Source organism: Anoplopoma fimbria, chromosome 8 (genome assembly GCF_027596085.1).
Source record: "Anoplopoma fimbria isolate UVic2021 breed Golden Eagle Sablefish chromosome 8, Afim_UVic_2022, whole genome shotgun sequence".
NCBI lineage: Eukaryota > Metazoa > Chordata > Actinopteri > Perciformes > Anoplopomatidae > Anoplopoma > Anoplopoma fimbria.
Genome location: NC_072456.1, coordinates 22953041 through 23062752, shown reverse-complemented (window position 1 = coordinate 23062752; position 109712 = coordinate 22953041). Strand labels below are relative to the sequence as shown.

The 109712-nt window shown below is 39.8% G+C and overlaps 2 protein-coding genes across 2 annotated transcripts; one reads left to right on the top strand and one right to left on the bottom strand.

Moving 5' to 3' along the window:
- Window positions 1-13650: 13650 nt before the first annotated feature.
- polrmt (polymerase (RNA) mitochondrial (DNA directed)) lies at window positions 13651-62867 on the bottom strand. Its single transcript, XM_054602309.1, has 21 exons — window positions 62725-62867; window positions 61669-61767; window positions 60545-61395; window positions 59920-60053; window positions 54853-55039; window positions 51282-51431; window positions 49132-49299; window positions 48506-48676; window positions 46611-46850; window positions 44054-44839; window positions 43642-43764; window positions 41395-41517; window positions 39807-39986; window positions 38601-38687; window positions 35766-35879; window positions 26917-26969; window positions 22273-22371; window positions 21767-21839; window positions 19451-19542; window positions 17539-17612; window positions 13651-15019 (listed from the first exon to the last, which is right to left on the bottom strand). The coding sequence occupies exons 1-21, from the start codon at window positions 62864-62866 to the stop codon at window positions 14970-14972; spliced, it is 3996 nt and encodes a 1331-aa protein (XP_054458284.1). The 5' UTR covers window position 62867; the 3' UTR covers window positions 13651-14969.
- An 11100-nt stretch (window positions 62868-73967) lies between these two features.
- On the top strand, window positions 73968-102099 carry fgf22 (fibroblast growth factor 22). Its single transcript, XM_054603414.1, has 3 exons — window positions 73968-74373; window positions 100262-100365; window positions 101905-102099. Exons 1-3 carry the CDS (start codon window positions 73968-73970, stop codon window positions 102097-102099), a joined length of 705 nt encoding a protein of 234 aa, XP_054459389.1.
- Window positions 102100-109712: the final 7613 nt, after the last annotated feature.

Sequence of the window (109712 nt, the reverse complement as noted above, 5' to 3'; positions counted from 1 at the left end):
GCAGATATTAATAACTGAAGTGCAATGATCCTAAACAACCCCACAATTTCAATAAAAGCTGAAGAATGAACAGAGTGAAACCAAAGTTAATTTTTTTTTTACGCAAGTGTTTCAAAATGTTAAGAATGACTTGTCACAGACTGAATCATCCTCACTAACTCAACGTACCAATCAGATTATAATACACTAAACATATTCTTTCTACAGCAATAGTTGTTTGAAAAAGAGTAACATGAAGTCCTGCTGTATCTTTGAAGTGTTGATGGAGATGCAATATTTCACCTTTGGATTCATTTTGTTTAATAGTTTTAAGTCTGTTTTTGGAAGCACTTAAACGGATATTCAATTTAAAATCTGCGCTCTTTGCTGATAATAACTTGATTGACATGGTTGTTATTTCTATGTGTAAACGTCATGTAAACCAGACTATTTATTTATTTAGCCTATTTTACTGTAACTGTAGACATACTGAAAAAAGAAAAATGTTTTGAAAATGGAATATCTTTTTAATCTTTGACAAAATGCATATATTCATCTGGTATGAACAGATATTACTTGAACATATAATTAAAGCAGAACAAAACAGTTTGCATTACAAAAGATGTATCACTTCTTTTTCTACAGTCGCTCACAGTACCACCCACAGTTTGTATAATCCTGTGCCAGTTGCTGTGAGGTCTGTATGGTTTCTTCTAACATATTGTGTATGTTTTATTTGTTTATTTATTAATCTAATCTCACACTCCAGTCCATTTGCAAGTCCTGGTCCTTTGACTAATGCTGCTTTCTGACTTTTTCCTCATTTATGCCATTACAGTTCCTCTGACATCTAATTAGCATGTTGCCTCTGTAAATGCACTTTTCCCTGTTTGTGCAACTTAACAAACATATTTAGTGTTATGTAAATGTTACAACAACGCAGCTGTTTAACATTTTTATTACACCTTCCAGGCTTTGGGAGGGATGGCGTCTGTTCCACACACACACACAGCAGCAACAACATCCACTGAATCATTTGTTTGCCAAGTTGTGAGCTTTCAAAATGCTTTTTTCAAAGATTTTCTTCATAGATCCTAATTTACCTTGTTGTCAATGCTACAGCTTTTCCGTAATTTAAACAATATTTGATTCTAACGTGTCTTTGGGTTCGTCAATGATGGTAAAGCATGGTAAAGCATGGTGATTCAGAGAGTTTAAAATGTTTACCTGTAAGGGCTGTTCATTTGGATTGAGCAATGATGTGATTTTTGGTCTCTGACTTTGTCACAGTACATTTAGGCTCAGGAGTTCAGATGAATTCTCTCTTACTGACTAATAACGACTAATAATATGTAACAGATTTTTTTATACTAGTTGTTTCTGTATTTAACAGGATACAACACAATATCATTTAATATCAAACAGCAGTCATTCAGAACTAGTTTGTTATTTTCCTTTACATCCCTGCTTTTTGTTGGCTTTACTCTTTCTTGCTTTCTTCCTCAGATCCCAGACCTGTAAGTAACATTCAATAATACAGTGTATGAGTACAAATCCAACACAAAAAAATCCAAAACCATATCACACCCAAGCACTACAGGAAATTGTAGGCTTGATAATGTTCACTGAGATCTACAACAATAACCATGATTTCCCTTGAATCAAACAGGCAATCTCAGGCAGTCATTGTCTGTGAAATCAGACACTAACAGTGCAGTAAGAGGGTTTCTGTGCGAGGGATCAGATTTTCTTTTACCGAGCCACTCTACCGCCGTCACATCCCATCACATGTACTGTGCATACCTAGTGCCTAGAATATACTGTAGTCTCCACATACATGTACAATATTATTTGTGTATGTGGCTGTAAAAAATGCTAGCTCCTCTCAATAAAAAATCACTGCAATACACGTAATAGGAAAATGATTCCACTGCTTCATGTTTAAGTAAATATCCCTGAGTTAGCATATTGGAAAAGCACAAACAGGTCATGATCATTTTGCATATTCTTAATAGAAGCAAAACCTCTTGATGCAATAAAGGCAAATGATGGTGAATGTCTCTGCTTTCTGTTAGTCTTGAAATTTTATGTCAAAGTTACAATGGCCTCTGAATCTTTGTTATTGATTGTTTACATTTAATAGCGTCTGATTATCTGCCTGATTATCAATATAAGAAATATCCTTCAAACTCAGTAAAAGTTTGCAATATTACTTGTGTGGTATAGTAGATTCATATGTTGAGTGTTTAAATGCTTTTATTATTATAAAATGTGACATTTTTCAAAGCCTTCGTATGGGAATTTGTCAATATTTTAGGATGCAACTGGTTATATCTTAATAAAAAAGCCATTGAAAATGTCTTAATGTCATTGTATTGTATGGCAAAAGAAATTGTTAAAAGAATATCCATAATATAGTATAGAGTCAAAATATAGTATGCCAAAAATATAGTTAAAAAGGGACATAGGATTCTATATGATAAAACAAAAATGTAATTCAAAGTCAAGTATAGTGTGTCTTAAAAAAGTCATACTATGTGTTTTCATGAAAGATCTCAAAATAGTATAAAAAATCTAGTAAAAATCCCAAAGTAAAAAGTCAGATCGAAGCAGTAAAAACATGTCAAAAAAGTAATAGGATAGTAATGACATTATTTATCGCAAACTATATTATTACTTTTATTTTAATTAAAATGTTATGACATACTAGACTATGACTTTGTTATGACATTTTTCTGACATACTATGCTATAACTTATGACTTTATATGACATATTATTCTATGACTTTTTCACTATATTCTTATGGAATACAGTACTATGAATTGTACTTTAATTTTTTTTTATTAGATTTTTATGACACTATAATATGACTTAGTATGTTTCACGACATACGACACTTAACATTTTTTTTGACATTCTATGGCCTTTTTATAGCTAACTCTTTTTTTTGGCATACTATACAATGAATATTGAATGACATAGTATTAAATTACTTTTTATGCTTAACTTTTCTATACTGTTCTCGTCTATGTTTTATATATTCTATATGACATTTTAATGACATTTTACTACATGTTATTCTATTACTTTGTATGACATTCTATACTATGAATTAGTTAAGTTTAAAATGCCAAAACGTTTTATGGCATTTTTTATGAAATACTATAGTACAACTTTTTATAACTTTTTTCACGACATACTATACTATGACTCTTTAATGACATTTGTTGTGGTACACAATACCATGATTTTTTCATGACTATACTTAAACTTTTTACTACAAACTATATAATACATTTTTTGTGACATTTTTAATGACAAACTGTACTATGTCTTTTTAAGTTTTTTTTAATGACAAACTATTCAAGAGTTCTATGTCATTTTTAATGACATACTACATCATGACTTTATGTATTGTGCAATACTATGCGTAGATTTTTACGTCATACTATAGTGTTACCATTTTGACATATTTTATGGCATACTACGCTAGGACTTTTTTATGACATACTATACTGTGACATTCCAATTACTTTGTATGACATGCTATCCCACAACTTTTTATGGTATACTTATCGATGAGTTTTTATTGGGTACAACATTTTTACATCATAAAAAGTCATAATATAGAACGTCATAAAAAGTTAGGAAAAAGTCATAGGGTAATATGTATATCTCAAGGGCTAGTATAGTATGTCAGAAAAATGTCACAAAGAAAGTTATAATGTAGTATGCCATAAAAAGTCATAGTATAGCATGACATGAAGAAGCAGTATTATAGTATGAAAAAATATTTATATATTTTAGTGTCAAAAGATATTTAAAAGAACCATGGATGTGGATTGTATGTGGATTTTTTTTCTCCCAAAAACTCATTATAATATGAAGGCAAAGTTTAGTATGTCAAATGAGAAGAAAACGTCATAGTATAGTATGTCAACATTTTCCCAGAAAAAGTCATAGTATAGTATGTCGAATAATTATTCAAAAGTTCATAGTATAGTATATCGAAAGAAAACTCATATTATGAAGGCAAAGTTTAGGATGTCAAATGAGAAGAAAACGTTATAGTATAGTATGTCAACATTTTCAAAAAAAAAGGTCATAGTATAGTATGTCGAAAAAAAAATAAAAAAAATAATTATAATATGAAGGCAAAGTTTAGTATGTCAAATGAGAAGAAAATGTCATAGTATAGTATGTCAACATTTTCAAAAAAAAAGTCATAGTATAGTATGTCGAAAAATAAAATCCCCAAAACTAATTTTATTATGAATGCAAAGTTTAGTATGTCAAATGGGAAAAAAACGCCATAGTATAGTATGTCAACATTTTCCCAAAGTAGCATAGTATTGCATAGTATAGTATGTCGAATAATTATTCAAAAAGTTCAAATATCGAAAGAAAACTCATTATATTATGAAGGCAAAGTTTAGAATGTCAAATGAGAAAAAAACATCATAGTATAGTATGTCAACATTTTCAAAAAAAAAGGTCATAGTATAGTATGTCGAAAAAAATAATCGAAAAAAATTAATTATAATATGAAGGCAAAGTTTAGTATGTCAAATGAGAAGAAAATGTCATAGTATAGTATGTCAACATTTTCAAAAAAAAAAAAAAATGTCATAGTATAGTATGTCGAAAAATAAAATCCCCAAAACTAATTTTATTATGAATGCAAAGTTTAGTATGTCAAATGGGAAAAAAATGTCGCCATAGTATAGTATGTCAACATTTTCCCAAAAAAGGCATAGTATAGTATGTCGAATAATTATTCAAAAAAGTTCATAGTATAGTATATCGAAAGAAAACTCATTATATTATGAAGGCAAAGTTTAGAATGTCAAATGAGAAAAAAACATCATAGTATAGTATGTCAACATTTTCAAAAAAAAAAGGTCATAGTATAGTATGTCGAAAAAAATAATCGAAAAAATAATTATAATATGAAGGCAAAGTTTAGTATGTCAAATGAGAAGAAAAAGTCATAGTATAGTATGTCAACATTTTCAAAAAAAAAAAGTCATAGTATAGTATGTCGAAATTATTTTTCCAAAAACTAATTTTATTATGAATGCAGAGTTCAGTATGTCAAATGAAAAAAAACGTCATAGTATAGTATGTCAACATTTTCCAAAAAAAAGCTCATTAGTATTAAAAAATGCAAAAAATTCAGGATGTCAAATGAGAAAGTTTAAAAATGAGTCATAGTATAGTATGTCAACATTTTCAAAAAAAAAAGGTCATAGTATAGTATGTCGAAAAAAATAATCGAAAAAATAATTATAATATGAAGGCAAAGTTTAGTATGTCAAATGAGAAGAAAATGTCATAGTATAGTATGTCAACATTTTCAAAAAAAAAAAAAAATCATAGTATAGTATGTCGAAAAAAAAAATCCCCAAAAATAATTTTATTATGAATGCAGAGAATTTAGTTGGGAAAAAAACAGGATGTCAAATGAGAAGAAAACGTCATAGTATAGTATGTCAACATTTTCAAAAAAAAAAGTCATAGTATAGTATGTCGAAAAATAAAAATCCCCAAAAAAATAATTTTATTATGAATGCAAAGTTTAGTATGTCAAATGAGAAAAAAACGTCATAGTATAGTATGTCAACATTTTCAAAAAAAAAAGTTCATAGTATAGTATGTCGAAAAATATTTTTAAAAAATCATTTTATTATGAAGGCAAAGTTTAGAATGTCAAATGAGAAGAAAACGTCATAGTATAGTATGTCAACATTTTCAAAAAAAAGCCATAGTATAGTATGTCGAAAAATTTTCCAAAAAATCATTTTATTATGAATGCAAAGTTTAGGATGTCAAATGAGAAGAAAACGTTATAATATAGTATGTCAACATTTTCAACATTATTCGAAAAAAAAAAGAAGGCAAAGTTTAGAATGTCAAATGAGAAAATAAGGTCATAGTATAGTATGTCAACATTTTCAAAAAAAAAAGGTCATAGTATAGTATGTCGAAAAAAATAATCTTTAATTATAATAAAGGCAAAGTTTAGTATGTCAAATGAGAAGAAAAGGTCATAGTATAGTATGTCAACATTTTCAAAAAAAAAAAAAAAAAAGTCATAGTATAGTATGTCGAAATTCTTTTTCCAAAAACTCATTTTATTATGAATGCAGAGTTCAGGATGTCAAATGAGAAGAAAATGTCATAGTATAGTATGTCAACATTTTCAAAAAAAAGGCATAGTATAGTATGTCGAATAATTATTCAAAAAAGTTCATAGTATAGTATATCGAAAGAAAACTCATTATATTATGAAGGCAAAGTTTAGAATGTCAAATGAGAAAAAAACATCATAGTATAGTATGTCAACATTTTCAAAAAAAAAGTCATAGTATGTCGAAAGAAAGGATTAAAAAAAGGTCAAAGTATAGTATGTCGAAAAAAATAATCGAAAAAATAATTATAATATGAAGGCAAAGTTTAGTATGTCAAATGAGAAGAAAATGTCATAGTATAGTATGTCAACATTTTCCCAAAAAAGGCATAGTATTGTATGTCGATTTTTTTTTCTCCCAAAAAATCATTTATTTATTTTTTTAAAAATCTGAAAAACTAAAAAAAGTCTAAGTATACTGTGTTAAACATTTGTCAAAAAATGTCATAGTAAATGTCACAAACCAGTCTTCGTATAGTAAAAAAAAGTCCTAGATTGTCTTAAAAAGCATAATGAAAATAATCATAATTTGAAACCTTTTTATTTGTCAGGTATAACCACACATTACAGGAATTTGACGCTGGTTATTTTTGCTCTCATTGTACAAACACTTAAATATAAATACAGCTAATTACAATGATAAACATGAACATTTAGGGATTATGTACATAGCAGTAGATAGATATAATAATACAAGGAGCAATGTTTCTGTTGTAAACAATAATAAAGTTGTTCAATGGTCAATAATTAAGTAGTGCAATGGAGTGTTAACATAATGGGATAAATATTGAATGACAAATATAAGAGTTGCTTTACGTACATGATATGCCTGGATATGTACAGTATATGCATGCTTACACGTAGAGTTCATCACAGTGATGAACCCCCACAGAGGAGAGGCTGAAACTGGTTGTGTCTACGGTGTGGAGGGTCTACAGCGATGTTCTCGCATGCTTCCTGACTTTGGAGGTGTATAGGTCCTGTATGGAGGGCAGGTTGTCACCAAATGATTTTTCTGCAGTACTGATTGACCGTTGTAGTCCGTTCCTGTCCTGTTTGGTGGCTGTGATGGATGGAAAGAGAGAAGATTGGATCAACAGCTCCTGAGGAAGGACGGACACCCTGAGACACGGGGAGAACATCCTCTGCTGGTTATTTACAATGATGGTGTCTATGTTTGATGTACACTTAAGGAGATGATTGAAGAAATTCTTAGAATAGCAAGTCACAAAATAAATGCAATAAAATATTGGAGTAAAATAAAGGGATGCATGTAGTTACTTTAACCTAAATTCATCTTTATACATAGAGCAGAGGTTATGGGTTGGAAACCTGGATGAAAGGAGGGAGAAAAAGGTGAAACAAAACATCTGTAATTGTATTTCTCTGTATTGATATGTTGACTTCTAATAAAATAAATATTCAAAAAACGATTGAATGCCATAAAAAATGTCACAAAAGTTCAAATATATTATTACATATAAATTATCACAAAAAGTCTTAATAATGTATGCCAAAAAAACCTGATGGCATAGTTTGTTTTTCTAGTATAGAATGTCATAAAGAATGTCAAAGTGTGTAAAGTCGTGGTCATAGAATAGTAAATTCAAAAAAATAGTATAGTATATCAAAAAATGTCAGAAAATAGTATTGTATGTCAAATTAAAAAAGTCAGAGTATATATATATAAAAAAAAAAAAAAAAAAAAAAAAGTCAGAGTATTAGAAATGTCTGAAAACGGTTGCAATATAGTATGTCATAATGGTCATATAAAAGTCAGCGTATTGTATGCTGGAAAAAAGTCACAGTAAAGTATATCAAAGAGTAAAAAAAAAAAGCATTTAAAAAAAAAAGTCATAGTATAGTATGTCGAATCTTTTTTTCAAAAAAGGTCATAGTATAGTATTTCGGAAAAAAATTCCAAAAAACTCATTATGAAGGCAAAGTTTAGTATGTCAAATAAGAAAAAAACGTCATAGTATAAAATTCAAAAAAATCTAAAATGTTGACCGTATAGTATGTCATAAAAAGTCATTGTATAGTATGCTGACAAAATTCAAATAAATTGTGGTACTGAATGCCAGAATTGAAAAGTCTCAGAATAGCATGTAAAAAAAATCATAAAAAAGGTTATAGATAGTATGACATGAAAATTTCAGAAAAAAAGTATAATATGCCATTAAAAATGGCACAAATAAGTCATAGTATAGTATGCCATTAAAAGTAATAAAACAATATTGTATAGTATGCCATAGTATGCCAGAAAAAAATCATATCATAGTGCACAAAAATATATTAAGAAGTGATAGGATAGTATGCCATAAAATGTAATTGTATAGTATACCATAAACAAGTCATTAAATAGTCATAGTATAGTATGCCATAAAAGGTCATAGTAGCTAATTTAGTAAAAAAGTAATTTAAAAAAAGTCACAGTATAGTGTACATAAACGTATAACAATATAGTATGCCAATAAAATGTGAGAAAAATCTTCAAAGTATAGTATATATAATATATATATATAAAAATATATAATAAAATAAAGTATCTAGTAAAAATATGAAAAAAATGTATTTCATAAAAAGGTCATATGATAATATGTCAAAAAATACATTAAAAAGTCATAGTATGTAGCACTGTGTAAGCAGTCATTTAATGTTCATCATGATTTCACAAGAACCCGGAAGAAATGTGCCTCCCAATTCTAATTATTGATTCCTGAAAGTGAAATTAGGATCTAGGTTACTTGTGTGAAGCTACCATGAGCCCGCTAGCTAAATCTTCTCACTTACCTTATGACATGGAAGACTAGTGTTCAACCAAACTCCGGTAACCACCTGCACCTCTGCATTTAATCACTTTCCTGTGTGGAACAGGGACAGAAACCGTATACCAAATTACACAGCTCAGAGGATCAGAAAACATTTTTCAATTTGTAGCAATATTGCATGATTGCATAGTGGGCCCTATGCAGTAAAGGAAACACTTTTCTCTCGTAAATGATGGCAAAATCTAATAATAAAATAGAGAACAAACCATTATTTATTTTTTGCTTTCATATCTTGTTTTTTTTAATGATTTAATAATTCATATAATCAATAAGACCGCTGATAAGGCATTTAAGAGTGCCATTTTGTCTAAGTTGCTGGTGTTGCTGCCAGACATAGTTGGGATAATTATCTGAAAAGGGGAAACTGAAAACACATCAAACATTTGTTGGGTGAGTTTACCATCAAAAAGGCTTAAATGCAGATGTCGATGTAGATTTAGTACTTTCTGGATATAATTAACTGTCTATATGGCAACAGCAGAAGTCCAAACCTCTACAGAGCTTTACATCTCCTCAGAATAAATATCCTAAAGAAACATTTTCACACCAAAACAAAACCCATATTTATTTAATTTTCAAACATCTAAAGGAAGGCGCTCTTTCAAAAACAGCACTTCGACACCTTTCTTCTAATCAGGTCCAGTTCACTGAAGCAACGCTGCATCATGCACCAGATGTGTGTGCACCGTGTGTGTTTGATGGTTGTTAATCAACCCATCACTACCTGTCAGTCAGAATAAAGGTCAGACAAAGGAAACTCAAACTGACACTGACACACACACACATACATACACCTGCCAACACTGCACCACCTGTCTCTTGCTCCCTCTCCATGGTGCTCCCTCCTGCTTCCTCCTGCTCCCCCCCCCGCTGCTGCTGACAGGGAACTCTGGCCCCAACTTGCTCCCTCCAGGACTCTCCGTACACTCCGCTCCCCTGCTAGAGCTGCTGAGTGCCGGCCACTCGTCGCTCCACGGGGGGGGCAGGAGATAGGACCGGGAGAACCCAGGAACCTGGCACGGAAATCAAAGTGCTCTCAGTGAGAGTGAGTGGTGTAGCTATCGAAGAGTGGCTCAAAGCTCTGGCATGATTGGAAGATAACGACCAACACTTCCACAGTGACCCCCCCCCTTTCTGACGTTCCCGTGGCTGGAAGAAAGAGCTTGTTACTTCTGCAGGTGTGGTGTCATTTAGAGACGTACAGCGTGGTCACATATTATCATATCAGGGAGACGTTTAATTCAAATGTCATTTAAATGTAAAACAGGCCATATTCCACACTATTATGTCTGTCATGCCAAATCATCATCACTTTTTAATGTCTATTTCTGTTCACGGTGGGCTGGAGCCTATCCCAGCATGCTTTGGGTGTCAGACAGGAAACCAGCCCACAATCCAAGTTAGACAACAAGACACAGATAAGAGGGACGCTCACACTTATGAGCAATTTCAAGTCATCTAGTAGGACTGTTGGCAGAGAGCAGAACAAGTGAATGAAAAACATGACTTCACACAGAAACACAACGACCTGACACTGGCTGTTGTTACTTATAAGCTTCTACTTTCAAGACAAAAAAATAATAATTTACAATTCAAACCAAAGATATTCTTAAAACGCAACAGAAATCACACCAAAAATATTGAGATGCAAACAAACCAAGCAAATTAAATCTTGCGTTAATCAAGTGAGTTGTACACTATGCAGTAAGGGACTTCCTTTTATTAGCTTGAGCACCAAAGTGTTGAAAGTCATCCTGTCTCTCTGCAAGGCTCTCCAAACTGATGAAACATGTTTACTGAAGCTTAGCGATATGAACAGGGAGTGATTATTACCAGCCTCGACAGCGTGTGGCTGGTACTGTTTTCACCTTGTGAGTCTGTGTGTGTGTGTGTCATCATGGCAAAACGTGGTCCTGGAGACCACTTCTGCATCAGGAACGACCACAGAAATGGTTTTCACGACTTTTCCAGGTGTTTATATGTCTGTTTGTGGACCCATTTGTATCAAGACGATGGTGTCACAACCGTGTAAGATGAATTTAAAACACTTAACAGGTGTGTGGAGTTGAGATCAAAGTGGAGGCAGCGTTTAAAGATGGGTTGGGTACGAGCAAGGGTGCCAGAAAACATGAGCTTGAAGCTTCTTGACCTTTGAAATATTCGCTTGTTTGAATCTTAACTCAAGGTCCACTTTTTTTATGGAGGATTATGTCTATCACCAATAGCTTTTTCCAGAGCTTTCAGCTGCATCCCACAGTCATCATCATCAGCAGACAACTCAGCAAAATATCTGCTGATGAAGTCAGTTGAAAGCTCTAGAAAAAGCTAGAAAGTGGACTTACAACCTGTTTGAAATATATCAAAATTGCCAGGTATATCACATATAAACTCATTAAAATTAGCGTAACCCTTGCATAGCCTACACTACAGTAACCATTTTTTAAAAAAGGAGAACAAGATAGTTGAATAAAAAAAACTTTACTTTTAACCGTAGCATTAAATTATAGACAATTTAACTATAAACCACTTCTTAAAAAAAAACAGAGGTCAGACAGAGACAGTAAATAAATAAAACATCCTGTTTGCTGTAACTCTGGCTGCCTCAAACATTATGACAGACAATAAGCACATTTATGGAGGCTGCATGTCACACAGATGTTCACTTGAAAATGAATATGAAACAAACATATAAACATGTGCATATACAGAGGGCAATCTAAGTGGGCTCAAACAGGAAAAAAAAAATGTTTTTTCTTTAAAGGAAGTCAATAATTGCATTTTGTTCTCTGGAGAGTTGTCAGAACTGCATCACCCTCGCACTATAGATTTCCCCACCCAAATACAGAATCATCATCCAAACAACGTGTTAATCTCTGGAGAGAACCCGTAATGGAAAATATCTTGACTATTTCCTGCTGCAAGCTGCGCTCCATTACTGCAGCTCTCTCTCTCTCGACTACCTAACAGCAGACATCCTTGGAATCACCCCAGAGAAACTGAGACAGGTCCATCAAGCCTCCGCTGTAAGGACATCTTCAATATCCTGTTTACTCCCTCGGCCAAAGTCAACGGTAGTTTACGCCAAAAACACACACATCACAACAACTGCCCCCCCGTGCAGTAACACTGCTACATATTCTGCCGTTTTATATGATGTACTGTCGGTATTTTAAAGCTAATTCATAGCTGCCCCACAGCCACAGAGTCACAGGTATTGATTGAGACACTTAAAACCATCAGCACCCATGAATCCACACATGTCCACTTCTTAGTGTTGCGCTCAGGTCATGTAGTGCAGCGCATTCTTTTTCTCAGCCGCGTGTCGGAGGTTAAGTTGTGAAATGTTATAGGCCTGTGTGTTAAGTATGTGAGATCCTGAGAGCACTTTGCAGGTGAGAGCTCTGTCCTTGACAACAGGCCTCAAAGAGACGAGGGGGAGAGGAGAGACGCTGGGCCGACGCCTGCTGGAAGAAGACCTTGGCTTTGGTTGACTTTGCATTTAGATGGTTGCAGGTTCAGTGTTCACTTTATATAAAAAGTAAAAGACCTGAGTTGCTTTTTCAGCCGAGGTGAGAAAAGGAAGGTTAAATAAAAATGGAAATTACTGGTTTTAAGGGTGATGTGAAATACGCTTTTTTGCTTTCTTCCTGAGAAGATCGATGGCGCTCTCATGTCTACTGTAAATGTGAAGCTACCGCCAGCAGCCGGTTAGCTTAGCATTAAAGGTGCAAAACAACAAGATGTTAAACAGCAATATATTATGCAATTGAATAGCCACTATCAGAGGATCCAGCCGCAAAAAATAATGAGCGTGAATTTTCGTCTCCAAGTTTAACTTTGGTGAACTTTAACAATAAATTGCAAAGTTGACACATTGAAGCTATCTTAACCGTGTAACTGTTGGACAAAAGAACTATGGTTTGCAGACAGTCATAAGACTAGAATAGAGGGTATAAATATGTTGAATCATTTGAACAAACTGAATTTCATTGTCACCTTAGCGACCGAGCATTAGCTCTGGCAACTTTGTCTTCCGTCTTCAAACCTGTTTTAATAAACAAAATGCCCAGAGCAGTAATAAAAGGAAGCCTGACAAGCTATTGTGAGTGATTAGTACTAGCCCGACCAAAACTGACATTTAAATGAATTGGTCAGCTAGCCAGGCAAGCTAGGCTAAGCTAAGCTAAGCTGCTACTAGCTTCATATTTAGCATACATTTACAAGTTGTAATTTCTTACCTAAATCTCTGCAAAACAGCAAAAGGTGCATTTCCCACACTGTTGAACTTTAATTTAAATACACAAAATAAAAACAAAGTTTTTATTGTTTTCTGGTACTGTGCTGAAAGGTCAGCTTTCATTTAAAATGTCTGTAAACAGGAGAGAAAATCAGGTTATATTATCAATTCTGTGTGAGTGTGAGAAACACACAATCCTTATATTTTCACACTTTTCATTAATATACAGTGTGTGTGTGTGTGTGAATGTATACCTTTAATTTTGACATATCAATAGTTTGTCCTCACAGAAAGCACATTGAGCAGGAAAACACAGACCTTCAAAGAAGAGTTCACTGTGAAATCAAGTCATTAGGTGATTGCTCATCTTTATTTTAACCAAAATAATAAAACAACTGATCAAAAGTGGCAAGTCACGTCTCGTGCCCATCACAAAATATCAGGAGCATCTCCATGTGCACGTCGCCATGCAAATCATCTGAAATCCTACGGTCTAATCAGCACACTAGAGATTATTTCCATTTCATGACATTGTCACTCAGCCAGCTTTGTGTGGCTGAGTCTACATTTGCCTTTGAACATCAACGGCACCTTTTGTCTGTAACTGCTGTAACGTTTCCAGCGATGATCAGATAGCACTTCTGCTATTTTTTACTTCCCAGTTGCGGCACTGGCCCAGAAAAATAAGATCCGAGTTGATTAGTGAAGCCTGCAAACCCTTTGTGGTGCATCTAAAAAGGACGCCTTCATCTCACCATACACAATAGAACTGAAATATGCAGATATACCTAAATAAGAGGCTCTCATTCATCCCTATTAAGCACACTAAGAATACCGGCTATTTCTTTGAACCACTGAATGAATCAGGAGACATTTTAAGATACATTTATTTTATGGCAATTGTCAGGTGCTTAGTCACTCAGTGAAGGTGAGGATCAAGAGTACAGTGGGACACAATGCGGTCTAAGATCTCCTTGACTCACCCTTTCACATTTCTCTGAGAGTCCTGTATCCCCCCCCATGTCAGTGTGTCTCTCGTTTCCTCCCAACCGTCTCTTCTTCAGACAATCTTTGAATATCGTGTCAGAGAGCATCCTGTCATCCAGTAAGTGATTGGATCGATGATCGGGTGGGAGAGTCTCAGAGGCAAGTCAGCGCTCTGGGGAGGCCTTCACAGCATGGAAATGCACTAACACACACACACACACACACACACACACACACACACACACACACACACACGCACACACACACACACACACCAATCACAGCTGCAATTGCAGCTTGTAGGTGAAAAGGTTATCGAGCAGCAGAAGTGCTGAGTGATATAATCCGTATGGCTCACCTACACACTCACACACACAAACACATATACCTGAATATGGACTAACCGCCCATTATAAGAGGTCCTTTTCACTGATTGAAGTCTTAACATTTCCATCCGGTGCTGATTCCCTCATCATTTCGCCTGGATGAGTATCCTGTCCTCCCTTCCATCAGCCCACTAGTCAGGTAATCAGGCGGCTTCACTTTGTGTTAACGCCTCCAGCAGCTCCAGCAGCTCCAGCCAGCCTGCGGACCAGGAGGCAGGCGGGGCGCGGCCGGATCAATGTCCTGATGTCGGAGGTAGACAAAGCCAGCCGAGTACCGGGGGCCTGCAGCATCTCTCCCCTGCTGCACTCTGTCAATTCTACTCATCTCCCTCCGCTGGCTCGGACCTCATGAGTCTCTCAGCTGAAGAAATAAGTGGACTCCTTCACCCGCTGGAGATCAAAATCACCTGGAGAGGCAAGAGGCGAGGTGTCAGATCAGGTTTAAGTCAGAGGACAGCAGTTACAGAAAGTAAATTACATGTACATGTGCTTTAATTAGAAACAAAACTTTAGATTACCAAATACTATTACAAGATAGCTATGCTAACAGAGCTAAATGGCATGAACCAGCCAGCATATCATTGACCAAAAATCCCAGTAAAATCCATCAGTAATTAAAACAGTATTACTGTTCAAAATTTGTCGATCATGAGTAAATCATGCTAGCAGCTTTGTGAGGCTGTACGGTGATTCAAGCTAAATGCTAACGTCAGCATACCAACACGCTCAGGAGAACAATAACAAATGCTGATGTTTAGCAGATGTTATGATTATTACGTTCACTCTATGTTGGCCTGCTTATGCGTCTCACTTAGCACAAAACACCAAGTACAGCTGAGGCCGATATGAAGGTCATTATTGTTGAAGGTTGTGTCATAAACCAAAGGAGTGAACATATGAAAATGTTGACCTGATGTTGGAACTAAATGAAGAAAGGCCGACAGACCACGGCCATCCACAGAGCCAAACCTCGTTTATAGTGATCTAAAAACAACTGTCATTGACAAAAATATTCGCTTTGTATTTTGTGAGATTTTAATTCATGTGACCCCTTGGAAATGAAATGGTACATCTCATGCTCATTTATCCTGATACAGATTATATTTCAACAGTTTCCACAGAGAGTATTTTTTTTATTATTATCTATTGAGGTTAATGATCAATTAAGGAAAGTGCTTAGAATAGTAGGATGTTTGTCAGATGTATTTTGTTACAATCAGTTACAATCTTCATGAGATGGAGACAAGGAGAGGTTCACTTTGAAGTGGGTCAAACTCAGAAAACTTTAATATTTTAAATCAGCTAACATTTTTGGCTTTACTGGGCACCAGCAGTAACATTTCTATGAACTTTAATACACCGCTTGAATATTCATTTTAGGCTCTGGGATGAGGCCCTGTCCTGCACTCTGTGTGCCTCTCTGACAGCAGACTACGGCAGCAGAAGCTGAAGCCTGAATTATTGAGGAAAGGCCATAAAAACTTTAAGAACGCAAAAACTTACAGTAGCTAGAAAATGATGTCGATATGAAAGCTTCAGATAATGTACTGACTAACCAACAGTAATGTTTAAGTTACTTGTCAAAACTGTTTTTGTACATTGATATACAGCCAGGAGTTCCAAACATCTCTACTCAATAAAGTATGAGGTTGTACTTTGTATTTTTCTGAACTTACTGTGTATTGTGTAAGAATAGTATGTATTCATGGTATTACACATACAGACTGTTACCATGATGACATAATGTACTTCATTGTGTGACAAAGAGACGTTTGTCTTACCTTACCTTCTTGCCTTATTGATATAAAACAATACCAAAGTAAATATTGAATATAAAAGTGTTTAAAAGAGAACAGACATTTGGCCTTGTACAACTCAATTATCCTAAAGGAGAACTACTAATCGTCATGAAAGTCAGACTCTAGCTGTGGAAACACAGTAATGGCTCTAAGTTATTCAGTGTTCTCTCCAGACTTTTTTCCCCTTCGGGGTCATAGATGCGCCTGATTCATCTGATCTCTTGCTGGATTACACACAGTGAAACCTGATTCACCTCATAACAAGTTCAGCATCCTTCATAGAGAAGATTACAGTGGATTCTAGTCCATTGAGTCTCATACTGAACGTGGAGCACACACACACACACACACACACACACACACACACACACACACACACACACACACACACACACACACACACACACACACACACACACACACACACACACACACACACACACACACACACACACACCACACACACACACACACACACACACACACCTCAGGAGCACACCTGACTGGTCTCAGCCACATAAGCTGATTACGCAGAGGAGGGACACAATTAACAGTAATCAATTTATATCACCCAGCTGTCGGTGCCAAGCAGACAGTAAGTGTACAGATGGAGATTGAGCGAGGGGCTTACGTAACAGCAAAGCCTCCATCCACCTGACTGACGGAGAGAAATGCTGCCTCTCTACCTCCACCGTGGACAACAATAGACAGACACACACTGGCGTCAAAAGAGGCCAATCTGGATCTGCTAGTGGCCACGCAGGCAGACATGAATACAGACCTCATGACAGAAGCTGAAAATGGCTTTTTCGTGTTTGAATGAGCAGGACGAATACCACGTGTGGGCAACACAACCAACTAAAGACAATAGGATAACTATACAAACAATAGGCAACAACAATTAGCAATTATAAACCAGGATAGAAAATACAGGATTGTGCAAGAAACCAATTTAATAACAGTCCTGTCGTTTCCCTCGAACCTCAGACAGAGCTTCAGGACATATAAGTCCTCTTCAATCCAATTAGGAAAAAAACACAGAATACTCCATGTTGGTCCTCTCAAACAATACCCCAGCCTTGGAGAGGCCTGTTGTTTGGGAGCCAGACGGCTGCATGCACACTGACCTGTCTGGGGCACTTTAGCCAGCAGCAGCATCAGCCTCCTGTACTCCTGGTACTTCTTGTTCTTGGCTTCAGTCCTGCCACAAACAAGGGAAACAAAAAAAAAAAAAAAGTTTAAAAGAGGAGCATGTTTGTGTGTGTGGAAGTGCTGAGTCAAAGACGACAGCACTTTCTGGGGTTCAGCCCTCGTTCAGGTCGCTTTATCTGCTGACTCATTTAAGTATTTAAACCTTTGCGTGATTTTCACACCTGGATGTCACATTCGAGCTGTCGAGGTTACTTGCGAGCCAGAGCGGCGAGTCAGTGCCTTTGAACTAGCACATAATTAGTACTTCTAATGTGAAGTGCTAGATGTTGCACAACACACCTGTCAATGTGTGAGATGTGACTGGAACACTTAAAAATAGCCATTTAATTATTTTTTACCACCCACTGTTTTGCCTGCATGAGGATGACATTATCCAGCACTTTTTACAGACTGCCAGTACTGAAAAAGTGTAAAAGCATGCTCACACTGACGATGCAAACTTGCTGATGTTCAGCATGTGTTAACAATTGTCAGCATCTTGTATCAGCATCCTTACATTTGCAAATCAGCAGTAAACACAAAGTACTGCAAAGGCTGATGTGAAGGCCATTAGTTTTGCAAGTATTTCGTCATGAACATACACACAAGTATTGGAATAATTTAAAATGTTGGCCTGATGAGGGCGCTAGATGTTAGGTTAAAGGTGGAACAAAGTTTTTACAATTCATCCTCAGAGGAACATGAATGTTTGAACTTAATTTTACAGCAATCCATCAAATAGTTATAAGAAACTTTCACTCTAAACTACAAATGTCAAGCTCATAGTAGCACTAGAGAAAAGGTCAGGGGTCACCAAAGTCAGAGAGATTCATCCTGTGGGGACACTGAATGGTTTAACAAAATTTGATGGCAATCCTTCTTATAAGTGAGATATTTCCAGTGATGGACCAACTGTCAGAGCGGCATTACCTTCCCAAGAGATATAGAGAGAAAACAGTCTGGTTTTACAATAAAATAAATGCTTCAAATTTTAAAAACGTACTACATATTAAGGTCTTATTAGCTTAAGTAAGCTTAAAAAATAATGTTAAAAAATCTAGTAATGTTAAAAAATCTATTCAGTTACTCATTGCGACAAGAGAAGGAATCCAAAAAGTCTTTAAACTCCCACGCGTCATTCTTTCTGTGGTGCGTACAAGAAAGAATAATGCTTTTGCAAGGCTTAGGTAGCAGTAATGTGTCTGTGATCGATGGAGAGAGGGAGAAAGACAAAGAGGACCGAGGGCTGCTGTGGAGTAAAGGCTGTAGAGAAGCTGTCCAATTATCCCAAAGAGAGAAAAACACAGTCAGATGATGAGCGTAACCCAGCCTGAGGCCAGCGAGACAGATGCACTGAGAGTGAGAGAGAGAGAGTAAGAGAGAGGGGAAATCATTTTGTATCTAATGTTTCAGATAAGCGGAGGAAAACTCTGGTGCGCTAATATTACTTTTACAATCTTATAATGTCAAATGTGTGTGTGCACCTACTGTTTGGACAGTTTTATAATGTATGTACATGTAGGAGTTGCATGTTCAGTGCACAATGACTTCAGTCTGTACCATAAAAGTCCATGCGAACGGAAAAAGAAACACTGATTGCAGTTTGTGGTGACTAAGGATGGAAAAAAAATTGCATATAACTATCACATAATATTGTATTAAAGATAATGTATGACAATAAATATCTGTACCTCAATAGGAATGGCTATGAAAAACAAACAGCAGTTTTTATCATCATAAACCTGATTGATAACTGACCACTGTGTTGCTCCTGAGACTTCATATATGTACATGTATGTGAGTGTGCACAATCTAAATGTGTTCCTGCATGCAGATGTGTGAACTCACAGGAGCCCGGTGCAGTATTTATGCAGCAGGAAGTTGGACAGCTCTTGAAGGATTGGCTGGCTGTGCAGGGCGACGAACTGTTCCCGACAGACCTGACAGGAGGAGGAGGAGGAGGAGGAGGAGGAAGAGAAAAGTATTTAAACCCTTGACCGACAAGATTAAACAGCTCTGCCTTGTCTGTACGGAGAGATCTATGTGTAACACGGAGGGTATAGTGTGGATAGGATTTACAATGCAAACACAAAAGCCATAAAGAAAGAAGAGCCATTCATTTTGCTGCAGGTTATCGGTAATCATACAAAAGATGATAAAGGGCATGTGAAGAATTTATTTTAGTTATGAGTTTAAAGTCAGAATTCTGAGGTTAAATTTACAGTGAATCCCCATCGAAAGCGAGAATTAAGGGAGACATGAGCAAGGCATAAGTGTTCCTTCTACACTGACTCCAGATATGGTTAAAAAAAAAAACAACAACACATATACAGCGAGATATTTCTGTGATCTAAACAGCTGTCTCTGCAGATGACACTTTGCTAAACGAGACAAAAACAGATTGGAAGTGTAAAGAAATGCTGGGTGGCATCTGTGAGATGCATCACTGTGAAATGATACATTTATTAAAAGAACCTTTTCTGTGAGACGTGCGAGTGACGTCTAAAGAAACGCTTTCTATATTGATTGTCCGTCTCAGAACTCAAATACATTGTTCACATTTGGCCCTCATCCGTAAAATCACTGCTGTGGTGTAGGTGGGCTCCTCAGGATGCGAGCTCAGCAGAGGTTAGAAAACACATTGACACAATATATGATTGTATAAGGACAATTTTGAGAATTGACAAGTACAGTTGTGTCATATCCATGTCTGTCCAAAATTCAATCAATTCTTAAGTTATGGCCAAAAACCTATTTTGTGAGGTTACAGTGACCTTGGACCTGATTCTGTGTCCCTTCATATATTCAAGATCTCTTATAATATGTTATAAGTGTAAAACCTCACGTTTGCTGTGTGTACAAATATTTGACTCAAGGAAATTACAAGTTTTTAATTCAAATTTATTGCAAGTTTGTTGTTTTGTTGGCCGCATCAACATAAACTGTTGGTGGTGCTAATTCACCACCAATTGTAGAAGAAGAGGGGGCAAAAAAACCCAGATTTTTTTTATCCTCGGGGCTCCTAGAATTTCGTAAATGTGAAAACGTAAAAGCTTTTTTTGATATAGCATTTTTGCAACTTTCAAGTATTTCTATTCAGGTGTGCAAATTCAAAATTTTGCATTAAAACAGCTGGATGGAATTCCACTTTATGTCAATAAAGAATTGAATAAGCATTATGAGAGCCATGACCACACAGTAACAATGTGAGCCATCTTACATAAACGATTACATGTTTCTTCCTAACCAGTTTCTGTGCAAACCTATCCACTGCTTACTAAAACCCAGTAGAGCTGTAAATATTGGACATTTTCCATGCATTACTTGGGTGGTTTGTTCAACAACAAACACAATCCTCATGTTGATCTTCTCATAAGCTCTGGTTTGTTTTTGTACCCCAACGTGTGCACACATCTCACAGTGACATCACTCAGATACTGGCAGCAGGCAGGGTCAGAAAATGAGGGGGGGATGAAAGATGAGGGACCCGTCGCCATTAAAATAAGGACCTTCTTGATGAGCTTAGGTGTTGACTAAGATATCCAATACCCCTCCTCCGGCGCTCTGTTCAATTACCTGTGTAATGAGGAAAGCGTACGCTCACACACATCAAGAGAATATGAGAGAGAATAAATGTACTGAGAGGGAACGGCTTCATTGGTTGCAACTCCTCTGAGATTGGATGAAGACGTAAAAGCTGTGACTGAGCTCTGAAGCTACATCTACAGAGAACTGGGTCTTTATGGTAATTCCATCCATTTTATGCTACGCTGTGTCTCAGTCTGGGCCTGTAGACAAGCTAGTTTCAGCATGTAGGGACAGACACAGTCATTTATTCAGGCTCTATCTGATGGTGCTTCTTGAAGCCAGCAGCCTGCAAATGTATGAAACTGGTGGAATATTCAGCTTGTTTAACTTGCTTCACAAAGCTGATGCTTCTACTTTAGCACAAGCACAAGGGATGCTACAAAAAATATGTATTTCTGCATGTAAAGGCAAGACAGAGGTGGAGGAATTTAATCCTATTTGCTACCTTAAGTTTCACTTAATCAGCAAATAAAAGAGATTCTAGACCCTGGTTATAGACAGACAGGATGAAACGGCTCTGAAAGGATGAAGAGGATGAGATATGAGTAAGAGAAAGGATGTACTGTAATGTAATACCTTGTTCATGGTGTCCACAGTGAGGGCGTGGGTCCAAAAACAGTCGTGAACTGAGACGAACGTCAGGCCGGCACTGAGAAAAAAAAGGAGAGTGATGAAGAAAGCCCACGTGCAAGGATTGATATCAGAGAAAGAACATAGAAGGCAAAGTAGACATTGAAAATAGGGAGACTTTGAAACTAACGTGCATTACACAACGATAATTGCTAAATCCCTGCCAGACAGCTTTCACACCTGTCAAGGGGCCCATTCTGTGAATTGAGCTAATATTACAAGGCATATCATACAATGCTTACAGTATCTGAGGTGATAATTGCATTCAAGACAGATGGTACATTGGCAAAGCTATTTGAGGTCATGCTTATATGGAGAGACAATGTCAGAAGCCTATTACAAACTGCATTTACACACATAAATGACCCCAAGAGGAGACAAAAAAATGCATCTCTGTTTAATTTGAGGTGTTCCAGATATCCATGCTGTAAGTACAGTATGTTGAGTGGTACCTATAGCAGTGGAGAGCAGTCAGCATCATGTGTGTGGAGTCCAGAGAGTGGATGAAGTTTGGCGGGAAGGCGTTCTTCTGTTTAACTGTATCTGGCCTCCTATAAAAGGGACAGAAAGCCAAGTACAGACATATAAAAAAAGAATAATCTGTACTTTCCTGATTTTTAATACAAAATGGGACGTTTCAGACAATTTTTTTAATCAACTGAAGTGGCCTTGTTATGAACTTTGCTGATAATTCCCTTTCCCCTAATTTCCTTTTTTAGGTTTTTGCACTATTTAAATGTATTTATTAAGAATTTCATTAAAAACCACAGTTCTTTTGAGGATGTTTTTAAGTCAGATGGTACAGCAAATTTGCTGATGAGTGAAAGTAGTCGTGGCTTAGCGGGTTCAGAGCTGCAGTTAGCTATGGAGCTGTGGAGGACTGCTAGACTCCACAGATACCTCCCTCTTCCACATTGTTAGATCCAAACCCAAAAGTCTGACCTATTGTATATCAGTTTGCCAGCCACTGTGGCCCGTAATCTAACAAGAGCTGTTTTGTATGATGCGCCTTGTTATCTAGTCGCCTCAAACCACACGTCTTTCAGGAGAAAAAAAAAGAGACACATTAAACAACTATATATAAACTAAATAAGTGAGCAGTTTAGTGAGGGGATTTTTGTAAACTTTGAAAACAGCAAAGCTAGCCCTTTCACCTTGTTTACAGTCGTCGTGCTAAGCTAAGCTAAGCTAAGCTAAGCTAAGCTAAGCTAAGCTAAGCTAACTGTCTTTCTAACTCACCACCAGAAAGGTGCATGTTAAGAGTTACTGTGAGGAACTTCTTTCTGGTCATGAAACAGATTCAGCTTCATACTGTTGCCTCTTAATGACCTACATTAGTAAACATGAACATCAGCAAAAAAGAGTTGCCATTTCAAAATCCGGCCAGTTGGAGGGAAGGGAAGTACAGGAGAACCAGAACCAGGACTGAGCAGAGCAGACTGACAGAATCTGCTGCAATAAAATAAAAGGTTTTCTGAAGGGACTCTGGTACTGGGAAACAATACCACTTTTGTCCACAGGGACCGCCAAAATCAACACAAAATTAAAGTTCTTTGTAGAAGCTTGTAGTAAAAGTTGAACCATTTTCCCCCCCTTCTTTTTAGTTTGTATTTGTTTTAAGGACATCAGTAGGACTCTGACAATAACAGCTTTTGTTAGATGCTATATTGTACCAGAAATAATTGCAATAAACAATATTATTGTCATTTTAAGACCCTTTAATGCCACAGATATAATGATAATATGATAGCATAATAATGTAAACACACCCTTTCAAACAGCAATTAACTTTCAATGTTCAGGCATATTCAGAAATTGGAATTGGAATGCAATATACAACCCAAACCATAAATTGTATGCACTTTCAACAGAAATGTAAATCACCCAAGTCTTATAATGGCAGGGAAAACACTGCTGTTTATTTTGCCGCATTTTGGTAACATTTCGTGTAATATCGAGGTCAGCAAAAGTGATCAAGGTCATGAATAAATATATTTTACAATGAGTCGATAATGTAAATATTGTGCCAGGCCTAGTTAGAAGCTTATATGGTAAGTCTTCCTAACAGACTAACAGGTGTAGTAAATAACTCTAACAGTGGCTTCACCATTAATATTATTTTATCACACCTGTGCTTTCCTCTCTATGACAATTCAAAAGGATTGATTTGAAAAGGTCTCTTTGTGCGAATGGATTTCAACATCAACAAATATCTTCTGCTATGTGACCCCCGGAGGACTCTGTGCTTCCTAAACAATAATCAATATGTGAGCAGACAAATATAGAAGTAATATAAAATAAACAGTACAAGGTAATATGAATGCAGCACTGCTGCTACTGATGATGGAACTGGCAGAAAAAAAAAAAAAATAAATAAAAATAGCATCCAGCCAATCTGTATCCTATGTTCACATTACCCTGAGCCTGTGCCATTCAAATCCTCTGGGCTGCCACAGACCAGAACGCTCTTCTAATGGGAATGGAGACAGAGCGGAGAGAGCTTGGGCCTAACCCAAAGCTAAAACGCACACACACACACACACACACACACACACACACACACACACACACACACACACACACACACACACACACACACACACACACACACACACACACACACACACACACACACACACACACACACACACACACACACGATGCCTGTCTGTCAGTCTTGTTTACCTTCTGTCCGCTTAATTTTTGGCTTGGAAATGTTAGACTTTTATCAGAGCGCCTTTAGTTCTGCTGTTCTGGGCTTGAGCTGAACAAAAACAAGATTCCTTGAGATTCATTTGCAAACTCACTCAGCTGTCTACACTTAGGACATGTACAGACAAAACAAACATGTCACCTCTATCTCCCGTAGGCCAGACAGATTGGAAAGGTGCAAAGTCAGTACTCTAAGGGGTTAGCAACCACAGCTCTCTAAAGTGTAACTGTTCTCCCTATAGAGCTGATGGTTCACTTCGGTTCACAGGAGATGATGAACGTTGGCATAGGGCTGAGTATTTAATGGGTTTTTTTTTCTTTCCTGCAGTTTAGAGGCCTGGATAATCAGCCGTCCCCCTAAAGACGAGATGGACGGATGCAAAAGCAAGGAAAGCGAGGGGCTTGAAGGCTGTCACCACTCCGTCTGTGACTCTATTTACATATTTAGACGCTGGACAAGCTTTTTTTAGGGTCTTTAATTACAGCGGGTGCGTGCTCCCGTTTTGCGTGTGTGGAAGGAAAAGCCGAGGAGAATCGACCATGGCGTTTGTGTCCGGTTTGGCTCAGAATGTCAGCCTGTGAAACACTGATGCTTTCTCTGACAGCAAATTTCAAGTTTCAGGCGAGATGGCCTTTCTGAGCGGCAACCCCACCCTCGCAAACTTCAATTCACTCCACCCGTCCCTCCCTCCAGCTCTGGCTGGTTTTTAAGAATTCACTTCATCTGTACAGCGCTGTAGATGTCAGATGGAGGAGGGCTGTCAGTCTTTGTCATATCTGTCTTCAGTGCTCTCACTCCCGTCTTCCCTCGACTTTCTGTCGCCGTCTCTTTTTGCCCTCTACTCACCTCTATCAGCCGTCTCTTTTAAAACTCTATCTAGACATTTTTCTCTCGTCTCCCCGCCGAAGCATTCATTCACACATCGAGAACTAGCTCTTATACAAAGAACATTACAAATCATGGTCTTCTTTATCCCAAAAGGTCAAATATCATCTATTGAAGTGGACGGCCTCTTACTAAACCACTGGTGCAAAAGGAACCGCTGTAATAATTTAATGTGAAACGTCTTGAATACATTCACATTCAATTTTCTCTGATCAACCTATTGGCAACAAAAGAATTTAGCTTCTCTGCCGTTTGTCGTGCATAACGGCGCTGGAGTAAAACATATCTAGGAGTTATAATCGTTCTTAACAACAACTGTTAATTTTGGCAGCTATTTCAGATTTAGTCAAAGTCTTACTCTTTGGATGAAATGCTTATTGGTTTTAGACACATTTTAATAATTTGTATACTTCATAGTTTTAGTTGAGTCATAACATTTGAATAATAAGTAAGTTTTAGTCAAAATGTTTTAAATCTTACTTTTGTGAGATATTTTATTTTAGTTTAATTTCCTTTTTAAGTGATCAAATTATATTGAACATTTCAATCAATCTGGTCTAGCCAAAACCAATAATTTTGTTATTTCAGTCAATTATTTCACATGAGATTTTATCTCAACATGCAAAAATATGCGTTAAACAACCACCCCAAGCCGACTTGCAAACCTTATGAGTTATAGTAGCACTGAGACAAGAAAAAGAGAGACGTACTGAGAGCTGAGGTGTGTTTGAGAGAGAGCTAGTGTGATTATGTTTTTTAAAACATTAGTCTCGTCTTTTGACCTCAACGATATTGCATGTTTGATATATATGTCGGTGCCATCTCGTCAAGTTAAACTTCCACAATATAACTCTAATTCAACCCATTGTTTTTTCTGTTGATGTTAAAAAATGTCACATGTACACTTTTTTCTTGTTTATGAGTGTGTAATATTTTAGCAGTAATATGATTTTTCAGGAAATTGTGTTGTTCATCTATAAATAATAATAAGTTTGACTTCTTCCATTTTAAACTTGAAGTGTAAAACTATGCTTTTAAAGGTATTCCGAACACTTCTCATTCCATCATACGTTATGATAAATGCAAAGTTACATCGACTTTGAGTAGGCAATTAGTGGAAATAGCCAGTTGAGAAAGAGCTTTTGTGCAGCTGAAAATTTAGTTCTGGAAATGTAAGCTAATGGCCTCCAGAGAGTTCTATTTTCTACTTCCATTCACCTCTAAAAGCTTAAGAGAGAGTTGTCAAGCCGTCTGCGGCTACATTTTAGAAACTTTTTACTGCAAACAACACCCAAGCCAAAAAACAAACCAAGACAAAAAACTTTCCTGCTGTAAACAAATGTTCCCTCATCTGCTGTCATTGTTCCAGGTCATTAATATGAAACTTCAGCACAAAATGTCAATGAGCGCTGTGAGAGAATAAAGAGGTTTTTAATCTGGTGTGGGTCAGTGTCAGAATGAGAGCGGAGAACCAGATGTTAGTTGCAGGAAGACTTACTCTTTGGCGTCATGGCTGATCTGGAGGTTGATATGTTGCATGGTACTCTTCAGCTGGAGAGGCAAACAAAGACAAAGAAATGAGGGGGATAATCATCTCAAGTTCATCTGGCTGATAACATTTGTAACTTAATGTCTGGTTATGTACAAGATGTCTACGTATTTTGTAGTGCTGCCATAAAGAAAGGGTACAAAGTTTTAATATTTTACTCCATATGAGCATGATACAGCTTAACTTAAGTCTTGAAACAAGGAAATAGAAGATTTTAGGGCAATATTTATTTTTCATTAATGAGAAATACATTTTTTTTATTGTTTGTTATTAAAATGTCATAAAATAGAGAAAAATGTACATAAAAATATCTAAAAACAATTAAAATGAATACAAAATTAAAAACAAGGGGACATGTCTGTGACTAGAAACCCAAAAATATTCAATATTCAATATTTCTGTCATAGACGACAAAGAAAAATCAGTAAATAACATTGAAGAAGCTGGAAAGGAGATATATTTGGCACATTGGCTACAATGATTTATCAATATGAAAACAGTGGCAGATTAATTTTCTGTTGACCAACTAAATGATGTATTGACGAATCGTTTCAGCATTACAAAATGCAAATGTGAAAATGCCATCAAGTCATACGGTCAAATACTGGAAACTTATTTGACTACCTTTAGGGCAAACATCAGGTTTTAAAAAGGTTAAGTTTAAAAAAACAGTCCACAAAATCAACACAAAAAAAACATAGCTGAGATAAGTCCCTTCACATAATGGACATTTTCCAAAGAAGCAATCAAACCAAACATAAATCCATTTTAATTTCTTGCCTCATAATTGGTTCTCAACCTAATTGGTTCTCAACCTAACTGAAAGAATTCAGGGGGAAAGTCAATAAACTTATCACATATAAAAGAAGATCTATAACCACCCTTACATCTGTCCATCCTTCTTCCAGCTGCTTATGTAGGTCAGAGTGTCAGAAGGTGGCAACGTGACGCCTTAGACTCACGTTGCCACCTTCTGACACTCAAAGCTTTTAGGGTTCAAGTAACCTGCGTTGATTCTCTAAGCCTTAGAGAATCAACGCAGGTTACTTGAACCCTAAAAGCTTCGATAGTGGTTCAAAGGTACAGCTCGGCTTTACTGATTAAAAATTGCTGTGGTTGGCTGGAAAACTGTCACCGTCAACTGGAAACCAGTGAATATTTAATGGTGACCTCTTTGTGCACAAGCAAGCGTAAACATTTACCCTGACCAATAAAGCCACCACAGTTGGTTTTATTTAACATATCCCACCTTTCATTTTATTCCTGCTCTACTGATTACAATAGTTTAGAGTATAAAATGATCCCTCACCCCGACATTTTGTTTCAAGAGGAATTACGTTGCATTAAATAAGTAAAGATACCATTTCTTGGGGCCATGATGTGCTATATAAAGTATCACCCGTTCTCACCTTTCTCTCACAGACTCAGACACATCTAGAAAGGCAAATACACACATGTGCATCCACACACGAACAGGGCAGGTGATGGAGTTAGTTCATGGTAATGCACTTCCATCACATACAGGAAATAGATGGAAAAGAAAGCCAGAGAGGGGTTATTAACAACAGGAAACTTCCAGGAAGAGGCATCCCCATTACTGAAATACAAATAGTATGCTATGATATTGCACCTCAGTAAAAGTAAGGGGTATTCAAAGTATAGTACAACTAGTTTACTATAGTTTACTAGTATATGAATATTATCAAAACAACCCTAATGACCAAGCATCAGTGGAAAAGGACGGATATATATATATTTGCTGGTCTATACAGACTCAGAGGACATCAGGCAAATACCTGCTTTTGATCTCTGCTGTTTCCTTCATACCATCATTTTTTTTTTTTTTTTACACGCTCTAAGACCAAAACCAAAGCCTTTAGTTCATAGTGGGGGGGGGAAGACTTAGCGCTCTAATCTCCCAAGCCTTGAGGGTCCAACCAGCTAGCTGTGCCAAGGCATCTGTGGAAGGGCAGTCCTTCCCTGACATCTTGGAACCATGCCTGGGTGGAAACGACGGGCTGCTATCAGGAGCGAGATATGACCGCCATCAGAAAGCCAACGGCTCGGCAATGTGAGCATTAGCGTGTTTACCTTTCATTCAGCCTAAACTAATGCATCCGAGTGTCTCTTTATCTGTCGCTCTGTGTGAACACGTTTTCTTTTTTCCCCACTGATGTCGCTTTGATGCGAAAAGATTTTGCCATTTCTATTCAACTCGGAGTGCTGCAAAAACTTAGATCTATCTGTACTCAGAATAACCAAAGTTATTTTTATTGTGAAAAGTAATCAGACATTTGTATTGTTAGTTACTGACCAGATTTACCAACAAAGAGAAATTAATAGAATTTGTTCCCGATTATTAACAGGCTCACATGAGGACAAAAATGCTTTAATTTCCTTAATTTAATGTCAAATACATGGACAAACAGGCCAAATCAAGAAACAAATAATTTCCTTTCGGGGCAGCATGACGGCTTACATTACATTACAGTCATTAATGCTTAGTTGTTATAGTTGAGCCTTTCAGTGTGGGGCTTACATGTCCTGTGTTTGCATGGGTTAGAATAGGCGGAAAGAAAATAGATGGATCAACTCATACAAGTTGTTGGTTTTGCTTTATACACCCATTGACTTGCTCTGGCTGTGAATTGGAAAATTTGTTTCTCAATGAGGGTCTTTTAATTCAACTCCTTAATTGTCTGTAATACAAACAACTCTTTAATAACCGTGTTTGGTGCTAATACTGAGGACACATAGCCCCTTTAAAGTGCACATCCATCCACGATCTGAACTATTCCCCATTCCGCTTGGTGCACTTTCTGAGTCTATAATGACCTCCTGGAAAGCTGGAAACCAGACATTTCATGTGGGATGCTCTCCCCATTGCTGTAGAGGTTCTAGGAGTGCAATATCTAATGGGCCCTGATGGGGAGGTATTCACACCTTTAAAAAGGGGAGACAAGAACCCTTTAGCAGAATAACAACGTGCTATTGCAATGATTCCGTTTAGTGATTTCCGTCAGCTTGGACGAAAACGCTGAGCTGAAAATTGGGACATCAAGACCCCCATTTATAATGAAATCAGGTGACACTTTTTGGAATTGGTCCAACATTTGACCTGCTATATGCAGTAGGGGAACAGGGGATCATCAGAGTCAGTAGGAATCATCCTCTGGGGATCATCGATATCTGCACCAAATGTCATGGCAATCTATCTAATAGTTGTTGAGATATTTCCCCTAACAACCAAAATTACCAACCTCATGATGGTGCTTGAGGAGAAGTCATGTGATCTGTATGATTCCGCCTCTGGGGGCCGTGAATAACTGGATTTAAGAGTCATGGCAATTTTCACATCCAATAGTTGTCGAGATATTTTAGTCTGAACCAAAGGGGTAGACCACCCAACAAACCGATCCATGGAGCAGCCCCGCTAGCTGTATGAAAATAGTATTCGTATAAAAATGACTCAAGTGGATTAAGATAATGTTACAGATTACATTTTTTGTTATATTTTGTCTTCTACATCATCTTCTCAGAGTTGAAGAAGATGGAGGAGGGGCCTTGATGGTAATACAGCTGCCACAATGTATACATACTTGCCATACATGTATGCATACTTTTCTGTAAATAATAGTTCTATGACAACCTAGTTGTAAAAAGCTAATATTGCAATTTTTATATATTGGAGATTAAAGTGACAGGTGTTGGTTGAAAGCACATTAAAGCTAGCTTAAAGGAGGCTGCGAGCTACTTGGTTTGGACATTCCAGTCGATTGCTTGAAGGTCGCCGTGTGATGAATGACAGAATCACACAATTATCAAGAAATGGTTTTAGAAAATAGAAGCCTAGTGTGGTAAAACCCCATTAGTTCCTGCCATGGCTGCTATCTCATCCATCATGGCTCCAGGAGGACTTGTGGAGGCGAATCTGTCCATCAACCCTCCTCTTTACTTCCCCTCTTTGTGTGCCAACGGGTAGGTTAGAAAGAGAGAAAGCTGCGACGCAAAAAAGGTGTGAGGGTGAAAGGGATGGAGGTTACCTTTGATGTGAGTAATGGACTGTCACACCGTAAATTAGGACAATACCCTACACTGGACTCCTGTTCATCATAATGCATACGTGCATGATTTGTGTACAATGCCGGACTCAAAAACCCAGAGGCTGTGATGAATGAGACCTTGGTTAACTCTGCTGTGCGTCAGTGGGGAATAGGATCCTGTAGTCTAAATCACATGAGAGTGGCAGCACAGATGGTCACGGATACAACAGCCATCACTAACCACATATATATATATATATATAGATATATATATATATAAGCCGTGCTGCCAAGAGGGGAATCCCCATTCATCACGTAGTGGTTAATAACACACGACCCAGCCATTGAAGTGGATGCAATTTCCTTTTTCTGCTGTCCCGGGTCACATGGTCCCCCCCCTCGACTTCTCCCCCTGAAGACAGCTCCAGACTCTTTGACACTGACAAACACGCACACCCCTAAATCTCGCCACGCGTCCACTGACCTTTTCCAAAACCTTCTTGCCATCAAGCTTTCTTTTTCTTCCACTCGGGGATGTCCTTGAAACGCAAACTGCATTCATTATTTCATCCCCAAAATGCCACAAGATTCTGCAAGATCAACGAAACTCCATGCTACCCCTGGGAACGGCTCGCTTCTGTTCCAAGGCAAAAAAGAGGCATGGAGGGCATGACGCCGACATTTGGAGATACCAAATTCCCCTGAATTAGAAAAAAGCCGACTCACTCTGATTGTAAAGGCCCCGACAATGTCTCCAATTCTATACAAAGGAAAAGTAGACCAGACAGAGACACATACCATCTTACAAAGCCACCACAAATAGGCACGTAGCAACCCCGAAAAGACTCAAATTGACCATATCAGCCTTAAAGAGCTGCAAAACAACCAGAAAGAGGCACAAAACCACATCAAGCAGATGCAGAACAATTACATAGAGTCGCAAAACTACCACAAAAACTCAAATTGACCAAATAGCAACCACAAACGGATGCAAAACGACCAAAAAGAGGCACAAAATGACCACAAAGAAATTCAAAGCGAATCTCTTCCAGTTTGGCTGTCTTGCTCCTATAGGAGGGGTGGGGGACTGTTTTCTGTATTTGTCCCCAGGGGGCCCATTGTCTGATAATCCCTCCATGATAAGGAAGATGATTTATTTTACCTTTTTTTTTTTTTCTTTTTGCTAATTGAACTGTACCAAAAAAAATATAGCACAGTGCCCAACTGTCCAGGGAAATAACCAATTACAGGCAAAAACCAAAACCTAACTGTATCCTTCCACATAGAGGACATTAGATCACTCAGCTATTAGTCACGCTATAAAGTCACAAATCCAGTCAAATCCAGTCAAATCCAGCCAATCCACCTGATGACTCCCCTGTCACCATCCCCTGAGAGTGAGATTTCACTGTAACCTTGCCTGGGAGGGGAGAATGAAAAATAAACAAGGAATATGAGCCAGAGTGACCTCTGATCCGATTAGTATCTCCCAATCCTGTTAAGCAGCCTCCCTGATGTATGTTCAAGCTCCATTCAGCTACTCCATCCTACTTAACTCCCATCAGCCGTGGAAAATACTCGACTACAGTGGCCGGCGTTTGTACTCATCTCCGTATGCACCAACGAACAGAAATGCTAAAAGATACACAAACTTGCACACGCGATCCTTTCTGATTATGTGATGCTAGTGTAGCTACTTTCTCTCCACTTATTGGTTTTCTTTCCCTGCATCACACTTCATCTTCCTGTTCTATCGAGAGTAATTACTAATGACCCCCAGAAACACTGTGGCCTTGGATTTAAGAGGCAGAGAGAGGAGGCTGGGAGATTGAATTTAATCCAGCCACGCAGGGAAAAGGTGACCTCCCTGCAAAGTTTCATTGTTTTTGCCCCATGATGCAACTGGATTAGAGAATTATTGACAGGATAAAAAAAAAAAAAATCTGTGAAATGTAAGCCAAACCCCCCCTCATTCATCCATGAAGTCAGTGCTTCATTTATCATCTTTAGGCCTTGAAAAAAAACTCACATGCTAATCAGCTACCATGTCTCTGCTGGACATTGAAAGAAGCAGATCAAATCAAAGGAAATCGGCCTAATACATCGACACGAGAGAGAGAGAGAGAGAGAGAGAGAGAGAGAGAGAGAGAGAGAGAGAGAGAGCTGCATCAGGGGACCCGCCATCTGTCACCCTCGCTCTCTTGCACCTTCTTATGAGGTGTCACTCCCCCCTCTAAGCCAACCTTCTGCTTGATGTCATACTATAAGAGCCGGTCTGCATGCTGAGCCAACCTATGATCTAGCTGACTGCCTGTGCTTGGCATACTCTATATGTCTGTCTCTCCTTTCACTTAGTTAACGAGCTTAAGGCTATAAAAGGTCAAAATGGATTTTACATCATCATCATCACACACACGTAAACACATTTACAGTACGCAGGCGTTTTCTTTACATGTACACACATGCACAAGCATGTTATCTGCAGATGTGCTGGCACACAGACGTGCTACTGTCAGGATGTCCACAGTGATGGACAACTCTAGTGATGCTGTTGAGCTCCATTAAAGTCGAGGCACTCACAGCAATCACAATACACCATCAGTGGTGCACTCCTGCACTGAACCCATCGTACATTCCACCGGCAAAGCATCCAGTACTTAAGCCTTCATGATAGGCCGGGTGTGCTGCATGTAAGAAGACCGAGACAATAATTATTTTAGAGAGTTGGAGTTGGAGAAGAAAAAGAAATAAGACTGAGGGAAGGGTATAAAGAGAGAAGGGTTGATTTAAAAAGAGCAAACACAAAAATAGGAAGTGAATAATTTAGGTTTTGACAAAAAATTGTTTAACACAAAGAGATGAGTAGTGGACACACTAAACTCAAAGCCAGACTACAGATTAGCTCACAAGCTCACTGTTTGCTTTGAGATATTAGTCTGTGAAATAAGATTTAGCCCTGAAAGGTAGCCAGGCTGAATTTGTCTATGTATCCAGATAGAAATCCTGAAGCCTTTTTTTAAAACCTGGACAGCCCAGTGAGGGTCGAGTGCATCCAGTCATGTTCCCGTTTGTGCGGATAAGAGAGCTTGTCAATTACCTGTCTGTTGAAAGCAGGCTGATCCAAATGCATGCAAAGTAGTTTTGGCCTGTGCTTATTGAGCCTTGCCAAACCACAATGAGTTAAGCAAAATGTTGTGTGCAGGCTGCATGAGGACGAGAGCTTGTTCCGAGTGGATAAAAACACTGAATTTGATCAGGATTTATAGCTTGTTATAAGCTGACAGCTATAATGCAAACTGCTGTACTTAGTGTTGTTATATTTGTCTGTAAATACTCATTGGACTCATATGTGTGTTAGCCGACTGTACACCTCTGACTGAGAACCAACCGACCGACTCACAGCTTAGTGGCCACTCTGATTTATTATCAGCTTCATCAGAAATTCCATCAAAGTCCAATGAAACATAATGAGTGGAAATTGCCTTGTGAAATTATGATAATAGTCAAAATGATGATCCAAAGCATTTCACTACCTCATGGAAATATTAGGAAAAAAAGATAATGAGGCGTCGAGTCTAAAACATATTACACTATATCAGCACTAAGCTGGTTCACGCAGGGGTTTCTAATATTAGTCTGTATGCAAACAGAATAATAAATGTCTACTGAGTGAAAAATGTGTGTACAATGAGTGGTAGGAAGAGGGTTAGTTGAGTATTGAGAATGGTGCGAAAGGTGAGACTTACAATACAAATTATGACAACCCCCACACATGCGTTAAGCCGCATGTGATACGAGTCCTGCAACATTACATTACATTACAGTCATTTAGCAGACGCTTTTATCCAAAGCGACTTACAGGAAGTGTATTCAACATAGGTATTCAAGAGAACTACTAGTCACCAGAAGTCATAAGTGCATCTCCTTTCTTAAACAAGCATCTTAAAGCATAAACCAGAGCAAAAGTATAGTGCAGAAGCAGATTACTACGAAAACAATAATTGCAACAAACTACTACGAATACAATAAGTGCTACAAACTACTACGAATAGGATAAGTGCAATAAACGAATACGAATACAATAAGTGCAGCGAACTGATACGAATACAATAAGTGCAACGAGGTTTCAAGGAACCAAAAGTGTCCTTCAGCTCATTGTTGTCCGTTTCTACATTGGGTCTAAAGACCAGCGAGGATTAGGCAAATTAGTCCGCTGACGTATGAAATGAAGTGGGTTGAGGGCTGCTGATGGTCGGAGGGGTAAATACACTCTGCCGCCTGTAGTTCAGTTTACCAGCTTGGTCATTTAAAAAAAGACGTCAGAAAAAAAAAAACCTTTGTTCGGTTTCTTCTCACTGCGGACCTAAATTGATACTTGAGTACTTCCTTGTTTTATGAATGAAGCGGGACACGAGTGGAAGATGCGACGCTGTGTGTTTGACTAATCAGCGAACCCCAGCCTGTAACTTCCTGTACTTACAGAAAGTACTACCCCCAGATAAGGGCCTGATGGGGAGTGAAATGTTTTTCTGTTGCCTACGTCCACATTAGTACATTGCTTTGCTCCTGTGCTGGTATTCCAGTCTGTTTCTCCATACTGGGGGCGCGCCGACCGCCATCTACCGTAGGTAAGACACTGGCTTTGGATAAGCACCTCATAAAACCCCACTTCAAAGCACCCAAACTCCTACAAAGGTCCCCTGTCCCTGGGTGAATTCCCTGCAGTGGAAAAGAGGCTTTAGTGGGTAGACTTACCACTTGGTTGCGTGTGCGGTGGTAGGGCTGAATGATGGGTAAACCCAGCGGTGTCACCCACTCCACAGTGTGGCCGGACTTGGAGATGAGCCTGGCGCTCTCCGTCAGCCAATCCTGCAAAGACATAGACGCCAGCAGAGGTAAAGTGAGGTCATACACTAGATTGAGGAGCATACTCAGAAAATATTCAAAGCCCTACAACAATCAGGAGTGTGAGCCGGCCTATTTGTTATGTCTGTAAGTGTGTGTGTGTGTGTGTGTGTGTGTTTGTCTAGACAACAGAGCAATCAAGCTCAAATCAGTGAGTTTGGACAGTTGGGTGGCGGATTTAATAAATCAGGCTACAAATATTAAAAGGACACTACGGTGCACATGGAACAACAAACAGAAAACACAAACTTTCTCTCCACATCAATCGACATATCATTCATGTATTAGGTTTCAATTTCAAGTTATTTATTATCAAATGCACAACAATTTCAGAAGTTTAAAGTTCAAGCAGTTGTTGTCAATGAAAATCGTGTATCTCTGCTGTTCTACTTTCTGGAGCAGAAAACAATTTTGCCGCGTAACATGTGAGGAGCTGATGCTCGACTCTAAAAATTAAGCTGTGTCTGGCACAGTCTGTCTCCAAGAATAGAGACCCCATTAATGCCCCACAAGTGCCTCCTCACACATACAGGAACACAGAAAGCTGTTGGACAGATACATTTGTCTGAACAAGTCGAGGCAGAAGTCTGGACCAAAGCCGCTCCGCTCATCACCCCCAGCCTCCCCTCCTTATATTCCCAGGTACGATGAAATGAAGATAGCATGAAAGCAGAGAAACGGGAGTGAGAGATTAGATGGAGAGGAAGCTGCAGAGATTGATCGATCGATTGAGAGATTGATAAGAAGCAGAGGGAGAGTGAAGAGCAGACAGACAGAAAAGACGACCATAGTTTGAAGAGATTGAGTTGCTGTTTGACAGGAAGAATAAGAAATATAGAGAGAGCGTCGAAGAGGCCAGGGATAACAGCACCGGGAATTGATCAGCTACCTCTCTCTCTCTCTCATACTTCCACCGCTGGGAAATACAAGAGGATGTGACCTATTTAAAAGCAGCAGGTGCGCACACAGACAGACACACACACACACACACACACACACACACACACACACACACACACACACACACACACACACACACACACACACACACACACACACACACACACACACACACACACACACACACACACAGCATCAGGTTGGCACCAAGGTATGATGGGGAAGGGGATTTTTCATCTCAGACTGGGCCATGCCGACACATTCCCCAGAGGACACACACACACACACACACACACACACACACACACACACACACACACACACACACACACACACACACACACACACACACACACACACACACACACACACACACACACACACACACACACACACACACACACACAGACAGACAGTGGGTGGTGTTTCTATTTGCTGCCAGACTCCTCTCTGCCTGTGGTGATAATATACAATCCCCCACCAGGTGCACGTCCTAAATCTATAAATGGAGTCTATGTGATTAATGGGTGTCGTTGCCAGGGTAATAGTGAAGTAAACTAGTCATTGACAAAAATAAAATATCATCCTATGTGGAGTAGTAGGTCAGTAGTCAGAAACTGGAGTAACCTTTTATTATACAGGTCTTTACTATAAGTTTCCTGGGTGAAAACATTTGTATTAATTACAGGGAAAATAGGAATTATGTTCTGTTATGTTAATAAGAGTGAATGAATTATGTTAGGTTTATACATGGCTGATTTCAAAACAAATTACTTAAGAGAAAAAAAAAAAGAAATTGTTTCATGTTAACCCAATTTAACGTTCATCCATGATTGGAAACTTTATTCTTCATATATGTTGATCTGTGTGTTTGTAGACACATTCTTTTTTTTTTTTTTTTTTCAATTTTGCATGTTCAGCTCTCTAGGTATCACTTGCAATGAATTTGAATTTAAGGCATACTTCGCTGACAAAATTATCATTTGTATATCAATTACTCACTGGATGTAAGCACGTCTCCACTGTGACAGAAAAATTACAAAACTGACTAAACAAAAAAAATGGACTGAAGTAAATGGAAGCCAAGTTAAACAACAGCAAAACTATATCAAAACATCCATTTATAAACTCTCACAAAACTCCTGCAGTATACTGAAAGTCTCTATTATGCAGTCATATGCTCACTACTTTCCCCCCCACATGGGTTTTCATCAAAATCATACCATTTAAATCACTTTGGACTTGGTCTAGACTTGCAGCGGGCATGCATAAACATGAGATGGCAGTGGCAGAGGTGTTTTAAATAGTAAGGTTTAAGTCAAAACTTATGGGAGGTAGTGAGCATACGACTGGACAAACTGATGTTTTGAGATAGTTTTGCTGTTGTTAAGCCTGGCTTCTATTTACTTCTATTTAATGCTAACCCCATTTACTTAAATTTTAAGGGTAAAGTATATTTTAGTGTAAGTGTGCTAGTTGACCTTTTTGCCATTGTGTATTTTTCCGAGTACCAAATTACGTAGTCCTTTACAGAATGTTTTTTTAAATCAGGAAAAGAAAAGAAAATATGGAAACCTAAAATTAAGTTACTAAAATGGGTGTACTAAAATTAACAGTATGTCTGGGTGTAGATTGCATTGAAAATAGGAGGAGCAGTTGTATTTGAGCCCTATTATGCAATTTATAACACACAACTTCATGTTGTTAATTGTTACTTGTGGTGATTTGTAAATAAAAATAATAAATAAATGTATATTTGACTTTATGTAGGTGCAATGAACCCACCTGGATCTCTCTGGTCCCTGTGAACATCTCCTTTAAGCCGCTGAACACCATACGCACCAGGTAATGAGATGCATCCCATACATGCTCCTGGAAATACAACACATAATTATGACTGTGTATTATTTCCACACAGTCACACATAATATATTTTTGCTCCACTGCATTTCTCATTAAAAAAAACAGTATTTATTGTGTTTTCCATTTACTTATTATTGCAGATTAAATGTATAATGAAAATATAAGTCATAAAAGTAGCAGCACTGAATGAGCGTGGTATATTTCTCATATCATTACAGCGATATGATCTCCTGCTGCGTTGGTGCTGCCTCATCCATCCCCCTGTAATCACTCACAATTACACTTTCCCCCCAATTCCCTGTTTAAACAATTAGGGACATTATGCAGAAGTCGTTTAGCACAATCCTGCGGCTGTGAGAGATTGTTGATACACTGACAGCAGGATCATGCCGATCCCATCTATACAGACAATGAGATTAACTCAAACTATAGTAAGGAAGTATATAGCTATTTGACAGATACTAAGCACTACAGAGCTGTAAGAAGATTAAATGCCTCCATCCCACTGCCACGGTGTCATTTGACAGAATGGGTGGATCCATTTACGTGTAACCAAATCGAAGTGCCACGGTTCCGAACTAAAAATAGATTCATAATGACTGTGCACAGGATATCAATTATATCTGTTGTTGCATTACACTCCTGGCCTCCCCGATAGAGCCATGCAATATCGTATTTCACTGCAATAAGATGATACATAAATTAGCTTGACTAAAAGAAACTTTAAAAGCTTTTGCTGTGGCTCCGTGCAGCTCCCTAAGAGACAGTGTGGTGGGACTCTTAATGTCAAAGTCAAAGCTACTGGAATCCCCTTGAGTGGAAAAAATGATATGCAGTCACTGTCCACTGTGTGATAAATGCCTTTGTGCACAAATAGGAGACAATGGAGCAATTATATCTGTGGAGTATTGACTTCAGTAGAGAAGATTTTGTACTTCATTACGAGTCTGGGCTCAGTGTGTGTGTAAGAATGTTTAGAAGCTTTAGAGGAAGACGTAAGGGAAGACCCGTATAGAGGAGATCCTGAGCTAAAAGGCTACTCTGCTATACCACGCTGCAACAACACTAAAAATAAAACAGTATGCAGTGCGAGGGAAGCCCCACGAAGATCCATCACCCCTACGGTACCTTTGGGAACTCATCAATCTCCTTCAGTCTTTTCTCGATCTGGAGGCGTCCCCCGTAGCGCGTGACCCCGTACACGACAGTCATCACGGTCTGTTTCACCACCTTCCTGCTGATGAAGCCCTCCAGGACCTGGGCGATCTTCATACCGCTCTGTGCATCCCGCACTCGAAACTCCTCCACCTGAAACACATGGGTATGTTAGAGGTACACACAGATGTGTAGTTCAAATAGAGGCAAATGACAAAACAGCTTCTGTTCTGAACGTGTCTTTTGGGGGATATTTTAATGCTTATCAACATTAATATAATCAGGGAGGAAGTGCTGAAAAAGTTCCATCACAGTAGTGAAAAAACTATTAATCGGTTGCCTGATCAATCGAGCCGATTAATTCCATTTTGAGATAAGGCAGCCTTTATCAGTGTGGTTGCTGTTGAACAAAGTAAGCCAACACCAGGGAAGGCCACTAAACAACTGTTTATTTATTATTTTTATTTATGCAAGTTTGGAAATTTCAATTCTCTTCCAGAAGCAAAGATATGCTGCTATCTGCTGACGAATGCTGTGTTAAAGTCCACTAAAACTCTTTTTTTTTGATTAACTGTAGGATTTTTTTTTTGTTAATACATTTTTTATTAAATTAAGTGAACTGCATTTTGGTGTACATTTTCATTGAAGTTCAGCAATTTTGATTACATTTTTTTTTATAAAATTGTTGTACTTTATTGGATTCCCCCCCAAAAATAAAAAACATGATAACTGTGTTGCTCATTTATGTGTGACTGACAGTCCAAACACATCAAGATAAGAAAAGCAGAAAATGATATCAGTTTAGAAGTTTGAATCAAAAAATCTTCGGCAAAATTTACTTAAAAATGACCAACCAACAGTTGTCAATTCCATTTCTGAGGATCAACTCATGGAGTAAACAACTGATAGTTTCAGCTCTACTAGATTCAACATCGTCTACATGACTGTTGCCATGTTACTTATGGTACAGCTTATCCTTAAGAGTTAACAACGTTTATTCAGCTGGCTATTCCACAGGCCAGATATAATCATGGTAATTATTATAATTCATGTGAAATACAACAATAAGATAGATTCTGCCTCCCCTAGCTCACTGACAACTCCACAATGTACTTCGTAATTACATTCACTGCCCTAGGACTAACCCTTTGTCCTCAGCAAACTCTGATTCCTCCTTTACTGAAATGTCAGTTCGTAACAATTAGCTTCAAATTGTTTCTGCTTAAAAATACGCAGGTTCACAGCAATCTGATCTTTGATAACATTGTATGCACACTTGCCTCAAGCCTTTGGATATGCGAGTCTACTCTCGCTGCACTTCGATGAAACTAAGCACTTTTAAATGCAAGACCTACACTAAGAAACATGAAATATATTCATCATGATTAATCTGTCACTCACTCTGGGACATAGTGAGTCATCTGAATATTAACAGCCGAGCAACTGCAACATGCCTTGCAACTAAAATAGTTTGGCTATGTTGTGCGACTCCGAGTCCATGCAGGGAACAAAATCAATGCAAACCAAAATAATAAATAAATAACAGCCCACTGGTGCTGACCTGCTGTGCTACTCCGCTGTACACATCCTGGGGCACGTCACAGGGCATGAGGTTGACTGATGTGGCACCAATAACATCTCTGCCCAGAGCAGCGTAGTGCTGGAGACCATTACAGGAGCCGTCCTGGAGGAGAGGTGGAGGGAAGGAGAGGAGAGATTAAAGCGGTGATGTGGAGGAGGAGGAGGATGAGGAGGAGAGAACAGACTAACAGGGGGCAGCACCGGGAGAAAAGATTACAGGTGAACAAAACAAAGAACGGATGATTTAAAGAACAACAAAGAAACTAGTGAGAGGACAGATAAAACAGAAGAAGAGAGTAAGTGAAATAAGAAAACACATGAGCATCTGCTCAATAAATGAGAAAAAAGATTTGGTTGAGGCTGTTAGTTCACAACAATATATTTCAATGTCCCACAGCCCAAAAGTGAATTATGTAATTAATGCAAGATCACGAGCATCTTTAAATAACTGCATCGTTCAACTGGATCTGGCATCAGAACGAGGAAAGTGCACAATTAACTGATGAACAATTATTTGTCATTCACATTGAAATGAAATAAATTGTTCATTTTCCTAGTATTATATCTAACTGTGTCTCAATCAAAAAAGGAAATGCTTTAAGCTGTCCATCAGACTGAGTCGCTTTAATGAGATGAGCTGGATCTGGTCACCGGCAACGTCCCCATGTTCAGCTCACAAGGCAAAATGTAAAAAGCCTTAAATAAATATTGCAGTGAAGTTGGCCAAGTTCCTGCCAGCTGTAGAATTCATAATTTTTCATTTAATTTCCATCAAAATGTGACCTCTGACCCGAGTGTGTTTTTCTTTTCTCTCACTTTGGCCTTATGACCCTCGTGTTCAGGCCAAAGCTGTGGCATCCGTGTTGTGTGGAGGAGCAGCGGGCTGCCAGTGGGCTTAACGCAGTTCAGTTAAAAGTCAAGTTTCTCCTTTTGGCTGTTTAGATCCTTTTACTTTATATGTTTATTCATTATTTAAGTTCACATTGATTAACATCAATTTGATGATATTGTGAATGACTTGTCCAAAAGGCTAATTATCATATACAATCCATGAGCAGGTTGAAGTACGATGCTGCACTGAGTGAAAACCTTGGAGCTACTGTCCTTATAAAACATCTGCAAGGACGAGATGCAAAATACTTTTAGCCATATTGATTACACTCCATTTTATTTCATTACATTTTGCTGTAATGCTCTTTCTCTTGTCTTATTCTTTTGGATATGTTTTAGGCCTACAGTCAGGAAAAGGATTGCCGCTTACTTTTTCTTTTTTTTTATTGGTGCTCTTTAATAGAATTTGCAATGACAAATTTCAATAATTTGTTTGGTCAATTATTTCAAGGAATTTTCTTAAAAATGCACATTCCTAAAAACAACATAAATAAGAGAGATTTTCTTTAGTGACAAATAATAGCTACTTTATAATGAGGCTGCAAAAGCCTGAGGAGGAGACAGTGTTGCTTTACTCGAAGAAAAAAGAAAATACAAAATCCTCATATAATGCTTAAACCAGTAAATTCTTGACATAAATTTACAGGAATGACATAGTGCAGTAAATACACAGGCATCACTGTCACTACTTAAGAGGATGTGTCTGATGCTTTGGTTTGCATCTCACTGAAGGATAGCTGAAGCTGTGGTCTGATCGGGAAAAATTAGAGCTACGAGTTTATGACATATAACATAAAATGGCCTCAGATAACAGGGGAGGTCTTGCCTTGTTAACACTGATGTGCCCTCTAAAACATCCCTATAAAGCATGACTGAATGGCAGACCTTATTTCTAACGAGGTTATAAACTGCAACTATGATTTGCCTAAAGGTGCTGTTAGATGAGTAAATATCTATAGATCATTTTATATTTTTCATCTTTGATTCAACCAAGGGAAGAATAGCAGCAGACCTATATCAACCCGGTGCATCACAGTAGACGACAGGAAATCCTTTCCTCCTGAGGCTACCAGACTCTGCAACTCATCTAACTCATGCAGAGAGATGGAGAGTAGAGACATGACGTCTCAGACATTTTGTTTGCCCTCTTCCCACTTTGTATTGCAACTGCTGAACAGCAATTCCCTCTGGATAAATAGTTTGTTATTGGATTAATGGGTAGTTAGATCTTATCTTACATGTGTAGGACATCCAACATGTGTTACAAATCACCATGCAACTCTGTTAATATACAAATAATTGTGTTTTTTTTTTTTTTTTTTTTTTTAAATGGTACCTGGTGAACAGGAAAATGGGAGATGAACTGCGTTGGATCGGGAGATCTCACAGCGTTGGCTATCTCCATGCAGCAGGCCAGAGCCTGCCAAGGCTCATCTGCATTCATCCACCACTTCTTACCCTGAGGAAGACAAACACAAAGCACATGGAATATTATCCTGCATACATAAAGCCTTTTTAAAGTTTTGTTCTTTGCTTTAGATATTGTCACTATTTAAACAAACCGTTCCTCTAAAAAGAGAGAAAGGGGTTTTGCTATAATCTGCATATTTAATACATTTTAAATAGTAGCCGTTTGGCCGTATGGCTCAAACCTAATAAGCTCTAACAAGAAATGCTATGTGGAACTACGACTGTATGGTTGGACCTATCTATCAATGAACAGGAAAGAGCAGTAAAGAGAGACTGACATTGAGAGGGTTGTCGGCAGAGTCCAACACGTCCTCCATGATAGTGTTAGCGTACTCCAGCCGTCCCTCTAGCGAGCTCCTCTTCTTCAGCCCTGTCAGATTGACTAAGTGGATCTTCAGCCAGTCCAGTCCCTTTGGACCGAGGGGCTTCCCCTCTGCAAACACAAGGACAGCCCGCGTGACATCGCTTCCAAGGTGATTAAAGTACGGAGGACAGGGGTAGGTACGTCCCCGGAAGTCCATGTTGTGAGGGAACCAGAAGATCTCGTCCCGCATGTGGTTGGCGATGGAGAGTTTATATAGAGCATCCATGCGGAGGCTGTGCATCTCACTGCATTTCTTTTTGGCATTAATCACCTCCCTCTTCATGTGTGCTTTCTCAGAGGCGGTGTAAGTGGGATCTTGGGCGTTGAAGTGGGGGATTCTGGGGGCCTCCGACAGAGGAGGAGGGATGTCTAGCTTATCACTGCCACGATCATTGAAGATGGAGATGATAATGTCCAACAAGGGTTTGTTGATACTCCAGGCACAGTTTCCCAGCTGGTTGAGAGAGTCCAGGACCGGTTCGAGGTTTTGGCATTTCTCCAACAGCACCTCGTGTTGTGTGGCCCCTTCCACTGTGCGCATCAGCTTGGTAGGGCTCAGCAGGTAGGCTCCAAACTTGACAGACGTCCAGGGCACAGGAGGGCACAGCATCGGCATCACATAGGAGTCAAAGGTCAACTTGGTCTCCATGGCGTCCTGCTGCATCTGAGTCAGGATGGGGTGGGGTTTGATGAAGCCGACCTTGAGGGTTAAACATCAGAGGAAATCCGATTAGAAGCAGAAATGAGCACACACACGACTATGATAGGAAGCTGTAGTACATAAATAGGGATGAACCAATACGAATTTTTCAGTCCTGATACCGATACCTGGGCTTTGGGTTTCGGCCAATACCCAGTACCGATCCGAATCCATTGTTTAATTAATGAGCTGTAGGCCTCACTGTGTGCAAGCTACTTCTTTGATGTGTAAGGCAACATCAGGCTTGACTTAAAAGGTTGCTTTCCTAACTTTGTAAAACTAAATGTAACAAATAAATACATCTATATTTTTTTCGTGAATTGTTTTTTTTTTATTAAAATAATAAATCAAACACCAGCAACTGTGTAAAAAAAAAAAGAATCTTCAAATTAACGCAGCAACAATTTGGTCCAAATTTAATTAAAAAAGTTTAATACCAGTTTAAAATGTTTAAAGTATACAAACATAGATATGAATTTAATAGATGGGCCCCATTGTCACAGATACCTGATTGAGCTACTTGAGTCAGTATCAACCCGATATCCAATATCAGTGCATTCCTAATAATAAACCTCACTGCTAAACTGAATTGTCCCATTTTTTATTTTATTAAAAGTGATCCCGGAAAAGTTGCTTACATACAGTAGGCTCCACATTGCAGATAATCTAGAGGAACGTCTTTCTTTTCTTTATTTCATTTTTTTCTAAAAACCCCTAGTCAGGATGGTATACCGGAGGTGATGTTTTTCCCCGTCCATGTCTTTGATGTGACATAATTATTGTGTCCTAGTTCTAACTTCCACATACAACATGTGAGACTGGACAAAAAGACCATCATAAAAATAAATACAGTAACCTGACAGAAAAATAAAAACACCTCAGCATTGCTTGTGTGAGTCAGTCTGTCACGCTGTGCTGTAAAATCATTAGGGATGCTCCCCTGATGGGCTAACCTCCAAAAAGAGAACGAAAGGGGAGGGGGAGAAAACGAGAAAAGAACAAAATTCTGCAACAGTGTCAAAGTGCATTAAGTCCAAAAAGTCCATGGTTCTCTCTCTCTCTCCCTCTCTCTCTCTCTTTCTGCCTCTCCCCATGACACGGTCGGCTCACCCTCCTGCGGGGTCCCGTGGCAGCAAATCAGCGAGCCAATTAAGGGGACACTAAAAAAGGGATTAGCCCGGAACCTATTCATCTTGCTCCACTGTTCCCCTCTGCCAAGTCACACAAGAGGGAAAATGGTTTTGGAATTCACACTCTGTGGAGCTTCACAGTGGATAGGCGGGTGCACAGGTGTACGAGGCAAAAGGCTTCAGAGTGAAGGTCGAGTGTTTTCAAGTAGTTCCTTAAGTTTCTGCTCCACTTTGGTTCTTTCAACATTAATTGAATATGTTAACTTCTGTGCAACAACAGTAACTGGTAAACTTTAAATCAGACTAATTGTGTGTCATTTTCAAAAGGTCATAATGACTATTATAGTTAAATTAAATTGATGGAGGGTTCTCATAATGAACAGTTGTTTTATTTTTTAATTCTTTCGAATATTTTTCTCAGGATTGAGAAGATCCCCTTTATATATAATCCTTGACGATTTTTCCACATAAATCTCAGCTGAAAGGATATTTTTTGCTCTGGTTTATTGCTCAGGAATCCGGTTACCAGGTTATCAAAGCCCTGTCTCTTTGGCCGGAGTATAATCTCTACCGACTCCAGGGTCGCAGACTCCTTTCATTTCCCTGTGAGCACTTGAAAAAGACTTGAATATCAACTGTACCTGTCGTGTGCTCCGGAAGGTGTACATGTGGTACAGGATGGGGATCAGCTTCCTCTCGAAAGCCGGGTTCAGGATGTCGCTGTTAATTTTGAGGTTCTTGACCATCATATCCACCATGTAGGTGCCGAGCTCCAGGGATACGATGTATGGCCAGTGGGTCTCTCCTCCCTGCAGCGAGGGTCCTGAACTCTGGTCCATCTCAAGCTTGCACCACTGCTCGCTTGGCAGGACGTCATACTCCTAGAGGGAGAAGAATGGAAGCCGGTTATTTTTTTGTTTGTTGTGAAAATTGAGTCATCATCACTCATCACAGTGAGCTACAGTGTTTGGAAGGCATGTCGACGATGTGTGAGAAGAACCAAGATCTCAGTTTTTGATATTCAGACCTAAAAGAATTTGTCAAACTGACAGTGTTTTTGTGATCTAATCAAAAGATAACTTTCATGTTTTCAAGAAATGTGATGAATACTGTAAAAGGCCTTGATGTATTAAAACAAGAACACACAGCTAGGGAGCCTTCAAGAACAAGGTGATCCGAGGGGATAAAAACATTATTTGGTCCTCAGACAAGTAAGTAAGTTTTGTGTCATAACAACAACAACAAAAACACAATAATAAGCTTCATTTTAACTACAAAGGCTGCATGTAAACAAACACCTTAACTAACTTCTGATATAACTAGCTACTGGAATGTAATGAGCTGTTGCTCATTACAATCCTGATGACATTGGTGTTTTTCCCCCTGTGTACCAGAACTATCAAAGCACTGGTGGAACAGAATAAAAGGTCAGGTATTGTGTTTTATGTAAATAGAGCTGAAGCAGTGAATCACAATGTCTTTAAGTTTGCACCTTTGCTTTTTGGTTTCTATAGCCGTCGTGTCCTTCCTTTAGATTGAAAACTACATAGAAATGATTTGTTTATATGCTTTGTAAAGAATAGTTTAAACATAAGTACTTCATAAAATATCACATACTGTTTAATAGGGCTGCACAATATGGCCAAAATGAGAGTCATAATTATTTTTGATCAATATTGAGATCACGATTATTCATTGATTTTAGGAACAAAATAATATTATTGAACATTTTCAACAAACAGAGCACTGCTTTCCATGCTGTGCTATATCCCTGCTGTTGTACAGATCTTTGCATTAAAATGAGACTGGTACCATAGACTGTTAATAAGAGATGTACGTTGTCATCGTGACTTCACCCATTGGTTTGTGGACTGCCATGGTGGATGTTGTAAGATGGAAAGACTGACACTTCCCAGACTGTAACGCAGCGTAAGCAACCTGCCAATCACAAGGTAGCCACGCCCTAAAGCATACCCTGCTTTATCGCCTATTTTATTATAAAGCGGATCAAAATAACTAAATGAACATCATGCTGTATTGTAGAAGACTAGAACATACGATTGAGACCATAAACACATGTTTACATTGTTAATGAGGTAATATATCAAGTCATTTTCTCAGAGACTTCTATACAATCAGACTTTATTTTGCAACAAGAGAGGTCACCCCTGATGGCCATTGGACAGAATGCAAGTTTAAGGCACTTTCGCATTGGCTTTATTTTTAGACCCGGATGTTGCCCCCTGACTGGCCCTTATCCACAGTGCAACTCCTCGAAGCAAAACATAAATAGAATTGTATTTTAAATGTTAATTTCACAGTAAATCTTGTTCATTTAAGAGTTGGAAGCCGAAAACGTGATCAAGATTATTATTTGATTATTGTGCAGCCCTACAGCCAAAGTTAAAAAAAGGTTTGCCTCTCACTTTTTGTTGTAACAAATATCTACTGTGCATGCAAAATAAATCTTGCTCTGGTTAACTAAAATAATAAGTAAACACACGAGAAGAAACATGGAGTGAGGCGATTTCTCTACCTTTGTGTCTTTGGCCAGCAGGTCCGTGTAAGAATTGTAAATGTTGTGTAACTTTTCCACCATCTGGTTTTGGTGCTTCTGCCGCACAGAGTACTTGGTGTAGACCCTGTTACCCAGATCTCTGGCCAAAATCTTCAGGGATTCTCCACTGGGAGGCAGGTTGGCAACGCTCTGAGGAGTAGGACACAGTTCAAAATGTCGAACAGAGGAAAACATTTCTGAACATTCTGTCACAAAATGATGATTGAATGAAAAAGCAATTTCAGTCAGAGGGGAAATCAAAGTGTAAATGGTCTTTTCATAATTAGAAAAACACATGTTGTGCATTTGTCTATGTTGGAAGCAAAGGTATCTGATCAAAGCATGCTATCCTTTGCTGCCAAAGATAATCCCTGATGTTTTTGCAGCTGTTGTCACTGTCAGCTGCTTGATTTGTGTTTTGTGGTTTTCCAGATGGGGTTTGGTCCTATTGCACAACAGCAGTGTGGAAAAAACAAAGTAGTGTAGAAGTGACATCAGAACAAACCTTTCTACAACATTGTGGTACATTTAAATCAAATCTCTTTGACTCAAACACTTCTGGCTTTTTCATCGAGTGCTAGGCTGGGTTAGGTGGTTTGTATTACCTGTATCATGATGTCAACGTACTCCCTATCCTCCAGCACACAGAGGTAGGGATAAAGGTTAAGCCTGTAGTCCTTGGTGTTGGTGTTAGCCAGGATCATCTTACTCTCCCTCAGGGCCTGGAGGAGGACCTTCTGCCACTGTGCCCGCTGATCCGCCACCAGCTCCCTCTGAAAGGACAACACAACTGATCTCATAACAGCGACTGACAGCTGGAAAACCCCTCAAAAGATGTGTCAAATAAAAATGAACAATCCTGCACCGCTGCTTGTTTATCACATACTGTATGAACCGAATGGAACGGCATTTTAAAGTATGAAGCAGTAGATGGGGCCACCTCTCACAGGACACAAGGTATTGTGAAGCATGAGCGTGCATTTCATTTGATGGTTAGGCTTGTTTGGCGCAGAAACCTCCAGGTGACAGGAAAGAAAACAGACCATCCCTCTGAGAGAAACACTGACGGGCCACCGACTGATTTATCTGAGACTAGAACTGAAAGGAAAAACTTTCTGGGTCCATTAGAATGGCTTGCAGCAATGTAATCAATTCATCAATGATACCATAAATCATCATACGTCAGATTCCAGCAGACTGAAGTTAGAGAAACTATTTGACATTTCTGCTTACTTGAGAAGAATGATGCTACTAGTATGAAGAGAGAACCAGTTAGCTTAGCTTCGAACAACAACTGGTAAAAAGCAAGCCTGGTTTCCCCCGAAGATAAAGAAAAATTCTGCCTACCAACTCACCTAAAACTTACTAATGAACCTTTTTATATCTTGTTTGTTTAACCCCTACAACAACTGGAATGTTAAAACGGTTAGTCGTGGTATTCTGGGGGAGTTATACAGACAGAGCCTGGTTAGCTGTTGTGTCTTGAAAGGCCTACATGTAACATCTAATTTCAAGAAATCTTACCATGTGAATTTTCCTTTCAAATTTATTTTTGTACTTTTTACAAGCAAAAAACTTATTTTGTTGATTGTTTATTACTCTTGAAGTGACCTTTTTTTTTTTCCAGTAGAAACACTTAAGTGTCTTTAAGTTAAGTGTTGATTATTTTCCTGCCAACAGCCATCTAACCCAACATTGTTCTGTGCCCTCACATTGTGTTAAATATTTTGGTCTGAAGTGTTTTAAATGTAGGAGAAGCCAGAATAAGCACTTGTTTCACCATTATTATTTTTAGTGCACTCTAATCACAACTTCAGCTGTGCTTCTTGATTTTCATGATTAACATGAAACCATTGCATGAATAATGCACAATGAGATTCTGTAGAATTCTTCAGTCAGTCTGGATTATGGATGGAGAGGTGACCCGGCTTTCTCTCCAGAGGCTTCCATTACAATACATTATTATTCTGCCCTGCCTGTCTGTAAATGCTTCCTGACCTCCAGGGACTCTCAGCCTGCTCGCTTCCCACGTAGCCCATCTGCAGAGGCAGACGAGCCAGTCTGGACTGTAAATGCCAGAGCAGGAAAAACGGCACGCCACCGGAATATGTTTCTTACTCTAACCTGTCGGGCCTAGATGCATATTATTTAAAAGTTTATATCAAAGAAAAAGAGGGACTTCACTCATAGGAAACAATGGGGTACCATTAGATGTAAAAAAAAACACAAAAAACCCCATAAATGTCAAAATATCATCACTACGTAAACAGTGTTATATTAGTATGATCTTTTTAAACAGTCAAGACAACTGCCAAGATAAACACACCCTCTATGTTTGTATTGTGAGCCAGAATGTTGGATTTTGCAGGATTGTTGTGCAGATTAAAGAGACAAAATCAACGCACCAATGAAACTAGGTTTTTTTATCAAACAGGAAGCAACAAGGTTTACTGGGAATGTTGTCTTCTATTTTTAAGGAGATTCTTGACATAGGGTACCAGTTATTTCAACCAGTCTGACAATAATAAATTAAAATACCAAATGTTTTACCTCTAGTATATTTTAGGATTTAAGGTATATATATATATAGACTTTTGAAGACCAAACCAACTATTATTGACAACCCAATAACACATCATTTTTTTAATAACTTGTGGATTTTCAGCATCACAGCACTATAAATCCACATTTCTAAGAATCTGGTGTCTTGAGAGTGTGATGAAGATGAGGAGAGGCAACAGGTGGGTTTGTTTACCATTTTAGCCATGTGTTCAGTAACGGGCTTGGCAGCCTCCACGGAGTCGATGGTGATGGTGCAGGCCTGTTCCATGCTGAGCTGGAGTCTGAAACGCTCCTGAAGCTCCTCCTGAGTGAAGTCCAGTTTGGGGTATCGGTGGTCTGACCTCTAAAAACACACACACACACACACACACACACATACACACCAGTAAGAAAGACAGACAGAACCTGAAAAATAATGACTGCTTCTAACTGTATGACATTAAAGATCCAGTGTTTAGTCCATTCTGGGCTGCTGTAGAAGCATTGCAGACTTGATGCAGAGGACCTGCTCCCTATGTAAATATGTAGGAATCATTCTATGCTAATGGAAACACAGAGATTATTAGTTGCTGGTGAATTTACACCAATGAAAACATAATAATGAATATCATATTGAATTTTTGACAATAGTTCCACCTAAAACATGCACACTGAACCTTTAAGAGACTTTCTTACCTTATGCTTAACCTCTTAAGACGGTAAGTTTGACATACAGACACTGATCTTACTTTTAAAACACCTCTAACCAATCGACCACTTATTGGCTGGAAGTTGTTTGAACCACTACCTGGGGATAAACTTTGCCTGGGAGGACCAATTCAGGTCTTTTCAGGCCAGTGAGTGAAGGCCAAGTCATAAAACCATCTCAGTGTGCTGCCAAGAGAGTGTTAAACCCAGTTTCAATCTCACAAGGTTTGGCTCAGTATTGCTAGAGAGCAAACAAAGAGTTCTTTGTTCTGAGTTTATTATTTTCAAGATTCGACTGGACATCTAATGGCAGGTAAGCAATGCTGGGATGGTGATGTTTGGAGTCCCTGTTGCATTAGGGGAAATAACTCCAGCAAGCAAAATGTTCTACAAAAGCCAATACTGATCAGAAATCTGGTTGTAACAGTATACCGGTATCCCTGTTTACGGCAGTATTGTAATTGTGAGTGTGTGTGAGAGAGTTAAAAGGCACAATCACGAGCAATCTGACTGCTCTGTCTCGCAGTCAGACTGTTAGTTATATATGATGTTATAATTATATAACATTTTGGATATCAGGTTTTTAATTATGTATATTTTTATTATTCAGTTCTTATTCCTTTAGGGGTAATTGTAACTGATATTTATAATAATATTGTAGTTACAATAACAGTAGTAGTAGTAGCAGTAGTTGTTGTTGTTCATTCTTTTAAGAGTCATTGTAACTAGTCATTTTAATAAAAAGAACAACAAAAATAACAATAATAATAGTGCTCCTTACATCCCGCCAGATCAAAGTGGTTTGGACAGACAAGATGACCAACTTCTGTGAGGAACAGACTTACATTTGCCAAATGTCTTGCTTAAAAGAAATACAAAAGTAAACTGTTTCCAGAGGCAGTGAGACCATTATCTGTACACATTGAAGAAAGGCTGAAAGAACAACATCAGACAGTAAATCAAGCCTCAGAGAGATGGAGCATGGCCAGCAGCCTGAGCAAAGCTTAAGGTAGTGTGCCACACAGCTTGTGTACAATATTACAATTTCAGAACAATAAATTAGCTAAGATGCTAACACGATCAGTATACCGAGCGAAAATTTGCGGGCACGATGGTTTTGAAGGAACACACTTCTGAAGCTTCTGGTATACAAAGAAAAGCAAAAAGCTTTACACACTGCGAATCTATTTGAATTCTTTGTTAAACTGAATGAACTCAGTGCATTCAGTTTCTGGATGAACATCATGATGAAATGATAGGATACCATACAATCTCTGATAAGAAGTTGAAACGAGATCAAACTGCATTTTGTACGAGCATCAGCTTATTCAAAATTCCATTTCACAACAACAAACAATATTCTAATTAGATTGTGTGTCTGCTGCTAACATGGATTCAGAATCCTCCGGAGACCATCCAGTCTGCTCCTCTGTTATCTACTGGACCAGTTATTTGGACAGCCTTTTCAGTCATTAAAACCAACCTGCCAGAAAGTCAGTCAGATAACCAGCCTTACAAATGCAATCGGAGGCAACTGTGATGGAGCAGTCACATTTGACCTGTTTCACGTTTCACCATGTGGCATAGTTTCACGTACTCTCCCGAGATAAAAATACATGACCTGCTGACCGCTGCCATCACACACCTGGGTCAATAATAAGATAAAGGAGACCAAAAATATGTCACTCAGACGACGACCAAAGGGAATGTGGCGCAAGGATTGAGGCTAAAAATACCACAATTGAACAAAAAAAGCTGTTAATGAATCATGTGAGAATCAGCAGTTGAAGGGAGGTGGTAAAGAAAAAAGGAGGAGGAGAGGGAGAGGAGGAGAGGCAAGCAAAGAGAGGGACCCATTAGAAAGCGGAGTTGGCTCACTATAAATAGGCCAGAGCCTGTCTGGCTGTGAAGGGGTGACAATCAAATCTTTCGTAGTCACGCTGGAGCCTTGACAGCTTTTCCAGCTCTCTGGGGCTTTGACACTCGAAACATACACAAGACTCAGCCTTGAAGAATTAACTTACGTCATACGTTATCACTCTTTAACATAAAGCCCCATGCAGATTCTAAACAAATTGAAGTCATTCCTATAATGCTTTTGGATTGAATATCCATTTCATATGAAATATACATATCATGACATAAACGTTGCATCTTTTTAAAGTAACACAAACTGGGGCATGAAATTGCTGATTGCAACAAACATCTGCCATCCAAAGATTAGCATGAAGCAGTTACTATTGGATACACTGCATTTACTGTAAGATTGAAGCATGACGACCAGCAGCCACTGTGTCATGTACACTCAGATGTACATGGTTATGATGACAAGTCGTTTCGTGTTTATTTTAAAATAATGATGGATGGTCAAACTCTTGAATCTTAGAGTGCTTTACTTTAAGTTAACTTTGGCGAACCACAAGGATTACTGCCGGGCCCATTGGCATTTCTCTGCTTTTCATACATACCACATCCCGAAAATGTTTTATTTTAATTTACAATGATTACACTTGAATATATAAACCACTCAAGACCCCTAAATCTTCAAAAACCTTCAATATTATTCATTCATGACTACATGAGCAACAACCAAAATTAAAGTTTTAGGAAAAAAAGGATTCTTATTTATAATTCATTAAGAGTTAACATTCAAAACTGCCTCATACGGACTATGTGTGGTTTGATCAGATTTGATTGACAGTGGTCTGGAAACTTGAGCAACGAAACCGCTGACATATTTTGGTTGAAAAAAATATTAATAAACAATTGTTTTTGTATTCAAACTATATTTATCCAGGATAATCCCATTGAGATTTTAAATCGCTTTTAAAAGGGGGTCCTGGTCGTAAATTAAGGTCTCTGATATAAGTGACTTAACATTTTCTCAACAGAGAACAAGGATCAAGAATTTTAGATTTAAAATAACCTTAACTGTTCAAACTTTGGGAGAAAATAATGTGTTCATGTAGGGGGCCATCAATCAAAGTCAAAAGTCATAATTGTGAAAACAGGCTGTCAGTGCCTCTAAGTCAGCCAATAATATATCAGTGTTCTGTGTCAAAGCCGTCATGTGATACCTGCGTGTAGAAGTCCTGGACCAGCGATGAGGAGCACTGCGTTGGGCTTGCGTTGAGGCTGGGCTGGTAGTCCGGTTGGACGATGTGCACGGCTTTCAGCACCATGTCTCTCTCATCTTGCCGGAACACACACTGGCTGAACAGGTCGTCCACCGACAGCCCATCATCCTCCATCTGGCTCAGACACCTGGACATACAGGGACATACAGTTGGTGAGCCAGGTTTTATTTGGCCCTTGAGCAGACTTTAGCCATGTTACATCAGCGGGGACACTCATCAGAACAAGTGGCTGAATAATTATTTGTGCCAGGTTCTGAGATTTCTGGCTTTTAAATCTGTCCTATTGGAATTTGTTTGGAATAACAACATGCTGTCCAGTCATTCCCCAAAGACTCAAAAGAGATCGATGAGTAAGATTTGCTCATAACGCATTCAATAGGGAGTGTTAGAGTCGCAATACATAGACTAGACATCCTCTGGTTAAGCTGTAAAACACCAAATACTTAAAGAGTTTTATCTAACCTTTACTTAACCAGATAAAATGCAATCTGGCCAAGTACGCAGCAATGTTAAGTGTGAAATGCACTAAATGCATGTTGATTTTATACAATACAGCAAAAACAACGTGGGTTTTGTAAAAGCTGCCGGCGTTTTCCATTAAACATATATATATATATATATATATATATATATATACATATATATATACATAAACATATATATATATATATATATACACACATATACACACACTAACATACACATATATATACATATATACACACACACACACACACACACACACACACACACACACACACACACACACACACACACACACACACACACACACACACACACACACACACACACACACACACAGAAAATATAACCTCCATGAAACTCTGTTGCAGAAAAGTTATTTCAATACTTCAGGGTTTGTTCAGATTCAGGGTTCAGAAAGTTCACCAGAGAACCAGCCCATCAGATCACGGAGTAGATTTTCATTTACGTGGGAGATTATGGTTGTTATGATAGAACAAACTTTAGAGTCTGATCACAAGTTCAGAGATCACGACCTTCTGACCTGCCTGTTGATGTGGGAATAGGAGTAGGATAATCATATGACTTGCTGGGCTCCTGATTAATTCAACTTTGAAAACCGTCCCTTGTCTGTCGGATCATTGTATATGTCTCGCATTCCCTAATCAACAGTTGCAGAATATTAATTGAAATATTTGCACTGACAGAGTCAAAGCATGAGTTGGAGACAGGGGCAGATGGGCACTGACAACATCACTGAAATGTTTATTTAAATACAATCTCCCAGAGATCTCCTAGAGAGAGCACAGTCTCCATGACGGGACTGCAGAATGGAGATGATACCAATGTGCAACCAGTCCCTGGAATTCAAAATGAGAGGTGCAATAAAGTCATTATATTATAACTCAATTTGATATACGTTACCTCAGAAGGCCTGTGAATTAAAATGTTCAGCCTGGATGCATCTTTATTCTTCTGTGATTAGTGAGATTCGGGGCTTCAGTGATAAATATTTTCCTTGTGTAAATGATTTATGAATTGTGGTAAATAATGTCATTAAGCTGTACATTGATGTATTATTCTGGTCTATAAATTGAGCCAACGCAATGTTTCATTTTTACAATGACTGACTGTCATCCAGGTACTAAATGTTATTTGTATGACCCTACACTGTGCACTACTTCTTATGCATGTAATTGCACATGTCCTTTGTTTACAGGGGTAGAACCTTGTTAGTGCCATGCACACTTTAGGGTATAAAGCCCAACAAGGAGCCTGAAGATCATGTTTGGTTGCACTGCTCCCTTGAGGTAAACAACAGAACTGCACGACTAATCCATTAGACAGAAACGAGGAAACCCCATTTGTTATCGACCACAGAGGATGAGAGCGCTCTGCTTCACCCTGCACTCCTTTTCCTAAAGACAAATATAAATAACAGCGAGCTAATTACCATCGGGAGGAAAACCTTGGCTCAGCGACTTCCACCAATTTAATATAACCAGAAGTGAGCAGGGTTATGCACATGAATGAATAAATAAATACAATTAAGAAAAGCCTTGAATAACAATATTCTGTCTGACGTTTTGAAGTTATGCAGTGTATCTTACATATTTCTTTAAAGCATTTGCACTCGTGCCTCGGATTCTCGTGTGATGCAATGTGCAATTTTGGTCCGAGTAAATGAGAGAGCCTCCAACAAAGAGAGGATTAGTCTGGGTGCCGGCACTATGGTCCAGAGGAACAAAGACAGCAGAGAGGTTGAAAGATAGGGGGCATAATCAGCCTGGTGACTGCTCGGCTGCACCCTAGGGAGCAAAGCGCTCTGGAGGACACAGCACTTACAAAAGGGAAAAACTTAGAGGGATAAGGGGTGCGCGTGAGTCAGTGTGTGAGGAGAGAGAGAGAGAGAGAGAGAGAGAGAGAGAGAGAGAGAGAGAGAGAGAGAGAGAGAGAGAGAGAGAGAGGAACAGATTGGTACATTGAGAGCGAGGATGCTGCAGGGGAGACTTCAGAGGAGAGAGTGATATTAGGAGAGCACAGCAGCCCGGCCGTAATAAATGGTGAAGAAAAGAACAGGCGGACTACGAACACACTGAGTGACAGAGAACGTGATGATGGTGAGGACTGTTGGAGAAAGAGAGAGAGGTGCACCACTGCAGAACGACGATGTCATACGAGCATCGGCTTGCAGTGATCGATGGACCAACCAGATATCTACCCACAACCCCACTGCCCCTGCCGCCTGTCCCGCTATTGGACCACACCGCATAGGGCGATGTCTCCCGAGTCCCACATTGTTTAGCCAAACTATTCACCAAGCAGCCACTGAAAGTAACTACATGGATTTAGGTCTAGTTGCAAAGCAAAACAGAACAGCACCACTGTTTGGCATTATATTAATAGATGTAGATCATTAAATCTTTGATTGCGATTATCTGAATGACAAAAAAATCTTCAACTAAAATTCAAGAGTGATAATATTTCCTAATTTCAATGCAAAATCATGTTGTAGGAGTGGTCGCTTTGCACAGTGCGATTAGAAACTACAGAAGCTGCGCTCCGGTTCACAAGGTGCATTCTTTAAAGTCAGACTGAGAGTTGTGGGCCGAACTAGGGTTACAAAACATTTGGGGGATATTCAAGATGGATTTACGGGAGTAAACAGGAATTTATGGGAAGTAATTTTATTTAATAATTGAGATACAGAAGTTATTAGCTCAGGCTGTATTTACCATGTCATATGCATTCATTTGCCAAATCAAATCCATTAATTTGTAAAAAAACATACAGAATATTAGGACAAAACAAATATAATAATAACAGATTTTTGAGGGTGATGCCGATTTCAAAATGTGATAGTTAAAAGCTTTTGTAGTAAGATAGCCTTGTCCACATATCATGATGTGTTCTTCAAATGCAGACTGACATGAAAAGACTGCTAAACTGGGTCATGGCTTTTCAAAGAGGGCATGAAAGTGCATTGTTCAACAGGGTCTGTACTTAAAAAAGCATCAGGGTAAATGAAACAAATGAACCTTTGTGCCCTGTAGTTACTCCTGCTATAATGACTTCAGGTTAGAACAAAGAAAAAATGATATTAGCTCTGCCACTGCCTGGGAAGCTGATTGTTTGGCTGCCATCAACCAGGCACACACACTGTGACACATGTAGTGTTCTACTGAAGCTGTGCCCAGTGGTTGTATACTGCACGTGCTAAATGTCATGATATTAATCTGAGCGCGTGTCTGACACACAGTCAGTGACACAACAACTTGATTAATAATACTTAACTGTGATTTGTCATGATGACCTAGTTAGGGACACAACTGGGCTACTGGCTGTCAAGGGTGTCCTTGATGAAAAAAGTTGCACAAAGGTTGTCTTAGCAAAAAATGTAATTATGAATTTCACCTCAATGAATGACGGCAGAGTTCTGCTGTCTTGTAACTATTTAATTAGCCTAAACCAACCTCATTAATACTGTGTGTCAGCACGCAGCCACAACCAAAACAAGTCATGCCGGCTTTTTGGGGAAACGCTACAATAACTGTTACAGAAACATCCAGAATCGAGAAAAGATTTAAGAAACAAAACCTGTGATGCTGGGTTGCCATAGAAACAATATCAGGATGAGGGAAAGGCAGAGCAAATGAGGTTCAAATTGTTAGGAACACTGGATCCTGTCAGCTTAACACAGAAGAGACACCGAACGCTGATACTGTGTGGTACTCACAATAAAGCATGTCTCAATTTACAATTGGTACACAAGACAACTTTTTTTTTCTTTTTTTTTTTTTTTTTTACAAATGGACCATAATGGCAAAGGGAAACTCTGACCTTCCCAGTTGAGATATTATATATCAGCAACAAAAGTATTTAAACAAGACCATAAAGCAAAATAAAAATAAAAATCCCAAAAATTCCAGAAGTAAAATCCTAATAAACATGATTGATGTTTGTCTAAAAAGCCCAACTACAGCCTCTTGAGGTCATGCTGCTCTTTAATCCACATGTGAGCAAAATGGTAAAATCACCTTCCAACCAACACTGCTATCCTGGAGCCCTCCGCTAAATCAACAAAAACCCAACAATGAAACCCATTAGGCAAAGAAAAATAATACAAACAACTGTTTCATTATTTGCGACACGTTGCTTTTTTTCTGACACCATTATTCTTATATTAAAATGGTCATAAACAGTGACAATCATGGCTTCAATCATTAATAAATAGTATATGCAAGAACTCAGAAAAGATGTGCAAAAGTGCAAACCATGAGGACAGCATGCCCCCTGCTGGTGAGTCTCTGTATTACAAATACTCCCTTAAAACTCAAAATCTCTTTCCCATGGTTTACAGAAATACTCCTCTTACAAATAGCACATTATACAGAACAAAAATGTAAAAGCATATTATTACAAACACAGCTCATCAAGAGTCTTGTTCATTGGTAGTGTGTGTGTGTGTGTGTGTGTGTGTGTGTGTGTGTGTGTGTGTGTGTGTGTGTGTGTGTGTGTACATACCTTGCTATGACCTTTGGGGAGCAGCTGGGATTGCGGCCCATACACTCCAGAGCAGTACAGTAGGATCCCAGGTTTGGCTTCAGACCAGCCTCTTCTAGCAGAATAAATATACGGCCAATCTGACTTAACGTGCCCTACAAGCAGAGAGAGAGAGAGAGAGAGAGAGAGAGAGAGAGAGAGAGAGAGAGAGAGAGAGAGAGAGAGATACATGAGAAGACCATTAAACTTTGATTCCTTGTACTTTTTATTATATTCTTACCAATCACCAAATGTTTATTGAGACCAATGAAACATAGTAACTCAACATAATAACTGATCAAAGCCAAGACTTCATGATGTGGTTCACTTATAAAATGCAACAGAAAAAATTACAACTACCAGAGAACCTGAGAACGTGCAAGTATTTACAACACTCGCACATCATCTCATTCGCAAGAAAAGCACACATGTACCATCCTGAGGAAGTTTGCCATGAGTTGTAAACAGTGACAATACAAGATTTATTAGACCGTTAAACAAGTCCGCCTAATAAATCTTCCGTGTTTTGATTGGTTAACCACCACACAAAAAGAAAATACTGAAAAGAGAAGCAGTTAAACAAATGTGTCTTGGTTGTTGAACTCACCTTCTTGGCCCACACCCTCATGATGATGTTGTAGACATCTGTGTTCAGGTGTTTACGTCGACTCATCACTCTGTGCTGGCTGAGCAGGAACCGGTGCGCCCTCTCAACGTCCCCGACAAACACACAGGCCTCCAGGTACGAGCGGATGCTCAGCTGGATGTCCCCGCATGCAGTCGCCTCACCGTCCTCCTGAAGGCGCTGCGAGTTACTCGACGATGTCCACTGGCCCACCTGCTGACTGAGCCTCCTCTCCAGCTCCTCCACCTCGGCCAGCTCTTTGGCCCTGCCCTGGTCATCGGTGACAGTCTGCTTCTGACCCTCTTTACCAGGACCCTGATTTTTAGAGCCCTTCTGTTTCCCTTTAGATGCTTTATGTGCCAAGGCGGCTGTGCCCGCTGTTGTTGCAGCAGCCGCCTCTGCTGGAGAAACTGCAGCACGGATCTCATCGGACAATTTCAAGTGACCCCTGTTCTTAATCGCGGGCGCAGTCTTAGATATAGTTTTATATGAAGTACCCGGGAGCGCCGAGCTGCTTTTGCTTCCTTTAGATTTGGCGGTAAGTTTCTCCTTTACATTCTTCTGTAATTTCTGATTGAGGTGCTGCTGTTTTGTGAGTTTGTTATTCTTCTCCTGAGTTAGTTTTTCCATCCAGCGGCTGGGCTGAGATTTAGAAGCTGCTTTAACAGTCTTTCCGGATTTAGGAATGTCAGTTTTCTCCTTAGGTGTGCTTTTGGGACCCTTACCAGATAAAGCCCCTCTTCCAGAAGAGTGGGCTTTAACAAATTGCACATTTGCATGATGGACATCTAAAACGGTGTCAGATTGGAGTTGCTGGATCCTGGCCTCAAGTACTGAGAGAGAAAAATATAAAAGACATTTCTAATGTTAGCAACCAAAAAAAGCTGTTGAGTGATAGACAGACAGAACTACCAAGTAATCTAACATTTCACAGAGAGGATTCTTGGACTAAACAGTTTGGGGTGACAGGATGCAGAGAGGAAAATCAGGTCAGAGAACTCTGATATACAAACATTGGGTGTGAAATTGCAATTACTGATACGTTTAGTTGCTAGTGGGGGCTTGAGATGTGTCAGCATGACAACCTGCCGTCTACAATAACATACCGTCCAACAACGTAGACTGCTGCAGTACACGCTTCTTAGTGTCATCTCTCTTTGGGATCACAAGTGAGACATTTCTTCTTTGAAGCTGGAAGGGTGTCTCTGAAAAAAGAAAACACACAAAAACAACACAAACCCTTAGAGTTAATAATAAATACATGTGCCTCTACTTTATAAACAATAAGACAGGTTCAACAACTAAGAACAATAGTGGTAGTGGGTTCTGCTTAGTGCAGATTAAAATAAATACTTAATTTCCCTCCACTTACAGTACCAGTCAAAAGTTTGGACACACCTTCTCATTCAATAGTTTTTCCTTTATTTTTATTTTTTTCTACATTGTAGATTAATATTGAAGACATCCAAACTATGAAGGAACACATATGGAATTATGTGGTAAACAAACAAATGCTCAACAAACCAGAATATGTTTTATATTTTAGATTCTTCAAAGTAGTTGAATGAGAAGGTGTGTCCAAACTTGTGACTGGTACTGTATGTATGAATGAGGGACAGTTGGTGGTTCAGATTCCCACTCAAGGACCACCAAGAGATGGGGATCGAACCACAAACCTTTGGTCTGAATATTAATGGTAATGTTTTAGTATAACTAAGTCAGGAAATTAAGTGGCGACTCAGCAGGTTTTCACATAGAGCTCTTAACAATATGAGTGACATTTATATCATGTGAAGTTACTTTTGCTGCTGTCAGGTTGCACAAGCATCTCTGCTCCCAGTAGACCACATGACACTAAAAACCTGTGCAATACACATACACTGTGCAATAGTTATTCTCTGTACATATAATATTTCAGTTATTGTGGATTCTTTACTGTTTTTATTGCTTATTTATAATACTTTTTATTTTATCTTGTTTTTCTTTTAATATGTCTCTTGTTTGCACTATAACCTATGCTGCTGTAATCCTGTACATTTCTCATTTATAATAATAATAATAATAATAGGATTATTTTATCTTATCTTTAATACACAACCACAACACAAGAGTCCTTGGACCAATGGGCAAACTCGACCATCACCTGCATGCAGGAGACTCACCTGATATCCGTCTGACTGCACCGCCTCTTACCGACGCACACAGCCGGCAGCAGTCCGCCAGAGACACGCGAACAGCACTCTTCTCAACTACACTGCGACGGCTGAGACATTTTGCAAAGGCACACACTCTGAGGAGGGACATGTTGACATGTAATAACCGCGTTACTCCTGAGCACTAGGCGGCCATCTTAAATGAGACCAGGCTAGTGGCGAGGAGCGCTCGTCACCGGGGAAGGCGTGGCTAGAAGAGCGCAGATAAATCGAGCGGGGATAAACTTTGAATTGTTTTTACAGTACCAGTCAAAAGTTTGGACGCACCTTCTTATTCAATGGGTTTTCTTTTTTTCTTTTTTTTCTACATTGTAGATTAATATTGAAGACATCCAAACTATGAAGGAACACATATGGAATTATGTGGTAAACAAACAAATGCTCAACAAACCAGAATATGTTTTATATTTTAGATTCTTCAAAGTAGTTGAATGAGAAGGTGTGTCAACACTTTTGACTGGTACTGCACATATGTATATATATAATATATATATATATATATATATATATAAATTCCTATAAACAAAGAAACAAAATGAAATATATACAATAAATATATATATATAAGTAAATATAAAATAGTTTGGAAACCTATTCTTTAAATTTAGCTCATTAAAAAGTTGTCTTGTCCCTGATTTTGATTTTTTGAATCTCCAAACTTCCTATTTATATAAAGAAATATATATATATAGTATTAAAAAGTTGTCAATCAAAAAAGTTTGGACACACCTTCTCATTCAATGTTTTTTCTTTATTTTTCTTTAAAAAAAATTCTACATTGTAGATTAATATTGAAGACATCCAAACTTTGAAGGACCACATATGGAATTATGTGGTAAACAAACAAATGCTCAACAAACCAGAATAATTTTATATTTTAGATTCTTCAAAGTAGTTGAATGAGAAGGTGTGTCCAAACCTTTGACTGGTACTGTATCTTACATATAATTCAGTTTTTTTTTACATCATAAGTACATTTGGATTTAAGCCTATTATCCAACTTTCCAACTTTTTATTATTTCAGACACATGGGTCCATACAAAACAGATAAAATAACAACAAATACATACAGTATCAGTCAAAAGTGTGGACACACCTTCTCATTCAACTACTTTGAAGAATCTAAAATATAAAACATATTCTGGTTTTCAAAAGTTCAATGTCATGTATGAATCCCAAATCATTATGATCAGACCTGCCTCAGTTCAGCTCTTGAAACAAGTAGTTATATGAGTGAACAAAACAAGGCAGGGTAATCTAAACATAGTTTGGATGTCTTCAATATTAATCTACAATGTAGAAAAAAATAAAAATAAAGAAAAACCATTGAATGAGAAGGTGTGTCCAAACATTTGACTGGTACTGTACTTTTGGTAGAGCCTGTTATTATTTTGGATTTTCATGTTCGATTATCAAAGATGAGTTGGAAATCAAGATATTTATGTTCTTTCAGCCATGCAGTGTATGTTGAGTTTCAGTCTGGCAAACAACATTCTTACTGTAGGACGTGGATTAATTAAGCCTAACAGTAAAACTGAGTAATTATAAGTCGGAATAAGTGCAGCCTACACAGTTGATGATCAATGAAACATTGCAAATTGGCAGTTGAATATTAATGTAACTCGATGTTACACACTAATATCAAACCTGCTTGTTAGATATAAGGCTCAGGTTAAACAAACTTTCCATCTGTTACAATTACGTGAACACAAAATCAAGTCACATTTTCCAACTTATACTAAATAAGTAAAAGAAGTTACTTTTATTGTTTCAAATAAATGGAAAAAGCCAAAAAACAGATATGATTTGAAAGTTCAAAAAAAGGTTTCTGCTAATTTAAGCAACTTATTTAAATAAAGTTAGCAAACAATGATTAAAACATGGTTCTAATTTTGATATTGAATATTTAATCATAAGCAATGAAAAAAGTTCCCACTTCCTGCTGTTTACTGCTGCGACTTCAACATCGTGATTGACAACAGGCATCTTGTTTGCAGCAAGGTTCTTTCGGGGCGTTTTTCTCTCCTGCCTAACCTGCAAATGATCCTTGCAGTGGATCAGTACATAATTAAATGTATTTAAAGGGGTAGCAGTAATTAGGAAACAAGTTTTAGTTATCACCCACTATGTTAAATTGACTTCATGTATTTTCTCTTTTTCTATATTTAAAAGATAGAACTGCACTTGTTTTTTGCTGAATATTTATAAAAATCTTCCGTCGTATACATCAGAGTAGTTTACAATGGACAGTGAATTATGTTTGGCCTACAGGTGGCAGTCTCATCAAAGTCTCTCAAAGTAGGTCTAGAGGTCAAAGAGGAGACCAAGGTGAACATGAGTGTCCCACAATGATACAAGCAACATGGTTTGTATCATAAGTTGAGATTTGTATTCACATATGTGTTATTTTACACCCCATTTAAATATAGCATTTTCTGAGATGTTTTGGTAATGGAACTTTACCATCAATGGTACAGTATGTAGTTTAGTTTACAACAGTAAAGTTATGATCATTCTCTTGTGTACTGATTAGTTGTACCAAAAAAATAATAATAATACAAATTCGTAGCCTGATCTTATCAATAAAAAGTTTTTACAAGCGCTGCAGTACAACACAATATAATACCATGCAATATAACACAATAACATACATAATTGCATTACAAAAACAGCACATATGTAAAAACAATTATGTAAAGACAGTGTCAGAGGTGATGTAAGATAAGATAAGATAAGATAATCCTTTATTAGTCCCGCAGCGGGGACATTTGCAGGCTTACAGCAGCATAGAGTAATGTATTGGGGTTAGTCATGATTGCAGGTCTAGTTTGCTTTAAAGCATCTCTGAAGTTTATGTTTAACGGTTTGGTAATTAGTGCTCTCTCTTAATTGAATAATTGAATGTTCCAGTGGTGACTGGCTCTGACTCAGAGTACACTTTTCCCAAAATTAATATGTTTGTTCCCCTGTGACCTTCAATGTTATGAATGATAAAGTTATGTGAAATTCATAATGATTCTTTGTAAGCACAGAATCTGCCACTAAAACACGGCCAAAAATGTAAGATAATTGTGTATAAGTTGTCTCAGGACTTGTACTTTTACAGCTACTCTGGCAATTAAAATAAACTTCACAATTGAGGAAAAATACTGCGTATGAGGTTACATTTATTTCCAGGAAGCTGGTAGTACACACATGCAACCTGCACGCACACCCACTTGAACCAAAGTACTTATTAAAGCCAATTTTAAAAATGATTGTCATCTTTTTCTTTTGGACTTTTGAAGTTCAAACGTCACAGAGTTTTAAATCAAGCGTGACTCAGCCCCAAATTGAAAGTAAAACTGAATGTATCTCATTCACATCCTGTACACTTTCTGACCCCCAGCAGTGTCAGCCTCCCCCCTGTCATGCATCCATAAAGCATTCTTAAACACTTTAGCGGCCCTTTGTGTCTCGGCAGGCTGGAGGTTAACACAAGCACTACTTGACAGTGAGAGAGAGAGAGAGAGAGAGAGAGAGAGAGAGAGAGAGAGAGGTGGTGGTGGTGGTGGTGTGTGTGTGTGTGTGTGTGTGTGTGTGTGTGTGGGGGGGGGGGGGGGGGGTCCAGGCAGTACATCTTTTCTCAGCGGAGGCAGTAGGCTGAGAGCACAGCGGTGGGTGTCTGCTGCTGAGCTGTAGGTGAGGATCAGGAGGTGTTTGTTGCCACGGTTCACGAGCAGGGCCCCTTGACAGCCTCGTTTGATGTGGTCGGCCCCTGTCGGCGGCTGGCTCTTTGCGCTGGTGTGACAGTCATTGCCGGGTGAGTGACTGTCAATGCCTCGGCCGACAAAAGAGGAGAAGACAGGCATTCATGGGGTCTGATAATGGCCAGGCCAGGACAAGGCTGCCATTCTCACACACTTTGATCATGGGGATTCTTTTGCACACCTTTGTAGGGGCTCCCTATTTGTTTAACAGATGGAGAGAGGGCTGCTTTTTGATGGAGATACTTCTCTGTGAGAAGCTTGTGTTGGTAAATGCCTTTGGCATGTGTTTGTGTGTGCGTGTGAGTCTCTTGTCTGTGTGTGTGTGTGCAGCACTTACATGGAATTAGTGACCTGTGTTTAAAACTGCTCCTTAAGAACTCCCCACGTGAGACTCCACATGTGTGACATCTGAGAGGTCATATTCAGAGCTGAATTTGAAAACTTTATTGAACTTTTTTCTTTCTTTTAAAAATCACACCTTTGGGCTCCAGATGAGACTCCAGATGAGCACATTAGCACTTTTTACAGCACACTGTAAACTTCCAGAGTACCAACGCAAACATTAAATATTACTCATCACACACTTTGTGTCCATTACTGTCCATTACAAGGAGACAGACATCTGAATGATCCTCCAGGCTTCTGCGCCGGCCTTTACCGGACCGCTGTGACTCACACAGCTCTTACTGCATTTGAAGATGGATTCAATTAGAGAGTCAGTAAAAATAAGTCTTAAGATGTGTCATGCTACTATTCACAAGTGCATGTTGATAGAATCATTTGAAAGAATCATGTAGGCAGGCCTTTACTTCAAACTTCAATGACGCTTGGTCAACCTCAACGTTTGGACAAAGCTAGCATTAGGGATAGTGAAGAAATGCTGAGTCAGCAAAGATTCATAAAGTGCTTTGTTTTTACCGTCCTCACCGCCACAGTCCTGTTTCCTGTCCGTCTGTCCTCTGTTATTTGCTTCTGATACGTCATTTTTTTTCTCGGCAAACACTATCAGACGGTTGGATCTCTGATTGCTGGGAGAACTGGGAAGCTGGATCTCTCAGAACTCATCACAGGATCAGATAGACGACCCACTTATCATAATGCCCCTGACAATAGACAATGGTCACAGAGCAGGATATGCAAAGGGCCGTGTGGTCTGGGGTGGTCTGGTCAGTTCCTTTAACCACGTCCGGATGTTTGTCAGCCAACCACAGCACGGCAGACAGCTCAAAGATATCAAGCACACCTGTGTGTCGGCTCTGACGCAACAACACAGCCAGTGTTGGACGCGCTGAAAGGACGAATTGCATAATAGCTGAAATTATAAGGATTTACTGCCAGTGAATAATACGTGTGAGATAATTTCCTTATGTGAGAGCAGTGACTCCTTCCAGTTTAGCATCTGCAATAAAGAGAAAGTAGATTGTTATCTGGAAACAGTTTTCATTTAAGAAACAAACACCTCCCTACCACTGAGTTACAAACTGGCAGAATGTCAACGCTCTTAGAAGCACGAGGTCATGGGTGAGATAAAAACACAACAACAAGAGCAAGAGGGAGAAAGAGAGAGACAAGGACTTAGCAGGCAAGCAAAACAATTAATAATAGGGAGCTATTACTGAGGGATTGTCAGTGCTATGAGGGAGGTCGGGTTTCAGAGCCTTTTGAAGACTTTGATGGTACAAAACAGGCCTCATTATAGAGATATTATCTCTATTCATACACTTACAGAGCCGCTTGGATTCCTGCTGGGAAAGATTAGGTTCCTCCACTTGAGAACATCCTCCTTGGGTGCCTGGCTCACAGAGTGGTGTTCTCAGCTCAGGACACACCCACACAAGTCCAGACTGAAATATCCCTTCAACTATGTGATGGATTAAGATGAAACTTCATGGTCCTCTGAGGATGAGTACCAATGACTTTTGTGATGCCTGACTTCTCCCTTAACGAGGATCACATTTGTGGTTTTGAGTGAAATGTGACAACAATTATTCAATAGCTTGCCATGACATTTGGTTCTGACACTCATGTTCCCGAGGATGAATTGTGATGCTTTAACAGTTCCTCTGGCACCGTCATCATGTCAAATTTCTTTGGGTAAGAACCAAATATTTGTGAAACTAATGACATTCCCATCAGTCACATCTGTTGTTTGTGTAGCAAATGTTAGCATGTTAACACTCTTTATTATGTTTACGAGGGGCTTTTTTTTTCTCAGATTACTTTGGTTTTCAGTGGTTACGTAATCAGGTGACCAAAAAAAGAACGAAAAACAACAAAACATCTTAGTAAGGTTTAGTTAAAACATCATAGTCTGGCTTATAATTAGTATGTTTGTTATATTATTTAAATTATGGACGCAAATAAAAATTGGTTTCACATTGGGTCATAAACAGTGTGTTTGTTTAATCCACCTGTCCACCAAAATGTCCGTACGTGAAAGTCCGCAGACTATAATTAGAAACCTATTTTTGACAACAACAAAAAGAAACTGAAACCGGGAGGAGAAACTTTCCCTGGAGACATAATTGACAATGCTGTTTCATTGTATGGGAATGTCATTTTTGGGTTGAACATAGCTACTAGCATAAGATTTGTCGTATCTCTTCCTGATCCATGTAAATAGAAGTCACCCTGACATGATTACAAATTGGAAACCGGACACGAATCCATTCCTCATTATATGGTTCGAAGTTGAAATCCTTTAAATTGCATCCCCAACATCAAAGATGCACGCTGTAAAACAGAGAAAGATTCACGTTATGACATTTAACAAAGAAACACATTATGCTTGTGTCTGCTCCGGCACTGAGCTCAGAGCCCAAACATTTGCTTCCAAGACACCACAAAGCAATCTGCTGCCACATCTGACACTCACATGAGGCCCGAGCTTTGTTGATGACCTCAGGGGGCGCTCTGATTTTTGAGAAGTTACATTGAATGATTGTATGATTTTAATTACGGGGAATTTTGGAAAAGAAAGGACAGCTGGAACTTCCAATACTCTTTTCTCTCTCCATTTCACTTTCTCTGTCTTTTGTTTCTCTCTTTGTTTTGTTCACTGGTTTTGCGTGTTTGGCACCACTGTGTGAGAAACCAGTCCAACAGTAAATAATGACAGACCTCGTCATCCGTCAAAACAAAAAGAGTTATTCATTTATCTTCTTAATTAAACCACATACTGTACAGTGGTCAGTGCATTTTAATTACATTTATGAGGGTCTACCAAGACCTTACTGGTTTCCAAAGTAGTTGTAATACCTTTAACTCCAGTGATGATATCATTACAAAATGTCGAAACCTCTAATCTATCTGATATGCATGTCATATATTGTAACATTTGAATAATAATGTGCACAAAAGTGTTTAAAGTCATTTTTCTTCACTTTCAAGTCTTTTGAATTTACACAAAAGTAAGCGTTGACTGACATGATTTTGAATATTAAAATAGTATCACTGTACTTTTTATAAGATACTGAACTTTAATGAAGTAAAAATTAGCCCTACCTGACTGCAAGGTGATCAGAAATGTAGTATAATTTCTAGTTTAACGTCTACGAACTGAATAAAGAAAAATTTGGCAACTCTGTTCCGAACATTATCAATGTCATACTGGAAAAATAAATGGTTAGGGCTGTTGTGGCGTTTATAATTGACATATGGAGTCTGTTGGGACTATTAGCTGAAAGCATCATATGACTTGCAAGCATGTGCAACAAAACAATCTGCCTCAATCAACAAGGGAAGGTGAGGGAACAGCACCCCGTGATGTAACAATGGGATTTTAATACTTAACTTGAAAAGTATTACTTCAGAACAAAAATCATGTCTCAGTTTATAACTAATTAGTTTACCAAGAGTTCGAAGATGATGCAGCTCCATCAGCATTTCAAACTATTATCAATCATGGTGCAAAAGCAACTGTTATCCAAATGCCTTCCATAAATCTGTTAACAAATACTATTGCAGTGCTGAAAGAGAAAGAACAACAAATGAAATTCTGAGCCAAGCGTGCAAACACTTAGATGTCCCAAAAACTAAATCCATGTTTTTGTACTTGTTGAAGATGGGGAAACAAGTTCATACATCACTTAACAAAGAACACATTCACAATAATCCTTGTCTAAAAACTGTCCTATGCAGAACAGACTTCCAAGGACAGAGACGGGAGGAAAGAAAACACGAGAGAGCGGTAAGACCGGAGGAATTGAGGGTGAAAGACTGATTTTTACGAAGGGCCCACATAGATAAATGCTGAAGGTAGCTTTGACCGGCGGGCACCGAAAACCAGAACATACTGTCAGGTAGACAGGACTGGGAGTTGGGGGAGGACTGGAGCTTGGAGTTTGGAGAAAGAGGTGACTGGAAGTGTTTCTTTTATGATGGGAGGGCTTAAAAAGGGGGCTAGCGGGACAGCAGGTCTCAGGGGCGGAAGTTAACAAGCTAAAGAGTGTGAAGTGACTGTCACCCTCTTTGAGCACGGACTCCTCAAACACACCTCCAGCCCCGGACGAGCGTGGCCTCAGGGTGGTACTCATAATTAAAACAGGGACACAAGGAGGGAATCACCACTGGACAACCCCACTTCAAAACTTCTGCGTCTTCTCTCTTAATTTTTGAATCTCTTTACATCTTTACACAAGCTCACGTTTCATCTCACTGTTTAAATGTAAAAACTTAAAGGGGTAGTTAGACATTTTGGGAAATGCATTTATTTCAATTCATGGTTGTTGCATCTGCCACGTCCATGCAGATCCGCCCAACATTTGTGACCATGTGGACTAGATGTACTACAAGCGCAAGGACTGCACATGATCCAGAAAAAGTGAACTGGATGCTTGTGAAGTGCATGTATTTTTGTACTGTGTGCCCTATCCTCGGTCTATCTGTTAGAGTGGTCACCCCACGGCTTTTTCTTTTTTGATTTATTTTTGCTCACTCCAATAAAACAAACAAAGTTGCTCTTCTTCTTGCTGTTTTGAAGTCACCATCTTGTTTTCTGGTGCCAGCAGGCAGTAAGCTTAGCTTAGCAAAAAAAAGGCACTTCTAAAGCTCACTACTTTACATATTATATCATGTTTAATTAAAACCGATTCTATGTCTTTTTTACAGGGGATTATGTGCAGAGTATTCCTTGGACAGGACCAGCATGTTTCTGGAGTTCAACTGATTGTTTTGGTCTCATTCCCATGAACGAAGGAACGGAAATAACTCTGTATTTGGCTATTAGTGCATTTTACAACTTTTAGCACATGACGATTTAAATACGGCTATTGTTCGTACTGAGAGATTTATTTACATTAAAAAAACGTTTTATCCGCGGAGTAACTGATGTTTCTTTCCCAATTTAAGTCTATGGGAAAAGGTATTTTTGAACCAATAGCTCCTCGTGACAGACGTTGACGTTGTAATTCCACTGTTTTGCCACTATTTGCTTAATTTGCTTCAAAGCCCGGAGCTCTTGGGGCTTGAGTCAGAGGAGCTGTTTCACCCTGTTTCAAGTCTTAATATTAAGCTGGGCTAACTGGCTGTTTCTTATATTTACCACATAGTGGTATTCATTTACTCCTTTCACTCGCAACAAGAAAGCCCATAAGCATGTTTCCCAAAATGTAAAAATCCTCCTTTAAGTTCTAGTTTGATAGGATAACAATACAAACTTGATTTATTTAGCGCCTTTAAAAACAGAGTTTACAAAGTGCTTTCACAGACAAAGCAGAAAAAGCAAGGCAATAAAATGCACAATCACAAATGCTGGAAATACATCCATGGCGGTTTGCTGGAATTGGCCTTTCTTGCCCTAATCAGGTTCATTACACGGCTTGTAAAAAACAGACAAAAGTGTGGGAAGTCACAAAAAAGGTGTTTTCTTCATTTCCGTCCTGCTCCCCCAAATTAAATGGCCGAGATCAGAGAGGGTGTTCCATTGAAATATTAACACAGGTGATCAGAAAGTCTCTCAGGCTTCATCTGGACTAACTCCGCCGACACTCCTGCAACCTGCTCTGTGTTCCCGACTTCATGATGATTCAAACCAGCAGTGGGAAAAAACAAAGGCTCCCTTAATTTGCCACATGTGGTCAAGCGAGAAGAAAAGAGAGTTAAGGTGTCAAAAAAAAAAAAAAAAAAAAGGGTCTCCGAGGTGGTTCACTGGACAGTAATGGAGCTGATTCGACCGTGTTGCAAAATGCTTCACCGTTCACATCAAGGGGAGACAGCAGAGGTTCTGGGATAGGAAAGCAGATGTAAGTCTTTCCAGGTGTCCGTGACGGAGAAAAAGAAAAAAGGGAAGAAAAAGAAAAAGAGGATAAAAAAAAATCCTCAGGTCAAAAGCGAATGACTTGTTTCTAACAGAATCAACTTTTTTCGGAGAGAGAATAGAAAAAGGGGGACAGTGCTCGAAGCTGCGGGCTTTTCTCATTTGTTTGAAATGGTTATGAATGAGTGCAGTGGCCCCACCCCACCCTCCACCCTCCACCCACCCCCACCCCTCTCTCTTTCAACCCCCTAGATGCTGGCCCTGCCCAGGATAAAATGCAGGACGACTCAGCGTCAGAGAGGACTGACTGACTGACTGACTGACTGCACACAGCAGAGCGTGAGGCCGTTCACTGACTGCTTCACTGCCCCGTGCCGGCTGACACACACACTCGCTGACTGCCGCTCACTCACTGACACACAGACACACACTCTCACTGCCGATCTCTCTCTCTCTCTCTCTCTCTCTCTCTGTCGCAAACACACACCGGCTCTCTCCCTCCCATACTCGCTCACTCCTTCTCTTTCTCTCTCCCTTTCTCTCAGTATCACACACTCACACTCACACACACACACACACACACACACACACACACACACACACACACACACACACACACACACACGCAGTCAGTCACCAACCCTCCTCATTCAACTCCCTCTCAGCCACGGGTCAGCAGCTCAGACAGGCACCTTGTTCCTATTCAGCTAGAGAGAGTAGAGCATCGCAAGGTGCACACACACTCACGCACATACACACATACTTAATCACACAGAAATACACCTATCCATACACACACAGACAAACACACACATGCGCAAAAACAGCCCAGGACTTTATCTGTGGTACGGGAAAGAAGACCTCATTCCAAAGGAGGAGAACAACCAGAGAAACAAGGAGCGACACTAAAGAGGAACTTTTAAAGGAGGATCCATAAAACACTTCATGAAAGGATCGGACAAATAGAATCGAAAGATGACAACTGGAGGAAGCGTGTTGCTGTAGAAAGGCCTGCTGGAGGTGGAGATTGGTCATCTGTGACATCCAGAAGATCCTGAGGGTGCCACTTCCCTCCCTTCTCTCTTGAGGGACTCCCACCCTCTCGTCACCCCTCCGTAGGGACATCTCCCCCCATCATCAGCATGCCTACAGCTTGCACAAGGTGCACCTTGGGAGTCTGACCCACCATGTGCAGATGGACGCCGTCCGTAGCTCATCTCTGTCCTGAACCTGCACTTGGCACCACCGCCACCACTACCACCACCACCACCACCACCACCACCACCGCAGCCTCCACCGGGCGACCTCTCCCCTTACCCAGCGCGGCCTCCCTTTGCCTGGCATGCTTCACCTTGCTGCTGGTCACCGCTGGCAGCGCCACAGGGGCCTGTCCTCCTGGGGTTGGACATGAGCCCCTTCAGGTGCTGGCGGGTGGCATCAACTGCTCATGGACGTTGGAGAGGCACACCCGCAGTTACAATCACCTGGAGGGCGACGTCCGGCTACGGCGACTTTACTCCGCCAACAAGTTCTTCCTCTGTATTGACAAAACAGGCAAGGTGGACGGCACTCGGCGGAAAAACTACGCAGACAGTAAGTGCATCTAAGTTCCGTTTATCAGATGTGCGTTGGGTGTCACGGAGAGGGCAGGATGCCCTTTGACGTCCTCACTTTTATGGCTGGACTTTCTTATCTGTTCACTTTTTATAGCAGTTCATAGGGATATCCTATGGTACTATCGCTGCTGAGCTATTTGTGTTGTGTTTAGAGCATGAGAGACGCGTTGCTAGGTAAGAAGGGAATACCCTAGTGTGGATTTAGACTCCTCATGGGACTGCCGGAACAGGAAAGCTGACTTGAGGAGAGACATTGAGCATCAGTTGGCGATGCAAGCTGGGCTTGGAAAAAATAAATATTTCACTGGGGATTAACTTGTCAAAACTGTGAGCAAAGTGCATCAATTGTAAGTAGCAGGTGGAAATGGAAACACATTGCCCCGATGAATGCACACACCGATTCTCATGCATTGTTCATAGTTTGATTTGTCATAAATAATGAGACTTAATAGTGTTGAGAGAAACAAAAATGCTTTTTAAATCCTCATGCAACCTGCAATTGGATTTTTGCTTTCTTTACTGATGTAATTTACAGTTCGCCGTTACATTTGTCTGACAATCGTGCACACGGCCGTAAATCTCTATTTATCTTCCTTGCAGCCCAAAATCATACCTCTTAGCAACAATACCCAACGTGAAGTATTCAGTGCCAGATAGACCCACACAGGTTATTCTGTAGTCGGTGCCTAACATGTGCTTCAGGGACACCTGAGAAGAGGTTGCTCATACAGCTGCCGTGCCTCTTCAGCGTGTCCATCAATGACCGTCTTTCAGATGCTTGACCAGGTCAGATGAGCCGACTCCGGTCACGATCTGACCTCCCTCTCCATTAGTCACCGGCTGACTGACTGACTGGATAGCCCTTGGAGACATTTATGCCTTCGACTGTAATATTTATGTATTTGCTCGTTAATGCCTTTTTATACAAGTGGGTGAGTCAGAGTTTTTCCACACGGCTACTGGGGGCTGGAGCAGCTGCTGCGTCCAGCTAACAGGCCAGCCAGTCTGTTGCCACTGTTTCAATAAGCTCCAAGCTGCAGACTGGATGACATTTGTTAACCTGTCGGGATTAGTCACCTGGCAGAATCTTTTTTAAAACCACACACACTGGTAGGAACTCAAGTTGAGATGAATTATTACTGTGTTAAAGTTGGACGTGTGGGCTTTTCCAAGCTGGGACATTATTCTCTCATATTAGTGCTAGTTGTCAGCTCCCATAATAAAATATTACTCCCAAACGTTGCATGAATTTGACATTTCAGAGGTCATGCTGGAAGCGTGGAAGCAACACGAGGTGAATTTGAACAAATGTTCAGAGTCTTTGGAAAGTAGCAAAAGTTACGGCTGAGGATTGTGACATTTATGCTTTTTCTTGCCATACTCATGTCATTATTAATGCTTTGGTGTTTGCGGTATAGCTCTCTGTGAAACAGCGCAGTCCCCCTAAAATATAATGTCCTCATACATTTCCTCTCATTTCCTTTGGTGGAAAGAACGATTCTATCTGCTCGCTCACACACAGCGAGGGTGTATGTTTTTGGGCTCTGAGCACAGCACCAAACCAGCGGTCATGTAGACCTTGTGGTCAGTCTGTGGTTGCGCCTCACAATGAGGCAGATCTGGTTTAAGGCCGTTTTGAGGTCTCACTCTGTTTCTGTGTGAGGCTACCGTTACTGCCAACACGTGAGGAGGCTATCAATCAGACCTTAAGCCTCCTGACCCAGACGAGTTCTTGATACTGATACGGTGGGCACGCTATGGATTAGAGTGGCATGGCAAGCAGGAAATGGTGCATATTTAATGAGGAGCAGTGACGCAGAGGGCAACATCGGCATTAGTCTCACACAGGACAGAGGACTCATTTCTTTTTTAGTATTTTATAGATACTTTTGAAATATGAGGTTCTATCTCAGATATACTCAACCACTGGGCTGGCGGCCCACGGGTGAACCTCAGAGCGCCATCTAGTGGGCCGCGGAGATACTGCCAAAAGGTTAGATGACATTTAAGTTTTGGTAATTTATAAAGCTAGTTATTTTGTGTCTAAATGTGCACAAGAATCCACATAAATAAAAAAAACAGTATATACAACAAAGCATGATTTCAATGACCAGTTAAGTTTGAATATCACCACGCCAACCACGACACATCATCAGGTAGACACAAACGTGTTTTGCAACCGTTAGCTAGCTAACGTTCCCTCGGATGCAGCGGCACAAAATGGATAATTTATGTGAAACAAAAGAGTTACGAGGGAGACAACTTGCGCCAGTAAAAGCGTGGTGAGGAAATATGATATATATATATATATATATATATATATATATATATTATAAATTCGGATTCAGAACGTTAGGCAGTGATGGGTTAGGTTAAGCAGCATAACACCTATTTAGGTCATTACAGCTGACAGTGAAATAACACATATTTACAGCCCAGTTATTACTTTTTTTACATATTATGTTTACTTTTCATTTCTTCGGGACGGTGGTCCTCGAAATTGTCTTGACAATTTGAATAGGGTGTTAAGTTACAAAAGGTTCTATCTGATGCAAAACCTAAAAAAAAGTTGTGTTGATGTGCTTGCAAAAACATACATACCGTCGCAGAAAAATACAGACAATGTTGGAGACACAGTATTGTTTTGGCCTGTATTATAATTCTCACATTCTTCCATTGTTTTGTGCAAGACTAACCTGAACTCAGGACAGCCCTGAGCCTGCTTGCAGCTTTCACGAGTGTACCCAGCAGTCTGGCCGACCCCTCCTCTGTCCTCTGTGTCGCCCTTACACTCTTGTCGACACAGCTATATTGCCCCGACAGCTCTGCCTGCTACACCCAGGCCCCGGCCCTTCACCTCCACCCCACTCAGTTTTTCCAGCCCCAGCTCCAAAGCTCCCTCTCAGGTGCAAAAACAGTTGGAATTAGTCAACAGGCTCTCTGCTAATTGAGGTTGGAAAATATTGTATCAATCCCAGCGGAGCAGGGGCATGGAACAGCTGAGGGAAGAGGAGAGAGGGAGGAGGACTGGGAGAGATGAGAGAGCTGGATAGGGTTGAAGGGAGATATAGAAATATGCAAAAAAGAAATGGTAAATAAATGCATTTCTGTTGATCAGTCTTGCCTTATGCTTTGTGAGGAAAATCTGATAGTATGACATGCAAAAATCATCAGATCTTACTGAAGGACAGATAAGAGATTAAATGCCCATTGAGCAATGAAATTCAAAACTTTCATCCGCATCAGACAGGACAGGCTGAAAGTGTATCAGTTCCATCTCCAAACTGTTCTGAGAAAAATGTCCTGCCTTGTGATCACTCAAGCAGAAATATACACAAACGTACACTCAAAAACACAAACACACACACACACACACACTAAAGTTTCAGGTATCTGCATCCTTAAATTTGTTTTCATAATCAAGCAAGTTTTACGCTTACCCGACCTTCAATGCGTTTGTTAATCAAACCAGAGAGATACAAATCTGACGAGATATACGTGACTAGACTATTATCTGACTACAGCCTTTGAAACCGCACGCTCTAAATATAGATCCACCTCCAACTATCATCAAGGTTTCTAAATATAACTTTGAAACAGCCACAAGAAGAAACAATCTTCAGTACTTTGAGGGGCCGAAGGGGGGGGGCCCCGACATGTTTTTCTTTTGACCTATGGCAGAGCAGAAAATGACCGAGGGGAAAAACACACCCGAGTGTTTACAAAAGCTCCAGAGGCAGGTACGCATCATATCCTGTCCTGGGTCATCGGTCATTGCCTGCTAATTAGACAGTGCTTCAGCACAACAGCTGTGTGGGCACGCCCAGCAACCGCTTCATGATCAATTGCAACAGCAAATCATAAAGCTAAGTGGAGCAGTAGGAAAATAGAGAGTAGAGAACCAGGGGAATATGCTCCTGAGTCAAATTCAGTCAACATGTGATGGCTAATCGAAATCAAATGGCTTTAAGAACAAGCTTGTTTTTCTATTTTTCCCCCTTTTTTTTTTTACAATTAAAGTTTTTTTGAATGCCGCACTGCATATATTTAATTTCATGTTGCGTTTTTTTCATCTCATTTTAAAGGATAGACTGTTACATTTTGGGTGTGTGTGGCTGAAGGCTTCAAAGGTTTTTGCAGCCTCCAGGTAGTGACAGCCCGTTCACCCTTAGGAAATAAGGTCACCTCACCACGCCGCTAGAATCACAGGAGTCACCGAGGCCAGACAAGCTCCATTCGCTCTCTACAGCCGGGCAACTCTCTCAGCCAGGGTGTGTTGTGTTTACCAAATTTCCCCTTGGTGTGCAACATCTTGCCGTTTGAAGTGAGAGTTTTCCTAGTTCATGAGTGTATTTGACTTGGACGGGACCCATGGGAAGAAAATCTTCCACCCTGCTGAAAGATGTTGTGGAAATTATTCAAACTTGTTTTAGACAGGGGAAACTGTCACTCGCCAAGGAGAGGCTGAATTTGAAAATGGGGAAAGACAGGACGAGTGCTGCAGACAGATGACTAAATACACCTAAAAGGTTTGACTAGTTAGACAGCGATGAACATTTGTCCCGCACACACAGTAGTAAAATAAAGATGAGAGGGAGGAAGAGTTCGTATCCGAAAATCTGTTTAATTTATGGGCTCAACTGAACTTAAGTGTGGGAGTTATTACTAATTTAATGAAACCTCATACACAGGACATAGTATCGTTATGTACCACTTGTGAACATTCCTATACATTAAAGTACTCTCAAGCTCTTATTAAGTACTTACCATTGTATTATACTGAAGCAGAAGACACCTAAAGTCAAAATGAAATTAAAAATGTCTCTTCAACCCTTTTAGATCACATCCCTGGTCATATTGTGCAAGAGAAATACAAAAGAAAAACAATTTCTTTGTATTTTTTATATCAAAATCCAATTATCTTTTTTTCCTGTTAAACAAAATATGACGTGTACTTGAGTGAGTTAGTACCGATCGATTTCAAACAATAATATCGTGACATCCATCCATCAATAAATCTGCAACTTTTTTAGCGTCCAATCAAATTGGAAGGATTTGATTTAAATCCCTCTTTTATCTGTACACCTCTCAAATGTTCTGTTTCACTGGAGAATACGTCACAGTACAGAAGCTAAAGACACTCTAACCTTCGTTTCACTTGGATTTATAAATAATTTTAAATTAGAGTTTATCCATGCATAAAAATCTCTGTTCTTCTTTAAATAAAACTATTCTCCATCATCAGCTCATGTGTTATCTAGGCTGCAATTAAGGGACAATCACATACACATGCCAAAAGGGACAGACATTACAAAATGTCTGTTGCGTGCCGTCTGCCATTTTAAAGGTGTAAGAACGTTTATTCTGTCCTGGGCATTCTGAATCCTTACCATGACTCACCACTAATTCTTGTAGAGCTCAGACTGGGATGTGTGACTGGATCAACAGCACCGGGGGCTGGAGGGGCTAAAGAGGGAAGCACCTGGCCGAAAGAAGCGCTTTGGTGTTTTGAATCGGGAGAATACACATGTTAATGAGGCTAGGAGAAGGGCTGGGGCGTGCTCTGCCCAGTATTGAGGTGGAAATTAAAGGCTAGAGGAGTGCTGGAGCGTTTCCCGTTGCTCATTAGGCATTATGTAAGGTTTCCTCCGGGTCGTCTCAACTGAGAGCGGGATTCGTGGACAGTTTGGATGCCAACAGGAGGGTAAAATCCCACGAATCATGCATTTATTATCCCTTCAATAAGGACAGTGCATGGCCTCGGCCTGTGGGAGACAAATGAAAATCGACCCTTTGCCAAATGTGTCTTGTATCAAAAGGCCGAAAGCTAAATAAAACATCACTGGCACACGCATGCATGTTAAACGTGCATGTCAAATCGGTCTCTCTCTCTCACACACACACACACACACACACACACACACACACACACACACACACACACACACACACACACACACACACACACACACACACACACACACTAACTGTCCTGGGAACATTGCAGGACAAGAGTGTCAGTGTCACCCTAATTAGCCGAGGACCCCTGGTTTCTGCCACCAGGGTTTGATATCATGAATGGGCTCTGGAAATGTAGCAATTAGTAGCTAACAACCTTTAGCAGTCTGGCTCTGGCTCCTTTCTGGGATTTACTGGGTTCATCAGCAGGTTTATAGAGTCTGACTTTGGCTCCAGCAGCCAATTCCTTTATAGCATCCCACAGCTCGGGACATCCTGTGGGTGTGAAGGGAACACAAAAGAGAAGACTTCACAGTGCCAGTTAGCAGCTACTTGGATCTTAAGGCCATTGATAAAAGGTGTTTGCACTGAAGTTCTGAAAAGCTTCTTTAAAGCGGAGAAGGACACTGAATACAAGGTTCAAGTATATCCATTTCTAAATACTTGAAGGAAGAACTAGTGTGAGCATCAGTAAATTATTTAAGAGTGTAATAGAGCAAAATTTAGGTTTGACTCCTTAAATATTATTTGGGCCAGAAAAATAAGCATTATACTTCTATTTTCCGTCTTTTTCCCCCCGAGAACGGACAGATTTTTTGCCATCCAAAAACTACTCCCTCAATGATTTAGGTGCTTTATACATTATTGTAATGAGCCACGATTAATCATGGTTCAGCAATGCAACGTTGAACATGGTCACAGCCTGGCAGTAAGTTTTTTAAATGGGGGTAAAGAGTTTGGCCTTTCCCTCATTTAGAATACATTAGCACTGTTATTACTCTGTGCTTTTTTTTTTTTTTTTTCTTGTGAAAGGTGTAAAATTAGTTTTAATTAGATCAGATGGGAACAGTCGGCCAGCTAGTCTTACTCATGCAACAACACGTTTGAAATCTTTCGCCAAAGGAAATTCTCACCAAGGAGCGGCCGCCACTCACATCTCGGACCCTACACACACACACACACACACACACACACACACACACACACACACACACACACACACACACACACACACACACACACACACACACACACACACACACACACATGCAGTGACATAATCAGCCCATTCAGCCAGGGGAGAAAGGTCTTACCTCAACCTCAGATAGACCAAGACAGATTAATGGTTTTGTTTTGACCCTTCCAATAAAGCCTCTCACCTCCCTGCTCGAACTGAACCAGACATCATGTCTTGGAAGGCGTTTAACCACTGGCCCAGGAATAAAAAAGCTGTAAGAGAACCCCTGGTAGACGTGTGGGGGGAAAAACAACTTGGCATCCCTAAATACATCTACGGCTGGCTGGCTAAAGCTACAGGAGTTTAAAGGTGCTCAGATTTAACTTAAAATCCCAAGGAGTCCGAGACTAGGAAGCAATAATAGCTGGAATGTAGTGCACCTGTTGCCCTTAAGACATATATCTTTCTTTCTAGGATTTGGTCCAAATCATAAAGGAAGCAATAAGAAGCTGTAAAAATCTGGCGTTTCTTTCTCAAAGGTGACATTCAGGTAAATCTGGGTCTCCTTGCCCTTTTTTTTTTTTTTTTTTTTTTCGTGAAGCTTTAAGCCAGCACATGGGAGCTCCGTGGTCTTTCAATAGACTTTAATCTCAGCCACAAACCACTCACACACGCAAGCATAGCAACCACAACCTGCTCAGCAATTTGTGTAGTTAAATATTGACTTGCTGTCAGGCAACAATGTCATAAAAAATCTAGTTTACAGCTCCTGGCAATGTGTAATAGACTGGAAATCTGTTTAATAATGACACCTCTGTGGAGAAAAAGCGGAGCTGCATCCCAATGAAGATCATAACTGGAAATGACACATTTACTGTATTTAACTTGTCACACTAAACTGTGCAGCAAATAAGATACTGATCACCAGAAAGCCTGTGATGATGCAACATTTCTTATCATGCAGACACTACATCATGTATTTCTTTGCAAGTTCTGATTATTTGAATCAGTTTTAAACAAGACTACAAGAGTCTACAGCCATGCTTGCTGCTCTGTGAGCGAAGATAAACAGGTTGTGATGCTAAAAGAAAAGTCAGGGGATCACCGATGTCATTATGATTTATCCTCTGGGGAACATGAATGTTTGTACCAAAATGTTGCGCCCATCTCTCTAATTGATGATGAGATATTTCATCAAATAAGTGAAAACGTTGACCTTCTGGTGGGGCTAGAAGAAAAGTCACAAGTCAGTATACATCCTCTGGGCACCATGAATGTCTTGACAGAATTGAATGGCAATCCATCCAATAGTTGTAAGAAAGTATATTTACATTTTACACACAACTACGCATATTTTTAACAGATACTATGCATCTAACGACCTTTTAACATCAAGCCATCACTGACATGTGCAAAATTGACACTTGAGGCCTGCAAAGAGGCTCAAAGTTTGAAGCTTAGTGCTTCTGACCAAGCTGTGTTATTTGACGCATTTGTGTGAGAATGTGTTTGACATTTCAATCAAAAATGAAAATGGCATTAGGAGAAGTCAGCAGGATTTATCCTCTGGGGACCATGAATATCTGTAAAAACGTTAATGACAGTCCTTCCAATAGTTTCTGAGGTATTTCAGTCTGGACCAAAGTGGTGAGCCAACAGGCGTTGACATCCCGAGATCTGTGACGCTAGCTTGGCTAAAAAAGTTTACCAGACATTATGAGACCATGAATATGGAAATAGAGCTGAATATAAGTAGCCCCAATGTGAGATTAAAGTGCATCCATTTTGCATTTAAGATGAAGTCCAGTAACAAGAGAGAAGATAATGCATATTTGAAGACAATTCACATACCTGGGTCACAATGCAGACTATAAGGACTCACACCTGGGTGGGAACAGTCTAGAATCTTAAATTGAACCTTACAAAAAAAAATATTTAAAAAAAAAATCACATGAGTTGTCTTTTGTTCTTCTTGAATTTAGATGGCAATTTCATAAAAACAAGAAATGTTGTGACTGTGACGTCAAGATTGAAGCAGTGAAGTCGGTCTGTTCTAAATAACCGTGTTGGAAATACATTTCCTGAGAGTAGGATAATTAATGCAAATGTGGAGGGCTAAAAACAGCAACTTTGATGCAGGTCTGTGCATACCAACAGGTTGAGACCATACAGCGTCTTCTCTCAAATGCATTACACACATCCACCCGTACCTGCTTTTTATCTCTTAGGCCATTTCACTAAATGAACACGAGCAGGATGTGAGTATCGTGTCAGGGCTCTTTGAATGTGTGTGTACATTCTAGAAAGCATGTGCCTGTGTTTATACTTGCGCCATTGCAGGAGCATGAAGTGGACCCTAAACTGAAAAAGATGTGCGTTTGCTCTCCCTAATGGCTAATATGAACCAGACTTTACCTTGCACTCAATTCAGATGCATGCATGTGTGTGTGTGTGTGTGTGTGTGTGTGTGTGTGTGTTTGTGTGCTCGCTGACATGTGCAAGCTTGTGTGCACGAGGGTGTTTTCCCGTCTGGAACCTCCATGCTCCTCATTAGAACACAGAGGGTGGCGAAAGGCATTGCAGGGATATAGCTGAAGTAGGACAGAACGGTCCAAACTATGCATCACTCCTGTGTGGACACAATGAGATCTTAGTCCTGAACGTAGCTTCCTTCTTGCTGAACAGTTACTACAAATTTAATCTGGCTAATTAAAGCCTCTTTCACACATTCAGTTCAATCCTGAAATGATCTAGACATTACCCGGACAACAGACATAAAACGGATTTTACTCTGCAAGCTCCCTAGTAAAATGTCACACACTTGCGGAGAGACAGCAGCTAACTTGTTGCTCTCGCTACCAATAATAGCTTCCCTGTTTCAACAATGCTGAAAAAATATAGCATGCATGATGCAATTTAACAGTGGTGTTGCTCCATCAGGAGACTCTGACCGTAAACAAAGTAAGAGTAGAAGAGCTATGAGTGAGGAAAAGTAATTAACTAACACAATTCTGCTAGCTGCTAGGCTAATATCAGTGTAAAATGCCATAGAAATTACTGGCATTGCTAATGTGAAAAAAAACCCTTTATTTTGTAGATTACAGCACACTTTTATAAGGATTTATGTTTTGTTTTGTAATGTTGTTAACCCCTGTGGTGGGTCAAACAGATACTGGTATTGAAAAGAAACAGCTTGTAATATTATAGACTGTTGTAGTCTGATTTTTGAAAGCACTTTCTAAATAAAAAGGGAGTTCAGATTTATCTGTCTGCTTCTATTAAATTGATGAAAATGTAGTCATGTGCAGTAATATACCAAATTGAGGATGGGATACATGGAGGGGACTCTAAAATCATTGTGCATTGTGTCACACAGGATACATCGTGATTGGATTTAGTCGTTAGGGACAGTGAGATTTGCAGTAGTCTCCTGTTGTGTGCTACATGTGTAAAAGGGAAACAGGGAAAAAGTGAAAGACCATATACTTTGGGCATTGTCCAGAGTGCATATGAGTAAAACTGCTTTAGTTCTCAGAGCTTGAAAAAGCAGACGTAACAACATAACAACATTCTCCCCTATTCATCTATTTTTGAGTGAGTCAGGAAGAAAAGGTTGTGGTTATAATGCGATTTTTTGGCCCATAACTGAGCAGACAGGGAAAATCTTCAAATGCATATGAAACTCTGGGTTTTCATCTCATCATTGCACAGGTAGAAGCTGGTTTGATGTGAACCTCCTGCCCCTTTCTCTCTGTGCTCATTTCTCTTCATATATTTATTTCTATACACATATCTTTCACTATCATCCATTTGATTCTTTCTTTGTATCCGTCTGCCCCTTTTCCACCTATCACCATCCCTCTCTCTCTCCTGCTGTCTCCATTTCCCCGTCTCCTCCCCTGCAGTGGATAGGATTAGGGTCAGGCCCCTTTGGCCAGTGGAGCAAGTGACAGCTCTGACAGGGCCCTGATTTCACTCTTGTGCCTTCTGTCACCTCCCTGTATGCCCATCTCATTTTAATAATGTAAATATGGGGCAGGCTCAGGCCACAGAGAATATTCTGTGTCCTGGTGCTCAGCCACTGGAACCTCGCTGCACACCTGAGTACTTATAGTTGGCAGTATTCTCCAAAGTAACTTGGGTTTTTGAGACTGATGTTGAATACAGAACTACTAGCAAAAAAAACTGTTTTCAGTTTGTTTGAAGGCGTCCAGGGGAAGACAAAAGAACTGGCGGGATAGACAAAGTCCTGATAACATAAATAAATCAAACAGGGAGGGACTCACAAGAGAAAGATTAAACAAAGAATGGCCAAAATTGAAGCCTCAAAGGCCCAGATATCCTGAGTTTAAATCCAAAGTATGGTTCAAGCTCCAAAAACACAGGATCCTGCATTTCCAATAATGCACCTGGATAGTGTCCTTCATTAGATCCAACATTCCTGCTTAATGCCCACTTATTTCAATCATCACTCATCAAATTTGTTATTCTTTTTTAAAAGAAATGAAACCCTCAAGCCTAAAGCGAGAATTGACACAACATCATCAGGGTCATTTTTTCAAACTTTGTGAATCTCCCGCAACAGAACAGCAGTTTTCACAAGGTGAGTAGTACGCTTCATGACAAGTAAAATAAGCTTTGTGAGTGCAATGGGTGAAATGCATCTTTAAAGGCGATGTGCATCTACAGTACTTTTCTATCCATAAAATTTGGGTTAAAATACCTTTAACACAATCATTTAAAATACTTTAGGACATGTGAGGCTTCCATGTTTGTTAGGTTTCCAGCCTACAAATACAGAAAAGGTTCCCAGTTCTGATACAACCTGGAGTTTGACGTGAGCGCTATTTACAACTTAGAAAAGAGTAATAGTGATAAGTTGGATATGACATGAATGCAGCATGAGCGAATACTTGCACAATTGTCACCTGCAAGATTGAAGTTAAATTAGCTGTAGAGGGAGGTCAAAAAGATGCTCAATCTAATCTAAGAATAAAATATTATTTACCAATGTAGGGAGAGATTCACTGTGGTTTAAACTGACAGGGAAGGCTGGTTTGGCTCAGTTGCGAATGCTCTTCAACAACTACCAAGGAAGATGATGGTAGGAAACTGTAAACAAGGCCTTTGTTTTGTCCTGATTATGTTTCCACTCAGAGTGGCTGAGTCTGGTCTGGACAGCCAACCAAACCAGCCACAGATGCAACACAACCAGCTTACTGCAATTTAGTGGCACAGGAGAATGACCTCAGTCTAATGTGGATTGCGCCGTCCCGGCCGCCCCTCCTCTGTACCAAAGTGCAGGAAACTGCAGAAGCCGTGAGTCACAAAGCTCTCAGCGGGCAGATCTGTTTGTAACTATCTGTGAAGCCTTTGATAGCTCGCTGTTCGCTTGTTACGGATGTGATGCATGATTTGGAGGCAGTTTGCCCTCCTTGATTAAAGAAAAAAAGGGCCTCTTGGTCGGTAAGATTGCGGCCCCTCGGTACCACACAGACACAGAGGAGTACACCGTGGGCTTCGTTAACCTTTTTCACCTCCGCCATCCCTCAGCCTCACTTCAACCGACCTCTACCCCTCCACTCGCACACTCCCCCCAGGTCGTCCTCTAGTGTTACCTTTTCCTGGCTGGCTTGCCCCCACCGTGCTTGTAAATTTGGGGTTTGATCAGCGGAGGGTCTTTTCCCGTTTGATTCAGCATCCTGGAGGTCTCTAATGAACTGACTGATGTTCCATTACATACAATCACAGCTTAGCATGTCCAAGGAAGTTAGTGTTCAGTGGAGTAACTACCATGGGGTCCATGCTGACAGGACAAGCAGATACACTAATGACTGTTTGATGGGGACTGTGTGTGTGGTAGAAGAGATCCCAGTACTGCCAGAATCTTTCACCCAATTCTTGCCATTGTTTTTCATTGAACTCTTGTCTTTGTGCTAATATTTAGTGCCTGTTGGTATTACTTTTTGAACATTAAAATTGTTCAAACACTCATACAGCTGAAGAGGCACCCACATGTACACCGATATATCCAGATGTGGGTGGTGATTTTGGAGCATTGGGTCAGTCTGTCTGGGGATAAATCAGACAGACTAATCTGTCCTGTGAGGGGATGGAGGGTAATTGGTCACATTTGACCCCCTGCCCCGCGGACTGTGGGAACGCGGGGCTTTATCTACTAGCGGTAATTGGCAAATGAAACACTTCCGCAAGTCCTCCATTAGATTGTCATCCACCGGTTGGGATTGGGCGAGTCGTGTGTGTGGCCGGCACAAGTTGCCAAGAGGCATTTGCGGGCGGGCGGAGAGTGTGTGCCAGTAGTCTAGAAAAAGGAAAATGGCAGGATGAGGAACTCCCTGTGGCCATCTCTACCACGTTATCAACAGCATCAGCCTTGCGATGCCTGCAGCTTACTGATACAGTGACAGAGCACACATTAACGGTTGTGTGGTTGCAATTACATTTCAGATTTAGGTTTTTGAAGTAGAAATGGTTAATGTAATTCAAATGAAATCTTTGGCCCAAGGCAGGGCTTTTTGTGTGGTGCACAACCAGGCCATGACTGAGTGTTTTAGATTCAGATCATACTCTCAATACGACGGTCGATATGACACATGCCTTGTGTCGAATTTCATTGAATTTTTCTCGTGTTTTATAGTCATTTTTGTGTGATCAATTATCTGGGCAAAGCCGTGCCCACATCAATCGAAAGACGAGTAAAACCAGGGTGGGGAGAGTGAGTTGTGGGGGTTGGTAGGAGGGGTACTAAGAAAAAAAAAAAGGCTAAAGTTACGGTGGTGAGACAATGTCTCTGAGGTCCCATCAAGTGAGCCATTCATAGATGCAGGCCTACCAGTTTGTGGAGCCAGGGAGACACTCCGATAGAGTGGGGCCCAGGGTGGCCTTGTCTTTTTGTCCCAAGCTGACCCCTGCTCTCCCGCCTGGCCTCTGCGCCCCTCACCTGGCCTGTCCCAGCGCACCCGTAACAGGATACCTGTAATTTGCTCTAATGGCCTTTGAAAGACCTGGCTGGGCTAATCCCTGGAGTACTTCTCCCAGCAGCACCGTATGAAAGGGGTGGGGGTAACAGGGCCGATTGCGAGTCCTGAAAGAGGACCGGCCTCTGGATTGTGTGTGAGAGAATGTCACCCCTTGCGGCCGGGGCTGGGGCCGAGGGAGTGCGGGAGTCAGCTTTCAGCAGATCACCACCATGTGGCTTGTTCACATGGCTTTAAAAAAAACAAAAAACTGGGTCCGGCTTGTAGAAGAGAAGATTGTCTCCGCTTTACACCTCCCTCAGTGGCTCCGTCTGGCAGGCAGGGGGAACTGGCCGAAGACCAGCCTGCGCGAACAACTCTGAGAGAGTGCACTTCAAAATCGTTTCCAGATTTGCTTTTGTAATTTGTATTTCTTCATGGATGACATTTGCTCATTCAATAACAGAATAGATTTATATCCCCAGTGCTGCAGAGCTGCAAGAGAAGGAGACATAAAGAGTGAAAGGTTTGACGTGAGTTTCAAGCAAAGTGGCCAATGACCTCGTCAAGGGGACGAGACAGTCATGGATGGACGAGAGAATGTAGGATGTTCCCTTATGTGACCTGCAAAAAAAAAAGGAGCAAAGCTTATGATAATAACAATAATGATAGCGATAAAAAAATAAAACCAATGCCGAACAAAAGGCTAAGGCCATTGAACATGGACAGAGATTAAAAAGACAGGAGGAAAATAATCTTATCCGTCTCATCTTGACTCTCATCCCTCCAGAGATTCTAATGGAATGTGGGAACAGCAAGTGATACGTGGGCAGGGAAGACCAGCCCTCTGCTAGTCTTTTCTCTCCTTTCTTCCTGTCCTTTTCTATCCATCGTCCTTGTTTCTTTGATGGGGCGGGCCACATGCGAGGGAAAGTACTCACAAAAATACGCACACTTGCAGACCGGTCTTTCTTGCGCCCTACTTCCTCAAGGTATAGAAGACATTGTACACAGTCATATTCAAACGGCGGCACACATGCGGTGTGTGTGTGTGTGTGTACAGAGTGATTGAAAGTGACGCCGTGTTTAGACCTGTGAAAGTTCAAGTGTGAGAGAAAAAAGGAAAGCGCAAAAATAATCCTGTTTCTTATTTCCTTTGCTGATACTTTAATTATGTACTTTATACCTTTTGTTTGATCAAACATGAGCAGAGTTGAAGGGATTCCTCACTGTCCATGAATTCAGAGCTAAATTAAGCAGGAGAAACACTGTTCAGACTCCCAGACAGAGTGAGCTCATTTGGACTAAGTTACTCAGCATATTGGTTTGAATGTGCTGCTTCAGGCTGTACTCATCCACTATGTGTACTTATACCTTAGAAAAGTAAGGCACCATAATTCAAATATAACCCACGTAATCAGTGGCCACAACGTACAGGGCTGCCTCTAAGGAAGTCAGGTGATGTAGTATAAAGAGCGACAAATTCCATATAGGAAGTAGATTGGGGTGGATGGATGGGTCAAACAGACACGGGACTTTCACCTTGGAGATCGCTGTTCATGTCTTGTATAAAAAAAAGTCAGTGTTTACTTATTATACAAATTTTTGGGTGCCCAAACACTGCACTGCAGGAGCTTTCATGAGAGTGAATGCTTCTAGATTTTATTATCGTTCTCTCGCTTCTATTGCAAAAAAACCCCTCAAAGTGACAAAAACCTGAGATTTGGAACTGCAGCAGTGTTTTTTTGTGTGTGATATTGTGTGTATGTGTGTGCTAAGTAAGTCCAACCTGGCTCAGCTTGGTGCAGACATATCTCATAGCTGTTAAGGGATGAATAAATCATCCCAGTCCTGGGAGAGTTAATAGGTATGATGCATGTCCGCCGACCTGCTGCAGACAGGCCGGCAGGGAGGGAGAGGAGGGGTGACCCAGGCCGACTGTGAGGCAGAGAGACCAAAAAAAGGTACGAAGGAGGAGATGTGAGGGACAGACGGGGCAGTGAAAGGCACACCGGCAGATGGGAGACAGGAGGAAGGAGAGAAAGACAGGTACAGTCTGTAGGAAGGGAGGGAGGAACTGCCTGTAGATCGACAGCTGCTCTGCAACACACGCTAACAAACACACATAAAATTGCACACACACACACACACACACACACACACACACACACACACACACACACACACACACACACACACACACACACACACACACACACACACACACACACACACACACACACAGCAAAGCACAAATCATCTGCTGGAACAGTAGAGCTCTCAGAGTGGCAGTCACAGCTCCTTTAAAGAGACTGTAAAATGTATATTGCTGTCCAGAACTGGTCGGTCCATTAAACCAAGAAAGTGTATGTATTTTGAGCCTGATCATGACACTTATTCAAACAAAAATAAATGCCATAATTTCATCACTATGTGTGTCCAACATTATGTGACTCAATCGGGGTCTTTTTACATTAATCATAGTGACATCCTGAGAAAACCCTCAACTTTAACCAAAATACTTAAGTCTAACCTCTTTATGAGTAAATCCCAGAATGAAGAGCATAAAGTAGTTTCCACCAACCTTAAAATAAATGTTTCGAATGGACCTGTATAAAACTGAACTAGGTGAAAACTTTTAAATTGGAGAGTAAACCTGCAATGTGCAACTGCTTATAATTTGACAAGTAATATCCTTGGCATGCCTTCAAAAGTCTGAGCACAATTAGTAATATAATCATAGATGACCTAATGTATAATGTTATTTAAGGTATAGGGCAGAAAATCATTGTGGCACTCTAATCAGTCATGTCAAAAGCAGGTACTTTTGCCTTTTAAAGCAGATGTAAAACACCTGCTCTCTTGTTGGGGTGTGGCCAAAAGTGCTCTAAGTTTTTCCTTGTCGAGCCGTCCAGTCTATTGTGTAGAAGTGCACTCAAAACTCAACGTTCAACATTACTGTTGACTATTTGTAATATAAGTGTGCATAAAAAGCACAAAGATGACCACCAAGTTAAAGATGTCCTTTACACTGACTTGGCTGCAGGAGAAGAAATGCAACCTGGTGGAACCAGTCAGCCGGATCTAAAAATTAAGTTTGTTTCGGATTATGTTTGTTTTTGTGGCACAAATCAGATTTTAATCAAAGGCTGCTTAACGAGGAGAGGATAAGATGGATGGCTGGGTCACACACAGGTCTTTCTACCAGGAGACTGGTGTGTGTGTCCCTTGTTGAACCAGAAGTTACTTTTTTTTTCTTTTTACCAAAACGTGATCTAGGGAATTCCTCACCATCTGCTAATCAAGGGCTGTGTGGGATGGATTTGTCCCAGGGGTCAAAAGTTTGGTTGATAAAGTATACTTTACCAGGAGAGACTCTCTGTCATCCCCTGAAGTCTTGGTTCATCAGGAGGATCATATTTACTCTTTCTTTTGAGTTTGGGTGTGTTTTGTAGATGTGTTGTGATTCGACTCTATCCTCTGGTTTCAACTAATAGTCTGTGTGGGGCTCATCAGTGTTGTTCCTGTCTGTTCCTCCCTTACCTGACCTGGCCCTTTATGATATGAGAGAGGCAAAGGACCATACATATACCCTCTGAAAACATGAAAATGCTCACATTTTCCCTTTCAAGTAGTTCTAAATAGTCCAAGTCCCACCAATAAACCATCCTAAACACCTATAAGGAAAAGAAGGTTGCTGTAGTTCAATTGTCAATATAACTACTAGTATCTAAAGGACGGAGTTCATCTTCACAACAGACAAAGCAGGGCTGCTTCCAAGGATTTTAAATCCTTCTAAGTGAGTGGATATTCAAACTATTTCAGTCCAGAACACTGTGTTTCCCGTAAACCATCTCTACGTTACCGCAGAACTGTCATGTTCCACAACAAATTGAAGATCAGCTTTCATATCCGCCACTTGCTGCAATGAGATCATCACTGATCCAGTATCACACGCCACACAGCAGTGATATTAGATTCTTCTTTCAGTCGCACAAAGAATTTGCCATTATATTTAGTTTAAACACTTTTTTTTTAAATTATATTTTATAATTTATTTTAATGAAGCGTACTTTCACTCAAGTTTAGTACTCAGGTACAAATTCAAGGTACTTTACTTGAATATTTCCATTTTATGAAGCTTTATACTTCTACTCCAATACCCGCAAATATTGTATTTTTTTGTTCTCCACCACATTTGTCCGACAATTAGTTACTTGTCACAATAATTTTCATCCCCTTCCTGTACGGTGAAATTATGAATCTAAAAATTGAAGGATGAAGTGTTCCTTTATGCGTTGAGAACATTCTTAAGCTAAATAAACATTTTTTTTTTAAAAGCCTCTTTGATCAGCTGTAAGATGCAACAGTGCTTTTTTCTGAGGCTGGACTATTTAGAGATATGTGTTTCTAAAAGGACAGCGGTGCTACAAACAAAAGAGCATCTTATAGAATACGCTGCATACTTAACAGTATGTAAAGTAGTTGAAATTAGCACAACCTTAACAAATGTTACATTAACATTAATGCAGCAGTAGTATTAATCCAGAAACATAATTTTACTGCACAATAAGTACTTTTACTTTTCATACTTTATGTCCATTTTGCTGATAATACTTAGTTTATTCAGTAAGGAAGGTTTTTAGTGCAGCTCTTTAACTTGTCGTGGCATATTTTCAGTGTTGTTTTAGTATTTTAACTTAAGTAAAGAATCTAAATACTTCTTCCACCACAGTTTGAAATGAAGGCCACTGACACAGAAGCAGTGTTTCTTGTGCTGACACACTTCTTGCTTTGGATTTGATCAGTCACCACATGCTAAGGGCCATAATAATTTTTTTTGTGGCTCAACATTATGTTTTCAGGGAATAAACAATGGCCTCTGCCCCAAATCAATGTCATGATTATGCTTTATGGACTATTAAATGAAAGGGCATGTGTGCAGTTGTTGCTTGTGTTTCTTGGCTGCTCTTCAGGCTGCAGGTAAAACTAGTCCAAATCAGATTTTGCAAAAAAAAAGTATTTTTATTACCAGCATATTTGGAGAAGTCCCATGAGAACTGACATTTCATGTCTTGGATACACCTAAAAGACTTCAGTACGCTATTATTCAGCTTGTAGCTCGCTAACGTGGCTTGCAAAGATTCAAAGAATATGCACACAAATGTCAAACGCAAAGGCACTTCGTAAATTTTAAATTCCAGTCCGATCAATTTCACAGACATCTTGCCCCCTTTTGTCAATTAATCATAGCCTAAAGTACGCTGTTTTAAGGTATGACTCCTTCAATATCGGTGTAACATTAGGCAATGTTTGACTAGCAAGCGCACACAAGCTTTGACAGTGAAAGCAGAAAATAGCCAGGCAAAAAACAGACAAAGAAATATACTATTTTCATGAGGAACATTTTTGTGTGTGTGTGGTATAGCAGTCGATGAACAGAGAAGATAACGAAGCTGTAAACAACGCTAAAAAGATGACAGTCTCTATTTACCAAACTGACAAAGAAAGTAAACGCAACAGTGGCTTCTCTTAGAAGCGCACATGCTAACGAAACACAAAAATCACTTTGCCTGTGGCGGGATTGTAAAAGGCTATGACTTTGGTTGCTGACACGTTATGAAAGGTCCTTGAAAGCAATACAGACATTATGTTGCACTGAGAGGAAAAGGGGTTGGAGACCCCTGCTGTCTAATAGGTTGTAGTATGTGTCATCTAAACACACCTAAAGGCAAAACGTTGTGGCTAAAGTGGTGAGCCATTAAAGCTTTCTTCTGGCTGCATCCAGAATTTCTGAAATTGCCACAGAATTTCTCTCAAAGAACTCTGTTTCGTTTGCATGTCATTGTGGCCTCAACTTAATGAATCGTGCTAAAGGGGCTTATAGTGCACATTCGTAGGCAGTCATGTTGTTACACTCAGTTGTACACAAGAAAAAGTGATGAAAGTAACCGTGTGAAGAGAGAAAAAGGAGAACTCCCTGTAGGGAACCACCTGCAGAATAGAAAAGCTAAATGTCTCCCTCTTCTTTTTAGTTGTTAAATGATTGTGAGGTATTCTAACAAAAAACATAAAAACAGGTAAATGATGATGAAGAAGTTGTGTTATATTGACAATGAAATGACTGATCACAGAGAAAGTTAGAGGTGATTGCCACATAGCAATACCACAATCCTTCGCTTTGCAACACTTCAGTTTTTCCTGTACACAAGTGGTTTGAAGACTTGACTCTTCTGGAGACAATTTTGGAAAAACTCAGTATTGGGGTGAGAAAATCTGGGAAATAATGGAACAAATTAGTGAAAACGCAAATTTTCAAACTGGCATACATTGGATGTGACTGTCCGATTGTCTTCTCAGAAAATTACAAAAGTTGTTGGATGCAGCCCCCCCTTCCCATTCCAATATTGGATAGGGGTTAGAGACGACAAGCACTTTGTTTGTTTGTGATGGAGGTTTTTAGTGGAAAGACAGAAAAGCCTTAGACCAACTGTAATCTGTATTTGAAAGAAAATGAATGAAAGGTGTAATGTAAATGTCCAAACTTTGTCCTTTATCACAGTGACCAAGCAGAAAATGCAAAGAAACCTAACATGTTACTAATTGGTAAATACATTTTAAGCCCATTGCAAAGAGCAAGAGGCAAATTTCCCCGCTGCGGGACTAATAAAGGATTATCTTATTTTATCTTATCTCTTAAAGCCTTAATTTAAAGTTATGGCCTGAAATGCTCCGCCGTTTTCTGAAGATGTTGATTTGTACCGGATCTAGATACTATGTAAGTTATCCCTTCTCTGATCTCATTGTTTGTCAGAATGTATAAAAGCTGACACCTCCTGTGTTCATTCATGCAGCTCATTCATTAGACTGTAGAATCTGCAGATGCTGAATTAAACTTACAGGAAGATTCGGTGTGCTTTGTTAAACAGAAATTGCCACCACACAGGTTTGCTTGCATATCAATGTACGACATCACCGACAAAGATAATAGAGAGTGTTGTGGTGTCCAAGAGCCAGAGTTGCATAAATATACCAGAACATAACATAACATTTTTTGGGGTGAAAACACAAAAAAATGTGTGCAGGTTACACATATCCCTTATCAAATTAATCAAATGATCTAAGCAAACAAAACTATCCTTCTCCACCAGTCCTTGCTATTCATTTGTTGGTATTATACTGTACATTCAAGGGTTAATGTCCAAGTTTCCATATCACACCACCTGTGATGGCCTCCACTAGAGCGCCTGTTCTCATGGTAATCTCTCAAGGTGTTTAAAGCAATAGTGAGTGATGCAGCCTTTGTCTGCGCTGATACACACAGGCGGCTGCTTCGCCCAGTACCAGACCCTTCGAGGGGGTCATGGCAGATCAAAGGTGCTGGTCACAGCCATTAGGCCCGGCAGCCCAGACCCGACATGAAAAGCTTGTTTTTTGAAAAGGAGGGCAGAAGGAAAAAAAAAACAACAGGGCCCTCCTAGTTTAAAAAGCAAGCAAACTGTGAAATAATTGAAAAGGTATGTCAATCAAGGGCAGGAGCACAGCGGGAACTCCGAGATTCCCAGGCTCCGCTCTGGTCGAGCACTGAGCCATGGAGGGCTGCTCAAGGGGGCAACCCCAAGAAATTAAAGACCTGAGAAAAGGAATAAAAAGAAGACGGGAGGAAAGGAGCAGAAAAATCTCTTTTCCTCACTCTCTCTTTGCTCGCTCTTTCACTCTTTTCTGCTTCAAATTTGTGATGAAAGGAACCATTTTGCCACACTTTGCAGAGCCCCCATTCAAAACGCTTGGTCATTAATAAGATCTTGTCCAGCTCTTCACCTCTCAGGTGAGCAACAAAGACTTATTCGGGGCAGCAGCCATTGGAAGCGCCTGCCCCCACCACCGAAACCCCCCTCTCCATCTTATAACCAGCACCTTCACCCTGTACTCGCTCCCTCCTCCTCCTCCCCCCATACCATGAGTCTGACAAAAGGGAACCCCGTGAGAGTGTCTCTCTCTTTCCTTTCTGCCTTTTTTTTTTTTTTTTTTTTTTTCAAAGTCAGAAAGGGCTTGAATGATCTGACGTTGGGCTAACGTCCAAAAAATGGGGGACGGAAAGAGAAGAAAGAGTAAAAAAAAAAAACTGGGTAAAAGACTTTTTCTATGCTTTTAAAAATCCCATAGAGGGGAAATAAATGGCAAGTCCACAGTTGACTAGACATGTATAGTGCAGGATTTGCTTGTAATGGCAGCTTGAGCTTATTGACAGTCCCAGCCAAAACATGTCAAAGGTTAAGAGATCTTGCCAATTGCAAGTGGGAAGCCAAAAGTACCTTTTTCATGAGCTCAATAGGGCCATCAGTTGATACTTGCTCAGCAGAACGCGGAGCAGGAGTGACCTTCGGTTTCCAATGCAACTCAGGAACAAAGAATGAATTTGTCTCCGTTGTTTCTCTCTCTTCTTTCTAATTGTGATATTGTTCAGAAGATTTGAAACTGTTCTTGAATTAAAAATATTCACAGCTTAAAAACACTTTTCTCTAAACACCATCAACTATTTCACTAGAACAAGGATCATTTTTATCAGAGAAAACTATATATTCCTGCCTGTTTTTGTTAAAAGTTCTTTAAAAAGTTACAAAAAAGGGTTTATTTAAAAGAGGATTATCCCCACACTGCACTTAAAATGTTAGATATGTTCAAAGATGGGGCCTATTTGTCCAGCCTAAATTTAAGTTGGTTTGCAGGGGCCGAAAAAATTTGAAATCAATAGTTTTAGGATTTCTTAAGAACCACCAACAATCAAAGATAAATGATAAAAGATAAATGTAATAGTTCCAGTCAAAAAATAATACTTCTAGAAAACTGAATCAATAATTCAGCACATTTTTTCCAGGGACCAAACTTAGCATCCCGCCTTTCCTTCCTATAAAGTGACCTTTGGATTTCAGCAGTTAGGAAAACCCTCTAATAGCTTGAAATACCTCACTCTGATTTCTCAGGCTTTGAACACAATGGAGTGACTTTTCAAAGGGGGGGGGGGACTGCGAGTTATATGGATCTAACTGGTCTTTATAGATGTGTGGTCAAGCGTCCAGAGCCCGAGTGATTCCTCGAGACAATGTGAAATCCCCATTTCATGTGCTCAGATCTTTTGTGTCTGCTGGCTGCTACACCAGCATGTATGAATGAAATGACATGAAGGCTACCTGTGAAACTGGAGGGGAGAAAGAATTAAATGTGCAAAAGAGATTTGTTCAAGTGCTTCACAAAATGATCGGTAACACAAATTTACCCATTGCTCCAGATATTAGCCAGAGGACCCCCTTAAATTTATAAAAAAAAACATTTATTTATGACTATTTTCTAGAACTAATATGTTTTTTCTCATTTTAAACTTTAAACTGTTCACTAACAACTCTTTCCAATGTCTCAGATGTGACAAACATCGCTCCAACACACCTACTGTGCCTGGAACTCAAGCCAGCAAAATAAAGGCAATTACTGCTGGCACCACTTACAGGCACCAGCGGTTTTCATTGGCCTGGACTAATCCCCCATAAATCCTTGCAGCGCTCCAATCACCAAGCCGGGGCCTCGGCTAATTGCATACGAGTCCCTTGCACGCTCCAGGTGCCACCGTAGCACACCCGGTGTTTGTAAACACAGCTCGTAAAGAGGGGGCTGCCATCAAAGTGTTAATGTTTTCCTCGGAGGATCAGAGGCACGGCAGGAATGATAGGGGTGCAGCTGGGCCGGTACCTTGATGGACTCCACCGAGGCATTCCCCCTTCTTCCCTGCAGCTGTGGCGCGCGGGTAGAGGGCTTCATTTACACAGTCCTGTCAGAGAAGAAAGACACTCGACAGGAGTTTGTGTTTGTTTACCTTCCACGTCTTTTCTTTCCTGCTTTTTACTCTTTGTACTTCTTTGTGTCTGCGCCTTGAGTAGATGACCTCACTGGGGATGTTCAGACAGAGCTATACAAAAAAAAAGAAGGCAAAAACAGTTGGAGATAGTTGCGTGTTAAGAATGATGGCAGCAGCAGATTTGTATGTTTTTAAGGTTTTTGGAGCCCTTCAGATGTGCTCGTTGAGAAGAGTCAGCAGAGGCAGGATTGCGTGGATGAACGGGTCAACAAAACATCAGACTTTAACACGAGAGACGATGATGTTCACTTCCCATTTTCAACCAACAGTCGACTTTTTTTTTTAAGCATGACCACAATCGTTCCCAAACCTCAACCAAGTGTTTATTATTGAAACCATGAAAACGAAGCTCCCACAAGCTCAGCAAAGTGGTAATGTTAGACCAAACCACAAGCTCTCTGAAACCCTAACCAAGTACTTATTTTAACCCAAAGCATGATCTTTCCCCCAACTTTACCAAGTCATTTTGGTGCCTAACCAAACCTTTACCATAGTGTCGTCACATCAATACACAGAGATAAGACGGATCTAGCAGACATAGAAATAACGTAATGCTGCTAATAACCACTTAAGATCAGAAAACGCTTCTATGTGTCGTTCTAGAGGGCATGGATAAAAAACCTATTTTGTTAAATTTGAAGGACTTGTTCTGTATTAAGAAAGGCTTGAAAAAGAACCTCCCCTTTAAAGCCTGTTCTAAAACAAATATATTACTCATTATTTCATCCAAAAACATATTAAGTCGAGCCTTTGAGTTCAGATTTACTGTTGAAATCTGGATTTGCACAAATTGGTAGCTTGAAAAAACTGCATAGCAGGGGGATTATTATCTGCGAAACCCCTGGTGTGAGCGTTTATTTTTCATTGCTGGATGGGTTTAACCAGCGAGACTGCGCAGGAACCCGGTCACTGCGGTTGTACAGACTTGCGGTTGTCCAGAAGCAGCTGGATGTTGGTCAGTTGGGTGGCCAGACCAGTGGCCCACTGCTGCTTTTATGACTTCTTCATTTCCTACCAGCTTTGGGTCACCCTGTCCTTCAACACCATGATCTGGTCCTGTGTTTACAGCATCTTTCCAAAGCCAACTATCCCTTAGTCACAAATATCCCTCAGTGCCTACGCTTTGAGCAGCAACATTGCATGTTTTCTTTGCACAGACGTGGTTTCCAGGGGTGTCAAAAGAAGATCCCGCGCCCTGATCAGATAACAGGCCAGATCAGGGCGGTTTTGAGGGTGTAAGTGAGCGGTTTAAGCCAGAAAAAATATCATCCCAAAGGAGAGCTTCATCTCTTGCAATTAGCTGCTATTCAGAACCCTGCAGTGAGCCTTCAGGTCATCTCCAAAACATCTCCCTCGTAGTAGTCATGACAATTCTTGTGTGCCGTTATTTTTTGCATGCAGACAAAAACCAGATCAAGAGTGAGCCACATGGGACTTGTTTGCAATCAGTGCCCAGAGGAAACAATTAACCCACAAGCTTGCCAGCTTTTTTCGTGAGGTGAAGTGAGTTGGAGAGGCGGCTTAAGTGGCCAGCAGACGCAGGGTTTTAGTGTCCCTCAGTAAACAATACTGGGCATCATCAGGGTGGAGTGTCACATCTGGAGTTAGGAGGCTTGAATGGATGCAAGCAGTGAGGCAGAATGACATTATGCAGGCTCAGTGTTTGTATGTGTGTGCTACAGCAGTGCGTGTTGCAAATTTGATGCATCTCAGGGAGACTCTGGTGTATAGATTAAGTTATTCAATTCAGCTTTAATAATTTCCCGCCTTTTGTGATGTGATCAAACGGTAACCTTTTGTTCGAGACGGTCCAAACTCGACTGGTCTTCTCACAAAGGGAGCTCTTTCCAGCCATTGTGCATGTCATGTGTATCTGTGTGTTTTTTTTTCTCTTGTCTTGGGCTCTATCCCCCCCCACCCCCACCCCCACCCCGCCCCACCTTTCCCAAGCATATGGCTGTCTGGTATTCTAATCGCTAATGATAGAGTGGCTTTTGATGGGGAAACTCCCAAAGCTAGATGTTTCTAACCCAGACTCTTGTTCCCTCTTTTATTTTTTCAGGCCTGATGGAAATCCGATCCGTCAGTGTGGGAGTTGTTGCCATCAAATCTGTCAGCACCGGGCTGTACTTAGCTATGTCCAAGAAAGGCACGCTCTTTGGATCGGTGCGTATACAACCCCGGCAACATTGTTTCTGCAGGTCAAGGTGGGAGGGCTGGGAAAGGGAGGAGGGTGGTGAGGGTAGGCGGGGGGGGGGTATATATGTATAGGGGTCCCAAATGAGTGCCTACCCAAACATGCTTGATTCTGCAGCAATAAAGGGAATCCTCAGCTGGAAAGTCCAGAGTAAGGGTCAGAGAGTCGCAATCAATCATGTCTGTACACCTGGGCCACGGCTGATGATACCTGCAGCTTGAGTTGGCTTGTTCCACTGTCAAAATAAATAGCAGAGAGAAGACACCAGACCAGCAATGACAAAAAAGCCAGCTGGGCTCCTTTAAAAGGTCTTCGCGTGCCATCTGCCAATTGATGTTTCGCACAGCGAGCTTTCAAAAGGAATCACCTGTCTTTGTTATAACAAGCCACACATCAGACCTGAGGTGTGTGGTGTCTAGCTCATGTATTTACATCTTGGATAAAGGAGGAATAAGGGACAAGCAATCAGTCAGCAGCAGTGATAAGAGAAGTGCCTTCAACAAGCAGACACAGTAAATAAGATATAAACAGATCTGAAGATCCGAGTCCTGAAAGCTCCCATAATAACAAAAAGGCAGGTGAATCACGCCAGGCTCGTACTATCCTGATGCTATCACAGACAGGGCCTCATTATGGCCGTGTGATTACGATCTGGAAAAGGGAATGCAGCAGAACCTCTTGTCACTACAATATCTTTCAAGACTAACTGATAAGGAGTGGTAACCACCCATGAAAAAGTGGCTTTGCTTACGATTGGATTACCTTCACAGATGAATATAACTAAAGACAAAGCTCTTAACTTCAATAGAATAGAGATAGCGATTTTGATAGAACATTCAATTTTGAAAAAATAATGTTTTATTTACAACTTTCTATTTATTTTGAGTAAATTACTAGTTCTGCTTACCCAAATTATTCTCAATTTTTTTTTTATGTGTAGTATTTTGGGGGGTTTGAGCTTTGTTCCTGCAACTGAAACCATTAGAATATAGGACATTAAGACATAAGACATTAAAATAGCAATATTTAATTCCAGTAACAATGTGCCAGTTTTCAGGATATTTCACAGACGTTTTCAGTGATTGGTCCAAATGAAGTTTTGGGGCCTGTAACTTATTGCAAGTAACCAGAACATTGTTTCTGGAAGGACATGTTGCTTTGAGGTTTTATTTCTTGAAAGATTTAAGCAGCACAAACGAAATTCCACTTACATAAACTCTATTAGGTTGATGGAAAATAAGTTTTAGAGGTCGGATATCTTGAAACTCCAATATAGAGATTTGGTTGAACCAAGCCCTTAATTCTAGACTAAAAACTACCATTTATGAACTCAAAAAGACAAACCAGCTTAATACTTGATGCAAAAACACTATGAACTACAAACACATTCAGAATCTTTTACTGCATCAACAGACATTAACCTTTGTGCACTTCTTGGAAGCTGGCCTAATCCAGCGCTGCAGGAATAGCCTCTTAAACCTCTCTGTCTCCCTTCCCTCTGATCACAGGTGAAGTACAACCCGAGCTGCAAGTTCAAAGAGCGCATTGAGGAGAACGGCTACAACACCTACGCCTCCCTCCGTTGGAAGCACAGCGGCAGGCAGATGTTTGTTTCGCTGAACGGACGGGGGAAGCCGCGGCGAGGTCACAAGGCTCGACGGAGACACCCGTCCACTCATTTCCTGCCGATGCTGCCCTCCTAGCTGCACCAAGTCTGAACTCTGACCTTACTGGCTTACCTGCCTCCTCACACTAGTGATGATCTAGCCGTGATGGCAATCTGTATTTTTATTACTCCATCCTCCTGTCACATAAATGTACATTTGTTGAGGGCTGTAACAATTGTAGATTTAGTATAATATGTACTTTTAAGTTATTTTCTCTAATGATGTTCAGTAATACAGTAAATATACAGTAGAATTATACTTTATCCAGGCATCTGTCTGGATACAGTATCGGTCTGTGTGTCTGAACTGCATGTATAAGGGATGTTGGGGAGACTTCAAGAGGCTGTAAGAGGACTGAAAAGGGACAGCAAGGCTATTCTAAATGCTCCACTAATTAAGAACGGAAGCATATGATAGAGAAAAAGGATATTTCTATTTCAAGTTTCACAATTAAAACATAAAAATTGAAATAGCTACAATCAGGGCCATAGCTACCATAAATGACACTGATGTTCTCACTATTTTGAGTGGTTTGGTTCACACTCTACAATTAAATTTAACAATGTATCATACCATGTTAAACACATTTACCATCTTCATCACCGCCATTTCACATTTGAGAAATTGAAAAATGATTTTTTGGGGGCGTCTCAAATGTGAAAAATAAAACATAATGTAAAAAATAACAAGATTCCATGTGCAAAAGCGTTTCACATATGAAAAATTCACATATACTGGTAAATGGTTTTATCACATGTAAAACAGAATAGCAGAAGGTTTCACATGTGATATTTTTTATAAGGCTTGATCTGACTACTCTTAGGCCAACGGAAATAAATAAATAAATAAATAAAAAACAAATAGGTATCTATCCACCAGAAATTAATTTATGTGGAGAAAAGTGGTGAGGATTTACATAATTATAATCTCTATACACAGATGTACGTATTAATATACAGAAAGCATTGCATGAAATGCAATCTCGGAACCCACCAGCTGTCGTCTGGCGGTGATCTAGCTTTTTATTGGCTTAAAATTAGCTTGTTAACGGGCTACTTGTGAAACAATCCGGTCGAACACAACGTCCCTCAACTTAAGTCCTGCACCTCAAGTTGCTAATTGGAGTGTTAACAATGAACCAGAGAGCAAATAATGAATTAACAATTGGGGGGACTTGGACTCATGCCCTCAGTAAATTTAAAATCCTGGCTATGGCCCTGCTGCAAATCCAACATCCTCACTGTTTCTTGGGATAAACTGTACTGACACTACTGGATACGAGACACTGATCTGCACCTGAACTGTGCAGACAAGATGAAAATCTCTACTGATTTAAACACATTGATAAATGAACTGTTCTGTCTGTATATGTCTACGTATGACAAGAACACTAAGCTAACTACTGGGATAACATGCTGGATTTTCTGAGATGACCTTTGTATGTTTGCGCATGCTTCTGTCCGACTGCTTCTCCCATTCCACAACCCACAGCTAATAGAGTAGGAATCAGTATCAGAAAAAAAAAAAGTCTCATCTAGTCTCTGATTCTTGGTCCTTAGTTCAGTTGTGAAATTAAAAAAATGTACGTTTTGAGTCATTTAATGCATTTTAGCAGACATAGAAGCAACTTCATTAATTTTGTACACAGTAGTAAAGGGTTATTACATACTGCCTCTCTCTCTTAAGTCTTGCTAACATTTTCTCAACAAGGCTGTTGCTAATAGAACATTTAATATATTTAAAACATTTTGTACTCTTTAACTGTTTGAAGTTGATGTGTATTGTTATTGTCTACTTTTTGTGTTGGATTGTAGTCATACTGTTTAAGAAAATAAGGGATAAAAAAAGTAATCAAGTCCATATTCAGCTCATTTTATATGGTATTACTACTGGATATCGGTACACTTGTGATCCACTTATCATAAACAGCTGTCAGTTCTCTAGGCCAGTAATAGTAGGTTGTATATAAGGCCAAAGTCTCAGAACAAACAGTCTTTAGATTCATTTCAGCAAAGTAAAATTCATTTGAGTGCCTTGGTCCATGCTGAGTTTGGTAAACTTCAATAAAAAATGTGGATAAACCATGAGTCATGGCTCACTCCCTTGCGCTACACTAGCAAGCCGTTTGCAAATCATCTCTCCCAAAATGGCGTTTTAATCTTGTCTCATGCATGACACTGGTTGTTAAGTGTTGGTAACATCTCCATCAGAGCTCTCCAGCATAATCCCCCTCCTCATCATAATCATGACAAAACTCACAGCAGGAGAGGCGTTGATGTGGAGGACCTCCCCGTGTCTGATGAAAGCTCCGCAGTTATGAACTATGCACCCGAGCATCAAGGTCATTTACACACACAGACGAGCCCTCCAGTGGCACAGGAGGCCACTCGGGCCCTTTCAGCGAGCAGAAAGGAGAGTCGGGGATGAATAGTGGCTGTTTGGGGTGAATAAAGGCCAACCTTTCAGCCTGTCATAATGTGAGATTACTGTGACGGGGGTACATGTCTGGTCAGGATGGCGTGAAGTCACACTGTAGCTCAGCTCCAAAGGTCTGGGTGCAGCACACAAATATCAGTATGGGGGGTCTGGCGGTACTGTTGCCATGCAAATGTCTTTGTCCTCAGCTGTGCACCCTTGAGGGATTGTTGCATTTTGAAAAGAAAAAGACTACTTGTAATTGTTACCTTTGTTGCTGCTGTATATTAACTGTAAAATATAGATCTGTCATTTGAAGGAAAAGTATGAAATATTGGAATACATGCTTATCCACTTTCTTGCCCAGGGTTAGATGACATCGATACCATTTTCATGTCTGTACGTTTAAAATGGAGCTCCCAACAGCAGACAGCTAACTCAGCTTAGCATAAAGACTGGAAAAAGGCGGGAAACAGCTAGTCAGTGTCTGTCCAAAGGTCACAAAATCAGCCTACCAACACATCTTAAGTTCACTATTCAAAACGCATCTAGTTTGTCTTACCAAAAGCCAAAAGTATAAAAATGTACAGTTGCCGTGCAACCAGCGGAGACCTTAAACGGCAAGTTCTAATTTTTACATTTCGTTTTTGTACAAGCTAGCAAGCTTGCAGTACTACAATGTTTCCAGTGTTTGTGCTACAACAGCGAAAAATATATATCATGTTATGATATATATTCTTCGCTGTTTTTGCTTTCTTTTGTCAGAAAAAAATATACAGCTGTGCAGAATACAGTACATTTCAGTTTTACAGGTATCTCTGAACGTACGATTTGTATCCACAGACACACTTAAACATGCACGGCACAAAGCAATCCCATTTTCTGCCTGCTCTCTCGATTGACTCGCCTCTTTGCCAGTTTTATCCGTCCACCTTTTCTCCTCTACCTCTCCTCTCTCCTTTTTTTAATCGTCCAAGAATCTCCCCTTTCTTCTTGGCCTGAGGGTGCGACTGGCTGTTGGTGCCAGATCCAGGGACACCAAATGGGAGCTGTAATTATCATTGCTGCACCACTGTCCTGTCAGTGTGCTCGCCAGCAAAACAAGAGGGATCCTTTGGAAGTCCTGATCAAAAGCTTTGGCCTTTGATCATGAAGGCAAAAGGGGAAAAAAACCAAACACTGTGCAAAATCAACGAGGAATGTCCCAAAGAGAGCGCGGGAGAATGGAAATGACAGCCATCCAGAAGACGTCCTCAGCTCCTCCTCTGCCATGATGTGTTGATTTCTAGAGCCCAGGTGTTGTTTGATCTGATTGGGGTAAACAGAGGGCCGAGAGAGTGAGTCATGCGATGATGATGTTGATGCTAAAGTGTCCATCAGATAGCACCTGGTAGGCCGCGTCATGTCTTTATGTTTCTGCACAGGCCTCTTACGCAATATGAATTTGTCTTGAAATGTCTGCCCACTTAAGACATCACAAAGCGCATCACGTCTTCACATCAGCACATGCATTGACACAGTGCTTGGATGAAGGTAATTCTGCATGACCCGATAAAAGTAGAGAATGTTACATTGACTGCTTCGAAAATTAATCCGCAGCTGAGTGACAGAATAAAAAAGCAATAATAAAAGCCCATTTTGAGGGGCCTTAGCCAAAATCTACAGGGGCACAAGTCATGCTGCTTCAGCGACAACAAACCACAGCCTCTGGAACCTTTGAAACCCTGTGTGGTCATTTTCTCTCACAGTGACTGAAAAGAACTGTGGTGGGTGGGAAAGAAAAAAAAGAGCCCCTCGCCACTCATAATACCAATCTTATGTATGTAGACGAAAATGGGGAGGGATGGGAGGGGTTGTGGGGTGGCAGACGGACTAAGGCACAATTTTAAAGCGCTTATTGAATTGCCATTACAGCTCCTGAGACTAATTGTGGCTGTTGTGTGTCTCTCGGTGGCCTAGGGGGCTCTGGAGTGGCCCTGTATGCTCTTACTCAGTGGGGTTTTCAGACCGAGTGGCCCTGAAAGAGAACAGGACCACCGTAGATCAATGGCAAACCTTTCACTCTTTCACAGGCCCTCGCTAATCCTTCTCATTTGTCTGCCATTTGTTGAGGCACATTCACAGCTCCCTGAATTTAGGATTAGGCCTTGTTTTGTTACAAAAACAGCCCAAGTTATAATGCTGAATAGATGGACTAAAGGGTGGACGACGGATGAGTGTGTATGTGAGTTTGTGAGCATGTATGTGTGTGTGTGTGGTTATCAGGTATACACTACATACATGTATGTTTGACCGAATTCATGAGAGAGCAGAACCTATTCAGGATTTTGTCTTAAATCCCATTTCATGACATAAACAATGCAAAAAATATAGTTTGTAGTCCTCTTTTCGATGGTTTAGTTGTGGCTTTAATGTTCACACAGCAATAAAGATCTTAAAATTTGCAGAATCGTTCTTAACACTGTATATTAAGTGGTATATTATGTGGGACTAGAGGTGGCAATTTGAATTAAAAATTTCCAATCTTCTGGACACAAGTGGGTGTATCATTATTTAGTGTTCAGACAGAACATAAGGTGTATTTTAGAAAAGGCCCGATTGCATGCAAGGTCAATAAAAAGGTGCAAAATTGGCCAGAAATTATGTTTGAATATACGTTCTTATACAATATTCAAACTATTAGAATATCTATTTTTGCACATTATGCTCATGACACCGAGTCCTAACTAACTGCGAAAGACAAATATGTAATTTCCAGTACCACTATATTAAATGTGTTCTCTTGTCTTTTTTTTTTTAATTCAAAAACATATTTGAATTTAGAAAATTCTTTGACAGCCGTAGTGCAAACCGAGGGAAAGATAAATCCACGCAAGGTGAAAATATTCCAGAAAATCTGCGCTTAGAAAAATAGGAGATAAACTCATCCAAAAGGTCTAAGAAATTAATTTACAGTTAAGCTCAGTTTATACTCGCTGTATGGATCACGGCACGAGCCAAACGCGCCAGAAAATGATATGCCTGCACGTTGTGGTGGAGCTTTTGCATGAGGAAATTCTATCTAACTGGACTTCGTTACATTTTGGGACGTCGTAAAATTTGGTTTTGCTTTCGGAAGCTTTTTCTTTAAAAATGAATTGTGTTGTTACACCATTGTATAAATTTGAAGGGAATTGAACAAAATAGGGTAGGTGTAATAAGTTAAGGCTAAAGCCTATACCTTTTCAGTCAGCATGTCACCATTTCAAAAGCAATTACTTAACTAAACTAAACTTACTCTTAAAACGTTATTTTTCATAGATACCAAATATGTCATGCTATAGATATAAATGTGCATTCATTCATTCGAACACATATAGACTCCTACTTGATGCAATGGCACAAATTGGGTGAACTTTAGAGGGCATGAACTGAAATATCAGAGTTAAAGAGTTTTTAACTGTTCCGCATGCTGTCTTTTTCACTGTCCTGAGTCTCCTTTTGAAAATAAATATTTAATAAGAAAGAAGGAAAGCATGAAGAAATTGATTCATCACAGTCAAATACCTGCAAAGGAAATGCAATTTCATTTAAGTTGCAATGATTCCCTTTGAAGCCTAGAGTTTTGTCCTCACTGTGCTCCGTCTGAACCCGAGAGTGTGCTCGGACAGTCTTGGCAGCCTGCAGCAGAGCCATCAGACTGAGGCCTTCTCATCACTGACTGGATTAGTGCTCATGTCTGAAGCCACTTACTGGACATTAGACGGGGCTGCTGAGTGGCACATGCGCCACATTTCCCCTAAAGCCCTGCCATGCCACGCCGCAGGTATGTGGGGCCGACCGGCCAAACCCCATGTCGGGCATTCTCTGGATGCCTGCAGCCGTGCCAGACACCGGGGGACGAGGTGAAGAGGTGGACGGAGGGATGATTGTGTGAATCAGAATGGATGAGAGGAAAAATAACCAAAGTAAATTATGTTGTTCTCATATGGGCGGATAAACTGAAATTACTATTGTATTAGCAAGATGTACTGAGGATGAAAATGAGAATTATTTGTTGGGTTGAAAGTGAGGGAGAGACAGAGTGAAGGCATAAGGCGATACAGTGTGTGGATGTGTGGTGACATAAGATTATACTGTTGTATTGGTGGCGGAAGGGCCAAAAACATTTTCAGTTTCATATCTCCAGCACCAAATTATGGTCTCAAAAACGACAATTAAAAAGAATAGAAATGTGAATATTCCCTTTCAGGCCGAGAGTTAAACAAGGAGGTTAATACCTCTGTCTTGTCTGCACAGCAAATATGAAACCAGAGCCAGCAAATGGTTAGCTTAGCATAGCATAGAGCCTTGAAACAGGGCTTAACAGCTAGTCTGGCTCCATGCAAAAGTTAAAAAAATCCACCTACAAGCACCTCTTAAACTCCCTAATGTAGTAAAAATGTAGTTATATAGACAGGTGTGAAAACGGCAAGGGGTTTAGTTGCTGAAACTATTTCTTGGCCTGGAGCTTGAAGTTTCTACGTGATGTTGCCAAGCAACCATTGGAGACTCAAGACTAAACAAATGCTATATAATGTGTTAATTAGCCAGCTTTAGAGGTGCTGGTAAGCACATTTCTTTTTCAACTTTGGACACTGCTTCCCCACTGCTTCCAGATTTTATGCTTACCTCAGCTAATTAGCAGTTGGTTGCAGCTTCAATGTAGTGTACAGATATGACAGTGGTCTCTATCTTCCCATCTAACTCTCATCAATCTCATCTCATTTGCAGCACCTTGAGATTTCACTGTATTTTAAAGTGTGCTATATAAAGAAAAAAAGAAAAAGAAGGAATGATGTGCCATCAACTTTTTAAGTGCATTTCAAGTAGAGGCCAGAATGAGAGTGTGTCAAACAATGCTTTCAGGGCTCAAACTAAAGGGTGTCAACTTATCCAGGGATGAAAAAACAAAAATGCTGGTACGGTTTCGGGACCAAAGGTTGATCTATTCAAGAGCGCACACATAATAAATCACAGACACTGTGACACACAGCAAGAAGATGAACCGTGACAGTGAAATCTGAATGTATCGCAGCTGGCATAACATGTAAGAGAAAAATACAAAAATGGTCAATGAATATGTACATGTAATAATTGTTTTCATAAATATTAGCTCATTTATAAGTTAATCATTTTCAGTGTTTTATTTATGCCATGAGTCATTTTTAATCATGCTAATAATTTTCATTATTGTCATTTTATAATTATGACAA

Coding starts and splice junctions, on each gene's coding strand:
- polrmt (XM_054602309.1), bottom strand. CDS start 62,866: ATGTCCCTCCTCAGAGTGTGTGCCTTTGCAAAATGTCTCAGCCGTCGC. Junction 55,040..59,919: donor TCCCCAAAGGTCATAGCAAG/GTATGTACACAC, acceptor CTGTATGTCCAG/GTGTCTGAGCCAGATGGAGG. Junction 19,543..21,766: donor CTGTGGACACCATGAACAAG/GTATTACATTAC, acceptor TCCTCCTGTCAG/GTCTGTCGGGAACAGTTCGT.
- fgf22 (XM_054603414.1), top strand. CDS start 73,968: ATGTGCAGATGGACGCCGTCCGTAGCTCATCTCTGTCCTGAACCTGCA. Junction 74,374..100,261: donor GCGGAAAAACTACGCAGACA/GTAAGTGCATCT, acceptor TTATTTTTTCAG/GCCTGATGGAAATCCGATCC. Junction 100,366..101,904: donor AAGGCACGCTCTTTGGATCG/GTGCGTATACAA, acceptor CTCTGATCACAG/GTGAAGTACAACCCGAGCTG.